The sequence below is a fragment of the Etheostoma spectabile genome, chromosome 19 (genome assembly GCF_008692095.1).
Source record: "Etheostoma spectabile isolate EspeVRDwgs_2016 chromosome 19, UIUC_Espe_1.0, whole genome shotgun sequence".
Taxonomy (NCBI): domain Eukaryota; kingdom Metazoa; phylum Chordata; class Actinopteri; order Perciformes; family Percidae; genus Etheostoma; species Etheostoma spectabile.
This window is the reverse complement of record NC_045751.1, coordinates 7,266,545-7,410,723: the sequence shown is the minus strand read 5'-3', so window position 1 is coordinate 7,410,723 and position 144,179 is coordinate 7,266,545. Positions and strand designations below refer to the sequence as shown.

Here is a 144,179-nt window from a genome sequence, read left to right as displayed (position 1 = left end):
ATATCTCTGCTTTTGTAACCTGCCCCTGAAACACCGTCCTAAACACACTGCTTCATTGATCCCAATGATGTTTTGCCTTAGATTCTGCTAGGTTTCATGTATAAAATTATCATAAATACCTGTCTGTGAAGCTTGTGACATACAGCTTTTGTCAAGGCTTTATTACAGTTTTTTTTAAAAGTTATTTTGTGTTCAATTTTAATTCAACTACTACTATTTGATTCTACTTCAATGTAATAATGTTTTGCTAACTTGAGTGTGAAAGTCCATTGTTGACCTTAGACTTTAAAATATAATCTTAACACACAGTCAGTATATTAGATTTTTCCAGAGCTTTCAACGACATCTAATGGACTTCATCAGCATTCATTCCATTCACAATCAATGTTGAACACAAACAGCAATTACAATCTCTTGCTGGTGAAGTGAACTTGTATTCAAATATTTTTTCTTACTTTTGGTGTCTTTTGAAGCCACTTAGTTGCCAAAAAGTGTCTTGAAGTTATTGATGTAGTGACTGTTCCGCTGTAGTTTAAAGCTGGTACAAACTTTGCATTACTGTTATGTCTGTACAGTACACCAACATAGGGTTTTAGTCACAGTTGCAGCTCTGATGTAAAGAACAGATGTTTTGTAATTGAGCAGGAAAACTTAATCATGAGGAGATCTAGATTTTGCAGCATGTCGTCCACACAGCCGCTGTTTTAACTCTTGTCACCTGTTTGTATAGTATAGCTGACAGCTGGTCAGTTTCCGGTTTGTAACTGCGCCCTCAGAGCCTCAGGGGCAACCTATTTATGCAGGCAGTGTAGCCGCTGCTCACTTTTATTTGTTTCTATGGTAAGAACTGCTCCTGTAAGGGCTGGAAAGTGTGATTGATTGTGTTTGCTGCAGATTGTGCCATAATTCTTCTTAAGACTGACATGTTCAATCCCATACTGTCTTTAATTCCCTTTTATCTTTTAACAACAGCAGGCATTAAATCTCTTTTATTACATTCACTCTCAAAGTGTTAAAGATCAGAAAGAAACTGTACTTTATGCTACATAAAACATGACTAGAAAAGAATGTTTAATGACCTTGTGGATACATTTCTATTTTGGGTGGCACTATGCATTTCCATTTTTTTAATTTAATTTGTAGCTGATTTAATTTTCCTTTTGGTTATGTATACACATGTTTTATTTCCAGTGGAACATACTAATTAAAATGTAAATGAAGCCTTTGAATACCATATTATTTCCAGACTTCAAGATCAGTGCCATGTCTGAGCTTGGCAGCCAGCTCACAACCTTTTTAGATGGATGTGGGCTGGCATCTCAAAGTCTTTATTGCTTGCTGTTGTCAGGGTTAGCGACAGTATAGAGCGCTGAATGTTAGCTCAGAAACAAAATGTTCATCCATTTTTCATACCAATCTTTAGGGAGAGTTTTATGATTTTCCTGCTCACAGTTGTGAGATTGTCCACAATTACTTGCTGGATGTCGTTGAGACTTCTGTGAATCTCACCCTGAAAAAAACACAACCAAATCAGTGGTAAATTGGAGCCATTGGAGTAAATCATTAAAATGGCTATATATATATATATATATATAGGCATTGTGGAATTGTCCATTACTGTTACTATTATTCTCATGTCTCATTCAAACAAGTTAATAAACCACTGAAACAATTTTGGACACATTATGTTAAGGTGCAAAAGAGTCTTTGGTGTTGGATCGATCAGCATTGAAATCAATCAATATCAATAAATAAGGTCTTTGTTGTATAACTGCGTTGGAAAATGGGATGTATTCATGACAAAACTACGGTGGCCGACAAGGGCAAACGCCCTGCAATTTAAGAAAACACATGCAAATGGGCAAACCACAAGCAAATTAAGAAAACAACTTAATTAATTTGACAAAAGGAATGCGCAGCATTTAGCAAACGCGCTGCAAATACACACAACACAACCAAATACACAAACGCGCGGCAAATACACACAACACAACCAAATACACAAACGCGCTGCAAATACACACAACACAACCAAATACACAAACGTGCTGCAAATACACACAACACAACCAAATACACAAACGTGCTGCAAATACAGAAGCAATGCAAAAAGAAAAGCAGATGCGACAAAAAAACGCTGCATCCAGATTACACAACGGAAGTTCTCCAGGCCTCTAGAGGGAGCACTAACAGGAACAGCTTGATCTTTGACCCCACGGGGAGAGAGAGAGAGAGAGAGAGAGAGAGAGCCGGGACCTCTATGGCCAGGACCCGGGACACTTTCAATCTCAAAATGGTGTGAAACCGTTTTTTAACTGTCTATGTGTGAAATGGTGTGCCACTGCAAATATTAAGTCTATATTTGAGATATTTTTTCTCTCATTTGGTCGTTGTGTCTCGGCTCAGGTCACAGGTGATACTCAATCAGTACAGATGTGTCTGTAAACTTGTGGTAATAAAACATTTAAAACTACATCCACGTTTAATGTTGATGTTTGTTTAAGCCATTTTACACGAGAGGGAATAAGTTTGTCCAAAAGGCGCATCACTGAAGTGTAGGGCTCCACAAGTGTAATATTGTTTTTATACAACAACAGTTACCAACAAAATAAGTAATAAAGTAAGTAATCAATCCGTATTAATTTCTGGAGCAAGTCACTCTTGACATAATAAAAAAACAGACAGGCTTTCTAGTCCCTCCCTGTAAACCAGTCATTGAGATAGCTTTATAGAGACCGTGGGGTTTATCAAAGTGTGTGTATTTGCAGCGCGTTTGCTAAATGTTGCACATACATAATGTCAAATTAATAAAGTTGTTTTCTTAATTTGCTTGTGTTTTGTCCATTTGCGTGTGTTTTCTTAAATTGCAGGGCGTTTGCCCCTGTCGGCCATCGTCGAAAACAATGCCATGTTGCAGAAAGAAAGTTGTATTACCTTTACTGAGTATAACTGTAGTTTCATTCATATATACATGTTTCATTCTCTCACACACACACACACACATACATAGCTTGCATATCCGTTTTTATAGGTGATCATTTGTGTTTTTCTCATGACAACCCTAACAGCCACACTTTACAAGCACTTTTCAGCTTTGCAGTAGACCATGGGAGTACAAGCAGTGGAGTTTTGTCATTGTGTGTGGCTTTCTAATCTCATGAAACCAGAATTGGTTTTCATTCTTCTATTCAGAGCCAGGAGATGATAGATAATATAGCTCATGGAGGGAGGCAGGCGTCAGCTCTGATTTCTCAGGTGGGCTTTGCTTGAATGAGCTGTCAGTGGCACTGACCACCTTGCTTGGCTGTCTGTGACTCGCAGTGCAGTGTCTGGCTGCTTCCCCTCTTAGGTTTTATAATCTTTGAATCAACACCCATAGCAGATAAACAAAGCCAAAATACAGTGGCTTTGTTTTTATTTCTTGTCATCTTCAGCTCCAATGAATCCAAACATCACGGTGTGCGGTGTGCAGATCTTCTTTTGAAGAATGGACAATTGCAGCTACAGCTTCATTCCTACACTTAGCATTATTCACAGACCATGAATGCCATTTCTTTCAGTGAATGTTGAAAAGTTACTTACACTCACATTACGTAATTTAATTATAAAGCAGCAGGAAGTCCTCTTTACAGTGACACAAATCGCTAATTGTCTCACAATTTAAGAACTTTTTTCCCATGATACCTGCTACACTCCTTACAAAGTTCAGTGATGTGATCTGTTAGCTTATACTTTCTAGATGCTATTCTAATTAACGTTGCATAGTGTGCTGCATTTAAAAAATTGACTTTTGCTTGCCTGAAAATTAAGACGTATGATTGTGAGCACATTTTATTTATAAATTGCCTTAGGATCATAGAGAAATGAATGGAGTGACTAACACAATAATAACTACTAAAGTTCTGTTTCTTAAAATCTGGTGCACAAAAGCTACATATTATTAAATTAATCAAAAACAAAGGAAATTATTTCCAACATTATTTTATTGAACAAACTGAACTAAACTCAAAGGGCATCATTGGAAAAAAAATGATAGTTACATTTTAAAGGGCAGTTTTCTACTGATACTCTTTAAACAAGTGTCTTTTGTGATGTGTTTATTGTGCAAATTGATATTGCTATTAACAAAATTTGGTAGCATGATACTTATTTAACTGTTATTTAAAGCTATAGTTCGTAGTTTCTGTCAGTAATGACAACATCACTGTTGGCGCATCTACATGACCAAAGCCTTCGGTGATAACGAAACACCCCCACCCCTCCTCCACGCAGTGGCTAGTAGCATCTATCCCATGAAATCAAGGAGTACACAAGGTTTAAAAACACATGATAGACTCTTCAGAAGAAGTAATTATCTTGTAATTTGTATGTCCTCTTTGTCTCCAAAGCTGAACGCTGCTGTTGTCTTTTCTCAACGATGACGTATAACGCATCACTCGAGCAGCTGTGTGCCAAAGTCGCCGGACTACACCATATTTTAAAAAGTGTTTTGTGGAGCTGAATTAGCTTTGTATCAACACATTTGGCAATGGCTTGAATGTAATGGACACTCATAGAATAGTTGCTTACTATAGCATAAACTGCATGTTATGTGTTGTCATCCTTTACTTTCAAAAGCATATGCTGTCATATATCTGATCATTTTATGACTTTATACTAATCATGATTTTGATGGCAAAATGCAAATCCAAAATCCATAGGTTTAAGGCATGGCAGTAACTGCCTTAAAATGGAATTGCTGCAATGCCATGATATGTGTGTGTGAAGGATGCTGTGGTAGACTTAATATATTAGCATTCAGACTGGGAGGAGGCAGATCTGGCTGCGGCACAGTTCTCGAGAGGTGTAAACAGAATGCACAGCCATCTGCACAACACATAGTACCTTTCATCTAACAACTACAACTAAACACCTGCCACCGTTTAGATTGCTTGTAAAAGTAAATTAGAACTTAAAGTGGCCTTAACTCGGATTTTACAACGTGACTCCCCTCCGGGCATTCTATGATAATTTATTTAAGCTGCTCAATGAAGATATGTTTGCAATTGAAACAAGCTATTTGGCAATGGGCTTAAAAAATACTAGCCTCTCTCGTTCTGTCTGTTATCTTGACTTAACATAATGTTTGTATGCCACAGGATATGTCTGTCTGCTTTTTAATTGTACTTACCGGTATAAGGTTAAAGCATAACTCCTTGGAAACTAATTAATCTATTCAGCTTTATTTGCCAATAGCAGTATGGCACATTTTTCCATGTTTCAGTTGTATGTAATTTAAATCTTCCAAGCTTCATATTGTAGCCTCTTTTGACATAGGCACAGCTGACTAAACTATACAGAAACTTTATTTTCCTAACAGTGTATTTGAAATCAAGATCCATGTTCAGACACTCTATGCACAAGGCAGGTACACAAATGAAAGAGGTGAAGATCATGTGGAGGCTTATGCTTGCATGGACCCTAATTGTAATTTTGTTGTCTTATACTGTCTGTAACAGCAGCCATCGCAAGCCCTTATGCTTTTTTTATTGCTTCCTGATGTGGTCCTGTCAAATCTGAAGACCATGTTTAGGGATGGTTCAATTTACATAAAAGTAAGCAAAGCTTGTTTTAAAAACAACTGTGATAATCAGATTCAACTAAATCTTATCTTTCTGTAAGCTGTCCCTGAGCCTGAAACTGCTATAAATTCGCAACATCAGCATTTTGGCTTTTAAACAATAAAAAAAAGCTTTTCAAACATAAAACCAATGGCAACGGAAATGCATAAACGGGTGCAAGAATCTATCTACAGTGAAGTTTTGTTCACAGTTGCAGAAACAGTTCTTTGTTGTAGCATGTAACATATTACAGATGTTACAGATTCACATAATGATTTGTTTCATATATGCATACACAGCATAGGAGCAAGAGTTGGTCAGCACAAAATAGACTGTCCAGTTTAATCAGTTAGATGAAAAGCAACTGGATGTAAGTGAGGGTCAGTCCACATCTCTGGCTGGATGTCAGGGATGAGTTGTTTTCAGATTTGGCTTTATTAATGCTTACAATGTGCACCCTGTTGGCCCTGCAGGGATTATCTCCGGTGCTGTGGATGTGCATATTTATCCTGCTTAAATGCCACTGCCTTGAACACACACACACACACACACACACACACACACACACACACACACACACACACACACACACACACACACACACACATATTATAACTTGAATCAAACTTGGTTGTGCTTTTCTTTAACACAAAATTCTGGGCCCTGTAGAAAGGCATTTTCTATGGGCCCCTCCTTGCATCCACAGCTATTTATTCCAGCATCTTTTTTGGGCCCTCCTCACACGAGGGCCCTGGGTACTCACTCCCCCCCCCCCACCCCCACCCCAACATCCGGCGCCCCTGGACATACACACTGTCTGTCAGATTGTACTTATTTTATTGTGCATTATTTTATTGGCTGCAGCTAAGTCAAAAAGTCACATTCATCAGTAAGCAGGAATTTCACCAGTCAGAAAAAGATTCATTGCTTTTATTTGTTGTTTGTTTGTGTTCCCTTTGAAGAGGAAGTAGTAATTTGTTTATTTGCATAATGCCCAGTGAGTAACAGCTAAGGATTTGGGCTTTGAAAGCTGTATCTATGAGGTCTGCATACTGTTTGCTTGGCAACACAGATCACAAAACACAAGGCCAGGGACAGATGGCTGTGTAAGGAGATACACAAAAGTGTCAAACAGAGAGAGGGAGTGTTAGAAAGCAGGAAGGTTGCTTTCCTGTAGCAGCTGAGGTGTGTTGTGTTATACACAACCAGAGATGTGGTTACAGAGATGGAGAGCTCAGCTGCCTTAGGTTGCAGCAACAAACCCTGTTACAATAAAGCGTCTCTCTCCTCTTAATGAATTTTTAATATTGTACAACACTGCATCACTGCAATTGGAACCTGCTATGTGTTCCGGGGTGTGTAATTGAGGAGGATACTTGAAAAGGGTGTGGTAATAAATATAAATAACTCAGAATTATAATAAACAAAACAGATTACAAACAGTAAACAGTCATTGTAGCTAAAAGGGTTTAGCGCTTTCACAAGTTATGACTATACTAAAACTACATTATAGTGCATTGCAATAGTTTAGTTGCAGTATGTGACAAGTATGAATGTGAGCAAATGGTGACAAATCAACACAGGAAACTGAGATGTATGATAGAGTGGTAAGTGCTCTCTCTTACACTGTCTAAAAACAATCCTTCAGAGAATAGTCACTTTTTTCCACACCAAATGTTACCCAGTAAGCATCCCTTCAAATCACTGTCACATTACACTGCTGAGAGCAAGAAAACAGCTTTCGGTGACAGTGTTGAGCTCGGACACTACCTGCTACTTGCCTGTGTTAAGGTGATCTGATGTGGATGAATGAGCCTTAAGGAGAGCAAATTAGGGACTGTTCGTTTTTTATTTAAGTGGCTGCCGGAGGAGTTTTGGGATCTTTAGTCAAAATAGACTTGACCCTCACTTTGCCAGCAACACATTTTTCTATGACCCTCCAAAATGATTGCGAAAAGAGGCATGACCTTCCCCGACAATATATTGATGCCTTCTGTACAGGTTTGAGCTTGGCAAAGATGTACAATTTTTTTTATCACTGCTTTATTTGCAAATTCATTACAGTTAAAAAAAAAAAAAGGACAAGCGTAACATAAAAACTTATGCCAAGTGAAAAAAAGTATAGCTCCAACACCCACAAGGTTTTCATGCCTCCACTAGAAGGGGATCTGATATAATCTAAAATGTAGATAAGAGAAGGTTAACAAATTTTTTATTATGCATCTTTTTTATCTATAATTTCAAAAGCTGCATAATCATAATTTCTGAAATCATAAAACATTGAAATCTGCATCAGTGTTTAACGTTGATGTAGGTCCAGAAGCATCACTGAAGTGTAGCCTACACTTGAGTGTAATGTTGCCCTGTTTAGTAAGCCAGGCATTTTGAGCTATGCCTTTGTAGAGACCGTTGGATTTCCCAAACTGAATAAATCCCGCACATATCGCTGCTTTGCTAGCTCACTCATGTTGTAACTAAGACATCTGCTGAAAAAAATAGTTGTGTTCATTAGCATGATTTCTGTAATGTTTAGTTCAAAACCATCTAAAACACCAAAATACGAAGACATAGTGGACCAGACGCAAGCTTTTATTTTGAAAAGTAGAAGCTTGGGGACGGCACCAGCCAGGAGGGAATGAGACGGGAGGTCTCCAGGCTGAAACCATACCCGACTTGGCCGAGACTGAGAGCTATATGTAAAAATATGCACCAAACAAGCCAATTTGAAATTTTGTTGTTTTCATGAATAGAAGCGTCTCACAGTCTCAGTTCTGGAACCATACTCCTGGATAGGGTTTGGACTCTGCGTGACTCGGTGTGATTAGGAGGAACTGCCTCTCTGATCTAAACCAGAGTGGGAACGAGTCTTGACCCCAAGTAAAGGCGTTTAAATACCTTGGGGTCTTGTTTGCAAGTGAGGGAACAATGGAGCGGGAGATTGGTCAGAGATTTGGATCAGCGGATGTGGTATTACATTCAATTTATCACACCGTTGTGACGAAAAGTCAGAAGGCAAAGCTCTTGATCTACCAGTCAGTTTTTGTTCCTACCCTAACCTATGGTCATGAAAGCTGGGTCATGACCTAAAGAACGAGATCCAGGGTACAAGCGTCCGAAATGGGCTTCCTCAGGAGGGTGGCTGGCTTCTCCCTTAGAGATGGGGTGAGACGCACAGTCATCCGAGAGGGGCTCAGAGTAGAGCTGCTGCTCCTTTGCGTTGAAAGGAGCCAGTTGAAGTGGTTTGGGCATCTGGTAAGGATGCTTCCTGGCCGCCTCCCTAGGGAGGTGTTCCAGGCATGTCCAGTTGGGAGGAGACCTCGGGGAAGACCCAGGACTATGTGGAGAGATTATATCTCCAACCTGGCCTGGGAATGCCTCGGGATCCCCCAGTTGGAGCTGGTTAATGTGGCTCGGAAAAGGGAAGTTTGGGGTGTCCTGCTTGAGCTGCTGTCCCTGTGACCCGATACCGGATAAGCGGATGAAGATAGATGGATGGATGGATAAATGAATAAAAAAGTATTATAAAAGTAGGATAACAAATGTTGGGTGACCCTCCCCTCAGCAAAGAATAAAAAGACATGACCCTCCCCTATTTCTCTCCGGTGGTCCAATTCATGAATATCGAACGGTCCCTTAAGAAAAGAAAATAACATACAGAGTCACGTAACATTCATTAGGTCTGCCGATGTGCAGAATACCTTTGTGTCTCCAGAGTAAACAGTGTCCATTAGTGTTGGTCAGGAGTGTCCATGTACACATGTTGAGATTTGGCTCAAGGTGCTATGCTCTTTGTTATTCTGTTTAAATGTTTAACCCTCATTGTAGACTTGACATCAGTGCATCACTGTGCTGTGACATTGCTAATCACAGCTGGTGTCAAGAGACATGTAGGACTTAGTGTACCATGCATACTCACACACATCCCAACCCATCCTTGCAAGCACCCTGACTTTCAGTAAAATAACGCGGCACATATAATGATAAATTAATGAAGCAGCTCTAAAACCACGGAGCAGAGGGGGGAATCTTATTTCAATGAGACACATAAAGCTGTGACATGGAGATGAGTGACAGCAGCCATCACAAAGCCTACAACTGTGAAAAAAGACTCAAATCTCTGGGATTTGTATTTTAGCAGCTGTGTACAAAACTAATAAATCTGATGAAGAGAGAACAGTGATATATGATGGATTTTTGATGACGAGAAATGCTCATAAAACCAAATCTGTACTATGTATCTCAGAGGGTATTCCACAAACTAAATGGTAACTCTTGATGGCAATGACCAGATAATTTATTATTGTGGCAAATAATAAAAGTGGAAGGGGACAGAGATTTTTTAGTTTCATCGTCCCTAGGATCACCTTGTTTTTTTCTTTTACTCTTTGTTTGGATCATTTCTACACCATTTTTTTTTGGCTCATTACATCCCAATACAGTTGGCAGAAATGTTAGCATTGTGCCTGTTACCCCCATGGCGTGTGTGTGTGTGTGTGTGTGTGGTGGTGTGTGTGTGTGTTTGTGTGTGTGTGTGTGTGTGTGTGTGTGTGTGTGGTGTGTGTGTGTGTGTGTGTGTGTGTGTGTGTGTGGTGTGTGTGTGTGTGTGTGTTGTGTGTGTGTGTGTGTGTGTGTGTGTGTGTGTGTTGTGTGTGTGTGTGTTGTGTTGCGTGTGCGTGCGTGCGTGCTTCGTGCGGGCGTGCGTGCGTGCGTGCGTGCGTGCGTGGCGTGCGTGCGTGCGTGGTGCGTTCGTGCGCGCGGTACGTTTAGCAGAATAGCTTTGAGAGAAAGGGGATGTACAATATGTCAGTCTAATAAGTTGGGGACAGCCAACACAGTTTTCTTTGGTTCTCTTAATGTTTTGTGGTGCTTTCAGTTTATGCAGCTTTGGGGGATAGCAATAATGCTTTCACATTGTGCTGATATATAAAAGCAAAGCTTCTTTTCAGTTTGTGCCTGTCTTAACCCCTGACCCTTTTTATATGATTCTACAAGCAAGATCAAAACTTGTCTTTGTTTTTTTCTTTAAATGCATTGAACTCTTCACACATCCTTTTTAGTTTTAGTTTGGCCAAATAACCCAGTAAATACTGGAATGTATTTAATCATACCTTTTCCTAGAAGTTCTAAATTCCTCTTCCTATTTTTCCTTCCTTAGGATTCTAGTTTGTTACCGACAGCTGTACCATACAGTCTAACCTTATTTTACTGTTAGTAATATGTAGCAAGTAGCATCCAACATTAACGTCCCACATTGTTGATTTATCTTTGGTGAATCGTGGATATCTGCAGAAACACGTTGTCTCTGGTTGCCCTCCTGTTGGCTTCAGGCTTCAGTGATTGCCATCTGTGTTTGGCCCTGCTACAGCAACACCAGAGCACTTGAAAGCACAAACACCTGATATGTTATCACACATCAAAGATCATAAAACATAAGGAAAGGATATTGCCCCAACCTGACCAGCAGTCACCCTCTGTCTAACACGAATGCTGAATAGCAAAGATTGATCGACATAGACAGGGCTTTGTTCTCGAGAGAAATGGCCACAGTTTCCTTCTTTCTGAAAGGTTACGGGTTAACAGTTTCTTTATGCTCATTATGAGAGCAGATAGAAGGCTTAAATGAGAAGGCCTTTTATTATATCCTCCAGTCAGCTGTGTCCCCCACAATTGTTGTATGAGCAGCTGATCTCAGAAATACACAATCATGTTTGTGGCCCATAGGATGATTGGGCTCTGATTTGCACGCTTCGAAAGATACGGGATTCTAAACATGGAAATGATAGCATTGTACTATTTTAATTTTTTAGATATTTACTTACATTTTTATTTTTTATTTTATTTTTCAAATTGATAAGTTATGTGTCGGCAGCATAGCAAAGATATTGTGTCAGGTGCAATATGAGTACTTGTATTGTTACTTTCAAATAACTTGCTCAATGTTTATAAGTTTAAAATATGGATATAAATACATTTTTTTATCCTTTTTTGTCTGTATTAATAAGATGGATGTGGTTATAGGCAGATTATAAACTGGCAGGTTGTTCACTAATTGCAGGTATTCAGTTCGCATTAAATCCCCAAAATCATGACTACCTAGTCTCACGCAAAAGATGCACTCATGTCCAATGATGTAACTCTAATGAATAACAACTTACTAATTGGTTAGCAACTGCAGCCCAAAACACTGTTATGAAGCCACTGATTTACAGACTGTCTCTAACCTCCAGCACAACCACTGTTAACTATAATTATTTTGAACCGAAGATATTAGCAAGCATTATTAAATCAATTATTTCCTTTCATGAGGTTCTAAGTGTTCTTACTTGATCACAAGGTGTCAATTAATGTTTAAACTGATGCACACATTATTTAATTTTTCTACAATTGCACCAATTACAGCATAGAGGTTCTACCACTGTGGATATAAAAATACTTATGTTAAGAGCATGTGCATGATGTACTCTCTAAGCTCAGTCTATTTGCTGCTGTTGGCAGAATGAGTCCTAGTCTGACACACTAAACAGCTTGTGATAATAACCAGTGTGGAAAAACAGACAATATGAACTCCCGTACCCAACCTACTGTTTGCTGCCTACTGATAGTAATAATCAGCTTGAGATCACATTGATTACAAACTGTCTTCTAGGTGTCAAATGAGTATATTGCTGTGAGTTGAAAGGCAGGCACAGTTGAAGTGACACTCAAGCCATCAGTCATAGAACACTACTTTCTGACATTACTCTCTTTCACATTTGGAATGACAACTTAGAAATGTGGGATTTCAATCAGGGATTGAATGGATTTGTTGTGGCAACATATGTAAGCTCATAGACCAACCACTCTGGTCATCAAGAAATTGGTGTTAATGGGTCTCAGATCTTATTTGCACATTAGGTGTGACATTAAAAGCCAGAACCATACATTTGCATCACACTTCAAGCCAAATATGATATTCAAGAAAACAATATTATTTAGTTATTTTGTACATGAACACCCAGATATGCACTTGCATGGCAAGTATGCGCTGTTTTGAATGTCAGTCTCTAATAACTAGATGTGGCACCTTCGCCCTCTTGATTTACCGCGTAGTGTCAATGATTATAGGCTGACACTTACTGCTAAATCATAGTTGGGGACATCTCCTCTTTAGTAAAACTACTCGCTTGTCTGAATGCATTTTTCACATTCAATTCTCTCAAATCCATTTTAACAGTTTGCAAAATTAGTCAATCCTAATACCAGTTGCCCCGTAGAGACAAATATCGCACATTGCACACACCTCAGTTGTGTTTTGAATCAGCAAAATGAAAGATTAACGACTGCATGCAGAGGAAGTCAGAGGGAGGCTCAATATTGGTCTGCAATTTCTTGGTAATATGTGATATCAGCTTTGCAATCAGGCAGATTGATATATATATTATTTGAACGGCACCATGCAAGTGATCTAACTTACCCATAGTTACTCGTGGTGCAACCCCTATCTACTTTTCATAACCAGTCCCAGTGACCCATCTGTCAGTCTACCTTAGTGGCCAATTAATCTTCATCCACCAATTCTCACAAAGCATTTCTCAGCAGTCACCCTGACTGAAAGACAGCTTGACAGCAGGGGAGCCATCCCATCAGAGAACAGAAAAAAAATCAATATTTTCAAAGAGTGAGTCTCATTTCATAATCAAAGAGATTCTGTTTGCACACAAGGTCAAGGGACACAAATTCTGACACAATATTCGGCATTGAGATTGCTTCATAATAGTTATTTTTCTTGGGTGGCTTTGTTGTAAAGTACAAGAGAGACCGCAGAAAACAGAGTGCAGACAATGTTGTGAAAAACATAATTGAAATTGGCTATTAGAGTTTTTGTCTTAACTAACTGAGCCACCAGGATGCCCCATTGTGTTCCTCAACTCTTACTTATAGCCTTCACACAGTGGAACTGCAGATCTTGGTAGTGATCCAATGTGTGCCAAGTCCCCAGGAGACTGTTGAAGAGATTTCAACAGTCTCCTGGGGACTTGACATCGTGGGGTCATCACCATGGTTACTCCATGTCATTCATGACATTCAGGAACTCAATCTTATTTGGATTCTTATACAAGGAAATCAGGCCAGTTGGTGAACGACAGAAACTTCTCACCTCCCTCTCTCCCTGTCAAGCCAGCTGCCTCTTGGGGAATGCGTTCTGACTGTACTCTGTTGCCCATCAGTCATAGAGCAACAGGGCTACACAAGCTGCTACAGTATTGCATGAAGCAATGCAGTCAGTGTGTGTAAGTGTAGTCAGTGTGTAAGTTTAAGAGTAGAGACACTTAAGTGGGGCGTAGAAGGGGCGTAGCACAAAATTCTGGGCCTTCTAGAAAGGCATTTTCTATGGGTCCCTCCCCACATCTACAGCTATTTATCCTAGCATATTTTTTGGACCTCCTCACATGAGGGCCCTGGGTGCTCGGTCCCCTTTTCCCCCCAGTCTGATTCCCCAGTCTTCACACCAACAACTCGGAAAATCCACCCAAACTGGTTTTTAATCACATCTATGAATGTATCGCTGAATGTGTGTGAGTAAGTCAATTTTTAATTAAATGAATGTAGATGGTCTGCACTACAAATAAAAGAATAGCAGCAGTATTTTAGTGTGCTGCGTCTCCATGTTCATTAATAAGGCTGTGTTCATGTTTTTTTTCTTTTTCAAAAGAAAACAACAAAGGGAACAATCAAAGGATGTTTTGTGATTATCGGTGTTCTGTCTGCTTGCTCTTGCTTATCTCTAGTTTCTGTTATACACTGGCGGACTTTTTGTTATTGTAAACAATGACTCACTTTTCAGCACAGACTTGCTTTCTGCTTTGACTGACTGCCACCTTGGGAGCAGCTATATTAATGACCGGGTTTTGCTTTATGGATGTTTTTCTCTGTTGGGCACCATCCTCACACACTCGCCTTACTTTCCCATCAGGCCTCCCCTACCAGTGTTTGAGTAATTAGCTTTGTGTTTTACCGAGCCCTAAGCAGTCATACAATTCTGATTTCCAAGCAGAAATAGAGAAATACTTGATGGAAATGGAAAAACATTTGCCAGAAGTGGGTTCCGCATGAATACTTTTCTGGCTGCCAGTGGTAATGTATGGTGTACAGTCTTATCTCATTTCTTCTTGACATCTCTTGACCTATTGTTTTATCTTGAAACATTGCTAGTACATTTAGTATATATGTTGCATTTACAAGAATCCTCACATTCTAGTATTTGCTCTCAGTATGGTAATGTTGGTCTATCATTTAGTCCACTACTTTGTTCCAGACTGAAATACCTCAACAACTAATGGATGATCACCATTACACTTTTGACAGACATTTATGATCTCCAGAGAATTAATTGTGATGCTATTGCTCACCATTGGATGGATCTCCACAGATGGGAATGTCCCTCTTACAATGAATGTTGGGGATCTCTTGATGTACATTAATTGCAGGGTTTGATCCCCAGCTCCTCCTGTCCACAATGAGATCAATCAAGTGTCCTTTAGCAAGAAACTGAATACCAAATTCCTCCCATCAGACCAGCGTCAAGCATGGCAGCTTGCTGCCACTGGTGTGTGAGAATTTGCACAGTAAATGAGAGGCATAATTGAAAAGTGCTATATAAATACATTCAGCTAACAATTAACCATTTTACCATGGGATGTTTTGTTAGCACTGTGAATGTTTAGCCTGATGTTTGTCTTTAGCTCAAAGCATTACTGTGCATAGGTGCAGTCTCACAGAGTGGAAAGCATGGTTGTATACACTAGTAATGTGAATCTTGTTTTTAAAATAAAACATTTTATTACAATACATTTTCCTATTTTTATCAATATCGATATTTATCACTAGGGCTAAACGATATTGTGTTTTAGCATCAACATCGCAATGTGCGCATGCAACCCAGACCCGACCCTTCCCCTTTAACCCTTGTTATTTGAGTCAAATTGACCCATTTCCAATTTTCAGAAGGCAAAAAATACAAGTAAATTTTTTCTACCTGAAAATCAATGGCCTTACCTTATTTTCTGTGATAAACATGTATTCCTGACTCAATTATATACACTTATTTTTTTTCCATGGTGGATTTTTAACATGAATTATATAACCTTGTGATAAAAAAATCACACTTCCATTTTTAATTGTGTCCTAGTAGAGACTGATTGCATTCCTTAAACATATATGTTATCTCAATTGTTTGAAATTGAGATAAAGACAATATTTGTTAACAGATTATAAAGTAAAATTTTATTTCAGAATTGTTTTTAAAACCCCAAATAAGTCACGGGTCAATTTGACCCGAGGGATAACAGAGGGTCCCGAAAGGGAAGACAATACAAGGGTTAAGACAGGTAGCCATGTGGGCAGCGTGTGTATGTGACGTTAGTCCGACGGGGTTTGTTGTTCTAGAAAGTGAGGCTCTCCTTGTGTAGAAAAGTACCGTAGGCAGCAGCTGCCGCTGACACAGTGATGCACATCGTTTTTGATGGGTAGTCAGTGAAGCTACAGTGGTCAGTGTTTTATGTTTGCTGCAAATACGAACTAAATCACCTGATTAACGTCAGTGTGTCCATGTTCGGACACCACTTGCTGCTATTGGCCACATCCAGACGCTTTCAGCCTGATGCACTTTCTGGTCTTTTTGCAGTAGGCTACCTTACATTTCCAATCATCACCAAAATGTTAACAGAATTGATCTATGCCAATCTAACAATCTACGTATGAATTGTCCTATATGTACATTGATATTTAGATGTCTAATTAGTATATGAAATGAGGGAAAGACGTAAGAATGCTCGGGCGATGACTTTTCCTCCTAAAAAGTTTCTATTTTTACGGAACTGGACATTAAGGAGCTCTTATTGCATAATTCAGAGTTGTTGAAGCATGGTATTTTATTGGGAGGAACAGAAGTAAGATCCAGTAGTTTTGACAGCATTGGTGGGACTTTCTTTAACTAACTGTCTATAGCGGTGTCCGGTTATGGCCAAGGGTAGCGCACGAATGATTTACCACCGATTAAAACATAGTTAAAACCATATACAATTAGAAAGGTAAGATGTCACACAACAATTTTACACCATTAAATTAATTTCAAACAAAAATAGATCATTTATATTTGTATTTTAACAGATACTTTGATTGAATGTTAGCCAATAAGTGTCCGAACGTTGACACAGTGACGTTAATGCAACATAATCACAACGTCTCCCGGCCATTTTCCTCCGCAGAAAGCTGCTACCAGCCAGGCTAAAGCTAACATAGTTAGCCTAAAGAAACAAGGGGTTTGTCCGTCCCAACTAACGTTACAGTTCGGAGCCGCAACACCAGAAACGCAACTCTAATCTACTACAGAAGTCTATGTCTGATCTAACGTAATTCACTCTGATTTAATTGTTCTTGGATACACACCACCTGGTCCCGCTAGTCGACCACAACCTGAAATTTAGATGAAGCAACATGCATGGATTGATAGTATTATATGAATACAATGGTGTCATGTTAGTCCACCAGTGTATTTCTACCTAATTTCCCTCTCCAAAATCACTTTAGAAGAGTAGTCACAGCGCTTATTTGCTTTGGTATTTGAAAAGCACTAAAGTTCAACAAAGAATGTTTCACATTAAAAAAAGATCCTTTTTCATTTTTATCTTCTATGTAGATGCACTGTCCTACAAAATCACCCCGTTAGTCAAGAATGATTTATTGTTTCCAAATAGAGCTATTTATGTCACTTTTAAAAATGACTTATTTTTTTCATATCACAATATCTATTGCAGGGAAAAAATATTGGAGTGTCATGTTTTTTTCCAATATTGTGCAGGCCTATTTATCACAATATCATTTTTTTGCTGATGCTGAGCCTGCAAAGTGCATACCGACTGAAGAAACCAGAAGTTTAATTACACTTTAGAATATAGATTATCTACATACAAAATAAAAAAAAACATGCCTTTACAATATTCTCTGTTTTTTTTGGCAAGCTCACATTACAAATTCACATTATGAGATGCCCCAATGGTCAACAGAGCAGTAGTGTCCTCTACTGGCAGAAGAAAACCAAGAAGTAGCCCTGTTTTCTACGTCCATTTTACAATTACGTTTTTCCTTCTTTGTGTCTGCAATTGTGCAAATTAAGTGATCAGTTAGTTTTGGCTACATTTTTTGGGATTTGTAAACCCCTTAAAACTACTTAAAAGAAACATATTAAATGTAAACTCCTGCCAAGAAAGCATCTTAAATGTTTGTAGAAGAGCACAGAACAAAACAAAGTAAACAAGTGTCTTTCGCTATTCATTACTACTATGACTTTGGACCAAACTTACCAGCTGTGTGTGTGGACTAGAACCAGCATTTTCATACTGTGTGGTCGCTGAATTGTACCTGTTCAAGTGATGGAAAATATTTGTTGTGTTTCCCTTCCATTAACCACCGACACATTTTGCAGACAGGCTCAATCTGCTCCTCTACGCTTTTGTTAAATCCGAACCACTTCTATGCAACTGATGTTGTGTAACCCTTTTTTATCAACAATGTCTTCAGCTTGAGAGGATAACGCAAGTTCACGTTTATGTCCACCATCAATTTTGTTGCCCTCGGCTAGACTTTTGCCGTCAAACTTTTCACCCGTCGATAACTTTTCACCCGCCGATATGTGTTTTCCCCTAACAGAACCTAAACCTGAACCAAACCTTATTTCTAACCGTAACAATGGATGTGGGTGCTACGCATTTTAACAGGAGGGAAACACTAAACACAGTGTCAAGTTCACAGAGAGATGGGCCCACAATGCACATCTCAAGTAGTGAAGTTCAGTGGTTTTATTAGCAAGCTAATAAACTCAAGCAGCAGTGTTCAATAATCGACAGGCAAAGGGAAATCCAGGAAAACAGACAAAGGTCAATATCCAATTCACAGGTAAAAGAATCCAAATGTCAGGCAGAAGGAAAGGCAATCCAGGCAATGGTCAAAATGAGACAGGAAACAGAAAACCCAAGAACACAAGGAATACAATGAAACTGACACACCGGAACAGACAATCTCGCACTGTGGTTAGGGTAAGACTGAACTTAAATACACATGACAGGGTAGACAATGAGACACAGGTGCAACACAGTAGGGCAGGGACAGGTAATCACACAGGTGGGAAAATCTGCAAAACTAAGTAAAACAAGACAACACAAGGGAGAACAGAGAAGTTTCAAAAGGAAATAGAAAACATGAAACGTTAAAGACATCCCCTCATGGGATAGAAACCACATGGTAGCTATCAGCCTAGGGATGGCAGAGGGGGTCCAGAGAAGGACGAACAAAAGTCAACCCTGGAAGGGTGAGGGTGAGGGAGGACAAAGAACAGGGATGACATAGGCGAAAGCGGGGTTCGGGAACTGAGGACAGTAGAGCTCGGGGAATCAAGGGCTGCAAGTCCGGCGGCGAGGATGGAACCCTTCTGGCCGCTGAGCAGGATGCCAAAGGCAGAACCCCTCTGGAGGCCAAGCAAGAGGACGGTGAAGACGTAGCCCCTTTGAAGGACGAGCAGGACAGCAAAGACCCCTTGGAGGCTGACACCGATGGCGAAGGTTGACTCCCTTGGGAGGCCAGGAAGGCCGTCGAAGACCCTTAGGATGCCGGCGGTGACGGCGAAGGCAGAACCCTTCTTAAGGCAGGGCTGGAGGCAGGCGACGGGTCAACAAGATAACAGGAACATTAAAGGGAACAAAACAGGATCAGGAGTCGGCCAAGCCGCCGACAGAATACGAGGGGCAGGAGTTGACTGGGTTGCCAACTCACCACTGGGAACAGGAGTCAATGGGGTGCTGGGCATGTGCAAAGGCTCTGGGAGGCCGGTCAGCTGAAACTCTGGAAGGCTGCATTCAGCTGGGGCTCCAATCAGCTGCACAGCACGGGCTCATGGCTAGCAGGCTGTAGCAGAGACTGGAAGCCATGTTTTAGCGGAGACTGCTAAAAGATGAAACGTGACATACATGAGGGGAACACACTTTCACAACACTAACAACAAACGCTCACAATAGGAAGTGGGTGTGTCGAGCATCAAAGCCGACATGGCAGACTCTTGCGGTTGAGTTATCGGGTAAATATGTCCAAAGCTCATCATCGTTATTGACCTGAATTTTTTTGCGACCCTGTTTGAATATTGTTTTATCGCCTAGTCCTACTGTCACATGTCAGAAGATATTATGATGTTACACAAAACCATAGTTTTTGCAACCTTTTAATATACAAATAGAAAATCAGTCAAGATCAAATGTAGGTGCAAGCTGCTGTTTTGTTCCATTTATTTTCTTTAATTCTTTTCATCCAACCACCGTGTTGTTAAATGGTCTGCAGGCGGATGGCAGGCTCAAATATGAGATTATTACAACCAGCAGAGGAGCATCCGAACAGACAAACACTTCCACAACCTTAATAAATCTTTGTTGAATCGTATTGCCCGGAGTAGAGTCAAAATGATCAGCAGAGAGGTGACACTGTATTGGCAAACAGCAGCTAAAGGAATATGGGAGGCAAATCTAATCAACCTGATGAATTCATCATATTTGACAGCCACAATGCAAAAAGTGCTACTTGAGGCACTGCTTCGAATGTGACAAATGTTGTGTACCTTTAATTTACTGAATTTGGAACTCTTTTCGCTGCATATTGCAGAAAAAATTGCCTTTAGAAAAGACCTTCTAGGTTGTTTTCTGGTATGAGCAGGTAAATGCCAAGATACATCCTGACTGACTTCCTCGGTTTGTCATCATTAGAGTCACAGCAGCTCCTCTACGTTTTACTTCCTCCAGCTCAGAGGCAGGTTCACAATGGTTGGTTGATCAGAAACTTCTCTTGTTTTTATCAATGTGTAGTTATACATTAATAGCAGACAATATTTTGTAAACCTCTATTTACTCTGAATTTATTTTCTGCTCTCTAGTTATGGATTGTACATCCTTTCAAACAGGTCAAAGTTGAACCAGGATGTTTCCTTGCAAAATGCAGAATTTTAGATTTAATTTTGGCCAATGGATTTCCATAGTACCCAGCCATTGATATCCTCCCTTTCTCATGGTGTAATGTTTGTTTGCCACCTTTCCTGATAATTACTTGCTGATGAAGCATGTAGGCTGGAGATGGATGAGATGAAGTGGAGCTGAGATTGTTTCCTGTGATGTACAGTGGCTTGCATAGGTTTACACACCAATGCTAAAATGGATTTAAAAGAGGACAAAAAAAACAACTTTTGGAAATTGATCTTAATGCCTTAATTAAAAAAAAATTGAAAAATACAACCTTTTAAGGTCACCAATTTTCTTTTTGAATGAATAATGTATTGCAAATAAATAAATGTTCTTCCTTTTAAAATACAGTGGGCATAATAATACACACCCTCATGTTAAATTCCTTTAGAGGCAGGCAGATTTTTAGTATTAAAGGTCAGTTATTTCATGGATCCAGGATACTATGCATCCTGATAAACTTCCCCTGGCCTTTGGAATTAAAACAGCCCCACATCATGACATACCCTTCACCATAGCTAGAGATAGGCATGGGGAACTTTCCAAGAGATCATCTCCGGGGAGTCATTCCCCGGAGTCCTTATGTTCTTTTTCCCCCAGCATGTTTCCTTGGATCAGGGAGGCGCCAAAAATCAGGGTAGCAGCTGTCGCTGTGGTCCTGCTACACGTCTTGCGATGCCAAGTTACATCCTGCTACGTTCTGCGATGCCCAGCTACGTCCTGCTGTGCCTTGTAACGCTGCACAGTGCCCTGCTATGCTACTACAAACTACTATTTATTTTATTTTTATTTATTTTTTGTGACTGTTACTGCCACCCTTCATCCGTCAGACACCGCCTACCAAGAGCTTGGGTCTGACCGAGGTTTCTGCCTAAAAGGAAGTTTTTCCTCGCCACTGTCGCACTGTTGCTTGCTCTGTAGGAAACTACTAGAACTGTTGGGTCCTTGTAAATTCTGGAGTGTGGTCTATCTGTAAAGTGTCTTGAGATAATGCTTGTTATGAATTGATACTATGAATTGAATTGAATCATCTCTCAATGCAAATTGAACCAATTATTAAGCTAACTGTAATAACACCATGCCAATTTCATTAGGCATTTTCTCAAATTTAAATATGCTGTAGTTAACTTCAAGTTGTTAAAAGCATTAAAAAGAGGGAAGAGGGTTCTCTGCTGAGCTGCAGTTAAATATTATCAGTGTGTCATGGGCAACATCTTCATTATGGCAGGGGGTTTGAGCGTTATAAAGACAAAGAACAGAAGGAAAGAACCCATTGTATAAACATTGTTTTGGGAATCATGATTATCACATTTAGTTTTACCGTGTGTTACTCAGCTATTATATAAGCAAATTAATGCCCTTCAGACACATTCCTGTGGGACTCACCCTGTATGCTCATACAGATAGTTTTTAATACATTGTGAGTATTATATTGTAATAGACAAAAGGAAAAACTGTGACTACCAGCTATTCTTATGACAGTGTGTGGTGTGTCTTTGAGTATATGACAGCTTTGTAATTACCTAGCTGACTATAAACTCAAATGCCAGTCCAGAAGTGAGGCTATATAAAGGCAGGTCATTAAAGCAAAACACAGCTTATTAGCCTCTGTTGAATACCACAGGTCTGACCTGTTGCTCTTTATTCTTCCTGCGGATGATAACAAGACTAAGATTCTACAGCCATGTGGTTCCGTGAGGCTGTATTGAGGCACTAGGGTGGTTTGAGCTAAATGCTAACATCAGAATGATACAAATGCCAGGATTTCCTGCAGTACTTTGCAGTTAGGACGGCTGCCTAAGCAAGATGTGCCTGGTGCCTGGTGCCTCGACTACATCGTTAAAAAAAAAAATCAAAAAAATTGAAATGCATATTGCTATCTCAGCTGTAACTCTGCATAATGACAGAGAGTGGAGCTCCGAGACACACACACACACACACACACACACACACACACACAACACACACACACACACACACACACACACACACACACACACACACACACACACAGACATGCAGGCAAGCTACCCCCCGGTCAGACAGCAAACCCCACCCTACCACCTTAAGTAACTAATTTCCGCTGAATCCTGAATGCTCACAGACAAGTGCAGTGCAGTAACTCGTGGATGTTTATCTTTACCATCTTCACAATCTTAGTTTAGCGTATCAGCAGAGGTGGGTAGAGTAGCCAAAAATTTTACTCAAGTAAAAGTACTGTTACTTCAGAATAATATGACTCAAGTAAAAGTAAAAGTAGTCATCCAAATAATTACTTGAGTAAGAGTAAAAAAGTACTTGATGAAAAAACGTAGTGAGTAACTGTTGAGTAACGTCTGATTTATTTCTTAACACAAGCATCAATCAGACAGACAAAAATACAAAATAATCATATTTAGGCGAACTATTGTTCATCCAATCAATAAAATAAATTAAAATTAATTTATTAATTACAAAATAGCTTAAGTGAGAGACTTTAAATTTGGATGGATACTGCATGTGCAAAACATACTGTATGTAACCTAAAAGACAAAGATCCACCTCTCCACAGCAAAAACTAAAACTACCGCTACGTCTCCTCAGGTTAGATGTTGAGTTGTTGAACGTTTGTTTTGGTCGACACAGAAGACGCCGCATAACGTAGCTGCTGTTTCGCACTTTTCCTAAGGTAACCATGCTTTCACTATGAGGCCGGGGGGTTCCTCCACGTCTGTGTTGCCTTGGCGACGGTTGATTCTTTGTTTTGCTACGACTGTAAGCTAACACGTCCCGCCCATAGATATATACAGTCTATGGTCCCGCCGCTGAGAACGAGTATGGTCACGTGACTGCACAACGCCGTTTGATTGGTAGAACACAGTCACGTGGTAGAGCCTTAAGCGGAAGACTCTCTCTCTCTGTCAAAATAAAACATTAAAATGAGACGTACGCTGGGGTAAAAACAATGACGCGTAGAATACCAAATAAGTAAAAAGAAAAGTAACGAGCTCCTTGTAGCCTAATGTAGCGGAGTAAGAGTACAGTTTCTTCTTCACTAATCTCCTCAAGTTCAAGTAAAAGTGTAGTGATTTAAAGCTACTCCTAGATGTACATTTTTTCCAAAAACTTACTCAAGTAAATGTAACGGAGTAAATGTAACTCGTTACTACCCACCTCTGCGTATCAGCATGCTGCAAATTAACATCTGTAAATTAGCACTGAAGACAAAGTATAGCTGAGCAGGTATTTAGTCTAAAAGAAAGACCGTTTGACCTGATGATGGCTCTATAGGAAAGACCAATGGATCACAAAAGTATTGAGGGTATATCAAAACCATAAATGTTTGTACAAAGAGCTGGAATCTGTTCCAGCATGCACTGGCTGAGAGGCTGGTTTCACCCTGGACAGCTAGAGGCTATCACAGTGCTAACGTACACAAACAAAAATGCCAACTCTATGTAGGAACATCCCCCGTGGCCAGAAGAGACTCTCTACCTCAGAATAGTTACATGTGTAGAAAAGAAAACATGGATAAATATTTGACATACAGAATACAGTACAGTCCACACACACACACACATGTTTTTTGGTGATTTATTATGTCTGCCTCTAGGTTTCAGATTTCTGTCTATCCAAAAGAAAGGGACTTGCTTCTCTTTTACCATGACTTTGGGAGAAAAGTGTTGAGGTGGAGTTGGGGGGGAGGGGGGTGAACACACTCTAGTCTTCCATTGAAGCCTGTGTTTGAAGGACTGAAAAATGAATACTGCAGAATGAACAAACAACTGTGAAGTAATTTGAAAGAATTGACTGCTAGAAATTCAGCATAGCTCACTCGGTTCCAGGCTTTATTGTTAAAATCAATGAAACAAACAAGTTATGAGGATTTAGGATTGGAAGGGGGAAGGCAGATGGAGGTTGCATGCCTGCAGGATAGTTACTTTGATCAACCCTCAGAGGACCACAAAGGCTGTAATGGCACAAGCCTGAATCAATAACAGCTTGTTGAAATGTGCTCCTTTTGAAATAGTTTCCTATTGAATTCAGCGTGGATCGTAAATGAGCATGAAGACTGTTGCTTAACAAACAGCTTTCTCTCGCATAGATTGCAGATGCGAAAGGTAATTTTGTAAATGTCACAATTTGCTGAGTTCCGTGGGTCATTCAGAAGCCATCAGACAGACGAGAACTCCTTGCAGCTTTACTTATATCTAAGAGGTGCTCATCATTTTTCTCTTTCAGAGATTTCACATTTGTGTCGGGGAGTGCGCTTTTGGTGATGTCTAATGTGGTTTGACCGCACATGCAAAGATGTGTGATTAGCGCCCACACAAAAACACTTCCATCAAGAATGCTGCCATCTGCATTTACTCTACCATCTACCACCCAGTGCTCAAATCGTGTCCAACGATAAACCAGCAAATATATGGTTATGACATTTTTTTTCCTGAGATATTGCCTCTATCAGCTGTAGTAACTCATGCTAAGCAGAGAAATAACCCCTTGTCATCTCTAGATATGGCAATATTGATTTCAGGAATGAAAGGATCTACAAGTAACACTTTTCAGTTCATTTCAGAAGTGGTATTTTTACTTCTAGCACCTCTAAGAGCCGAATAGATCCATCTAAGAGATTTGTTCAATCTAGGGGCATGGAGCTCACAATCCCAAAAGATTTATGAGATTATCAAACAAACTGGTTCCCCTCTTTCTTTACTGCATCTATGGAAAGTGGGATGTTTTGGCAATGCTAGATGGATGCATGTGATCTGGTGAAGCCCTAGCAACATAGGATGATCTCTCACACATCTACCTCAGTCTGCAGCCTGCAGGGGATCTCAGTCTAAAGCGCTTCTCGTGCAACCAAAAGTTGATTTTAGGTTGAATGATTTCCACATTTGTTCTAGGCCTGTACGATTAATTGTTTTTATAATTATTATAATTATTATAATTTTTTTTTATCTTGGTCTCAATTCACCCTTTCAAGATTTAATTTTTAAAATAAATTAGATTTAAAAATTTTTTTTTTTAAATTACCTTGATTTTCATTTTATTTTACAAGCCGACTGCATCACAAACGCTACTACTTTCTTCTGTGAGTTTTAAACATAAACTGTATAAAATAGGTGTTAAAGTGCTGCAATTTTCTCCCTTCTCTTTATTGAAGCGTCTATGTTTACAGGCTTGTGGTGATGCGCAATGTGTTATAGGTGCCAAAAAAATCTATGTTTGGTACTGCCAATTTGTTTTCTTTTGTCATGGTCCAAAACTTGTGGCAGAGATCGTGATATAAATTCTGAGCAAAAGAATCGTGATTCATACATTTTTCCCCGAGTTGTTTAGGCCTAATTTGTTCTGAAGTCACATTTTGTCTCTGAGCAAGGACTGGACAAATATGCAGTGAGACAGTTTGGTGGCCCCTTATGGTGGTGGTGGTGCAGTTTTTACCAGACAGTGCATTGGTGGAGTGTCAGTGCAGAACAGGGTGAGGTGAGGTTATGAGGGAATGAATAACTGATCATGGCTGTGAAATGGACATTGAAGGCTTTTCTTGATATATTTGATATGAATTAATGTATTTATTAATTATGGTTGATGTCAAATTGGTATTCATATACAGTACAATAATGAGAGTAAAAGTGACAAAAGTGAAAACAAGTGTGCACTGTTGTAGCAATAAATGCATTTTTAATATAATTTTACAGCAGAGGGCACTATAGTCAGTGCTGTATGTACACCATGTTGAGATCTGCTTTAGAAATGTAATAGTAATGTCCAAATATAATGTCTTTTTTTGGATTCCTCTCCTAGCTACAAATATAAGCCGTGTTGTTTCTCATAAACAGTTATTGTGTTGTTTAGGGTAACCAAGGCTGTGTTATGAGAACAATTCTAGACGCTCTAATTACTCACGAATGAAGCAGAATGCTGGCAGTAGTCTTACACAGTAGGTGATTTATCCAAATACATTGGCACAGTGACTCTGATGACACAGAACTGAAGAAATCATCAGAGCACCATTCAATGGAGAGATGGAAGTTGTATGATGGAAGAGGCATGGACACATGAAAGGTTCAGTGCAAACACAGTAATAGGCCACAGTGATATTTGTGATATTTGCTCTCCTATCTGGCAGCTGAAATATCTCATGGTGGACATAATAACCTTGCACAATGATATGAATTACCGGTAATGTACAGTATGGCCCTGATTTAGTTAATTCCTGCTCCATACAACAAATAAAGATGGTCAAGTCTTAATGAATTACCTAAATGGATTTTTTTAAATGTAACCACTGTTGAAGCTTTTCTATATGACCAATCATTTGAAAAATCCTTCTCTCACTGCGTGATTGTTTAAACAGGTGTAAGCCCCTCTCTGCTGTGTGGTGATGCCACCTACTGGTCAAACCTTGGTTGTTTACACAGAATATGAAACTCCATGTTGCACGTGTCTCTTATCAGTAAGACTATGACTCATGCACATCTTGGTTGTTAAGCCTCAGAGGGCCACAGTGTATTTGCTCAAGATGTGTTGTCTCTTATGCACTGAACAAAGCATTCTTTTACTGGAGTCATTTACAACACTTTCCCTTCTGTAGCTGCCTCTGCACTCAATAAAGTCACAATAACCTGCAGAAAACATGCCCTGTAAAATGTGATTCAGCCATATATCTTTGCCTTTGGTGTATGGATTATTGGTTTTATAATACTAGAATTCACTTGCACACAAACTGGATTTCGGTGAGATATTTTGACTAAACAGGTGCTAGGTATCAGTCTTGTAGCTGTACACCTGTCTTTGACTCAAATTCCTAATTCATCCGAGCCCATGAAGTGTACCAACGCCTGTGTGCGTTCTTGGCTATCCTGTGTTTTTAAGAAGGAAAACCAAACATGGGAAACAAAGAGCCCACTGTATCTGCTGGAGATACTCGTCACCTGTGGTAACACTATGATGTAGTGGAGTTGGGATTACACGGGTTTAGGAATGTGAAGGGTGACAGTTTGGACAAGATGGCTATTGTTAAGAGTACACCTGAACTGGTAGCAGAGGTGGAAACTGATCAGAAGTAGATGGGAAATGGCTCATCACTGGCCAAGGAACAATTCTGGCAAAACTCCATGAGCATGTCATCTTACTGTTTGGAATGGGCAGCGGAAGAAAAAATGTCCAGCGATAATGATGCCATGGTAACATTCTTAGACACATTAATACCAAAAAGCCACTAAAGAATCAATTATACAGGTTATATAACGTTTCAATAACAAAATCATATTGTTTGAAACTTCTTTTGTAATACTGAGGCAAACACTGTTACAGTTTCATCTTATGTTCTTGCTTTTTTAATTTTTCTAGTCGCAGTGTCTCCCTGGGAAAAACTTATGAAGACTCAAAGACTATTGCTTTCATGAGTATTCACAAACTGCCAGTAGAACAACGTTGTCATGGAGTTTCAACATGTTCAGATCTGAGAGCTCCTTTGAACAGAGCACTGCTTTCAAGATCACTGCATAGTCATATTTTTCAAATAAGAAACTGTAAACTTCTTAAAGCCTTAAGGCTCCCACAGCTGTTCCACTAGAATCAGCTGTAACAGATCACGTAGGAACTTTATGAGGTGTGTATAGCATTACTTTTTTTCCAGTCCAGATGGGATACGTTAGGGAGTAGGTATGGTCAAGTATAACCTGACTATTTCAGCCCCTTCCTCATAGCAGGTCTGTGCCGTGGGCATTAGGTAGCCAGTTTTAAATATTTTATGGCAAAACATTGAATAACATTTGGAGTGAATGAGAGGCATGGGACCCTGTGGAATGCAACGGAAACCTCTGTCCAGATGTGGAGTGGTAGGACAGGGTGGGGGATATGCAATAGTGGGGTGGGGTGGGTGTGGTACTGTTAGTGGTGAGGGGAATTTTGTGTACAATGTAGAAATTGTATGGTTACATGTGTACAACAAAAACATGGATGAAAATTTAACATTAACACACAGTGTTACTCAAAATGCCATTGTTGTCTTTGATTGAATAACATAATGTTGTCAAGTAGTCGGGTGGCTCCACTGTCAAGTGTATGAGAACGATCAAGTGCATTGTGTTTCATTATTGTTGGCTGTCAGGCCTGTTGTCCATCCATGATTCATTATGTCTGTCTCTAGGTCTCAGATTTCTGTCCATCCAAAAGAAAAGGACTTGCTTCTCATTTACCATGACCCTGGTAGAAAGGTGTAGAGGGGGTGGTGTGTGTGTGTGGGGCGACACACACACTCTAGTCTTCTATGAAAGAAAGCATCAATAGGTTACAGTTATTAGCTGTGATGACTTTTTCTGTTTTATGTAGATTGTTTCCCAAAAGTATTGTCTGCTTTCCACATAAATTTAGAAAAGGTACAAGGGTACTTTTATCGAACACAAATGGTGCGTTCCTTATGTGTGTGCATGGGTATATTGGCATGTCGATGTGTATCCGTATTTTCAATAACAAGTGGTTGCTTGTGTGTGGCTCTGCAGCGTATTGTAGTTATTAAAGTCAGTAAGAAAGGAGTCTTTGTCACGGCCATCATCTAAACCCAGTCACACGGGCCATCTTGTGCCAGAGAGCCAAACTCATTTTTACCACCACATTCCAAGGCTGTTTGGTAAGCCCATAGGGGTCCTTTCCATTCTCTCCTCCTCTCTCCCTCCCTTGCTTTACCTCCTCTTGACTGGATTCCTCATTCCATCTTCATTTGGGTCCTAATGGGAACATAGGACACACAACACACACACACACACACACACACACACACACACACACACACACACACACACACACACACACACACACACACACACTTTCACTCTCTCTCCTACAATAATGCTTAAATACTTGTACGATCCCTGTAATGTTATTTTTTTGACATTGTCATGGAGGTGGTAATTAAATCATGTTAGCATTGAGGTCATGGGTAGTAACGGTACCAACGGTATTGGACTGCATTATATTATCAAGACAAACGATTACAACAACTCTCAGTTGAAACTTAGGTTGGTCTGAGATGAATATACAGTATATAATAATACAAATCCCTTTTAAATATATCCCTGTCCTTACTCTCATGGTCCAAGACTAAATAAATTATAGACAGCTACTTTCCCGAGCAGTTAAGATTACATCACTGAGGCCTGGGCCCTGCTGCCAGCCCTGGTCAGTGGGTTTTGGAAATAGGAGGTGACACAGAGCTTCCTCTCATTTTCTGCATTCAGATTCTTCACTCTCCTACCTTTTTTCCTCTTGTAATTTCTCTCCCTTTTGTTTCATTAAAAGAGATACTTTACATGACACATTCATTATCAATATGACCACTTAGGTTGTCAGAAGTTGTATTACATAAGCCTAGAGGGAGCAGTTACACTGATACACTGTTTTGTAGTATTCAGTTGCTCTTTTGTCTTACATTAAGCTCTGGGATTTACTGTCTCTGTAATAGCCTTGTGCATTGCTCCCCACTATGTTTCAGTGGCTGACAAACAATCCATTCATTGGATAACCAGACTTCCCAAGAAACTCAACTGTATGTTTATACATTCTTTCAGTGAAAGAGCCTATTTGCGGTTGAGCTAGTCTAGTTTCCCAAATTTCACTCTCTCCTGTTGTCTCTCAAACATTTTCCAGACTTTCTTCTGTCTCTCGTTTTCTTCCCTTACTTGTGTTCGCCTTCTTTTCTCATTCCACAACTCATCTATTATCAGTGATATACAGTAAGATAGTATGGGTACATGTTCCTAAACATTTGTTCAATTAAAAACTTATAATAATTTGTCTTGGATTGGAATGTATGCAACCTATGTAGCACAGTTTATGTAGAGTTGACAAAATAAGGGTATTGACCCCTCAGGGCCCCAAGGTAATGGGTCCCTGAATTGTCTTACTTAAATACAATATACTTACATAAATAGCATACTTAAAAAATGAATAAAAGATACATACTTTAGAATTTGGGTTGGGACAAGCTCAAAGTAAAAAAAAAAAATCAACAATTCCAAAAAAGTATGAATAAACTATTCTAATTCCATGCAACTTTGTTGCTTAAATAATTATTGCTTTTGATTTATGTCTTTCTGAATGCAGCATCAGTCATTGTTGGTATAAAACTGGATGTGCACAACTGTTATTTAATTCTCATGTTTGTTGAGTCATATATACACAGTCAACTATGATACCATGGTTACCATGCTATCTTTGTTTGATGGGTTGGATGTTTTATTTTTGTGCAGGCAAATATATGGGATGTGTGTCGGGACCGAGTCGGACAGTGTCTGAAACCATGAAGCTTGATTTGTTAGATAATTCCAGTGATGAAAGTTGTTGATGATCACCTCTATATAATTCCACAGGTGGAAAATAACAACTTTATAGGCACATTTACTAAAGTTCTTTCAGGTCCCAGTTCTTTACTTGAGTATATCTCTATTTTTAAATAATCAACATTTTAGAGGAAGATATCATACATTTTCCTCCATTTTCTCAATGTATCCGACAGCCTTGTTAGATTGAGCTACCCAACAAAATATAATGTAGATATAACTGGCTCCACCTAAGAGTAGCTCAGACACTAAACATTTATGCAGAACTATGAAAGAAGCAATACTTATGACTACTTTTATTTTCTATACCTAATTGTATTGCTAACACCGCTATTTAAAAAAAACTTGAATAATGATCTGAACTCTTCTTCGACCTCTGTCTAATCCCCTGAAATTTGACCAGACAATGACTCAGCTAATAGGCTTATTTGAGTGTTATTCACACACATCCTGCAAAGAGTCTTTTATGAAGGTCCACGTCCTCTCTAAAGCAGGTCCACTCATAGAAAATATGAATGAACTCTGGAATTTGTAATACCCTGTTATCCACATATAACAGGATGGGATTGTGGAATGGTTACTAGGGGTTATATGACTATGTATCCTTAATAGAATATTATGTTTGTAATAATTTTTATCTGCGGAAAAAATTGAGTTTACTATTTACATCCCACTTTTTGGGGAATTCTGTCTCTTCAGTCTTAATCACCTTTGTCTCCTTTACAGCTATTCCTAATCAGTGGATTTAACTTAATCTGTGGGGTTTAACTCCTGCCTCAGCATGCCAATGTTTTGCTCAGGTTTGGGCATATATGGCAGGCAGCTTGCAACCTCCCAACTCTCCCCTGTGATTGTCTTGGCAGAGTATCCCTTTCTGTATGATCTGTTTTGCTACCCTGCCCTTCCCTATTACACCCCGTCAGCCAAGTTATATCCCACATTTGCCACAAAGGCTAAACAAAAAGTATTCATCAGATGTCTTAAGAGAGAGACCAGGGAAGGGGCTTGTGTTTCCATAGATGACCTTAAAAACAGAGCAGTCCTGCTTTTCGGTATGATGGCTATTTGCTTCTCTACATGACCTCTCTGTTGAGTGTGTAATTCTGCCATTACAACTATGTAGTCTGACTGCATACTTAATAATATTGCTTTAGAGCATAATGAATATATTTGACCTCAGCTATTACCTCCTTTAGTTGTTTTCTCTTTTCCCTCTTTAAAGCTGTTCTCAACTTGAGTGGTTGGAGTTTGTTGCACTGGAGGTCAGAAGGATTCAAACTCTGGTACTGGCTTTTGATTAATAATTGAATACAGTGATTCTGGGTGTTTTAGGATTATTGGCATTAAAACAATCCCAATGATGTAATATTGACTTCAAACCGCTGCAAATGAGACTTAAGAGTAACAATCATACTTTATACTTTATATTTGCATATATTAAAATCATATTGATATTCATCAAATTTGAGTAATAACAGCTCCTTCATTTGGACAGCCACTGCTGGAATATTTATACATAATGCTATGAATAATATATTGTCTTTCATTGTGTGTTACCGGACAATGTTTCCCTTTTTTTTTGTCACAGGTGTAACATTCCTTGGCAAGGACGGGTGACTCAAATTTGTGTACTTTAAAGTAGTTCCAGAAATATGACAGAGCTGGCCTATTTAGCTGAAAAAAGAGAAGTTCCTTCCTTCCTTTCCCTTCCAGCTGACAAAGCTTGTTCACAGAAACCACAGAGAAACCCTTTCCTCCCTGGATACCCTTGGTATATTACTTCCTTATTTTTTCTGTGGAAACATCTCCTGACTCCAAAACTGCCTAGGCACTTTCTGTAGTACAACAAGTAATGCCTTGTGCCCTGATTAGCTTCGGAGCCGTGGAAACACAGAGTGGCTCAGTTCCCTCCACTCTGCAGGTGCTGGGAGCACATTTCATAAACACCTGCTGGGAGTTTAGAGTGTGTGGAACTCTTGGTGAATACTGGCTGATTGACACTGGACTGTGATTGTCTGGGTTACAGTTAGTGATAGACAGTCTAGACTTTCATCTGTTGGTCAGTTGAGTCACCACAAGGTTAAGACCTTGATGTTGTATTTGAGAGGATTTGGCATGGAAATCATCACAGTTCTTGACTTTGACACAACATATTTGATATTTAGTCAAGGGGTGCTTGAAGTTTTCTGGGTGCTCACTTTATCTGCCAGAGCTCCTAGACTGAAAATTACAGACACAGCTCTGGTCCTAACTCAAGCAATAGTCTTCTCTAAGCCCCAACCCTAACCTCAGCATCAACCCTTCATCAGTTTAGAGAGCAGGAGGACTGAGTGAGCTGACCCAAACTTCCCAGGATGAGAAAACTTTAAATCTAAATGTTATTCTTCTGGGTCCTCAAAGGATACATTGTGTGGGGATCCAGAAGGACATACCAGGCTGTGAAAGAGGTTCTTTCTTGTTTTCTGCCCATTGGCCCCCTCCCAGTCTCTCCGAGGCAGCCTGTCTCTCTCTGACAACAGCTGCTTGCTGCCTGTGGAGGCCCGGGGTGAGCGGCGCAGATCCAGACATCTGTAGGCCCTGAGCCTGGGCCGCGTAGCTCTCTTTCTTTTTCACACACACACACACACACACACACACACACACACACACACCACACACACACACACACACACACACACACACACACACACACACACATTGGAGCCCACAGTCTGCCCTGCACAAAGGGCTACATTCATCCCCCTCATACAGTCTCTATTGGTGAAGAGGTCGTCTGAAGCTCCCAAGCTCTCACTCTTTCTGCCTTCTCTCTCTCCTTCTCCATCTCCTGTCATTCTCTGAGATATTCTCTCCATTCTTAAACTCTGTTTGTCTCCATCTCTCACTTTAATGTGAGTGAATGTTCTTCCATTCTGATCCATGCGACTTGCATATTCATTAAACAGTATGAGTTGTGGTTAACCAGAATGACGAGGGCTACATCTCAATTAGAGGAGACATATTATTCATTTTCGGAGGCACAGTAACCTGATTTTGCGCTTTCGGTTGTGTTTAAATGTATGTGTTTTTGAAAAATATGTGGGAAAGTGAATGTGTATGTGTTTGTGTGTCCCTCTGTGTGCATTTTACCTCCTAACCCTGAGAACAGGCATTCCAGTGCAGAGGACTTGCCGACTAAGTTCACAAAGGGATACTGAGAGAGGCCAGAGCAAACAGAGATCCTTTGTACAGAATGAATGTGGCCATGAGAAGTTTGGGAACGGCATGGTTTGAGAAACATCACAAAGTTGCTTTCAAAAAGCCCCATTGGTAGATAACCATCTAGTTTCAACATCGGCGCTTGAGGTTGGCCATGTGTCCATTACCTTGCCTTTGACAGACAGAGACAGTCACTCAAACCATAACTAGTTTGTGGGACCTTAACCAAAAAATGCACCTTGAATGATGAATGTTTTAAGTCTGCTTAGCTGTCACTTTTCTCATGCTAAATATGTGTGACAGATGCACTGTCCTCTAACTAGACTGCCTTTGTTCAAACCCTGTGTCTCAAAGCATCTGCCCTAATGAAGTGCCCTAGAGCAACACAGTTAATTTTCGCAAGCTCATTGTGCACTGTGGTGTAGCTGATTGACTTTTTGCTTAATACTGGAGCTTGCTGGTCAGTGTGTGTTGCAGCCACTCTAATGTGCATTTTTGTAAATGCATCCCACTGGACCTATTAAGGGACTTTTTCATTGGCCAATTTTTTGGACCTATTTCATTGCACTTCTGTTGGATTTTTTTTTACATTACTATTAGACAGGAATATAAACCCCTTGTGTTTTGAGATCATACAAGCTGTTTCTGTTTGTTTTATGTAATTGTAGTTTACACACCTAGTTCTCTTGAATTGCCTCTTCAAGAGATGTCTTCAATTTTATTGTATTTCCTTATGTGCTCATTTTTTTTTTAAATTCAATAGAACAACTACCTTGTAGGTGTTTCTTGTAATAACAATCTATCAAGAGATAAAATGTACACGTGTTACACTATATTGTTTATACAGTACACCACCCGGCTGATACTTAGTGCATTTCCATTGTTGTTCAATGAGAAAATGGTTGTTCCCAATCTGACCTATGGGTGGCACATGACTGTATCTCTTCAGTGCTGCAGCTCAGCTTGAGCTATTTGTACTGGATGACTCCAGAGAACATCCTTTGTGAGATACATGCTGTACACTTACTGCTCCTTACTTTTTTATTCAGACTCACCCACTAATTCACAATTCACACAAACTGTACTTGGATACGTTTTAAAACTTTAAAAATCGTTGTCATTCTTGAAAGAAATAATGAAGACTTGCAGAAATCACTTATGCCTGAATTTGTGAATAATTTGCTGACAGTTGTCATAAAATCAGATGCAGACCAGAATGTACGTATGTTTTACATCAGCCTGTTGTTATTTCTACATGAACCTTTTTTTTTTTAACCCCAATCATGTTCCATAGCTCAGCAGTAAAACCCATCTAAGCTTCACACAAACATGCACACATTTACGCGTGCACACATTTATTCCGACACACACACACACACACACACACACACACACACACACACCACACACACACACACACACAGTCAGCGCAGAGCGCAACTTGTCTGCTCATCTGCTTCTGATTAGTGACGACATGAGTGATGCCAAATGGGAGATATGGATCTCATTCCTCTGCAGACAAAGCCTCATTCATTGGCAGAAAGCTCAGATGTGGGAAGACGATTCCTGTGACTTGGACCTTAGCCGGCCCGCTCCTTCTGGGTCTTATGTTGTCCTGTGAACGAGGTGCTTGTACCACATTTATTTGGATGATAGAAATTTTGGATCAGACAGTGGGAAGGTGCACATTTACGCAATATACTGTATTCTTGTCTGATGAGTGTAGACAGTGGGTTGTTTCCATGAATTATATGAAGCCTAAGTTCATCTGACTTTTGTGAGAGAAAATCCAAATTTTCCATTTAAGTCCAGTTCAAAAAGAGACACATTTTCCATGTGAGAAAAAACTAAATAAATCCTTCACAATGAACAATACTGTATGTTACAGGGAACAATTAGTTGCCTACATTATCTGCTCTTGTACTTACAATGAATCTTTTCTATTAGCATGTCAAATAGACGTGTATGTTTTGGATCACTTACAGCATGCCAATAACCTTTTTATTCATCTTTTTGTTTGCTTATGTTGTGTTTGGCCAGCCAGAGGGTTGCCTTAAGACAGAAGTCAGTGGCCTGCAGAAATATACCTGACAGCTGTAAAGGTGATGGCACACCTACAAACTTTTGATGGCAGCCTACCCACAAGCCCCCTCAACTGCTCTCCATTCATGACTCACTAAAAAACAGAGAGGTGCCAATGTCAAGGTGAAGCTTTACCTTTGAGTTCTACCAAATATGACTAATACTCCAAACACTCACTTCCACTTACTCTGACATCTCTAGATTTAGTGCATGAATAGGTACTGAGCATGTGTGTGTGTGTAATTCAGGCCTTTGTGTGTAATAACAACAGACTGTAAATTGTAATTTCCCCTTGCGGGATTAATGAAGTATACATTATTATGAAACATTCAGAAAAAAAGTCAAACTCTGCCCTTGAAAAGCACACATGTAGCTACAAACGTACAGTCTTTGTTCTTCACAGAATGATGTCACACATTAAGTCCATAAGGCAAGACATGCAAACCAACACCCCAACACGTCCTAGTGTAATGAAGTCCAATAAAGGTCATATTCAGCCATTTGAACAATGCACACCTCACAAGAATAATGTCTGTAATGCTCTTTACTGCAATTGCCTGTGCTTTATTGTGTCCTATTTAACTTTTGATACAGTTGCCACATTTTAGTTAAACATGATTTTGCTCATGCAATTCAACACAATCCTTCCTTTTTATTCCACATATTGCATATTGTTCTAATTTCTCCACCCCTAATTACACAATATGGTTATGCTGTATGTTTGCAATTCAGTTTGTGTAGACTGGCAGTACATTTCTCAGGATCAGAGGTTGTTAACCTGATCATTCAACCATGTGCTGGCGAAATACGTCATGGATAATAATGGGGCAATTGTCTTTGTTCCTCACAGGTGTTCAGTGTCATCACTCTTACACAACTCCTAAACTGATCTTAATAGTTGCACTGTATCTGGACTCAATCTCTCCATCTCTTTCCCTCTGTTTCTCTTCTTCTCTCCTTTTCTCTCTCTTGCACTGAACCGGAGAGCAATCCACTCTCCAAAACGTTTGAGGGCAAACTCTTAAAGTAATTTCCTCTATCATATTAAGTGCACATTTTTTACAGGATAAAAGGTCATTGGCAGTTTTATTTCAGACCTGGGAGGCAGCTTTGGTGATTTTGGCTTGTGCTGCAAACCTCAACCACATTACACACTTGCCCAGAAACTAGCTCATGAGACTCTGGTGTGTGTAGATTTTTGTGCATCTGTCTGTTTGTGTAAGACATGGCTATTTGTTTTTACTATCTTGATAGGTCCTGATCAACAAAACCAACAAAAGTGGTCACAACCAGCTGTTTTTAATAGAAGGAAGGCTGCTTAGTATTTTCCAGTGTTGTAGCTCTTAACCTGCAATGGAAGACAGCGTGTCATGTCATCCTAAGGTGTTAATGTTATTATCTGAGGGTTGGGCGTAATGACAATATACACTGCAAGTCTACAGAAGTTTGTCAATAGTCAATTATTTTTTAAACATTTTTCTCAAGGATTCAAGGTTTTATTAGTGCCATTATACAATACAAAATGCAGAATTAAATGTAGTATGTAATGTATGTGTAGACCCACACTCAAATTAAATTAGAAATAGTATATAAGTATAATAATATAATAATAACTACAATATAATTATAAGGAGACATCTATAATTGTAATAACTATGTGTTACGTAATTTAGCAGGACTGCATAATGGCAATATTTTGCATCAATAATGTCCCAAAATTACCTGTACTGTAATAGGACACCCAAACCACCTACCCCTTGATATCATGTTTTGTAGTCCTGAGTTCCCTATTAATAATAGAAATTTCTATTTTCACAGGGCATTCTTAATTAGAAAGTGAAAAATAGCTTCTGTGATACAGAGCACCCAGGCAAACAAACAAAGTAAGGGCCAAGGTTATGGTACGGGTAAGACTCTTATAGTTAAGTGTATAGTTAAGATTAGAACTATGGTATCAATAAGATGTCCTCTTAATACAAACCAATATCTGTACTGTGTGTGAGTGTCTATATTTGTGCATGTGGACTTTTTCTTCCTTTTTACTTCAGTGTCAGCCATCAGAGTCGGAATAGGAACCTAGCGATGTAGCGAGTCACCTCGTCAAGATTTGAGTACAACACCAACAGGTTTTCTGTAATCTGCAAAAACAAGCAAATGTTTTTGGCTTTTTTCTCCTGGGCGCTCCCCTCCCTCTGCACCGCATGGAGCAGGGTTCATTTGAAAGGCGCTGTTTGTTAAGGCTTTAGCGGTTAGTAAGTGCTTCCTTTGTTTGGTGGGATCGTGGAGGGTGGGTTAATATCTCCCAGGGAGTGCACACAAAGAGGGCCTTCAGCTCCCCTGGCCGGAGAGGGGTGGTTAGATGAATGAGGCCGGGCCGTGGGGCAAAGGTGCCAGGGAGGGCACGGGAGGGTAGGGGAACTGCAGGGGGCAGGGGGCAGGAGACTGGGGCGAGTGTGCAAGGTTATGGGGCTATTGGAACAGTGGAGGGGGTCAAAAAGGCTGCAGGGAGCAAGAGACGAGTATTTAACTTTTGGCAGTGGTAAATAACTTTTCGATAGTGATCAGAAATAGAAAAGTGACTTGGTGGCTAGTTGTCACCATTAGTCTAAATTTTTGGGGTTGAGGGAAACAGACTGACAAAATGTGTTAATGATCCATTTTAAGTTGATTTTCCCACTTTTGTTTTTTTAGTTTGCTCCAAGTGTTTTTTTTCGTCCGCTGTCCATTGCCTTCTACCTCTCTGCATCTGCTCGGGACATCCCAAAGTGTGTGCATATGTGTATTTCGGTACTGTGTATAACAGAAGTTTTCCAATAGAGCTTGATTACGAAGGGTCAGCATTGCATGATGAAGAACAATGGGATTTCTGTTGTAGTTTTGGACACTTTTCCAGGTATCGATGGAGGATCAATAACACAAGTCTCATTACTTCCCTGGAGGCTTTATCCTTTTTTTGTGCCAACAGTACAAATAATGAAAAACATGCCATTACAAAGTGCTGTTTTCCAGTAGTAGAGTTCATTTTTGTTTCAAATTATAATGTGTTCATTACCTTGTATTTGATTAGTTCTAATCCCCCACTGGCAGCATTGTAATGGTTTGTATCTGATAGTAGATTGAAATAATGCCTGCACTAAATCATTTAGGGCTGTTTGTGAGGCTTTGATGTTTCCATCTCCTCTTCTCTGTCAAAAACTCATTTAGAAGAGGGAGAGAGAGTGAGAGAGATATGTCTCATTGAGCGCCACTCTTCCCACGGAACTCCAACTGAATTCCCGCTGCGTCTCAGGCCAAACCAATGGTCCCTTTGTGCCCGTCTATCAGAGTTCCTCTCTCCCCTAGACAGTACTCTCTCTGTGCCCTGCAACCCAGGACCAACTATTGCCTCTCTCCCTTGCTTTGGGACTCTATGGGACCCCATTACCACAGCCAAATCTCAAAAGGGTTCACTGCCCACCTCTGTCTAAAGTATGGCTAATTTCATTGGAAGATATGGGGATGTAGTGGTGTACAGTTACTGTGACAGCTACTGTCACTGATGTCAAACACAATCAAAGGGTCGTAATGACACTGATCAGTTCAATCATCAAGTACAGTACCATGTTCCTTCTATGTATGTGACTGCAGTATGTCTTTCGCTAAGAAAAGCTGACCATCTGGCTCTGGTTTCACAAAGGTCTTCACACATCAGTGACATGGTGTTAAGTCATACATGCTAGTCTCCAAAAATGACTTGCATTACAGGACTTGTGTCCCAATGTTTGTGTTCATAAGGGCCCACCCCCAACCCCCAAAGCTCTCTTTTTGTCATAAATTCTTGAACTCTGCCACTAAATGTAAAGTAAGCTACAACAAAAAGTCCCAGTACAGATTTACCTCTACAAATAACTTAGCCAAAAATGTCCTTGCTTCTTTTATTCAGTTGGTCACAAAGTATGGTGTGGCTAATTGATGCCAGAATCAACAGGATTCAAGACATCTCCACTCAGTATCTTTCCCGAAAATAATCAAGGTAATTGTCTCAATAACGTGTTGCCCTTTTAATTTCCCTCCACCAAGATACTTTTATTGAAGTAAGTTAATGTTTATTACTATTTAGCTTCTCTCCATTACTATTAACTTTTGTCTTTTTCAGTTACAGTTGAAAAGCAGCATTTCCCCCCTAATGATCTCATTAAATCTATACAGCTTTACATATGCTGTTCAATGATTAAAAGCAGTTCTGTGAAAAAATATGTATTCTCTGTAATCCCCTTCTCCACTTCTACACATTCCCCCGCCTACAGAACTGCAGGGGTTTGCCAACAATAGCACCCCTCCCTTCTTCCCTCTCTCCCTGCCGCCCACTCTGATCTCTCCCTTAGTCAGGTTGGAAGAATGGGGGGCAGTTGTACAGGTAACATGCCATGGAAAGGGTATAGGAAGAATGTATAGAAATTGGTTTAAAGGGTGGAAAGAAGTTTTAAATTGGATTCACTTGACTGGAAACATCTTTGTAGACATGCGCACTGTGAATTACAAATTGTTATTGTGGTTATACTACAGCTGTGGAGAGTATGTATTGAATAGTCAGCCAGATAAAACTATGCTGAAAGGTACCATTGGATTTTACTGTTTTCTTAGCTAAATTAATTTCCTCCAGGTGCACCAATGGAAATACTGAAGAGATTCAGTGAGTAATGTATCATAGATTTCTTTTTCAGTTTTGTTAACCACACTTATAATGTGGTGATGGCAGTAATAGATTAACTTCTTTCTGTAAAGTGTTTTGACATATTGCAAATTCGGTAACCCGCTCATCAAACGTTGGGCGAACAATTTTCACCTCAAGTTGCACAGTGACAAATGATTTAAAAAGGCCACAGTTATATTTTATATCATTTCTACAACGTCCTACAGTATAGTTATAGTATAAAGTATTATTATGGTATAAGCGGCTATAATTAATAATAATTTTTAAATAATGTATCAAATGGCTATGTGAAAACAATGTGATGATGTGAAAGGTAGTGATGAACCTACAGAGGATTATCACCTTAATATACAGCTGTCCTTGAGTTTACAGAGCTTTATAGTGAGTTTTAGCTCATTGTTTAAATGTCCAGCTCTAAAACCCCACTGTACACCTGCTCAGCACCAAACAGCAGACAGAGACTGTAAACAAGTAGATGGATACAAAGCTGAGCATTTAGCATCTAAAGATACAGATATTTCCCTCCGTAGTTTTAGTAAATATTGGACATACATTCATCAGGTGGCGAGAAACATGACTCCACATGAATTATTTATCAATATGAATTCATGAATTGTTCTGTTTCAACTGAATGTGTAAATAAGCTTCTGTTTGCTAACAATTTTGGCATGTTAAATTAAAGGGCGATGATATGTCAATTTAAGTTGTTTCCACTGCTCCCAAGTGGCCCCAAAATAAATGTGTGTATTATGCTAGTAGCGGCTGATGTAGCCTTGAGTGGCTAGTCACAAGCAAATGAGGAGTGAGTGACAGGTCAGGTATCTCACTTCTTTATAACTCAACAGTTTTACATCTTCAAACTTGTAAACTTCAGCCCCAACTAACACTGCCTCAAATGAGGCAATTTTACAGACTTCGTCCAACTCCATCTGGATACATGAAAGGCTTTATACAACTATTTTCACATATGCAGTAGTCCTCCCTAAGACCGTTAAATCAACAGTTTCACTTAAGGTTAGGTGACACTTGCTATTAAAGTTGGAAAAAGGTCTGTGTCATGAAATATAAATATTATATTGGCTTACTTAAATATATTGGCTTACTTAAATATATATTAAATATTTAAGTAAGCCAACAATGATTGCTGTTAAGTCCACCACATTCACCGCCACCTTAAAACTGCAGTTCATCCCTCCCTCCATTTCCGCTGAGTGTAGAATCAAATTGTGTGCTGCAGAATTGTACGTATACGAATGTTATTCCTAGAAAGTGTGAGCTGAATACAGCCCTTAGTTAGATACTTCAACACCTTGTCTTGTGAATTAATTTTCTCTGCTTAGAGGGATATTCTCCAGATGAAAATCGTTTAATAGAATAACTTTCCTTTCTTTCTTGTGATCAGAAATGCCTGACACTATATGAAATGGTACATGCATTATGATGTAGGTATCCAGCAAGTCTCCAGAATGAAGTAAACGGCTTCAGAAAGCAGACACACATGCTTTCATCCTCTTCTTCAATTTGAGCAATCTTTGCTCCCATCAGGAAAACTTTGCACAGGATCATTTTTCGTCTGTGATACAAAGGCTGAAGATTGTTAGAGACTCCAAAACGAGTGAGATCATCAGCTGTGTGGTCAGGGAATGAAAGAGGAGATAAGGAGAGTGAGTTCACCATGACCTAGGTCTGCCCTGGAGCCAGGGACCTTGGTTTGGGGTTTGGGCTGGGAGACAGGGAGAGAGGTCAGCCCTTGTTGCACCGCGCTCTCCTTAACTCTTGGCTCAGTCATTGTATGCTATCTGCGGTCCAGGTTACTTACCTGTAGGAGCAACTCTTGCTCAAGCTTTGCTTTTTTCTCTTTGCTGGATTTCTTCCTGCCTATTCTCCCGCTGAAGAAACATTGCTCCACATGATAAAACACTTGCAAAGCTTGAAAATTATCATAGCTTAAACCAAGTTTGACATTCTAAGAAATTGCCAAACTTGGTAGTGTACATCACACTTGGTGTGGGAAAACAACGTGCTAGATGAGGATTTACAGATCTGTCAGTTTAGGTGCCATTGCAAGACAGGGGATTGGTGTAATGTCTAGACCGTTACAAAACCTGTGTAATTAGCCATCGCTCACCCTCCCCAGGATTTGGCAGAGGTGTTGAGCATATAAAGCACAATCACAGGTGGAGGAGAAGGGTGAGTTTTTGTGAGTTAAGTGGCTGTCAGAGCTATTATGTGGACATTATCTGGATAAGTGTGATGAAATTGAAGGCAGAATGCATCCAGTCATTGTATTCACTCTTTTTACAACTATTATAAATGTTTATGAGGATTGAATTAATCTGTTTAATCTGTGTTTGGGCTCTTTTGGATGACACCAACACTGTCACACACCTTTTACTCACACCTACTCCCACTTCAACACAGCAGCTCCTCACCTTTGTTTTCTCCCCTCCCTCCCCGCTCTCTTTCTCCCACTCTATCCCTCTCTTTTGCTCTGTGCTGTTGCAAAGCCTTTCCGTGACTAGCTGTCATTAATCTTCCCTCTCTAGGGGCAGGATCTTGACTGCGTGCCAGCAAGCGCTCATACAAAGCCAAGACAGCCATCCAAAAACAGAGTTGCTTTTCTTGTTTCCAGAGCACCACGTAGCTAACGTGTAGAGCAGCCCTTGGGCCAACGTTGCTCCACACAACAATTGAATGACTCTGGATGCAGCTTCACGGATCACACCTCGGCCAATATCCATACATTTAGATGCACACGCAAGCATGCAGGTTGGCACGCGTGGAATCCCTTTTTTCACCTTCTCACATTGACTCTGTCTTTCCTCTTAAAAACACTCCCACATCAAGTAATTTTTGGATGCATGCAGCATAAACTCAAGGGGATTTTGGTGCGTGCATTTCCTTTTCTGAATTCTCTAAAATTAAAATTTTGAGTTCTGTATTTTAGCCTACTGATATAATCAGTGTCTTGTTTCATTTCACTCATGAGTACCTGAAGCCTTAACAGCACCTGCAGCAGCTTCTGGGTGGGAAAAAAGTGATTATAGTTACTACAAGTAAATGAGTCAGTCAACCGCTGTTGACATTTGAGGGTGATATTATCAAACCATACACACCTATGTATGTGGCATAATACTACTGTTTACAAGGAGGAACACCTACAACAAAAATACATGAAATTCTTTCCCAGGACATAACGTTCCATTATAATGTTTAAGCAATTGCTATAGACCTTTTTTATTTTTTGATGCCGTTTATAAAATTGTTTATTTAGTTATGTTATGTATTTGTCCACATTTATATTCAAGATCAATGTGCTTACTTGTTATTCTGCATTTGTCAGTGGATGACCCTTTGACCCAGAAAAATCATAGTTTCACCTGACTGTCGTGCTATCCCAGCAATCAACTCTGACTGGTGTTCAGTAGGTGAACCAATTCTCCGTGTCATCCTCAGTGTGTTGGCAGCAGACTCTGGACTTTGTGTTGCAGGCAGAAATCACTCATTGGTAGACGAATGGGTAGTCATTTCAACAGTTGCCCCTAATAAAAAAGCATATCCTTTGCAATCATAAAGAGCTACTGGGAGGTTAACAGTCTATTGTTGGTGCAATAAATGTCAGTCAATGCAAAGAGATGAGAAAGAGAATGGACATTCAGCTGTGTAGCAACACCTTTTTGGGTGTGCTCCATTATGAGTATGTTGTCTTTAGGGAACTTTTCTTTAATATCATATCACAAGCCTTTTTCTAAACAGAGTCCCCCTGATGTTTCCTTTCCTGTGAGAAGCGATACTGTCATCTGCTCGACAAAAAATAAAGGCCACCAGCAGTGATTTCAAAATATCCTTTTAGCAACAAGTGTCCCATTCAGCCCCCATCAACCACTCCAAAACACACAAAAACCTTGCCCATTTAGAACACCTCATCCCACCTCCACAAACCACCACCACATACTACTTAACTTCCCCACTTCCCTTTGCCCGCAGATCCTTTATAGCCCCTTTACATCAGTCTATCCGGACCACCATGCTTTCCTCAAGAGTTCCCCACCTACTCAGTGATCCAACCACAACAGCTATGCACAGTATACACATCTGACTAAATACACAAAGTGATTATAAAGCTGATATGGTTCTGAGAAGATTTCCGCTCTTTATGGGTATAGTTTTGCTCAAACCCGTTTTCTATACAGGTGCACAGTAACATACTGTGGTTGTATTGCAGAAGATGGTCATGTTGCAATGTCACTTGTAAGTATAATAATAAAGTATAATCTAATCTAAGGTTTACAGATGTGTTTAAGCTGTACATGTATCTTAAATAATTCATAGATAAAATACTGACTGAAAGGGCAACACCTTTGGCACTGCTGTGGGCTTGAGGCAATATTTCTCTTAAGGTGTGTTACTTTCCATAGCTTTGATAGCCATCTGAGAGACTTTAAAGTGAATGGTTTAGAGCTGTGTGCATACACAGATCCACGTCAGTGTTAGAGTTGATTTAGACAACTGCTGTTTGTCTTAAGAGTCAGACATGTCATACACTGTTCTGTTATTGTTTTTACAATCGATTATCAATAGCATTACTTGTGCCCCTCAGCTTAAATCTGTATGTTCTGTATTTGAAAGAACTTTGATTTTGTCCGTTGAGGAGCTGGATACTCATTAAGAGTAAATGGTGACATAAATGTCAAGACACTTGCAGGTATTTTAAACAAAGCTCACTCTATTTGCATAAGGGCAGGATGGATTTACATTCACTTGTGGATTCAAATGGGATTGTAATGTTCCCTTCCTAATGTGTGCATTGATGTGCCTACAATAAGTGTGGTATATCACAGTAATTGCTCTGACTTCTAAATACAAAGACGAGATAAGCCCCATGCAATTACAACTTTTTTTAAGCAAAGAACTCGCTAATAAAACCCCCTCTTTTCTCCGCGCTTCATGTCCTCAGCCTTAAGGCAACAAGTCAGTCAGTCATATTTCATTGTGTTTGTCTGGAGGGGGAAACACATTAACCTGCCTTGGCTGTCACGCTAGCTCCTAGTTGAGTGAGTCGGTGTCAGTGAAGTTGGACCTCAGCATACCATTCTCACACATCAAAGGGAGGCTAAAGTGACTTCATACGTTGAGCCTCCATGTCATGGCGTTCACATATTAAACACAGATTCCTGATCATTTGTTTTAAACTGTTCCCTGGTACAAACAACATTTTGTGAAGTGTGACCTGTTTCTGTTGCCAGGAAGCTAAAAGGGCAATAATGGCTGAAATTGTCAGAGTTAAGGCTAATAATACTGGATTTGCCAGTTAGAGAATGTCTTTTTTGTTAATTTGAAGTGGTTGGTGTATGTGTTGTATGCGTTCCTTTATAGCAGAAAAACAGAGATGGCATCCTGCATTCAGATGTCACACAGCCGTGCAGTAATAACTGCCATTAGCATTTGAGGCATAAAACAAGTGATGAATGACGGTAAGAAATGTCTTGCATACAAACAAACTTCAAACCAAATACCAACACGTAGGCCAGGTGGATGTGTAAAACAGCTTTTGGATTGGTGATAGTAGTAAATCAGCTCAGATGTGAGGCTAAACAATGGCTGCTGTGATTGCACGCTGTGTCTCATTGACATGTATTAGTATTGTTTATTGATAATCATGAGTTATCATGATTATCAATAAACAATAAACAATACTAATACATGTCAACGGATTCAATAAACAATACTTATAGCGGAGATTTAAATAACCAATGGTATTGAATGCATTAAACGATTTTTTGTTTTGTAAAGTAAATCAATATGACACTGCTCCACTGGCAGTGTTCTGACCTCTCGGAAGAACTGCCTGGCATGTGTGTTGGTCCACAATCTGTCACCAATATGCAAATATACGCAATACATTCATCATTGAAAAGACAGCTATCATTTTTACGCTTTTACTGCTGATGAACCTCTTGTATTCATTTCAAAGCTGCTTTGTTAGTGCTGTTCTTTTCTCTGCTAGAGTGTGCCAGCAAGCCACCATTGTATTCCAGCTCAACCCTGTCATTAACTGGCTGTGGTGTTGGTTGTACTGTTTACAAACAGCTGCCTGGCATGACTGGCAGAGAGAAAGTGACACACGCTGTGTACTACAACACACACGCTAGGCTACTACAACACATCCCAAACTTGTCTGTCTCTGCCTGCATGATTGGATGGCATTTTTGTGCTGATAACACTTTACAGTTAAAGTGTTGAAACCCTATTGGGGCAAACCTGCAAGGTCAACTTTGAAAAAAAATAAAACATGTAAAAATGTTACAAATAACACATAAGGTATGGTGATTTGCATGGCTCTATGGTAAAGCAACAAGACATTACCCAACATTATGTGACATTGTGTCAGGCTTCCAACTTCCAAAAAGTATTATCTGCATTACTGTATTTTATGCATACATTCTGAAGTACCTGAAGTGAACAATGGTTCCTTTAGCAGCCACGTGGTTCAAATTTACAGAGAGACTGCATTTGATCGTTATGTTGCCACGTTGTTGGTTTGTGTCCAAGCACTCCTTAAGCTGTGAGGAAGGACATTACAGATCTTTCACAGCCTTGACCCAACTGTCACACTTTACATCCAGGACATCCATTGGCTTCAAATTGACAAAAGCAATTGTTCCCAATGAGAGCATAGCGACAGAGATTAACTGCACAAAACGATAGACATAGACAGGACACAGCAGTTGAGTTGAAAGCTTACAAAAATATGGTAAAATCGAAATGACACTACGTAATTTGAATTATAAAATTATATAGTATAAAAAATGGGTGAAACAAAGTTACTGTATTTGGATCAGAGTGTTTGTGCCTGCATCAAGGGGTCCAATGACAAACAGTTGAGGCTGTAAGAAGTATACCTGTATACTCCCACACCAATTGCTTCATATTCCCAATCAAACATTCCCTTTGTCTCAGCGCTTCATCCGTGCTCGGTGGAAACAGTGTGCTGCAATTATCTTGTTTGAATGGCTTTTCCGGAGCAGCAGAAGGAGAGCACAATAGGTAACTTGTTGTAGGCACAATAAATCTAATATTCATTTAACATAGCCTTACCCATGGGGGCTGCCCATGGCGGTACAGTAACTGTTTGTATTTGCATAATACACTCCACCTCAGCAGGGCTGCTAATTGGGCTGGTTGGAGAGAGCTAAAAGCCCCTGATGAAAGAAAACATCGGCCGCAATTATCATAGGGGACACAACAATATAGGGATTGAAATAATTACTTTTAGGCCTGCATGGGACTTTTCTCTTCTCTGACAGTCTGACTTTCTCCAAAAAGAGAACAGGAAGGACTCGGCTAATCTTCTAAATCTATGCTTAAATGTGACTAAATCTTAATGAATTCTATACATCGCAATATGTTTTTGTCTGAAATCCCTTTGCACTAACTTAACCATCATCTATGGGTTTGTCATAGGCAGCATGTGCGTAGTTGTGCTGACGTGTGTGTGTGTGTGTGTGTGTGTGTGTGTGTGTGTGTGTGTGTGTGTGTGGTTGTGTGTGTGTGTGTGTGTGTGTGTGTGTGTGTGTTGTGTGTGTGTGTTTGTGTGTTTTGTGTGTGTGTGTGTGTTTGTGTGCTATTGCTAAAAGTTCAAAAGATCTTCCCTGCCCATACACTCATTAGAGGCTGATTGAAGTCATATGTGCTGCTGGTAACATTGGCAGAGAGGGTTATGTTTTTCTCTGCTTGGACATGATGATCGCCCAGATTGTCAGAACCATCAGACTTTCGCTCAGTCTCACAGTTAGTGCCGAAGTGCAGCTTGAGGGATGTGCGTGACTAAGATTGGCATTGGTAACAGAGCTACAGTTCTCAGACCAGATTTGGGCTTGTTTTATTACCTTTCCTCAGTTTTCAACATCTGTTAGATCACAATCATTCACACGCACCAAAAAATATGTTGGCTGTTATTCACACATATTGTCTTTGTGGAAGCTCTAACCAAAACCATGTAGAAACAACACCCGCATCTGAAGGTATCAGAAGTGATTTGAAGCATGCTCTTATTGTTGTATGATATGAATCAATAAATAAAGCCAAAATATCCCTGTGGCCATAAATTAGGATTCATACTTATACAAAGATTGTGTAACCTGTTTTGTTGAGGTTTCTTGGAGCAGATGAGGATGTTAGATGTAATCAAAAGCTTAGAAAAAGTGTGAAGTGGACTTTAAGTTCTTTGGTTACCAAGAACAAACATTAACTACAATGTTAACGTTTATGGAGCGTTACTGAGAGATTATAACCATTTGCATCTTGAAGAGATGCATCCTCGCTGCTTTGTTTACTCAAATTTCTTTCTTTTCCTTTCGGGCACCCGTAGAGGAGCACAATCTCCTAAGGAATCATTAAAAATCTTAGAAATGTCCCGCTGTATATACTGTATGTTGTGAACAGATTGACTATATCTATAATGTTTTATAAAGCCTCCATTTTCTCCATCATTACGGATGATTAGAGCAAGCCTAGGCAGAGGAAATAAAATATGACCTAACATAACGAATAAAAACTCTATATGTATAAATATACCATGTTCTACCTGTATACCTGTCAATCCTTTCAGTTCTTCAGCAGCTCTGATACTAACAGGTCAGTTCTTTTAGTTAGTTTAAATCACATTAACTTGGTCCTGGAAAGGTTGAGGTTTTGGTTACCTTGGTTTTGCAGATTTCATGAAAAAATAATGTCATTTATTTTCACACAGAGATCCAGGCTTTTGCAGGACAAACTATAGGTGCAACACAGACTCAGTGTTTTTAAGTTCACAAAGAAAGGAAAAAGCACAAAGTGGAAGGGGGTTGTAAAGCCTGATATTGGACAAGTGTTTCCAGTCAGTCAAAAAGTCTATCTGTCACTCAGTAAGCGAGAAAAACGTAGTAACCTCTAAAGGAAACAGGTGCTGAGTCAGTGAGAAGAGGAATGTCATAAAATTGGTGAGGGAAGGGTTGTGTGTGTGTGTGTGTGTGTGTGTGTGTGTGTGTGTGTGTGTGTGTGGTGTGTGTGTGTGTGTGTGTGCGTGCTTGAGTGCTTGAGAGAGAGAGGTGTGTGGTGAGTGTGAGTAACGCTGAGTGGAAGCCAGGGAGCCAAGGAGAGAACAAGGGGAGGAGACTCTCTGGGGATTGCGTGCGGACATCAATGTTTACCTGTAACAAAAAGAAAGAGGAAGGTGTAGAAGAAAAAAAAAGGCCGTGGTTTACAGGGGTGGGCGGGGACCCAAAGCCTTAAGCATGAGCTTCGCACGCAACTTAACAATACTACCTTTTATGAAGACTGTATTGTGTTAGTCAGCACACACAGACACTTATTCACGTATGATGCCACTGGTGTCACACACACACACACACACACACACACACACACACACACACTAAACTTTGGCACTCACACTGAAGCTATCCGTGTGAAACCCCATTAAAGAGGTTTAGAAAGCTTTCGTGACTTCCATATAATTGGATCAAAGAGGTTTGGACTCTTTTGTGGCCACACATCGTACACCGAACAGGACCAAATAACCAACCCCATCTGTAGAACAGCTGGAGTTTCTGTTTGTCAGAAGGGGGTACTTGTGTAAAGCTCAACCCAGAACCAAAACTTCTGGAAGCAGATGTTCAGCATTCCCTCTCATCTCTGCAGTTGCGCTGTTCATTTTACATCATAATTGGCCAACAAATCAAGACAAAATGAGAGACAGCCTTTGTAGTGGAAAGCACAGAGAGAGACCCAGTGATTTACAGACGGGCGGCCCCTCACTTTCTTTCTTTTGAGGTCTCTGTCTGTCTGTCGTCTGTCTGTCTCCTGCTGTCTCTACATCTACAGTATCTTGGCTCTCCATCTCATCGTTTCCTTATCTGTACTGAGAACGAAAAGCCTGGAAAAACCTGGGCTTGTCTAAGACTGATAAATAGATTACTTAACAAGAGTTACAACATGGGTTTATATTGAAAGCTCTCTATTATTATAGACCTTTACAGGAAAAAAACTCTTGGTTATCTCTGTGTGTATATAGCTGTAGAGTAATATTATTCATCATGATAAGACTATTTGTTCTTTATGAGAAAATATGTGGAAATATCACAGGTTGCATTGAGGTTGCAATAAAATAATGGAATTCAAAATGTTTCAAGATACTTACTTATGCATTTAACCACACACAACCTTTGTCCTGTGGCCAGTACTGTGTCTGCATTTGCTTATTCAAAGTCAAATATGTCAGTCACAGCTCTGATTGGCAGTTTGCGTGTAAAAGGCAGAGTTTTGGGGGTTTAGTCTGGGGCGCCTGCAGTCGGCACAATATGTGTACTATAAATAATTTGACTCTGTATGTTGTGTGAGCAGGGAGAGAGAGAGAGAGATACACACATAGCTCAGGGCTTCCTCCTGTGAGCGTCTGCAGTCAGAGCGTAGGTACAATAGGGAGCATTGTTCGGCTGGCAGGCCCCTGCGTGCCGGCTCCCCCTCCGTACCTGAGCACAGAGACAGGTGTATTTCTCCTAGTCACGCATAGCCCTGCCACACTCCCAGCTGCCTACACAGCCTGCCACTGAAATCACACACGCACACACACCCTAGAAAAGCATCTACAGACTAAAGCTAGCATATACCAACATGCTGAGTGCAGATACTATTTATTTACTTTGATACCCTTATTTTACACCTACGAGATTCACCATTTCCTAATTCAAATTTGAACCGTAAAACCCCCTTAATATGTGCCCTTTTGGTTACAAAGCCAAGATTTATGTACCTTAAAACACATGTATCTCACTTGTATTTTCCCACATAAAATTAAGGTATATTCTGTTGATAAGCTGTTATATACATTTGATGTTAACAATGTGTGCTCTTTGACACAGAAACCCAATAAATGGAGGCACCTGCGGGTTAAAAAAGTCTCATGGTCACACTATGGTAAGGCTCCAGGAAGGGTGTGTTTGTCCACAGAAATTCCTTCTTTGCCCAGTGTAAGAGTGTGTGTTGGTAAAGAAGGAGGAATGAGTCATGCACATGTCAGTGTCAAAGCACACAGCCAATCCAGGCCAAAAGTTCATTTAATTACTCCGTAAGTGGGATAACATGTTTGATTAAACATTAGAACCCCTGTTATAGTTTGACAGCTTAATGCAATTTGATTTATTTACCAAAATCTTTACATCACAATTGAATGTTAAGAATAACATACTAGGCCTAGGTCGGGGGGAGGGGGTTGTCATTGTTTACATGGTTTCCTTTTGAAAGAGCCTCCATCCACAGATCTGACTCCCTGAGGTGCTGGAATTATTCCAACCATATCAGTCTCATAGCACAAGAGGATTAGCTCTTTATCCTGGGTGGTTTTAGAGAAAAGGGGTGCACGCCACATTATGTCGAGCAGGCACAAGCCATTTTTTTAGCAATGTTTTCACATGAGTAATCTTCACCCACATCACTGTGAAACCTTGCCGTGACCGCTGTTTTGCTTCACTTTGCCCGGTCCCACACAGAGGTCAAAAAACTGAAGGAAGTCAGCATATTGGCCAAACATGGAATTACATGAGCTGCCAACATGGAATCCAACCTCAGGTTTCCTGGCTGATATTTACCGAATTAATTCCATGGCGGATGTAGAAATAATAGTACCTATGAAAAGTGGGAGAGTGGGAAAATAAGGAGGGGAAACCAACAGTGGCAGGCTAGTGAGCCTGTGGTGGGGGCCATGCCAGTGAAAGGGCATGTTGTTATTGGGAAATACTTGTAATTTCTCATCCATCCCTTGGTTTCCAGCACTCCTCCTGCTACCTAACACAGCTCACATCATACTCTAACATGGCCTGATTAGTGAAATAGTGATGGGTCAGCCTGTATTATTGTAACCTTCTCTGTCTTTTGGTCTCACAGGCTCTTGCTCTCTATCCTGTTGTTGGAGCTTGGGCACTTAGAGCTACATAAGGAAACATTTGTTCCCAGTCTGGTTGAATAGAGCCTTGTGTTGGAGGTAGTCAAAGAGATACAGGGGGATAGGACATCCAAACAGTTGAACACAAGAGTTCTGCTCTGAAGCCCCTCTCTGTCTGTACCGGGCCAGTAATAAATGTCCTCTAGTCTTAATCACTCTCAGAGCACACACTGGAGATATGACTGACTCCATTGTCCTCTCTATGTATTGTATGTTGAAAGCACAAGTCATAGAGGGCATTGCTTCCAGTAAATATTAGATTTGTTTCACCACCACCAGGTGATCGTTGTGCCGCTTGTATGGGCTTTTTGGATTGAGTCGATTTCCACATATGTATTTTATATCCCTGCATCACACACGTTAGAGTTGTGCATCTCGATGTGTACGTCAATAAGAAAATAGTTAATTCTGCTAAAAAAATCTAAATCTTCTCTTCACCCAGTCAGCCTGGTTTCCCCTGAATCGCCGATGCATTCCTCCGGTTCCTTCCATCTGTGTGAGCAGCGTTCAAAAGGGTTTTGTGCTCTCTGGATATGATTATCCTTGTCACACCAATCTGGAAAACATTTGTGTGCACATTAGCACATACCTGCAAACACACACTGGCGTGAGTAGAGACGTGGAAGAGAGTGGATACACAAGCACATGTACATACAGGCCTGCAGACACACATGCATTATGCAGGTACACACATCGATAAATAATGCATTTTAATTTCATTTGGTTGTGAGCCATAGTGAATGCAGAGCAGGGAAGCAGGAGGAACTGCCAGCTTTATTGTTGTTACATGTATCACATTGTTTTAGATAAGAGATCATTACCTCTTAATTACCTTTTCTAGATAATTGCCTCTACTAATACTTTAATTTAGCCTTGATTAATGATTAATAAGCTAAGGGTGCAGAGTGGCTTTTGTGCAAGAAGTGAGGTCAACACGGTGAACCAGATAAAAATGTGTAACCTTCCTTTCTTTCTTTTTTCTCAAAAGGAAAAAAAAGACCTTCACACAGCAGCGGTGGCTTAGGAATGTGAGACAGGAATGCCGTTGAGTTACTATAAAGGGGGTTTGATCACTGAAAACAATGTCTTTGTGTTTCCATCCCCAGCTCCAGTCACGCAATGCTGTATGCACAAACCTCCAGAAACTTTTCAACCCCAGCACACAAGAAAGCCATCAAGTACCTGCAATTGACAGAATCGCGTGCAATTCAGGTACTCAAGGTTTGTACTGGAGCAAGGCCAAATGGGGAGTAAAGCAAAAGGTGGAGTGGAGCTTCACCTGCTTTGTGTGTGTTGCACACAGTGTCTTGTGATTGGAGATAAGTATCAGTGGTGAGGGTAAAGCCACTTTCACTCTATGTATTCTTTAATTGAAGGATAATGACATGTAGTTTGTTGTAGGTTTTCTGGGGGGGGGGGGGGGGGGGGGGGATATTACAGATTTCCCATATGAGGATCATTTGTCAAAGATTACCCACTTTGTCCACATACATTTATATTATGTCCTATTTTGATCACTTTCAGTCATGCTATATCAAAGGGAGTGCCATAATTCCCAAAGTCATGTACAGTATGTTCACAATGGTTTTATCATAGTGTAATTTAAAATCTCATACAGTTCATAATCATATTCTTTTTGCGAACTAATTTATTTACAGGGATGTCAAATTCTCTCTTTACAGTCTAACACATGACAAATCCATAAATTATAGCGCATATCACATTGTGTTTTTTGCCCTTATGTCAATTTAATGAGTAACACTTTAATTTATATTGATTTCTTATAAATAAATTATACTGTAAGTTCTGTTCTAAGTTTAGTCTTTGAAGGCAGTACTCCGTTCCCAGGAATCCAGTCCTTGTTTTCAAGTTTAAGGGTAGCTAAGATCCCAGAAATACAAGCAAGCCTGGAGGTGGTTAAGACATGAAAGTGAGGTAAGAAGACAAGAGATTCATTCATGGGAAGGTGATTCAAGGTACCGACATCCCTGTATCTCTGCACAGCTACAGAAGATCATTATTACTCACTCACAGTGCTCACACAGGGCTCACACGCAAACCTGCGATCAAACTGACAGCTGATGAGTGATTGCAACCAAATTGTAACAGCCTATATTTGTGACATAACTTACTTGACTGTTATATATAATAATAATAATAATTTAAATCCTGATAAAAACTTAGATGATTGATAGACTAATGCCAGTAAAACAGGCAAACATGTTTCCCCCTCCAATGCAAGCAAAAATCAGTTAGTACTTTTAACTATACATTACTGCCACTGAATGTTAAATTATAATGTTATTCCACATAATGTTCAGTGTTATTATTTTCTATATTGTTATCTTCAATGGTTTTACTCTGGTATCATTCTCCTGTTCTCAAATATTTAGCAATGACAACAATTAACTCCACGTACCATCATGCCTTGCGTGGTTACGTAGGCTGAGGGCAGCATGTGCTGCGCTACTCTGCTCCAACTATGGCTCAGTCAGTGCGGCTCAGGCTCTTCACGGGAGCGCATCGTATCAACTACAAAGACGCTTGTTGGAGTTCCAGCAGAGATCATCACTTCAGTGGACCACAAGGAGGAACCCGCTTTTTCTATTAATTATTGGAAATAATCACACTGATCGATATGCGTGATTTACAAAAGCAGCTATCGCTTTACGCAAGGATTCTTTGGACACATAAAGAGGATTATTTTCTGTCATTGCACTACTGACACACGTGGAGGAGTTATTATTATTATTGGTAAAACTTTATGATGGCAACAGCTGATGGATTCAACACTCCAGCTGTGTATAGTTCTGTAGGATATGAGGAAATACTATCTTTTTTACACGGGATGAGTGGTGTCCATTTCTCTTGCTGCCAAAGTCCTTCTGCTGGACAAGCCGTTTATCGGACAGACGAGTCTCTTGGGATATTATACGCGTGTGACTAGTGCCATAGTTGGCCAACACCATGATACATTTTGGAAATCAATATATGTTGCGGTGGATTTTGACACTAGGAAAGGAATATCCTGGAATATAATTTAAAAACGATGCTCAGCAGATGTCCAGCAGTTTGGATAATGACAGAACGCATCTCCTCAGCAGGTATTTGAGAAATAAGAATTACTTATGAGTTCTACCTTTCTGTCAGTGAAATGACATGAGGTGACTCAATTTCTGTTGTCATTTCTTTTTTGAGTTGTAAAAACGTGCCGCATAGTTAGTGCATTCTGGGGTGTTCCAAAGGGGATATCAATTAGGAATAACTTAATGTCACTCGATATTATTTCACAAACGAAACAAAAACGTTCAACAACAATGGCTGTTTTGACCAAAGGTTTTGTCGTTATCTTCCTACACACCCATTTGTCCTACATATTCACTACCAAATTACAATTAACAATCCAACACCTCTCACCTCGGATTCCTTGGGACAACTCCGATCAAATTAGTATAGGTTTAATCTATTTTCTAAATTAGGTTATAATCTATGTGTGTGGAGGCGGACGTTTGATATGAAAAGCCTTGTCCAACCCCTGAACTACTCCACATATTTAGGTCCACCTGTTCATTGTGAGAACACTTCTCCGTTATTCTCTGGGTTCAGTACGCGTGCATCTCTAAGCCTCAAAACTGACTCTAATTGATTTAGTTGTATTTCAGATCTACTACGTGAATTCCCCCCCCCCCCCTCCCATTTTCAAATTAACACCGTTTATAACCTCTCCTCATCCGGAAGTCATCATACTGTACACCTGCAGTGCCAGGGGAACACTGACCATTCAAAGAGCCAACTGACCTGTCATAAGTTGTGAAAGACCAGGCACAGCAAAGTAAATGAACAGTTTGGATACAGGGACCATAGAAAGCAAGTGCAGTCCACCCACCGCTCCCACAGTGACTCTATTCAGGTGAGAGTAAATATGTCTCCAGAGCTTTGCCCACACTGACAGCATGCCATGGGAAGTGGCTGCCAGTAGTGCTAGCTGCTGCTATACTTGACACATGGCACGTCTATGGTTAATACACAGAAATATTTGGATGATGTGTAGATGCTTCTTCTGAGTAGAACCTGCAGGTGCATGTGATCACACTCAATGGTGAACCATATATCAGTCAGGATCATATGAGAGAAGTGTTTGTACCTGTTCTGCTTGTCGCCATTTCCATCTGTAATGAGCAAACAGTGACATAATGGCATTGCATTCGTAGTAGACGTGTGGTCATGCAAGTTATCTGATGAAGCATCCACCTTCTTCTTTCTTCACTCTTCAGCTCTCACTCCTTAATACCGTCCACTTCCTTAGCAATGAAGAATTCCATCTATTGTTGGGGCAGGGGACAGAGCCCCACTATATGTCTGTATACAGCGCAGTGCACAGGCCGAGCACCCCTCCCCTCTAACTCAGCACCCCCCACACACCCCCTCCATTAAAAATCTTCTCCAAACAAGACCCCCTTTCTCCACTGAAGAGGGACCCTCTGTCTAATGCCAAGTGACTCTCATGGCCAGCATTGACGGTGGGACACTTGCTTCACAAAAGGAGCTGAAGTGTCAAATAAACTCGGTCAGAGCCCCCGACGCACAAGAATTCCTTTATCTGGCACCCTGGGAGGCAGACAAAGGCAGACTTTGTGTCAGTGAGCAGGCCTTGACTAAACACTGGGACTTTTTTTTACTCCTCACAACTTCTGCCTCTTCTTCCTCCTCGTCCTTTTGTGGTTTGAACAGCGGAGCATGTCTGTTGACGTGACCTCGCTTGCCCAGCATCTGTCCTGCACACCGCCAACATCACCCCTGTGCTGTATTAGCACTGTACAAACATAGATATACCCCTGCACACCCACTCTCATAGACCCGCTTCTCTCTCTTAGACTGTTAGACATCAAAGCAGCCAGAATATTTCAATAGATGTACTTTCTTTGGCGATACTTCTGTTTATGTCTTGGTCTATAGCTGAGAATAGCAAAGCAGGAATTTGCTTTCTCACAGGGCTGAGTGTGCTGGCTGAGCTGTCATATGATATGCTTGTGGTGAACCACAGTAGAGAGCCATATACACACCAGGGTCAGAGTCACTTAACAACCCTGTATTTACACCACTCAACATTTCCAAGGAACTTCCTCATCACTTGCAATTCTTTACGTTCAAATTCAGCTGTTAGCCATCGGTTTTATACTTAAAACACAATGACCTAATATCAGACCTACTCACAGCTTCAGTTTGGCAGTTTATCCACACGTTGTTAGATGATTAGCACAATTTTCCATTACCTTGAAATATAGATTGAGGAATCAGTTAACACAGGTCTGCTCCTTGAAGTTAAATACCTAGTATGTATGAAAGCAAGCCCAAAGTGCTGGAGAGCATTGAGACAGCGCTGGACCTGGCCGACCCCATTGATGGACATGTGCATCAGGCCCCCAGGCATGCTAATACAGACCTGCCAGAGAGCGATAGTCCTCAGCACAGTGGTTAAGGTAAACATATCTGGTTGCTGTGGTTGAGTGTGTTAATGGTGTGTTTATGAGCTTAAGTTGACTGGTGATTTATCATGTCCAAACTCATGGCTCACCTCGGATCCTTGGCCTTGATCGAGCTCAGTATCTGGTGTGTGTTTGTGTGTGTGTGTACGTTTGTATGTGTCATTACACACAGGTGACAACACCGACTGAGCAGTGTGACCTCCTGGTGAACTGGGTCTCGATGTCATGTCCATTAACAACTGCTCAAGGGAAATGGAAAGCAATAGAAACATTTAATATGCATTACTTACAACCTGTTTTTATAGTAAACTGTGTTCTTAGCATTACCTCACCAGGTCTGTGGCGCACAAGGCTCAAATTTCAGGAAAATATCCTTCAATCATTAGTGTCAGTTAACCTTTAATGATCACCATGAGAAATATCATGCAGTAAAAAAGATGTTGTGTATCCTTTCATACAGCACACCATTTACAATCAGGTGTGTGTGTGTCTGTGTGTGTGTGTGTGTGTGTGTGTGTGTGTGTGTGTGTGTGTGTGTGTGTGTTTAGAATGGTCTCTAAAGTTTGTCTGAACAGTCATTTATTAGTAGTTGCGGAACAATGGGGAGCTTGTCTCCGGGGTGGTGGGGGCCAACAGGGGGCCGATGGAGCCAAGGGAGGGTGGCCTGAGATTGGGCAGCAGCCTCTGACCAAGAACAAGCCCATGTCTGATGGAGAGAACTGCTGACCCTTCCTGAGTAAAATGGCACCTTTGTTTCGAGGTGTGTGTGTGTGTGTGTGTGTGTGTGTGTGTGTGTGTGTGTGTGTGTGTGTGTGTGTGTGTGTGTGTGTGTGTGTGTGTGCTTTTGAAAAACTGGGAACACTGTAAAGTTTTTTTTTTTTTTTTCTCCGCGCTTTCCCTCCATTTGGGAATTGTTACATATTGTCAAGGAGCATGTTTTTAGAAATGTGGGAAAATTAATAAGTTATCTGACACAAAAGCTATATCAAAACATGTCATTTTGTGAGTAGCCAATCCATCTCCTCAGAATTTGACATTTTACAGATGAAATGCAGTGTTGTGAATGCTAGCTTTGAGGAGACGCACTTTATGACCTTGTTCTTTCAAAATGTCAAACAGCGGTGTCTCCCACTCCCATCATAGCACAAGTGCCTTCAGTAAAACACAATTGTTAGTTGCATGTCTGTTGTGCTACACAAAGCTATAGACAAGTAGTGTACATCACATGGCTGTGATACTATGACACCAGACCACCCCTTCAGACTAATTAGCTATTTTCTGTTTTCCTTTGACCTGTTGCCACAGTCTGTGTGGTGCTTTCTTCCAAGCTGGCCTATACCAACAATTGTTCTCTATTTCTAATGATGTTCATGGGAGATAGAAACATTTTGTATAAACATGGGAAGAAATAGAACGGAGGAGAGAAGAGGAGTTGATGCTGGTGGGTAATGGCAGCAGATTGCTGATTTCCTACAGGGAAATCACATCATACAAAAAGGGTGGCATGTATGTGTGCATTTGAAGGAGGGTGTTATCCTGCTTTAGGGGATATCAGGAAGTGGGAGGCTGAGAGAGACTGACAGTGTGTGCTTGAGTGAGAGCGTGGCAGGGTTCTTTAGAGGAAGTGGTGAGAGGAAATGATGCCTTTGGGTGTGCCACTTGTTTGTCTCTTTGCTTGTCCTCTTTGATAAACCTCCCTCTGCACCTGGTGTATAGACCTTTTAACTTAACTCTCTGCCATATGGCCCACCATTCTCTATTGGGTGATAAAATCTGGCACACTTCCTTTGACTTTTCGTTTATTTAAATGCTGATATCCCTTCTGTCCTTGACATCCTGTGTAAGCACAGCCACACTGAATGGAAAGCCATGGATATAGAAGAAAGAGAGCATTGGAGATGGAGAGCAAGAAAGCTGAAAGGAAGATGGGTGGAGGACAAGCTCTTTCCCCCAACATGCCCATCGACATGCACAGAGCAAACAGCAAAGACACACAGTGCAGCACAGGGGCATCTCTGTCGGCCCTGACGCAGACAGACAGCACTCCTTTCAAACTCCACGCAGCCACAGGAAGGCTGCATGCCCCGCCCACCTACCTACAAGGACACTATGCATCTGCAGAAAAGTAGTAAATAAGAGATGTTTAGAACAGGCTTAAACTCTTTTGCACTGCAGGCAAGTATGCCAGTGTGAGGTTTTGCACTGTAGAATCAAGCACAGGGTTGACTTCACATTGATTAGATTAGTGGAATTCTTCCCTATTTTATGTTTTTTTGTATGCGTGTAACTATGAAGCCTCCAGCTGTATGGTGGTGGACCTTCAGGTGTTTTCTTGACCCATCTTGCACGCAAAACAAATCAAAATGATCTTGGTTTTGTGATGCTGTAAATACCAGACATTCCTTGTCCTGTTTTCTCTAAAACTGACCTCACTTGTTCTCTATCCGTCCTCTCATTTTGGAGGGAAAATTCCTCCCTTTGTGTTCCTTTTTCACAAATGTCACATTCCAATGAACCGATGACCATATTCGTGCCTTTACTTTGCTGGGTGTGGGTCGCCACGGCAACACCACTGCATTTTAAGAAGTTACACCTACACAAGTAAGCCATCCTTATTCAGGACTTGGGTCCTTTTTTTATTCGATCCAGTCTTTCACTCCTCCCTTTTCTTTCGTTCATAGTGGGGGAGGATAAAGGAGACATTTTCAGTGTGAAGAGGAGCGTGAAATTTCCTGTGTGACCTCTCCGAGACACAGCAGACCACCAGGCTCCTCAGACGAGTGTGTATGCTCGCGTTAAATCCTGTGCTTGTGTGGGAGATCCATGTGATGCTGGCTGACAACGTTCAGTGCGTGTCTGTTTTTAATGCTTTATTTAAACAGTGCAATTATGTTGGATTAAGTGTCCTGACATTTAGAAGGTGCACACAAATGATCGTGTCACATTAAAGCTGTAGACTGGGTGACAGCGAGGCCGATGCTCCTGTGTTTAAGGCTCTCCCAGTCGGCCTGTATGCTATGTGGCCAAGCTACCACAGTGAGTCCTGAGCTTCTGAGAGACATGCTGTGGAAGTGGCTGTTGGCGTCTCTGACCAGAGGCACAGATAAGCATGCAGAGCTAAAGTGGTCTAATGACAGCTGAAGCGACTGGAGCCTGTCCAGACCTCAGGCTGTCATCACAGGGCATCACTCATTTAACAGGCTGTGGAAAAGGGACATTCATGTTCCTCGGTGGAAGGTATTTGTGTCACCTATGAGAGGATTTAGAGTTTAAATCCTGTTGAAAAGGAGTGAAAAGGAATATTTTGTCTCTGTAAAATTTTTTATTGAGAAACAGTAGCTATGTTGTTGTGCAGACTCTGGTTGAATTTTAGAGTTGACATTGTGCATTTTGTTAGACTCTGCCGCACCCTTGTGGACAATGTACGCAATAACAAACACACAGCACAAAGTGCTCCAAATAGAAAAACACAAAGAAATTATAACAAAAAAAATAACGACTAAAAATGACAGTACAGTTTTGCATTGGCATTTAATAATAGCTTGTACTGTAGTTAATACATAAATAAATAAATAAATACAGCTACAACCATGATTTTGGAGCCTCCCTGATCCAAGGAAACATGCTGGGGAAAAGAGGAGGATTTTAAGTTTACTCTTAAATGTGGTGACGGTGTCTGCTTCCCAAACCCAGACCAGAAGCTGATTCCACAGAGGAGCCTGATAGCTGAAGGCTCTGGCTCCCATTCTACTTTTAGAGATACTAGGAACCACAAGTAACTCTGAATTCTGGGAGTACAGTGCTCTAGTGGGACAATAAGGCACTAAGAGCTCTTCAAGATAAGATGGTGCTTGACCATTTAGAGCTTTGTAGGTCAGGAGAAAGTTTTTCAATTCCATCCTGGATTTTACAGGAAGCCAATGCAGATAAGCTAATCTTGAAATTCTTTTATTAGGAATAACCCCTTGAGATGTAGCATCTTGCTTTCGAGGGGGTCCTTAAAGGCAAGAAAATACAGTACATTCACAAATAAATATTAGACAAACAGTGTCATTAATATAGACAGTTGAGAAAATAATAATAATAATAAATAAATAAAAATAAAAATAAAGTATAAGTATCAAGTATGAGGAAAACAGTTGCAGCTTGTATGCGAATAATTATGAAGAGACATCAAACTGGTGAAAAAGAGGTGATACCTCTACAAGACAAGGTAAACCATTCCAATCGGAAGGGGCTTTAAATTTCAAGGCTCTCCTCCCAATTTCTTTAAATGTATGTTGTATGGAGAAGAAAAGATGGTGAGTGTCTCTTAATCTATAGGATGATCGATATAGAATCAAGTGTTTCAGACAAGATGGATAGTTTGAAAAAATGCATTTCTGAACAAACTGCAACCAGTGAAACTGACTTTGAGCATTTAGTGAAAGAAGATTCAATGACTGATACATTTGACAATAATGCGTTCTAAATGGACACCTCAGAACAAATCTGCAGAAACTATTATAAATCACATTCAGAGGTTTAAGATTGGTTTCGGCTGTGTTCTGATAAACAACATCCGCATAATAAATTACAGGCAATAATAATTGAGTAATAATTTTGTAAAACAATTAATTGAGCAATATAACATTCTTTAGCTACAGTTTATTTTTTTCACAATAGATTTAATACGTGGTCTGAAAGTAAGTTGGGAGTTGAGCCAAAGGCCCAGATATTTAAACTCCTCAAAATTCTCTAGAGGTTTACTATCTAGAAATCTAACTTCAAAAGAGCTATTTTGCTTATGGAGTGCAGAACCCTGAGGGACACCCATTTCAATTATTCAACACTGTGAGAGAGCAGCAAAGAGACACACACTTTGACGTCTGTTATTAAGATATGCATTAAACCTGAGAACAGCAGACATATAGCATATAGTTTATCAAGAAGAATATAATGATTGACTATGTCAATCGACTTAGTGAGGTCAAAAAAATTTGCACCAGTAGACCTGTTGTTATCTTTTGCAGAAAAATGTCATTGGTAAATATAGTTTGGGCTGTTGTTGAGTGTAGACTGATTAATTCTAAATCCAGATTGATTTGGAGTCAAGTTGGAGAAGTCATTAATATATTTAGACAGTTGCCTAAAAATCTTTGCTACATTACTGATTATGGAGATTGACCTATATTTGTTAACATCAAGTGAGTCACCACATTTGTGTAGAGGTGTTACTTTTGATAATTTTCACATAAATGGAATTACGCAAGTGGAAAGTGATAAATTAAATAAGTCACATAGTGGAAATGCTAGGATGTGAGAAGAAAGTTTGATAAACTTAATGTCCAGACCATCAGGACCAGCACCATCAGAAGATTTTATTTCTGAGATTGCCTGTTGAACATCAGAGGGATTAATAGTTGAAAATGAGAATGAGCTATTGTTCACAGTATTTGTTATGCTAGAATAGGAGAGCTCAGGTGATTGAGAACAACAGAGAGGAAAAATGTTGATTGAGGGCATTGACCATTGAGATAGGGTCAGTGATAATGTTGTTTAGTAGGAAGACTTTTATTGGTTTTGTTAATTAAAGAGTTGAGTTTCTTTCAGAATTGCTTAGGGTTTTTGCTGTCATCTGATAAAGAATGCTTATAGTAATTTGATTTTGCATTCCTTGTTTTGGTTGTACAGGCATTTCTTAATTTCTTATATTCAGACCAACCAACATCATCCTTTGTCATGTGTTGTCTGACCTAGGCTTTATCTTGTTTAAATACATGTATTAAATCACTGTCAATCCAAGGTCAATGACTACCCTTGACCTTCACTGATGTCCAAGTTGCATGTCTATCTATGACTTTAAGAACCTCTAAGAGACAGAAGTTCCATGCGTCCTCAACATAAGGGATCATTTGAAATCTAGCCCAGTTAATACTTATTAAATCTTGGATGAAAGCCTCTGTGTGTAGTTTTTTACACTGTGTTATCCTATTTACTGTGGGTAGCAGATGGGGTAGTCTTATTTTCCAAACACAAAAAACAATTGAGTGATCACTAAAACGATCCGGTAATATACCAGACTGAGAGATTCTAATTGGGTGAGTAACTAAGATCCAGTCCAGAAGAGATTTAGACTTATTAATCACCCTAGTCGAAACAGTAATTAGTTGGGTAAGGTTAAGACCATTAAAAAAGTTTTTCTCATAAAAAGATAAACGATCAAGCCAATTGCAATTGAAATCACCCAGTAATACCAACTCATTTGCATAGTCAAAGGAATTAATAGTAGCAAGAATACAATTTTTTGATTCAACAGGGGAATTTGGAGGTCTATAGATGTTATCTATAGTTATCTGCTTGTTTTCATGAAAAACAATATTAACAAATGAGCATTCAAAATGTACAGCTCTCTACTTTGGCGTAATGAATTCAGAAGATGAGAAGAAATATTAGTAGCTACTCCCCCACCACGAGTACCCGTCTTTTTTCATACAAAGTATAACCATCAAGTTTGACATTTGCATCCGATATATTTGCAGCTATGTTTCAGAGTGTGTGATAATGCTAGGCTTATTGTAAGAAAGCCAGGCTCTTATCAAGTCAGTTTTATGTGTCAAACTCCTAATATTCAAATGAATAACGAATAAACCTGTACCTATACTAATACTTCATAAATTAATACAGTAGATACGGGGGTCGGGAAGAAAAGGGTGAAGGGGAGAGCATAATGCACAAGTCTTTACAAACATTTACACACACACACACACACACAGAGACACAGACACATACACACACATACCACCATGCACACACAAGATCACACAAACTGGTCAAACCAAGGCATAGCCTAAAATTAATAAAACAAAAACAACCAAAAAAGAATGCAGGCTCAGACCGCAACATATTAACTGAGAATGCTTTATACATATCCTAAATGTTTCAGCATGTACACACCACCTTATGAAAGAGCCCATAGCAAACAGATATCATCAAGAACAACCAATTGATAGACTAACTTAAACACAGCAGGAGCAGTCCGTCATTCAGGTTGTAATTCCTAAAAAAACGTTTCAGCTTAGCCTGGGGTTTTGCACAGCACCAATTTATCATTAGAGGTGATGTTGAGCATGACAGGATAATGCAAGGAATATTTGTTGTCCTGTTCATGGAGTTTCTTTTTAATATCATCAAACTCTCTACGCTTTTGGAGAAAACGGGTACTAAAATCCGGGAAGATATGGACATGTTTGCCGTTGTACTTGAGATCTTCTTTTTCACGGGCAAGTTGTAGGATTTTAAATTTAACCTGAAGACTAAGGCGTTTCACCAGGATAGCCCTTGGAGCAAAATTCTTCTGGTTCTGTGATTGTTGCATAGGGGAGCAGTGAATCTGCTCTAAAGCTGGAGGTACCAGGAAATTTCCCTCACCCAGAAGCTGCTAGATTAGGCCGTCGATGAATCCGTGAATGTTTTTACCTTAATCTTTTTCAGGAACATAAATGAAGCGAAGATTGTAGGCCCTGCTTCGGATTTCAGCATCATCCAGTTTATCCCACAGATGTGAGTTTTCACCCTTGAGTAACTTAAAGTGTTTTTGTATGTCGGATAAATTGTCCTCATTGGAGCTGACCCTATTTTTAAGCTCTGCTACATGGTTGCCTAGAGTTGGTAGAGAGCCATGGATCGATGTTAAACTTGACTGAATGTTGTCAATTTGTTCGTTGAAGTGTGATAACATTTCAGCTTTCAGTTGTTGTATAGTGTCCACTATAAACTTGTTGGTAACTGATTGCTCCATAAGGGACATCAAGCTCTGTAAATCAGAGGCTTTGAGGACGTTATTGATATAAAGCATCAGTTCACAAGGAGTTATTGCGTTTGTAGCGAGACAGTTAAATGATTTACAAGTTATTTGAAGGCAAATCTTGTCATTCTTGCAGGCCTGGCTTCCTTAAACGCTCACACTGCTGCCATCTTATCTGCTAGTTGAGTATACAGTATAATCCAGGAGAAATATGATCTCTTTTCTTAGTTCTTGTCAGAACACACACTGCAGCATTCTGAATCAGCTGGAGAGCCTTAAGGGACTTATTTGAGCATCCTGATAATAAAGAATTGCAATAGTCCAGCCTGGAAGTAACAAATGCATGTACTAGTTTTTCAGCATCGTTTTGAGACAGGATGTTCCTAATTTTGGCAATGTTACAAAGATGAAAAAAGGCTGTAGTTGAGGTTTGTTTTAGATGGGCGTTAAAGGATATATCCTGATCAAAAATAACTCCTAAATTTCTGACAGTCGTGCTAGAGGCCAGGTCAATACCATCCGGAGTTTAGAAGTGTTTAGGGCCAAGCACAATAACTTCAGTTTTGTCTGAATTTAACATCAGAAAATCGTAGGTCATCCATGACTTTTATATATCATTTATGCATGTTTTTTTGACTAACTGTCTGGTTTTGTCTGGCTTGATTGATAGATATAATTGGGTTTCATCCGCATAACAATGAAAGTTAATTGAGTGCTTCCTAATATGTGCATAGAGGAAGCATAGAATGGGTCCAAGCACTGAGTCTGGTGGAACGCCATGGCTAACTTTAGCGTACTTGGAGGATTTATTGTTAACATTAACAAATTGAGATTGATTGGATAAATATGACTTTAACCAGCTTAGTGTTCCTTTAATGCCAACTAAATGTTCCAAGACCGAGGGTGGTTTTTTTCAGGATAGGTTTTATCACAGCTACTTTAAATGGCCGCGGTACATAACCTGTTAATAGAGACATATTGATCATATCTAGTAATGGAGTGTTAACCACGGGTAACGCTTAGTCTCGCTAGAATGGGGTCTAAGAGATAGGTAGATGGCTTAGCTGAAGAGACCTTTGACGTATATTGTTGAAGGTCTATAGGATAGAAGCAGCCTAAGTATATGTCAAGTCTTGTTGGTCTTTCTAGTGCTACTGCGTGTAAAGGTGAACCGGGCAAAAGGTGATGAATTTTATCTGTAATAATTTTTATCATTAAAGAAGCTCATAAAGTTGTCACTACTCAGAGCTATTGGAATAGATGGCTCAATAGAGATCTGTCAGCCTGGCTACAGTGCTGAAAAGAAACCATGGGTTGTTCTTATTTTCTTCTATTAGTGATGAGTAATAGTCTGATCTGGCCTTATGAGGGCCTTCCGGTACATTTTCAGACGGTCTTGCCAATCTAAACAAGAATCTTCCAGTTCGGTGGAACGCCATTTAATTTCAAGTTTTCGTGCAGATTGTGATGACTTCAGTAGGTTTTTATGTGAATGTTATGTTCACTTTTCAAAATACCTTTAGTGACGTTATCCACACACAAACAAAATGTAAAGAACAACACAGCCGAACTATTTCATCCCTTTTATATTTCACTTTCTTCAAACACCACTAGAGGTCAGAGTTTAATCGTGGTCTGGAAACACATTGGAAGACTTCACTGCTTTTATTACTTGCTTACTTACTTACTTACTTACTTTACTTTCTTTCTTACTTATTTACTTCCTAACCTACTTACTTACTGTAACATATTGTACAGTTCAATAGAATATTGGGGTCTGGATGTCATAATAATATGTAATAATAATATTATTAGTGGCATGAAATGCATGCATTTTCTATTTCACATCACAGTGGGCACAAAGTTAGAGCACTGTATTGTGTATCTTGAGTTCAAACCATTTTCATGTACTACGCTGACTTTATCTGCCTGCTTTTTTCTGCTCTTGGCATGACCTCATATAACAGAGCTTCATTCTTTTGTTGGCGTGTACAATATTAATGCACTACAGCTGACTACATTACCCACAAGATGTCGCTCTTGCATAAGGCATTGGATTTGTAGACAATGTCCTCTACACTACAGTACAATGAGCAGTTTTCTACTTGTGTTTTATTAGATATTCACAGTAATAATATTTACAAATTCTTTAATTGGCATTTGTCTATTTAACTTGTTACTGTTTAAAATCCATAAGTGACAGAAATTTGTAGAATCTAGTACAAGAAAAATATTGGTTGCATTGCTAAATGCTGCTCCACAGACAACTTTATGGACATATTTTTTTCTATGTTTTAATTTTAAATTAGTGAGTAAAATTGAGTAATCACAGATAAAATGTGATACACACAACACATGTCTATAGTCTCTGAAGCACATAGCTTTAAGTGGACTAAAGGTTTGTCCCAAGTTTAAGCACTAGATGGCAATGTGGTAACATGGAATATGGTTCGTCCTCTGAAAAGTAAAAGCTACTTTGAACGTCGGGTAACCCTGTGATCCATGGAGTAATGGATGTAGATTGGCATTATTATCTTCTTATTGCTCCTCATTCAAACTCATCTCTCTTTGAAGATCAAAGTGGCCGTGTGCCTCTTTGTGTACCGACACTTATAAACCCTGAATGAACTTCAATAAAGCCAACTATCCACTTTGTACATATGTGGATCCTAACATTTTTCTGGCCTTACCAGTTGAAATGCTGTTGAACCAGCAGAGTCAATTGTTGTGCAGCACTTCTTGTTCAAAGTAAGAGATTTTAGAAAAATTGCTTGGGGATAGAATTCTAAATGTATGGTAGTGTAAGTAGTAGTGTGTAAGTGGTAGTGTTCAGTAAGAAACAATTGAAAAACTGAAGGGCAATGTGGAAACAGCAAACACCCATCAGAAACCAGTCTGGCTGTTTGAATCATGATACAGAAACTTGGCAAGTCCTTTAGCTCTTTGTTGGCTTCACTCCTCTGTGAACTTCCGACATTACAGAATACAGAGAATGAATGAAAGAAAGAATGATACAGGTTAAGGAACAGGTGGGGCAGCTTATGATTGGGTGACAGTAATAGTGCGAGTATAATGCCACACCGTTTAGTTCCCACAGGTGTCTTGTATGTGTGTCATACTGTAGTACTGTTACAGGTATATGTTGGGCACATTGTGAACAGGCCTAAGTAGTAGTCATACTTTTTGTTTTATTGTTTCATGTACTGAACACTGCAAATTCAACTTCTCATATCTGCTGTCCGAATATGACACTTTGATTTAACCTGTTCTTGATAGAGCTCTTTTGAATGAATTTTCTTGTTGAATATTGAATGTCACAGTTTCTGTGTGCACTACATTGTTGACTGAATTTGCTTTTTAGCAAATCAGATTTCAGATTTTTGTAGTTAATCAGGTTCTTGTAATGGGGAAAGAGTGTCATGGTAAGAAGCTAGAATCATATGTGATTAGTTCATCTATGTGTTGTGCACCTGCAACGTGTTTGATATTAATAGTTTAATGTATCCATAAGCATTTCATGTGTGCACATGTGTGTTAAGGCATCTTAAGATGTAGGGTATCAGTACAGTATGTGTGCACTTTACACACACACACAGCCATTGCACTGTGTTTGTGAACTTGTCCATAATCTACAGCTAATCAGATTTCTCCTTTTGGGTTTGTCACTAAGGGGACTTTAGCCACCTTGAAGACTTGTGCTAAGAAGTTGCGCACGCACGCACACACACACACACACCCAAACACACACACACACACACACAGACACAAAACATGCACACACAAAAGCATGCACACACACAGCCTTCTGCATAACCTTTGTGAGATTTCATATGCTGTGTGCAGTTCCTCCGGATTCGCCTTATCTACCTTCCTTTCGTAGCAAAATCAAATTCCAACCTGTGAGCTTATCAGAGCTATTGGTCACTATTTGCTCCTGCTGCTGTTTTTTTCTCCTTTTCTTTTGTAATTATTCTCCGTGAAAGTGAAAGCTTGCCTTTGTGGAGAGCTTGTTGAGATTATTATCTGCGTCAAATCTCATTCAATTTCAGAGTGTCAATCACTTTTCAATCAATTGCTAACCCCCAACAGAAGTCAATGGTTGCAACACTGCTCCCAGCTGCTTATCTTCTCCATCTCTTCTAAGCTCTCTAACATTACTCATCTCTTCATAATATTCGATCATCTAAATCCTTCAGCAGCTTTTGATAACAACTGCCGCAGGCTAGACGAGCTGAGAACCTGACAAGACGTGCCCAAAGCAGGTACTGTGGAAGCTCACTACCTTTAGGGAAGAGGTCCATGTTTTTTTCCCAAGCTGTTGTTTATTGCAGACAATATGTGTATGCATTGCAGGGTGGGTAGAGCGAGGTGGAGCTTAGGTAGATATACAGAGGAGGAAGTCTGAGTGTTTATCTGTATAGTCGATGGCTCAGGTAACCCTCTATCTACTGTTTAAGTTAATCATCAACTCTGGACTCTGGCTTTCTGTACTTTGCAGGCAAGCAAGGCTTTAGGAAAACGTTTGTTCATTAGCGACATTTTTCACATTTTAAAACCTCAGAATGCACATGCTGGCTGTTGTATTAACCACATTTTTGCAGCAGTACAATAAAGCATTACGTTGTGAGCCTTTCTCTGTAACTATTTCTTACGGTTCTGTGTCGTTGCTCCCTGTGGTTGACGTTAATGGGGTGTAGTTAGTGGCAGCAGCTTCTATACAGGAACTTCCTAACGTACGTAGCACCTCCACCTCTCTTTGCTCAACACTGTTTCCCCTAATGGGTAACCTCAACTTTAACACTGGGCCTCAGTGGGTAACAATTGGCAATACCTCAATTAGAAACCAGGGGAAATCCTAGTGCAGTGAAAATGAATTACTTATGGGTCAACCTTGTGCTGCCCCACAGTTGGTGCTGCAGCTCTCGATCAGCAGCGGCTTAAATGGGGTGCACATGCTTTGGGGCATGCACAGCTGTAGAGAGGGAGTCTGCTCAACTTGCAGCGTTGCTGGAGTAGACAGATACAAAGATGTGCACACACAAGGAGGACATTAGCCGCGGTGCGCGGCTGTTGTGAGCTTGGGTTTCAGTGTGGTGTAAGGAGGGGAGTTTGTGTGGGGTGGGTACGTATGTTTGTGTGTGTTCCTTCGTTCGTTTACAAAGCCTGCACTCCTCCACTGTAAACGTTGCCAACCTAGCCTCTTTCAGACATCTGTCTCTCCATCTTACAAAATCTCTCACACACATATGCTTACGCCACCTTCTCACTTCACCCATACAATCCAAGTCCATACAAGTTGAAACTTTAAATCCAAACCCTGTGTCCCAAAGATCTGTGTACATTAAAATGGGTGATCCACCTCCATATATAATTACAACTGTGACATTTCTAAAAATCTGGATAAACTGCATTAATGGTGCATTATGTGGACTGTGTGGCCTGTAAAGGCAGGGAGGTATGTGGAAGTAGCTGGTCTCACATGTTTATTGTTACTCAGAGGCTTGATGGAGAGCCTGGTGGCCTTGAGGACAGGGCAAAGGTCCCTCAGGTGAGGTCGGACTTTTCCACCCCTTCCAGAAGTGAGGCGCCACTCATCAGACCAACTGGCCTGTGCTCTAAAGGGGCTGAGTCCAGTTGAACTGGGGAGAAGAGGCGGAGAGCAGATTGAGAAAAGGTTTTGGAAAATGTGAGTGAAGTGGTCAGGGACCTGGTGGTTACTGATGGCAGGTTTCCCCCCTGCCAGCTGCCAGCTTATCGACTTTAATGATGTGAGCGAGCGATGGCCAGTCCCTCTGCCCCCTGGGTCTCCGTGTCCTTCATGCCCGCCAAGGCAGCAAGAATTGCAGCAGCACACCAATAAAGCCCCACATGGTACTGATTGAAAGGTTTTAAAGTTTCTTTTCCCTAGCTCGCATTCACCCATTTGCTGAATCATGAAGTTTAAATAAATAGAAACTTTTGATAATCTTTGTACCTCAAATGTCTTGCTTACTCAAAAGTCCTTGGTGTAGATTTTTTAAATCTTCTAATGACCAGGTTTCCTAAAATAATATAAACATCATCCATTGGCTAAACTGCTTTTCTGATCAAGAATTCTTTATTTAACAATTCTTTCCTTGTTTTTGTGAAATCTTTACTGTTGGGCACTGCAAGGCAAAATGATTTGCCAGTACCCGTTCCTGCTGTAGTTTTTCATCCCACCTTCCCTATCACCTTTTTCCCTTGCCTCTGAATTACTGGTCGACTGAGCTGTTTTGGAAGGAGCTCCAGGGGCAGCATTCATTTAAGAGTCAGATATAAACAGGCATTAAAAAGCAGTGTGTTCCTAATTAGCTGAAGCTGCTCATATGTTTAGTGTGCTTGGGTAATGTTTATACTTTAGTGTGTGTGTGTGTGTGTGGGTGTGTGTGTGTGTGTGTGTGTGTGTGTGTGTGTGTGTGTGTGTGTGTGTGTGTGTGTGTGTGTGTGTGTGTGTGTGTGTGTGTGTGTGTGCGCGCGCGCATGTGTGCACGCTGAGTTTTATTGCCTATGCATAGTTGTATTGATGCTATTGATGCTGCAGTGACTCAGACGCCTGTCACAGTGACCTTGATAACGCAGCTTTTGTAGCACCTATAGCATATGTACCTTATCTTACTTTGTATAACATTATGTTTTCCTTAACATCACAGAAAGAGTTAGAACTGAGCAATAAGTCACACTGATTTGTCTTTCCTCACAAACAAACATCTTGCAGATTTGCAGAGGTTCCCATGAGGATTGGTTCAACTGTTTTCATATTGGATGGTTGTTTTGTGAAAGGCAACACATGAGTTTATAAGGCAGTGTAGTGTAGTTTCAGCTGCGGTCTTTGAGTGCAAACTGTGTGCGTATATGTGTGCCAGTGCCAATGGTCCACTAATCAAGGCTTCCTCACACCGACCACAGTCTCTCAGTCAGGGATCCAAAAGTGATTATGAAAATGACATACATTGGGGCTCGAAAGTTCGTGCACCCCAGGTAAAAATTTGTATTAATGTGCATAAAGAAGCCAAGAAAAGATGGAAAAATCTCCAAAAGGCATCAAATGACAGATTAGACATTTGTATAATATGTCACAAAAATTTAGATTTTATTTCCATCATTTACGCTTTCAAAATAATAGAAAACAAAAATAATTGCATCTGCAAAAGTTTGGACACCCTGCAGAGTTAATACCTTGGACTGCCCCCTTTGGCAAGTATCACAGCTTGTAAACTCTTGTAGCCAGCCAAGACTCTTTCAATTCTTGTTTGTTGTAACTTCGCCCATTCTTACTTACAAAAGTCTTCCAGTTCTTTAAGATTTCTGGAATGTCTGTCATGCACTGCTCTTTTAAGGTCTATCCATAGATTTTCAATTATGTTGAGGTCAGGAGATCGCGAAGGCCATGGCAAAACCTTCAGTTTACGCCTCTTGATTTAATCCACCGTGGATTTTGAGATGTGTTTAGGATCATTATCCATTTGTAGAAACCATCTTCTCTTTAACTTCAGCTTTTTCACAGATGGCATCAAGTTAGTGTCCAAAATTTGCTGAAATTTTATTAAATCCATTATTCCTTCTACTAGTGAAATGTTCCCTGTGCCACTGGCTACAATACAACCCCAAAGCATGATTGATCCACCCCCATGCTTAACAGTTGGACAGAGGTTCTTTTCATTAAAATCAGTGCCCTTTCTTCTCACAACTTACCTTTGCTCATTCCGGCCAAAAAGTTCTACTTTAACCTCATCGGTCCACAGAACTTGTTTCCACAATGCATCAGGCTTGTCTATATGTTCATTTGCAATCTTCAAACGCTGATTTTTGTGGTGAGAACGTAGAAGAGGTTTTCTACTGATGACTCTTCCATGAAGACCATATTTGTACAACTATCTCAGATGGTGTACCATAACTCCAGTGTCTGCCAGGTCTTTCTGGATGGATTGTGCAGTCAAACGTGGGTTTTGACTTGCTTTTATTACAATCCTGCAAGCTGTTTTGTCGGATATTTTTCTTGGTCTTCCAGATCTTGCTTTAACTTCCAATGTTTCTGATGATTTTCTTTATTACATTCCGAACAGAGGATATTGGCATCTGAAAACGCTTTGCTATCTTTGTATATCCTTCTCCAGCTTTGTGAGCGTCAACTATTTTCAGTTTCAGTTTTCTAGACAACTGCTTAGAAGAACCCATGGTGCTGATTTTTGGGGCAAAGTCAGATAAGTCTGGTTATTTAAAACCTTAAGATAGAAATCACCTGGTCTTTCCAGATGATAATTGAGAACAATCCATGACACTGTCAGGTCTCAGCTTTCCAAAGGGGGCGGTGCATGCTATAAACTCTGCAGGGTGGCCAAACTTTTGCAAGTGCCATTTTTTTGTTTCCTGTTTTTTTGAAAGTGTAAATTGTGGAAATAAAATCTAAGTTTTTGTGACATTTTATACAAATGTCTAATCTGTCATTTGATGCCTTTTTAAGATTTTTTCATCTTTTTTGGCTTCTTTATGCACATTAATAAAATGTTTTACCTGTGGTGCCCAAACATTTGAGCCCCACTGTAACTGTCTTGCTCCTCTTCCTTAGAGCTACCTGCCCCTGTCCTGCAAAGTGAAGCAATGAAATTTGGCCCAGTCATAAATGAACTACAGTTCAAGAGCCATAAAAACACCTTATGATGTCTGGGTTTCTGTAGCCAGGCTATTAAGCTGTAAAAATCTAGATTCAGCCGATATTGTTGGGGAGTGTGCAGCAAAGATCAAAAGGTCCTTGCTCAGCCATACTTTCATAAACCTACAGTGGGCTTGGTTTTTACCAGTAAGCACACAGGAAAATTCTTTGAATTCCCCGGCCTCACACCCTTACTCTACTTTTGCCGCCCTACAGCCAATACCTCTGGCTTCATGGGTTTGTTTGTGGCGCGTTTGACGTCACAGGAAGATCAATTAGTTCCTCAAATGAGTGAGTTGTTTCTTTTCCCCCTCCAGATTAAAAATATATTTGACTTTATAGTTTGTACATTGGACTGAATCTGTAGATAAGAAAAAGTATGTGGACATAGGGACATTTACCTGGCACACACTAACACACACTAACGTTCAGCTACTACTGTGAAGGTGGGCCAGAAAACTGACCATACTGGATGCCATCCACATGAGTAAGTCTGAACACACAACCCTACTACCCTTTTCCTTTGTCTCTCACCTCCTCTATCTATCTTTCTATAATTGTGTCTCAGACCCAGACATGTCCATAAATAAACGGGGTCTCCCACTCTTCAACCAGACCCAAGCCATGTTTATGTTGAGGCCTATGTTGGATTGGGGGGGGGGGGGGGGGGGATCATCTGGACGACTGGGCCTGCCACACCGCCTCTCTCCGGACTCAGGTGGAATCAAGATGTGCCACCAAACACCAGCATCTGCTTAATGGACTAACATAAGCTTAAAACCTAACTGGGTCATACTTTATATATAGAGATATATATATATATAGATATATATATCTATATATATAGATATATATAGATATATATAAAGAGAGAGAGCGATAGATTGATAGATTGATTGATTTATGCTTATAGTAAACAGCCCTTGACTTTTTTTTATATTTTTGTTTTAACACTTGGCAGTCTTAGTATAGCATTTAAAAACAAGAGTCTAGAGAAATTAAAAAAAAAGATACAGATCAAAGTGTGCTTTTAGAGTTGCTGTATTTTTATAGTTATTTATTTTGCATTAATTATTTTTGTAAATCCGCTATTATCTTTTCATTCATAATTGCTCCAGAATACAAACTGTACATTTTTGAAAGGACGGTATTATCCTCCAGTTTCGGCTTTAATTTAACGCTATCTGTAAAGAAAGTCAGAAGAAAATTTGTCATGACAGACAGTGGAGGAGCTTTTAGGTTTATTTACATTAGCTGGATGTGGTCTCCTGGTCTTCATTTCATCTGGTTCAGGAGCCAGGCTATTAAAACTAATGAACACTTATTACCCCGAGTTGGATCCTGAGCTCCTTGCTAAACATCCCTTCTGTAGCTGTTTGTTTTACTTTTACCTGATTATTCAAACAGAGCAGTAAAACATGTGGCTGAGCCTTTGCCTCTGGACTTTACAGGTTGTCTCGTAAACAGTCTGATCTATGATACGTGATTGGACATGAGAGCCACAGTTTTTTTATATGAGCAAACACGGGTGGTCTTTGCTTTTCTTCACTAATCATCTTGGACTGAATCCAGTATTTTATTTAATGTACAATCTGATGTCCTATGTGTTGAATTGTCGAGATACTATGGGATTATTAGAAAACAAAACAGTTTTAATGTTGAACACGTTGCTGTTTTTACGAACTGACAAACCGACGAAAGTGTCTGTGTGCATCTTCATGGCCCTCATCTTGTTGGTGGGAATGAATTTTTTTGGTATGCTTTAATCAAGACATCTGCTTTGCAAATGTGAGGGAACGCTCCTCGGACGAAACAGTTATATCTATTTTGACGTTTAATACTACTTACAAATATAATAGTATTTTTTCTGTTTCTAAGAATTTTTTGAGGATGTAAAGGACTCAATTTAATTGTGCTACATTTACTCTGTTAAAGAATAAAATGCATATGTGTTTTTAATAAGCTTACATTGTAATACATTTGTGTTTTAGAAGATATGCAATCCTTCTAGTTTACAATGTCACATATGCCACCAGTTTCAACTTATGGCCTTTTTATCATGGTTTCAACAGCACCAGGATTTGCTTGCTTGATGGTTTTATAATTGTTTGCTCATCGCCAGGTGTCAGATTGAAGATTGTAGCGACAACTGACAGATACTTAAAGTGTGTGTGTGTGTGTGTGTGTGTGTGTGTGTGTGCGCGTGTTTCTGTGTACATGACAGCTTTGGTGCGTTTCAGCAGATCATCAGTGGCATTAGAGAGTGTTAGTGAGTGACAGTTGAAATTGTGTGTTTCTCTCCCCTTGCTGAGACCTTTGTGCTGCATAAATCAGCCCAAACAGCTCAGGTATTGTTGAGGGAAGGAAAGAGCTCTTTCTTCTGACTCCTCTCCCGACACTTGTGGTTTTTAATATGATACGTGCATACGGAAAGCATGGTCACATAAACAGCGTGTAGAGTTTCTCTGTGTCTGTACCAATCTGTCAAAAAGCACTGCTTCACCCCCAACAAACCCCTCCCGTTACCCCACAGCCCCTGTCATCCACAGCTGGAATTTCCCTGAAGTCAGTGTTGGCCTTTTCTACTTGTTGAAACCTAATGAAGTATTGTAAGAAGGCATACCACTTCATGGCACCTTTGTTTGTCAAATACAAGATTAAAGTGCATGTTTCAGAGAAAGGGGAAGAGAAAGAGAGAACCGGGAGAATAGATGGATTTTAGACAAAAGAGTGAGGAGTGATAAGCCTGAAAATGAGAGGCAGATTGAGGGAAGAACAAAAAAAACGACCTCTGCTGTCTGCTTTTCTGGCAATGACATTACCTTTGCACCCGTGAGGAGAAAGCATATCAGCCCTTTTTGCTGAAATTCTATATGGGGAACTTAAAGGTATGGCTTCGTGAGTTGCCATGTCTAGGTCAAAGCAATGGTTCGAAAACTCTTGCATTTCACTTGACATGCTATCACTGTAAAAAAAATATCTGTAATTGGATATAGAACACAAGGCACCACACCTATAAATCTAGCACCATTATTAAGGGCTGTGTTGGTTTGATACTTGGACTCCACCTACGTCAGTGGCACAGCTGGCACTGGTGTGTGTGTGTGTGTGTGTGTGTGTGTGTGTGTGTGTGTGTACTCACAGGTTATAGACTATATCAGTCCCTTTTGTACTTATTCTACAGCTTTGTCCTAAAGAGTTCGGAGATCTCACAGCACAGAACCTTTTTTTACTACCCGACTCGTTGTTTATACTGAAAATCATAGAATATGCTGGCAACTTGGCAAACAATGGAAAGAACAGATTAGAACATTGCAGCATATCGTGCCGACAGAATATTTAGTACACGAGTGGGCCATGGGCAGCTGTGTGAAGTAACATAAAGAAACCGACAGCAGGAGAGATATGGGCCAAAACATAGTGAGAGAACATTGAAGCCATGCCTGTGGAAACTTTTAGGTCCTCAGAGTGTCTTAACTGTAGCTACTGGGGGAGGAAATACTGAATCCTCACTGCAGGGGCCTTCCTCTGTTCTCGGGTGCCTCCGAAGTGCTTGATAGTACACGTTTTTGTTGGATGCCTCACAAAGTCTTTCCTCCGTCTCCCCACACATCTGAAGATGTATTTTTTTTTTTTTTATCACAGAACAGATTAATCCCCCCCCCCCAACTGACCGTTTCCTTCCTCGTTTTGTATCTTTTTGTTTTGGTTTCCTTCTCTTTCTTTACCCCCTCTTATCAGCTAATCCCTCCCTGCATAGATCGGTCAATTAAGAAGCTTAGTTGATAGAAAACGAGACCGGTTTGGATGCATTGAATGTGTGAAAATGCTGTGAAAAGGGGGGTTGTGACTGGCCCTCCAAATGAAGAAAAGAGGGAAGTAGAGCCTTTTGGTAGGGTTCCTTTACCAAAGAAGAGCCTGTATCGCCTCTGAGAAGTTTGACACAGACCGTTGAAAAAATTGAGTCGAGAAATCTCACTTTGCCTTCTGGTTTTGTTTCACAAGTGGTTTGGATTAAGGATTCTGGGCGTCACAATCAGACACTTTTGTAATTGTAGCATTACTGACCTTTGTCTTGGATGGAAAAAAAACATGGCAAAGCATCTTACACACACACACACACACACACACACACACACACACACACACACACACACACACACTGACACATAGTTTCTGATCTCCTTACCAAGATTAGACACAAATGACCTGGCTTATAAAATGTTTGAATAATATCCATAGAATTATGGTCTTAAAGCTTTTAGCCATCTACTTTTCTCATTAAGTAAAACACATTTCACAAGACTAGTTTAACTAGTTTTCTAGTTAAACTGAGCAATGAGGTTTTTTTGCGGCACTTTAAGTTAAAGATATAAATAGACCTGTATACATGTTGTTTTAGATAGATATAATAGGTTCTTTGCTCTGAAGTCAAGAAATCAAACAAGGATTTAATATGTCACATTTTGAATTACATTTCAAATGCATTTCTGAGACCTGTAAAGCTAAAGTTAGTTCTGTGTGTTTTATCTAACATTTATAAGTGAAAACTAGGGATGATTTTGAAACTGTCATCCCCAAATCACGGCCACATAAGTTGTTTTACAAGCTGCAATTACAACTCATATTTGTGAAACGTGAAAAGCATGAGGCCGTGTAAGAAGTAATGTGGGTAAGTGGTTGCGGATGGGTCAAAAAACTTTCTTGGACTTGGACTTTCATCCAGGAGACTGGGGTTTGTGTACCATTTGAAAATTAATTAAACAGTCTGTTTTTGTGACTAAACGGAACAAACAGAGCTACGTCAGGTTCTACATCACGTGCATAACTGGAAGTGAAGTAACATCTGATTTTGACCCAACTAAATAGTTTTGGTGCATGAACACAACCATGCTGCAACCATATGACAATGTTAATGACGTGTTTAAAACTGCAACCGTTATGGTCTCTGGTTTAGATTTGAGGACGGAAAAGGCTTCTGTGGGTTATTTTTCCTGCCACCGCTAGTGGCGCTAATTTATGAAATGCTTCAATGGATCGTTTTAGAGGGTAGGAATATATCCTTGCGTGGCTTGAAAGACTTTTTGATGATTTCAGATCTTTTCTTATCCTTCTCAAACTGAGAAATGCTTTCTTAGTCAGTACAAACTTTTTCAGCCATACAGGTACACTAAATCCACCTTAAGTTAAATGAGGGGCAGGCCATTTCTGCTGTGAAGTTTGAGATTCGGCTGGGGTTGAAAGAAATGCTTTCTGTGTACAAAACCTAAACAAGATGTGCTTTGGAACAGACTCTGGGCTGTGCTGTTGGGAGAGGAGAGAAGGGTGTGTGTGTGGGGGGGGGGGGGGGGGGGGGGGGTGTAATTGCCACATTAAGGGGAAGGAATTCAAAATAAATTTAATCTCCCAATCCCTTTCACCCCCCAAGAGGTTTACAGTGAGCATGCTCCGTCTTGTTATGAGACACAAGGAGAGTACAGAGAGAGTGAAAGGTAGACCGGGAGGAAGAAGTCGATGTTCGGATCGAGGTAATTGACTAGCTCCTAACCAGGATGAACTTGTGTGGGACAATTCACACAGAAGAAGCAAAAGCTGTCCAGCCATCTCTTAAGTTGGTTGTGCTGTGTTTGTGTATGTGTTAGGTAGCATACTGATGACCTTAGCTGCCAAAGCCACATATGGATTTACTCTTCTCTGCCGGCTCTTTTCCCACAGTGCCTCACTCTGTAGCTGAATAGTGTCATCAAGACCAAGGAGCATGTTTTCACCCTAACCAAACACACCACACCAGCTAATTTCACTGACTGGCGCATCTTTAAAAAAACAGAAGGAGAAGTGGAGGGAGTGTAGACATTATTAAAATCTGCTGCAAATGTGTTTGTTTGGACTTTAAACTTGCCAACTCTGGGGTCACGACAGAGGATGATTTAAAACCAGACGTTAAGCCAACCGAAGGCTTTCTAAAGCACACATTCTCCCTTGTGATGTCTTTCGGCTCCATTTTTCCATCAACTTGGGACTTGCAGAATAAGCATTTGCTATCTTGGAAGTTACTACTTCCTGTTCTTTTTCTGAAAATAACTTCAGGTGAGCAGATCGCTCCAAAGCCGCGGTGAGGCTGTGTCAGCTTGTGAGGTGCAGAGGCAGGGTTAAAGGCCTGTAGGATTCTACTGTATGTCATCGTGTGGTTTGGGCTCTCACTAGGACATATGGTGTGGTGTATTTTTATAACGTAATCATTCCTCCTCCTGCAACAACACTGTTAAAACTTTCTGCATGCTGGGGCAAGAATTCAGTCAAGAGCCCTGCTGACCCAGTCACAACAGAGCATAAACAATGAAGCTAGGGCCTTGGTAACACACACAGCACACATGGACACACAACAGCACACACTTTGCCCAACGCAACTTTTGTTACTGCCCAAAAGCCATCGTACATACCATGTTTTTAGTCATTACTTAATGTGATTGCAGGTGATTGGTGCACACATGTGGTGTGTTTACCTGAGCAAATGTAACCTGTGGCATCCTGAGTTGAGTGAGTCATATGCCTTTAAGGAGGGACAGCGAGGTCAGCTGGAGTTCTTTCCTTAAGTGACATAGATATGGCTTTCAGGTAGTAAATTTAATTAAGACAGTTGCACAAGCCTATAATTATGGCATCTTCCCATGCTTCACCCATGTATATTGTCTCTTTCGTCTCTCATTATCAGCTGTAAATATCTGTCTACAGTAGGTTGTTGAAAACCAGTGCTGTACTCATGGCACTTAAGATATTGTTTCTGGTATTGCTGCTGACAAAGTAATACTCCAACTGCCTACAGGTATTCAACTTAGACAGATGTCATTTATTTATTAATCCCTTTTGTTTGGGAAAAAAATGCTTCCTGTAAAATTAAATGTCACAGAAGCTGCTGTTGTGGCACAGGAGGCTTGACAGGATGATTGAATGGGACTGTCTTTGTCCCCCAGCTCGCAGCTCATTAGGGAAACACCACCCTAGGTTTCAGGGTGCTGACAGGCTGATTCGGTGTGATGGGGTGCCGTGTGGATGAACATGCCATCCCCTTGGCGATCAGGTGAACACTGTGCTCTGTGTTGATGGGGACGATGGGCACACAGATCACGTTTCTAGCAGGAGCAGGAAGTGAGAATTGGAGGGTTCCTCTTACCAGGCCCCTTCTTTCCTCCCGGTCCTACACAGAGCCAAACTCAAACCATGTGTGTTCTCACCCTGTGGACCTCTGTATACAGCCGGCCTGGCTGGCTGGTTGGCAAGTGCTGTGGTCTTTTTGATAACATGTGATCTCAGGAAACATTCAGCCCCTCCCTCCTGTCATTGTGTTTTGAATCCCCCCTCTGTGTAACTCCATTGGTGTCTCTTGAGGAAAGTGGTAAGCGATTCCTCTCTGTGTCCGGTCTCCAAAGACACACCCCTCCCTCCCGCTTGGAGCTTTCATTCAAGGTTAGGCACACGATGGATGTGATTGGGGAAGTACAGTAGTCTGTCCCCAGGGCCAAAGGTCATTTCCTGATACTCAAGCTGCCATAAGTTAACTAAGAGCAGATTAAGAAAAATGGCTTTAACTCACAATGACAATGGAGGAATTAGGCCACTGAAAGTTACGTAGTTACACAGTAATTACATAAACTGATAATTATTGGTGACTAGTTTTGAGCCGGTGGGATTTTATAATTTATTGTTGTTTCTTTCATGAAAGAGGCTTTTATGATGCCACTACATTTCTCTTTCATGTTGAAAAAAGGGTCTTTAGCTCTTGCCTGCCCTTTAAAATATATCACTCCTCGCTCTTAATAAACACTTATGTGATACAGACTTGCTTGATTAACTTGTATCGTAAGGGATACAATATAAAAACGCCTCATAAACTTAGCGTCAGTCCCCTGTGTCAACACACACACTGCATCTAGGTTAGTTAGTGACCATTTGTGCACTGGAGCTCCCTCTGAGGATTTCGATATAAAGTTAATGTATATATGATTGTGTACAGTGTCATCAAAGTCAGGATATTGTAGTCATGGAATTTTCTGGCATGGGAATATCCCTAAGATGAAGTTCTTATGTTGTAAGAATGCCAGGGTGTATAAGTCTGATTTGGTGAAATACCTGTCTCTGCTCTCAATCCTTCCACTGCAAAACGGCTGTTTACAGAAAACACTGACTGATGAAGGGATAATCTGTTAAAATATATGTGCCTCTTCTTTCTGTATCTTACTGACTTTTCTTGGTTTGTACATTTTTAAGAAAGAAAACGCTTAGTTAACCCCTGCATGGGAGAGAGTGTACATTCATTATAGAAAAAAAAGAAAGAAGCTAAAACGTGCTGCTGTGTTGGCATACCTGCATCCAGCATTTTGTAAAGGATTGTTAATGCCCGGCTCCTGCCCTGTTTGTCTCCTCTGCCTTAATGTAAAAGTCACCCTCAACCCACCTTCCGCCACCCATTTTTTTCTAATGACACCCATTGTATGGACACCTGTGGCCTGCCATTTCCACTGGGGGAGTTAAGGGATGGGGGCGTGGCAGCATTGCCAGCTTTTAATCGAGACGCGTTGACTAATCGCACAAGGATTAGCTTCTTAGACAAGGCCTCTTTCATTCTGACACTCCACTCCATTTACCGCAAAGACTGAAATGGAGAGGGTGGGGGAGAGTACATTTCTTGGGGGCTGGGGGTAAGTACAGATGGCATACTGTACCTGGATGTGCTTTGTTTGATCATGCCTAAGCCCCACACACACACACACACACACACACACACACACACACACACACACACACACACACATCCTAAGGCTGGATCTTTCTCCAAGTTCTCAACTCTGCATATTTCTCACAGCAATCACATACTGTGCCTTGAAAAGCAGAAACATGAATGAATACATTTACACCGGTGTACCCCTTATGCTGTGCGTAACAGTTACAAAAAACTGGGGGGAAATATAGGAGTGAGAGAACTGATTTTGAGCAACACAACCATTGTACCATCCCATTATTTGAATCTTATACACTCTGAACACTATGTTCACTGCACTGAATGAAGATGACGTGTTTTTCAGGTACCTTGCCCTTTTTTTCAGCCCTGAGATTTAGTTAAGCATGCCGTGAATGGTTTGTGTATGTGTGTTGGGAGTGGGCTGTGGACCTGTATATTGTTGTACGTAAATGAAGTGGGGAGACACCGTCGGGGCTTGGTGGCAAAGCTCGAACCTGATGTTTCCCAGGCCCCTCTGCTGTATATTCAAGGGTTTGATGAGGTCATTCATAACACACAGCACATGAAGGCACATAGGCAACATACGCATACCCAATTGTAGGCACAGAAAAAAAGTAGACAAAAAGAAGTAATCCTAACATTGCACATGCATCCTTCAATGGCCAATATAACTGACTGTCCACACCTCCAGATAGTTTTAATTTTCAAATGTCTTCAACCCTAACTGGCATTGCCTCAATTGACATCAACAGAGGCAATTCATATAAAGGCATTATACAACGTTTTTCCCCATATATGCACTCCTCAATACCTTTAAACAGACTTTGATGTGTAAAATTGGTAAAAGTCCATTTTAAGACTTATCATTTAAGAGAGAGAGATCATGTCAGATCCATTAGAAAAGCAGTATTACATTTCTAGTGAAGAGGGTGTTGGTTCTATTTTTTCTTCTCTTCTCTACTACTGTCATTACAGCAATTGTAATATTTTAAGAAAACTCTTTTATGGTCAAGGTCTTTCTGGTATTTTAGATAATCTGCTTTTAGTTTGTGGGACTTGAAGCCTGTGGTGTGACATGCAGATTTTCAGGATTCTCCGTTTGCACAATTTGCCTCGAAAGCCTGTGGGTTTCAGGTTTCACACACCTAACAGAGTAACCTGCTACACACTAAGCCCTCTCTGAATAGAACATGATGCAGAGCAAGCAAAGGCAAGACAACCTTGTGACATGACAAAAGAAGGGCAAACACCACAGTGATTCTTGTCATTTTCAAAGGCTTCTGTTGGGATAGCACGTTCCAGTGGTCTCCCATTATTCCCTCAATTGACTCTAACTCAATTGCTGTTTATATTGAGGAGCCCTAAACCGGCAGGCTGGGATCATCCAAAGTTTTTCTTCTGTCAGATTTGTTACAGAGACAGCTTTTGTAAAGGTCAAGCATGTGTGGCAGGTGGACTGGGCTCAGGTGTGCAACGTCAGCCACATGTTTACTCAGTGGTCTTGTGTGTTCTTTCAACCATGTACTCTCAAGTTGCCTTGGCTCAAGCAAACATAGATGAAGAAACATGTAAGGAGGAAGGAGGACAAGGGGGAAGACATGGTGGTTAAATATCTGGCTCATAGAATCATAATCTGCTCAGCCTAAAACTGGATTAGAAAGTTAACTTTTCCATATTGTTGGATTGCACAATTCAACTTCTCAGAATCTATTTCTCCGTACTGTGTTTGCTCTCGAATACATACTGCGGCCTGTTGTTTGTCTAGTCACAGGAGCAGCCTGGAACCAGCTGCCAACCTAGCTCTGCAGTTTGTGTGCTGTTTCACTCAGCTGGGGTGGAAAATGATAACAAAGGAATTACATTAAATAGCGCTAAAGCATTTGCGGTAAGGCAGATAGAAAAGTTAGACATACTTTACAGCAAATGGGAGGGGCAAGATAGGCTGAGGCTGCAGGATATGAATAGGTGTGTGGGTGTGCGTTTTAAAAGGCTGTGTTCATGAAGCACAGGGCTGGGAACTAAGTGTTTGGCCCTCCAGGTGTGTGTGCCGATGGTTGTCGAGGCTTGTGAGGCCTGCTGCTGCGGAGGTTACGTGACAGCGGTAATGATAGGTTGTGGCGGGTGAAGACATAAGTGTGTGTGTTGCTGCAGGCAAGTGTTAGCTTGGCTCCTGATGACATACACACACACACACACACACACACACACACACACACACAAAAGCCCGCGCACACAGTCAACAATGTACTTTATATCAGACTTTGCATCCCACGCAGCGTGAGCAATTAGACGCATGACATCAGGACTAGGCCAAGTTCTACAAGTCTGGGGTCAAAGGATCCTTAACCAACCAGCTCCGTCTAAAATGCAGGCTCTTAAATCAGGTGACTGAGGGGTCAAGTTCAGGTTAGGCTGTATTCATGCAGAGCTGGTCAAGTGCCTCTGCCTGTCTGATTGCCTTTGACTTGTTGACTTAACAAGCAGATCTGTGTTTTTAGCTCTTTAGGCTGCATTTACACCCAGTATGGAGGATTCTATCAATCTCTGGAGCATTTAACCTTTGTTTTGTTTATGCAGATGAGAAGAATTCCATCATCAAAGTTCAATTCAATTTTATTTATAGTATCAATTCATAACTAGAGTTATCTCAAGACACTTTACAGATAGAGTAGGTCTAGACCACACTCCAGAATTTACAAGGACCCAACAGTTCTAGTAGTTTCCTCCAGAGCAAGCAAAGTGTGCCTATATCTTTATTGTGGTGTGTATAGACATATTGATACTTAAAATACACTGCAGGAAACAAACCACGACATTAAGTTGTTTTTGTTGTTGAACTTGGTTTGAAGACCACAAGGAACCCAGGCAAGTCGATAGTTAGTCTCTAAACTACAAGAAAGTCTACCAAAATTCTGTCCAATAAACAAGTAGCTTGCACATCCATATAACATTTGGTTTCAAGCCCTGCTTCACTTGTAATTGTGAACCCAGACAAAAAAAAATGCTGCAAAGTAAACATTTGGTTTGGGCCAAAGAAAAACAGTGTGATTCTGATCTGATGGCAGCCTAAGATAAACAGTTATACATTTAGATTAGTCTCCAAAGAATTCTGTTTCGTATCCCAAGGTGTTTTAGGAGATCATATTTCAGATAACTAATCAGATTTTGCGTAAGACTTAAAAAATGACTTTCTGTTGAAGCAATTTTCAGATCAGCTCTTAGACACCAAAGACGCATGAGCTCAACTTTGCGGATGTTTAAATTAGTTCCTTGTTTTGTGACTAGCACATACCTGGAGCTCATTAAATGGGATGTTCAACACATTACCCACTCCTGGCATTTACAGTAATGTGCAAAGATAATAGTGTTGCTTGACAAAGATGCTCATTGTTGTGGCTTGCAGCGATACCTTGCATCTCAGGGAAATAGAACTTGCTGCGGTGAGCCGTCCCACACAATAAAGCTCTCAGGAGGACTTTTCCAGTGTGTCCCACGATGGTCTCACCACTCCGGCCGCATCCGTTTGCCTGGTTCTGTGCTTCTCTCTTTGTGCTACCGCAACATTTAAAAATACAAACACATACATACACACACACACACACACACACACACACACACACGGGGGGGGGGACAACAGTCAAGCTATTGTCTTGTCTTACATAGGATGGACTCAGAGCTACTCATGTCTGCATGTCTGATCTTAAATTATAAGCTGTGGTTTTGTGTAAGACGGTTGAATTGGTGCTGCTTCGTGTCAAGATGACTCTTTAACATGTCAGAGACCATTTTAACCTCTCAAAAGTAAGAGGCATAAGAGTAATGACACAGGAGACACATTACTTTTACCCAGTCATTCTGAACATGGCAACATGAGACACACCATGCTCTGGAGAAAAGTAATACAAATTCACTCCATGACCGATGAACAGTAGGAATCCACTAGTTCTGTTTGGTGTCTTTTGACGCTATTGTGAGGTACGTTAAAACCTGTCAGATCTTTTACATTTCATGTTCTGAATTGAACTCTAATGGGGTTGAGTTCAAAGAAGTAAAGAGGATATTTCTTGCTGTCTCAGGGCTTAGTGCTAGTTCAAAGCCTTCCAACTGTTGACAGCAGCTGGTCTTCTTAGGAGCTCTAACTTTGTCTTACTTTTTGAAAAAAAGCTACTCCGCTTTAGTCAATCCCCAACAGTACAACACTATAGATCCCCCCCTTGCACTGTAGAAGAAAGCGTTTTGATTTAGGCAGTATTAGGCTGTCTGGAGAGTTATCAAAGCTTCCATCTTCCATCTCCGACTGTGGCTGTTTCTCTTCAGTTCATTTCTTTTCCAGTCCCAGAGACGGCAGTGCCTAGAGGCTGTGTCAGTGCTTATATTTGTGATTTCTTTCTGCAGAGGAACAATGGTTTAGTTTAGACAGTGCATTCCTGATTATTGACACACTTTGGTATGAAGGAGGATTAGTGAGCGCCTTGGCTTTCTGATTCTTCTGTGTTGGCTCATAAGCAACACCTGTGTATCCGTGACAACGGGCATCACAATTCACAAAGATTTTGCCACCAACCGGTTCGACCGAGAGTCTGTGGCAATGATTGTGCAAGGAGGTTAACTTAAGAGAGGAGAAGTGTTTGCTTGACACAAAGCACCAAGTGAGTCCTTGCAAAAACTTCCAGCTACTGTAAGAAATAAATTCTACTTGCTCTTATTAATCTCATAAAATGTGTTTTTGCACCAGTTTCTGTCTTGTTTCTTCAGTAGAAATAGTTTTATAGGGTGGAGATGGCAGGGTATGGTTTCAGCAAGAGGAGACGGGCCCATTCTGACAGCCCTGATTACCTGTGTCCGGCTGGCCCACATGTGGTCTGTGGTGAGATAGCCCGATAGCTGGAACTGAAGCAGCATTGTTAGCCAGCAAGCAGTTCACTGAGGGTCTCATAATGACCTGCTCCTCAATCTTATCAGCTGGAGCCCACAGGACTAATATCAAGCATCCTGGTAAAGACTTCCACTGACATCATGATGCCATAGACTTTTGGTTCTACCCCATTATATTGACACTTTTGAGACCCTGCTTCTTCATGGAAGCACTAAAGTTCCCCTATTTGATTTGGGGTGTTATTTTGTGTCTCTGGTGCTTCCACACGCTCTGGTGCTTCCATACAAACTTGGAACAAAAACCATCCATGCTGTTTTGAGTGAGACACAGGTTTCTGAATATCCTCTGCCTTCAGTCTCCGGTTAGCCCCTCGTTCTCAATTGCAAAACACTGCTACAACACACACAACATAATCTACAATAGAAAAACTTTACATGTCCCTGTTCAGCACGTGTTCCACACAAAGTTGGAAGTGCACCCCCATTTAGAAAAAATCTCCCAGCTAATCCTCCCTAGCTGGGTAATGTGATCCTTACCTAACTACTGTGCATGTGCAACTCCCAAAAAACAAAGATAGTAGAGAAATGAGATGTCTCACTCTGTAGCCAAAATAGAGAGCTCAACTCACAGGGTGAAAGAGGATCTGTAGCAATGTGCAGTGCAACAATGTTTTTTTTTTAACATTAAACCATGTAAACCTATTCTGGTACTCAAAATACAATTATAAACCTGAAAATGAACATAATATGGGCTCTTTAAGACGATGAAAATACATAATGGCTCTTATCATTTTATCATCCATGTAAATGTGTCCTCTTAAAGAATGTGTTACGTAACATTACCGTCACCTGCGTTCCTGAATTGAAACCCAGGATGTAAGACTTACTTGGTATAAAATAAGTAATGTTGAAATTAAAATAAACTTAAGTGTTTGTTTTTAATTTTAAAGAACATATCTGGTGTACAGTTTGTTCAGTCCTGGCTTTTTTCCAGGAATATTTTGGTTTGATTGGGCTACATTTACATTGCTACATTTTGGTTTAAAAATAAATATATTTTGCTACATTTACACCTCAAATTCACAATGCATGTTTCAGAGTCCCTTAACTGGAGAAATTTCAAAACACTTCTGACCCTGTTTTGGTTTGAAACCTGCGGGGTTGTGTTGCAGTTTCAAAGGCCGCAAATGGAGACCTTTGGCAAGACCAAGACTGAGACGGAGTGTACACGCTGTCTCCTGTTGTCCCCGGCATACGAATGCCAAGGATACAAGAATGTTAATGAGATGTGCAGTTTGGGCGTGTTAGTTTACACAAAGATTAGTTCTTCTACTGGAGCTAAAAACACTTGTGTGTGCACGGAGATTGCTTTTAGCATTAATTCCGCTTCAAAACCAAAATGTAGCAATGCAAATGTAGCCTGACTACTGCTATCTGTCAGGTGTGGTTGCATTCCAGAAGAATAAAATATAATTTTGTTCTCAGAAATGTGGATTTTAAGTTGTTAATTGTTTTTCATTTTATTGTTTTTACATACCAGTAAATGTGGGTAAACATAATGCTCTAAAGGATAAACTGTGTAGTGGTATCCTGTTCAATTTTCTCCTCACAGCATTTCTGCTCAATGTTTAAGCTTCCTGGCAGGGTGCAGCATTTGTTTGTTACTTGTATTGGAATTGAAAAGTTGGTTCATTCTGTATCCTTTCCTGAGTGGAACTCAAACCTTGAGAAAAAGCAGATACTGTAGATTTTAAGAAAACAGTGTGTCCACATAAAGTTACTTTCCATATGTCCCAGTTGACTGTAGTTTACAGCAGAAACTTTATCTGAAAGTTCTTGAACTAAGTTAATAATGAGCACTGATATGAGAGGTATTTTGTGCATTTGACTACCCTGTTGTGTGCAATCAAAGGTGATATGGTTTGGCAGACCAGACATCTGATAAATATGCCAAATGGGGGAAAAACCTATCGGTTGGGAGTTTGAGCAACTGAATTCCTTTCAACAACTCACTGTTAGCTCACCTGGTGTGTATGTTTTTACCGATTAGAAATTTTTAATTAATTTACTTAATTACTTACTTTTACTTAATTTACCCTTCACCCTAGTTTGATACTTTTTTCTGTAAGACTACCAAGCGTTGGTACAGGAAGCCCTTTTTAAGAAAATTTAATGAACATGTTTTTTTTTCAAACCCTGTGGAATGAGGACAACCTGCACAGGTAAATCCTCAAGTGATTATAAGACTAGAGAGCTTGAAAGCTGCATAAATAAGCCGGAGAGAGTTGTCCCTCATCTAGTGATCAAAACCCTGCTCTCCACATTCTTTTGGCTCAGAGCTCCACAGCCTAAGTCCACAGGTACAAATTACTTTTGCACCAAATGTATCGCAAAATTGTGGCAAAAGTCAAGGCAAGCAGATTCGCTACTTGGTGATGCAAGAGAGCACATGTGAAGTTGCAGTGACAGATCTGAGAGGTTGTAATCACTGAGTTGTGGTTGTGATGGAAAATTAACCAGAGTAAATAAAAAATAAAAAAGTAAAGAGAGTAAATGTTGCTTCACCATTTTGCAGCTGTCGTGTTCATGTAAATATCAATCAACACATTTGTGATTTTTTTTTCTTTTCTGTGACTTCACATTCAGACACAGGTCTGCGAATTTGTACGAGTGCAAATTTCAATTTACTAGTTCCGATTTTTTTTACAAGCTCCTGTGTTTTTTTTCTTTGTGTGACTTCAAATTCAGATCACATGTGAGTGAATATTTGCAGATGAGTGAGTGAAGTGCAAATTTTAACATACCAGTTCAGATTTTTTGTTCTGCAAGTTCTCACATTGTATTGTACAAGTTCTCACATTTTGCACCATATTTACATTCATACCAATAAATGAAATTCTAAACTCTATAGACACTTTAATAAACTAATACTTCCTCTAAAGAATTCAAACACTGAAAAGGTCATCTGAGAGTAGATGTGGAAGGCTGCCCAAAATAGCACTTTAATTTACAAAAGAAAAAACAAACAACAAATGCTCTTCTTGATAGCTGGGATGTCAAGGAGACATAATGTAACTGAAGGCTGTGTAGAGTGGAACCGGACCTAGCCTGTTTAAACCCTCTCACTTACAACAAGTGGTTTTGTTTGGCACTGTCCCTTTTGTTGACACTGCAAGGTTCTCATGCCTATTAGGTTGCTGTTGAAGACCAGGCACCATGATGACATGCCCTGCACAATGCTATTGGCTGGCACAGTGTCATTATCATCTGCTTGCTTGACTGGAATAGTTCTAAACTGCTCAAGTAGAAAGGTGCACAGGCTTTGTCTTTTTTGCATTATAGAGTTACAGTATCAGTCAATGACATACCTCCAGTGTTTAGTCATTGTATCTCTGTGACATCACTGACATACCTGACCCAATTATTTTTAAATTTTACGTATTTTTTGTGAGAATGTTTTCCTCAGTCATTCTTCCATCCTGGGTATGTAATCTGTGTTTCCGCCTTGACATGATGATGAGGAAGTCTTGAGTTTGTATTATTTCTTTTCTTTCCTAAGGGCTCATCCTTGTGTTGGTACTTGGACAAAATTTCCCTTGCCAAAATTAAAGAGTGTTTCAGGCTTCAACCATGATCTTATGGTGTAAGGCAGCGTGGGAAGTTTGGTGAACTTCCTGACCCCACTAACCACCGCAACACTTTGACCCTCATCACGTGACAAAGGAATTTTCCACATCTTTTGTTTTAACATCCACGGCACTCATGGAGTTGAGAGCAATTTTGCATACTATAGAATAATAACTTGCTTGGCATTTTGCCTCCCCATTCTCCTCCAGTGTTATTTCCAAACAGGATTTGCAGGCAGCTCTCTCCTGCATCTTTTAAATCACTTCAAGCGCTACTGAAGCCTTTTTCACCCAAAGCAGGCACCAATCTAATGGCATCATTTGTGCCTGCACACATCGAGAGAAGCAACCCCTTTTTTCTGTGCTTAAGGTTTTGTGAACAGGGGAAAACAAAAGACCGGCCCAATGAAGCGCATCTTTGCTGGCGAGCTGAATGGAGGGGCCCCTTTCATGGCTGTTTATGAGCACCCCTCTTCAAAAACACACATACAAATCACATTGAGTTCCCCCAATGGCTCCTCTGATACGAGGATGATGACAGGGAGGGGGTGGAATCTTGTGGTGCCTCTCTCCCTTTTCATATGTTCCAGTTGATGGATTTCCACACAACGTCTTTGCCCAGCTTTACCATTGGATCCATCAGTTTGTTTTCATGGGCTGTATCAAATGTTACATAAGAGCAAGTTGGGCATCTCTGCTGAAAACATCGTTAAAATGTTTCACATAACAGATAATGGACAGAAGGCTGCAAGAAAGTGTTTGGGGTTTTGGACTGTAGGCCTGTTAAAACAAAAAACATTTGAAGAAGTCCCTTTGGACTCTAGGAAAGTGTGACATTTTCACAGTTTTCTCATGTTTATAGACCAAATGATTTATCAATTAGTCAAAAGAAGAAGAAAATCAGTAGTTAAAACCAAAATGGGAAGAAACGCTAGTTACTGCCCTAATATGATTTATTGTTTCTATTTTGTGTTGATATATCAGTGCATAGTGGAAAATGCCAATCTCATCTGATTAACAGTCCAAAAAAGTTACTAATTGTACCAATTATATAAAACTAAAAAAATACAGTATTATAGAAGCTGTAATTAGTGAATTTTGTCCATTGCATTTGGAAAGTGTCAAACATTTATCAAAATAGATACTGTTTTTATTGTTTCATTATTTTAGTTTTAATGATTGCAAGGAGTTTGAGCTTTTCAGGTGGTCCTGACTTGTTTGCAGGCCTATTGATCTGGTTTGGACTGGATTTATTCAGCCTCTCTAGCAACAAAATATAGTTCACATGCAGCTTTTAACCAATAGCAGCACATGCAAAGTTTGATTTTGTCGTGAGTGTCGACTCTGCTGTCAATGCAGTTAAACTAATGACTTAACTAGAATATATTTCTTAACCGCTGTTTTCAAACTGTCATATTGTTTCGCTGACAAATTATCAAACGATGCTGTCAAGATGTAATTTACAATGTTGCAAGCTCATTATGAAAGTGCATAACTTTTTGACATTAATGAGCGTCCGTTACATTCAAGCCATTGCCAAATCAGTTGCTACAAAGCTAATTAAGACTATCAGCTCCACACAACTCTCTCTGTATTTCTCAGTATGGCTATGTTCAGAAGATTGTGTCATGACTTTCCCGCACAGACGCTTGAGTGAAGATAATTACCTCTTCTGAAGAGTACATGTTTGTTTTAATCCTCCATGTCCTCCTCGGCTACAAGCAACTGCATGGAGGGGGAAGGGGGCGGGGTGCACGGTCATAGAATGCTTGTATCATGTGGCCGCACCGACAGTTTTGATGTCATTACTTAGAATTCCACATGGGGGTGGTAGAAACTACGCACTATAACTTTACAGTAAATTCTATCAAGCAGTATATAATATTTGATACTTACATTATTTATCATCATTGCTTTTGTTGATTAATGAATGCTTAAAAAGACTCTGTGTTAGTGTGCACATATTCACACTCAGAAAAGATGGAAAAAGGAATTGTTCTCATGCAAAGATGTGGATGCATGCCTCCTCCCTTGGGTCAGATATGAAGGTCAGAAAGCTGACAACTTTTGAACAAATTGCAAGTCATCTCACCAAGAAGTAGATCTTCTTGTAACTACCCCTATATATATATCTTGTTCAACAGGTAGGGTTTGATGGACAGGAGGAATGCAGGCTGACAGATTTTTTTTCTAATGGCAGTCTATTCTTTGGGTATTCTTAAGCAAACAGAGCAGCACTATGTCCTGTTTTTACGGGTTTCACACGTCACTGTTCAAACTCTCAAACAGGCTGGTCCCCAAGAGTACATGGAAGAGAGCAAACACTGCTCTAATACTTCACCACTCTGACATTCTGCTAACTTGATACACAAATAGAGACACACACACACACACACACACACACACACACACACACACACCACACACACACACACACACACCACACACACACACACACACACACACACACACACCTACACCTTTTACTAATGCAGTCAAACATTGCTCTGCAAAAGGATGTGTGAAATGTTCATTTCAATCACAGGTTTTTGTGGTTTACTAGTTGTGCAACTGAATAAAATAAAGCAACAAATATGCATAGTGTTGACATGAACCAAATCCAAGCTTTGGAGGATAATTAATAATAGAATTGTGTGGATCCACCTGATGTTGCCAACACAGTTCAGCTCAGTTTTGACCTCAGTTTACATAAGTTTTAAAAAATATTCAGAAACTCGAATTTCTTCATTTTATCTAATAGATCACTTTCCATTGTCTACATGTCATGAAATAGTTTGGTTTTTAATGCAAGACGGGTCTCATAAACATGTACGTGGTTGCTGCATGTCATGTTTAAGTACCAAATTTTTTCTCTGTGTGCCGTCCTAATTGAGTGCTACTTTCATGTGTATGGGTCAAATGCACGGAAAGAATTCTGTGGGAAAATTTAAAAGCTCATAAAATGATGGATTTTCAAGTGCTCCCTAAATTCCAACAAAATGTATTGAAACTATGTCTATTTTTATTAAAGGCATGGAAAAATATATACAAAACATGTAGTGCTCCCTGGTTGGTGCACACAGCTGTGTGTCTCGAGCTGATTTAGTTTATGTAAGCATGTGTGAAGTAGTTGGGTGAGTATGTGTCCGGACTTGTGTCATTGCAGTGTGCCTAAACGGTACTGCCAAGCTCCCTGCCATGTTGTCTTTTTTATACAAACAGAAAGCAACCAAACAACACCCAATGCTTCTATAGATCAATCTGCAATCCTCTCTTTACTGTTCTTTTCCTTTCCGCTTGTTTTAAATCTGTCTCCGATATACGAGGCATTCCTTTGTGGTTGTGTAACATGATTTGAGGCAGAGAGAGAGAGAGAGAGAGAGAGAGAGAGAGAGAGTTTTGTCTTGCTGAGTTTCATGTCCTACTGTGCTCATATTTCTCAGCCTGCTTCACAGTTGTGGGTAGTTGGCTTATCGTTGGCCTTCTCAGCTTTTTCCGTCATGCGTGGCCTACGTTAATCTCTCTTGTGTACTGTAAACCGCCCCTAATAACCCTGCACACGATTAAAGCAAACATCTTAATAACAGCCTGCCTCATTATCAACTCACACTGGGAAAATGAGTGCTTTCACCTCAACTCTGTAATTGTACATTTGTGGCTCAGAAATAAGCTGGAGAACAAGACAACCTGCTTATTTGGTATCTTTTACAGAAAAATAACAATAAGCATGTGAGCTTATCTAATTGTATAATTTTTACAATTGACGGGATTTTTTGGGGGCATTTTAAATAAAGTAATTGTTACTGATGAATCTGTCAAATGAGCATAATTCCCTGCTGTTATAAAGAGACAGGCAATGAGAGTGAGGTGCAGCATTGAATGTACTGTTGGGTATTGCTCTAGAGGGTGCTGTTTACTGAGGAAATGTGCTTTCCTCCCATTTCATCTTTGCTGCTCCCACTAAAACTTATTCCTTTTAATCTCTAGGAAACAATGTTTAAAAGAAAAACACATCCGAGTACAGCACTTTGATTTCTTGCAAATAGCAAATAGGTTTTATAATTGATGTAGCATATCAGATTCAACTCTCAAAGGAAAGTGAGACAAATAATAAGAAATCTAATTAATAAAAATGTTTCTTAAACGAAAGATGTTACTATCTTTGAAAGATTGTGTGTGGTATTGTGCTGCAAGGCTTCTTTGACATGACATTAGGTCATTGTAATCCTTCTTTGTGTGTGCCTCACCTATGGCACACACACACACACACACACACACACACACACACACACACACACACACACCTACAGATGTTTATGCTAGTTTCACGCAGCCAACAAGGTTATATGATGAGCTGTCAGTCAGACCTCCACTGGCAGAACGGAGATGAGGAAAAATGTGTCCGTGGCGATGTTTACACCTGTGCTGTCTGTGGTTTCCTGCGGCGGTATTGCAGGGTGTAATCCCTAACATCGCCTGTGTTTATGCTTGTGTTTTAGTTACAGACCTGATACACGCATGCTTTAGAGCTTAGATGGGACTTCTGCTTCACTTATTCCTCAGCCTGGCCCTGGGGCATCCTCCCCAGTCTGCCACACACAGGCTCATCCCCAGCATGTTGGATACAATAAACAAACACTTTCTACATGTGTCATACATCCTTTTTCCCTACACACAGCCAAGTGGACATCTACAGAAGCTTAAGTAACTTATCGATTTCTGAATATCAAACTAGAGACTGTGTTCTGTTAAAAGTTGTTATGTAAAAGGTAATTCATGCACAAACTTTGCTCTAAACTTAGAATGTGCAAAACCCTATTTTTCTGTTAATCTTGACTTGGGTTGCCATATTAAGATCATTTACAGGGAACATTAAATTGTGGTTGTTTCCTTATGTACTCAGAGTATTTGAGGAGGTCTTTTTTTGTTGTTTTATATGGTTTGTATTTCGTCATGAGTGACGCCGGCTGCACCACTGAGGTCATAAAAAGGGAGGAGAAATTTCCAGTGCCAGCGACTGAACTCACTTTTTATTTTAGCAAATATGCTAAATTTAGAGCTCAGCCATGGCCAAAAGTTCGTCCCAAACTCCCTGAATGACACACCTTTCGAGAAATGACTCTCAACATCTGCTATTTTTATCATAATCTTACTTTTTTTCTCTTGTTTTTGTTCCTTTCTCTCCTCTCTTTCACCGACAGACGCACTATAAATGATGCAGTCCTGTTTTTCATTTATAAGATTTGTTAGGTGGATTATTATTGAGAGGATCTTAATTCCCACTAAATGAAGGACATGCTACATCAGTGTTTACGAAAACACTGCTCTGACGTGAGTAGAAGTGGAGAACCAGTAAAGTGTCCTCTCTGCTAACACACCCTCCTGACACCCCTGCCCAGTGAAAGCTCTGTTGTAATGGTGGCATTTCAACTCTTCAAAGATGGCCAATTGGATGATGGGTTTTGGTTTGACATTCTAGGGAGGAAACCAAGTCGTGACGCTGCATAAAGTTACATATGATGGCTTCTGCTGACTGAGACAAAAACTTACGCTACATAAACTCCAGCCTATCATGTATCAAGTACAGTATTGAAGCCTTGCAGATCTTTTACTGTATGATGTGACATTGATGAGATCCACCCGTCGCGCCCCTGTTATTTCTGTCTATGACCCATTATTGTCAAGCGGCGCTCTGCTCCATTGTAAAGTGGTCAGTGTTTTGGAACCTGGTCCTGTGGGTTGAGGCTTTGAACCATTTTCCATTCATACCTCATATTACATGCTCTAACACTGTTCTACCTAAATGAACTGAACCACATGGGAGTGAAACGTTAAACAACTATACCAGTGGAATACTACACTGTAGTTGGTGTGTGAAGTGACGTTTGTCTTCTTTTGATTTTTTTTTCTTCACAGTGAAGGAATTCAAATTCTTGGAATGAGATGTCAAACTTTAATTGCTTCCCAGGGATCTTCTGGTGAGTAAATATGTTTCTAAAGACCGCAAATAGACTGAGTGTGCTTGTGGTGTTTCAGTGTTTTCAGTTTTCTCTCCTGTAAATATCTGCTGTATAAGCTTCTTCTATATAAGCCTAGTTGTCATAAGGTGATGTTATATCCTTATCTACATGCTTTTTTGTACAGTAGTGTTTTGCTTTGCAGCTCTTGTGGCTCACCCAGATGGGCTGAACGTTTTCACTAACTGTAGCAGAGCGGACCTATGCAGAGACCTTTAGTGTAACTGTGGTTTAGGCTTATAAAACTGACGCAACTCCTACTTTAACTGTTGGCACAACTGGTAGCCAAATGTTAATTATTTAGCTTAACATGAAGCATTTAGACATAATTTACTGGGTATATTTGTTGTGGTTTACTTAAGACATTGTTCTCTTCAAAATGACCTTTTAACACAATTTATTTAATTACACTGCTTTTTAAAGCCGCAGCCATCACTACTGTTTTGTGACAGTGCTGTAGCCTGTGGTACTCAATGTACTTAGCCCCTCTCCCACATCCCATCAGCCCCCACTCCCTTTCCATTGGTGCCCCCTATCCCTTACTCCCCATTCAGCTGGTCCACCCTCTACCAACCAGTGTGTGCCTGTCATCTTGTCACCCCAGGGCGATGGCCCTCTCTCAGCCCCTTGGGGCCCTTTTGACTCCGCTGCACTCCGTGTTTGCCCAAACATTTGGGAGCCGGATACGGGGATGAACTGTTAACTACAGCAGGTCAGCCTGTGCCCCTCAACCACAGAACTCTCTGCCCCCCCTCCCGACCTGCTGTTGACTCATCTCCATGGCAATGGGGCAGGAATTTGTTTTCTCTCGTATCCGCTGCCAGCCAGCTCTGTTGCCACCACCGCCCCCCTCTTCTCTTCATCCTCTGAGAGTCCAATCAAAAGGCAACTGGGGGGAGTCACATGGTCAGGAAGTGTTCTGGGTGTATCCCACTGAGTGAAGTCTGCTGAAATGAAGTCTGGGGTGCTGTCACCGGAGCTTTGCTCTGCTCAACTGGGAGAGAAAGCTTTAGGGGGAAATGTGTGTGGTTTGTTTGGTAGGAAAATGAGTCCAGGTAGCCTGGGTAGCTCACCTGGTAGAGTGTGCGCCCATAAACAGAGGCTCAGTCCTCAATGCAGCGGCCACGGGTTAAGTTTCGACCTGCTGCCCTTTGCTGCATGTCATTCCCTCTTTCTCACCCCTTTCATGTCTAAGCTTACTTGTCACAAATAAAGCTCTAAAATGGCAAAAATAAATCTTGAAAAAAGGGAAATGAGTCCAGTCATAAATGATTTCCTGACACACAAGCATGCAGACATTTTAAAAACACAATCAGAAATGGACACATGCAAATGTTTTGAGAAAGGCTACGTACAGACATGTGGTTTATAATTTGTAACTTATTATACATCACATTATGTGTAAGCCCCTTAAATCCTCCTCCTGAAGCCATTGGGATGGCCTTAGTTAATATAATTCAATTTTTGTTTATTTTTGCAGTGCAATGATTAAAATAAACCCTAAACAGAGCGGGCCTAACATTTAAATATTAGTTGTACCAGTCTATTTCCATGCTTCACATAGCACAGTGTAACAGCACAAAGAGAACCACATCGCCTGCATTCCTCTGGTATGGTGCTTTTGTTATTAAAAATGCTACTTGTGGCTCTCTGAGATTAAATCAGTCATAACTTTATGCTAACACAGTTTTGAGCAGTTTAATTCCCATCATTGTCTCAACATATCGACAAGCTCAAGTGTGTACATGTGTGAGTGTATTTGTGTGTTTGCCTCCACACAAGTTATTAGCTTAGGGCAGGTGAGTGTTTGCCTACCCGTCTCCCTTTATGAGGTGAGTGTTTGCTCAAGGAATGCACCACGTCCGATTTGTCATTGACTCTTATTGTTCAGCTCATCAAACTGGTGCTTTGAGGTTGAGTTGTGCCGTGCCCTGGCAAGTGAGAAATATTTGTATTTTTTCCCTCTTTTGCTCAGTGTATTTGCACATGCTGGATGAAAATGTGACTTGGTGGAAAATGGTAAACGCATTCGGAAGGAAAATGAGAGAAGTCAAGACCTGCATCAAGCAAAAGAGGAAAGTGAAGTATTAAACATCATGATCAAGTTGAATGTCAGCAATTTCAGAGAATTTAAAAAGGTTTTAATGAAAGCCAGAGTTTTAGCCTGCCTTTTGCTTCACATATGTAACTAAATGGAACGTTGTTGTTTTGGACCTGGGTCAGTTGAGAAAGAAAATTACACAAGTCATCACTCTTCAATAATGCAGTATGCAAACTGAAGTGAGAATAAGAAAAAAAAATGGTATGACGTGATTGAGAAGACTTACTTCTAACTAGGCACATCCTGTAGATACAGTACATATGAACCCTGATGAGCAGAATTGGCTCCCTTGCTGGCTCCCTTGCTTTGTGGTAATGAGAAAGCCTCAGCAAATGAATTCCTCCCACTGCACTTGAGTGGTAAACAGAGTCATTACAAATGGCATGTGCAGCTTTTTACGCTTGTTTAATTTTAGAAAGTTTTAATAATTAACATCTTAAATGGCAATATTTTTGTTTCAATCACTATTTGTTTAAGTATGTGGATTTCTGGGGATATCTGTTTAAAAAGATGCATGTAAGTGCTTGTGTGACTAAGTATGTTTGAATTTGCGTGCATGTGTGCCTGTGTGTGTTTGTGCGGCTGTCGTCCTGTGCCACTATCTGGGTGGTCCTCACGGCTGGTTTGATAGTAATCCCCCTGTCCCATTAATCAGTGTCCGGGCTCAGGCCGGGAGCTGATGCTGTGTGACCACTGGAGCGAGGGGCTTGAGGCACAAAGCTGAGACCCAAGCTGCTGCCCTGGCCTGGCCTGGCCACACGTCAGCTCTCCACACCACCTTTAAAATAACTCGTCATGCATGGCTGACTTCTGGAAACAGCCTCGGCTCCAAGTACATACGAGCCACCAACAATATAAGCCACAGTAGAAATGGAGGGCACACTCATAAACCTGAGCACCAGAATATATAGTTTCATGACTTATATCCTGAACAGTGTGGGACTCCAAAGCCTTTTCCTTAATGTCCATGTTTTCATGGATATTTTTTTCTTTTTAGCAATTTTCAGATATTATTGAAATGTAGTTACTAATAATACAATGTGTTTGTTGTGACTGGTGGCTAACAACCCGGAGTGACTTCTGATAGCCTCGTAGAGAGCTGCTCTCAGTTAAAATGTTTCTGTCGGACTGAAAGTGCTAAGATTAAAGCCATATCTTAGTCTTTGTAGGGCCTATACCTCTTTCTGAGAATGAGGAGGGAGGATGAAGGCCTGCCCGAGCTGTCTGGCTTGCATACAGCTCTCCGCTGAGCTTTTATCTAGGGAGATTGGTTGCAGCTCTGTCCAGACCCGACTCCCAGGGAGTGCAGAGTCCTGAGACCTGTGGCATTAATAAAGATAATGCTGTTTGGAATAATAACAGTCAATTCCACCCAATAGAGGAGAGAGACAACAGAGTGTAGCAGAATACAAAAGAAGCCAAGATGAAAGGCTGAAAGGTAGGCCTGTGCACCTCTCTGGCTCTCTTGTGGGAACTGATGGAACCGTTATCAACATGCTCGCACACAAACCGTACTGAGAGGGACAGTATGCCAATTTTGACTCTCGGGTGCCATGACGCAGAAATGCAATTTGTTCTTTTGTCTACCAAGATCACAGAGGGAGAGCAGTGACTTGTCTTTCTTTTTATTCATACTTATTTTTTTCTCGTACTCCCCTCCTTTTCATTCTCTCTGTTCCCCATTGCCTTCCATGAGTGCAATTTAGTTTGATGAGCAGGTGGTCTTTTTTGAATCCCACAGTGCTTTTGGCTCCCACCTCTGGCGTGTGGGGCTTTCACTTGGAGTCAGTCATGTAGGCCAGGATTAGACGGGTGGAGCAGAAGGGGGAGGAGGTCCAGTGAGATTCTTGGTATTGACGACCTCAGCGCCCTGCAGTCAGAACCATGCAGAGTGCAGATTGAAAGAGTTATTTTGTTGCTAAAGCTCTCAGCCGCACCCCAGATGGCTTTTGTGTAGGCCAGGGACATGTTTGGGGACAAGGTTAAAGCAACAGAGTCCTTCAGGCTTGGTGAACCTCTGGACTCAGCAGGTAAAGCTTTGTGGGCTAGACTGACTGAGAAGGCAAAACGTTGCGGTCTCGGCACTTTTCCACCTTGAATCTGACCAGTGGACCGTAACAAAATAGGTGGATTAGAGCAAAGGGAAGACATACTTCAATTTCTCAACACACGCACACACACACACACACACACACTGAGATTAAAGCCTTAAAACTTCCACCCAAGACTTACTGGATCATCTCATCTGATGTCACCTAAGACAAAAGAGCTAGTAGAAGTGAGGGAGGGAAATGTGCTGTGTCTGCATTTTCAGTGGAAGCCCTTTCTCCTCTTGGGCACTATTTCCTGGTAGTAGAAAACTGCACCGACCAAATCACAACCTGCTTTCACTGCTTTACCTTTGATCTCAGTTTAATCACACACTGCTAATTAACCAACCCTGTTACTACTTAAAGGAATTCATGGCCCATTTCTTTATCTTTCCACCATTCCTCTTCAATAATCTCCATAGTGACGCCTAGACAAGCAATCCATATTTTGTCAATAATTGCAATAATGCTAAACAGTACTGCTCTACTTTCTTTCTCGTGTTGACCCCTTTTTCCCTTGAACACGAGGACTTTGTAACATGAGTCCAGGCACTCACATGCCAAATGATATCAAGTGATATAAAAAAGTTTGTTGTTAGTGGTCTGTTTCCTTGCTTTGTATCATAAATTGAAAATATGAGCAAGATTTGTCAAATTGAAACGCTTAATTGTTTAATCTACAGAAAATAGCGAATTCTTATTCTTACAGGCTTCAAAATTACTGTTTTGTTTGTTGACGGGTCCTCAACCCACGGGTGTTGAATTTAAAATGCTCATATCTAAGAAATTTATTCAATGGAGTAATAGTTTCAGCACTGGTTTGATTACTGTTTTAAATAATTGCTTGTGATATATTTAATTGTTATATACACAAAGTAAACATTTACTTTTAAAGAATGAGGTGGATTTTCCTAAAACAAGACACTTATTTAACCATCTGCATAACCAACATGTGATCTGTAACATAATGTCATCAATTGATTTATGCTAACAGTAAACTTGCTAACTCAACCTCAGTGTTGACTGGAAATTTTGCTTGGAGTACCTGTATATGTGTCAGTCACTTGAGATTGTATCTGGCAAAATTAAATAGTCACGCCATAGAATATGGCTAACAAGAAGGCAATGTCATAGTGACTAATGTAGTGGTAACAAAATGGCCATTTTGGTCTGAATATCCATCTGGGGACTCTGAGGTCTGAGCTGTAAATTAAAGTGGGAGGAGTGGTTGGTTGGACTCTTCTGTTCTCCATTCTGGGTTTGTCCACCGAGTGTTTGTCATGGAGGTTTCACAAGTGGCCGCTTCTACTCACACTGATGAACAGCATGGATTGGATCCAGACCCTGCTGGGTTCTAGCTGGAGCCCTGGGGCTTGTAACCACACAGACCGGGAATGTTAGTCATTTGTTTATCATTGGTGATATTTGCAGCTCCTAATCCCTGGCCGGATTAGCCTTGATGTGTTCCTCATCCCACCTTTTTCCACTGTTGCCGTCACTGGCATTTACATGAGGAGTTTTGCACATTTTGTCAATGTGTGCATGGACAACATGTACATACACATGCATGCAATGGTGTGCTTCTAGGCCTGTGCATAGATGCATGAATGTGTGTTTGAGTGTGTGTGCAATTTCACGTGTCGCTGAAAGATGTTTGTAATCAAGGGAGTTTGATAGATATCCCGCTTAACTCCATCCCATGTAAAGTTGCGGTCAGTTTCAATAAGAAAACTCTTACTGTGGCTGATATTTTATCCCATGCCAGGGCATCTTGCTCTGTGGCCGTACTTGTGGCTGAAGGCGTGTTCGGATCTACCAAATCAGGGCTCCAGAAAGTGTTTGACATTTTTTTTCTCAAGCGGAAACACACAAAGAGCCCTATAGGATCCAATTAATCAAAGATGCTGAATGTCAGCCTGCCGTTATTGGAAATCGGAAATTACTGATGTCATAAAGGAGGAGAAAGTGGTCAGATGCTTACATGCTTATGGTGCTTACGTGTTACGTGTGTTGTGAAACTATTGGCCAAGAGTTGCCTGGATCAGAGAGGGAACAAGGTTTACTGAGCAGACCTAACTTGTTCATTGTGACCTTTAAAGAGCTGATCCCTAACACTACACAAATCAGTTTTGAGTTTCAAAACCCACGTACATACATTTACATGCCGGACTCTTTCTCCCACAATGTTTTTGTGGGTGAAAAAGTCCTGCAAATTTGCACTGAAATTTAGGCCCTGCATAAAATCCCTGTTCCCCAATTTCTCCCACAAATATGGAAGACTATACACTAGGGGTGTGACGAGACGCTTACTCCACGAGACGAGACACATCACGAGAACGAGACGAGACGAGATTTTTAAAAAATTTTTAAAGAAATCCTCGATGAAATATATGAATGGAAAATAGTTTTTTATTCAACTGAAAAATCACAAAATGCAAAACAATTTAGGTGCATTTTGAAATCAACTATAAATGATGAATGTTATTTAACTTTTTTTGCAAAGGACGTGCAAACACTGCAACATGTTTAGTATAAACTCTACCAACTGGCTTCTGCCCTGTACAATTTCACACGAGAAATCTAACTCCTTTCCACAAACCGAACATAAAAAATAAACAGTATAAATAAAATGAATGTGTAAATAACAGAAAAATAACATTTTAAATGCAAACAGTAAGTGTATCAATAACCAAAGTACTGCTCTCTCAAAACTGTGCAAACAAACAACAAAAAACCAAAATGTTGCCACACAAAGGATTTAAAAGTGGCAGGGGGATCTTCAATAGTAATTTCACGCTCCATCACGCTGACATCACATCGCCTCACGAGACAACTTTTCACCTCGACGAGAAATCTCGTCATGTTTTAATCTCGTCACACCCTTACTATACACCAATGCAAGACTGACAGATTCACGACATAGACATCAAATTATCCATCTTTATGTGTTTGGCCTTTGAGGCTAAGAGGTTAAGAATTTTTTTAATACTTGACTTAAACTTGTTTGGGTGAGAATCCCATCCCACAGATGAAGCAAAGTGTACAAGATATGATATGGGGTAAAGTTCATTTAACTTTCAAGTCATGTATGACACATCCAGGGCAAGTCACAATAAGCAATTTGAAAGTCAAGATGTAACATTTTAACAGTTTTATTTCCAACCCATGGTGATAGTTGTACAATGTTGAGAACAAGTCATTTCTCAAGAGCAGATAGTTTTTAATCAAGTCAAAACTTGAGATTTAATGTTTTGGCTTTTAGGTCTCAAAGCAAGTCACAAAACAGTCAGGGTTTAGAGCAAACAGGGTGTGACCCTCCCTCTACATCTTTTGTTACCCTGCACAGAAGGTGTTTTTGCTCACTGCAGATGGAAGCTGTCCAGCTGAAGCGGTCACAGCTGAGCTTCATGGGGTGTTGGTTAATTGGTGGTTTTTGGTAAGTGCAGTTATGCTCCGCTATGCATATCTTCCTCAATGTCCCCTGCACTATTGGCCTTTTTAAAGTGTCCTTTAATTGGCTGCACAGTCACAGTCTCCTGCTTTAACTGTCCCCTGTGGTACCTAAATGTGGCCTATTTGACCCTGAGGCCCAGGGGTGAAAACCTCACATTTGGCAGCCAAACTCAATTAACCAGATTATTTTTCTGCTTTTGTTTTCAGTCTAAATCTCTTTTTTGTTTCTGTTTATATTATAAGTTTTGAGGGTGATATATTTTTCATAGGGACAGTATCGGGCCTCTGAAAAGCAAAATCTGCTCAGTTTCAACACCTCTTCATATTCCTTACCTAGCCTGTGTTTGTGTGTGTCTACCAGCCTCAGTAAGGCAGTTTTGTCAACATGGTAACGTGCCTTCCTCCTCAGCCCCAAAGAAAGGCCTCATATTTGGGCTCTAGAGGACCTAGATTAGTCCGTCTGATAGATCTGGCCATATCTTCTCCCTACACACCAGCCACTTTCAACTGGGCTGCATCAGCAGAACTGAAAGACCTGAGAGTACTGTGATCTCCCCATGGGGTGTATGGCTGTGGCTCCGGCTGCACTACACTTTAATCCCCTTCCCTTTTAACCACAATGGGAAACATGTGCTTACTCTGTGTAGGGTACAGGCCCACCATGGCAGAGGCTGTTTACTTTCACTCTAAAACTAACATTTCACAGCTCCTGTGACCACTTCTGGTTAGTACCTCCACGGGTTTAAAAAAGTGATAGAAGATAATTTGTAGACACTTTTGTTTGTTTTATCACCACTGTTGCTGCTGAAGAACTGTCTTCTTACTTCTTACTCTGTAAAGTTTGACACACATGTTTCAGCTGTCTAATTTGTCTTATTAAAGAGCTGCTTGGTGTAACTTAATTATTCTCTTAAAAGTGACTTTCATGTCAGTGTATAATACCGATGATTGCACCTCTGCTTCTTAGTGAGAGAATTGAGCCAAACTGGGAACTGTTCTCGTCAAATCGATACCCTAAACCAACATAATAACCCATGTAGGATTTTTCCAGATGTGGGGAGTGCTTCTCTTTGCTTTAAATTTTCAACACCCAGAACAGAAGTCTACTGTTGTGGTCCTTGTCCCTAAAGTTCTGTTTTGTTTCTAGTGGTAAAACAGTTGTTTCTGTGCAGAGAGGGAGCTACAAACAGCAACCATACCACATGTGCCAACCGAGAGGACAGGAAATGCACTCCAGATGAAGATACTACATTGTGGTTTATGTGTGTGTGTGTGTGTGTGTGTGTGTGTGTGTGTGTGTGTGTGTGTGTGTGTGTGTGTGTGTGTGTGTGTGTGTGTGTGTGTGTGTGTGTGTGTGTGTGTGTGTGTGTGTGTGTGTGTGTGTGTGTGTGTGTGTGTGTGTGTGTGTGTGCGTGCGTGCGTGCGTGCGTGCGTGCGTGCGTGCGTGCGTGCGTGCGTGCGTTTTTGTTAGGAATGTGTGCTGTAGGACTGACCATATGTCTCTTGAGTTACATCACAGCATTTCTATATCCTGTTACTCACTAGGCCAACAATTTTATTTTGTTTTTTTTTATGGTTGATTGCTTATTTAGCATGTCAAACATATTGACAAATATCAATATTACCACATTTTGTCTGACTAACCTAATATTTCTTTTACAATGATTTAAAACTACAAATCCTTATATTTTAAATGCTATAACCAGCAAATGCTACTGATTTACACTCATTTTAGTAAGGTTTAAAATCAACGTGCAAAGACTTGAAACCTGCTTGTCTTGTTATTGCTGTTGTCACATGGCACTGCAGCTGTACATAGAAACAGGATTTTACCTTGCAGGTGCCAGTGCTGCATTCAATTGCTATACTGTCACAAAATCTGACCCAGAACATACAAACATGGACATACAAAGAAGAATAATACACATCTGGTCAGTACAATATTTACTTGTACACGGTGGCTCTAAAAGTTACTGTATCAGTTTCCTGAGGCTCTGGTGACCAGTTCCCAACTCCTGGCTGGTGGCACTGCGTGATTGAATCAAATTCTGGCCTCCACAGGTGTGGCAGGTGATCTGAGGGATGAGTGAGATCTTCCTGAGGTAACAGTAGCCCCAGCCAGTTTCCCCTGTTGCCCTGTCCCATCTGCCCTTTCCTGTCGTCTTATCTGAGCATCCAGTGCAATCGAACCCAGGGCGCGGCCCCTCTGCTTCTCCATTCCTCTCGCTGCCGGTCTCCATCGCTGGTCTTCTCAGATGTCACTGTGAAGAGAGAATCAACCAACTTGAGTTGGACTGACTGACAGAGTCAGTCCTGTTTCAGCTTCCTGCCACCCACAATTTCCCACCCTCTGACCTCCATGGCACCAAGGGCAAAAGGAGCACAGACAATGAGCTACACAGCTGATCTATTTAGGATTTTGTTTATTATGATGAACATTGAAACAGCAGGGGTTGATTTTCCAGGCTCAATATAGAAGCAATTCTAGTTTTCTTAAAAAGTTGCAAAGTTACAAATGAGTTTTGCTTGTTGGTTGGGCCAGAGGGACATGCTGATGTAGTTGAAGGGCTTTCTGATTAGCAGAGCGGAGACTTAATGTAGATCCTGTAGGGACAGCGACTTGTACTTCCTCCAACTGTCTGGGTTTAATTAAGCCGACTAGTCCTGAAGCAGCTAGCAAACCAGCTTCTTTTATATTGTGATATAGAATGGAAGACTCTAAGCAAAAAACTCAATAGTTGCATATCTGATCACTAAAACTGAAATGTGCAGAGACGTCAGAAGTGCTCAGCACTGTAGAAGCAAACAGTATGAAAACATTTGCATGTTCATGTTGCATCTTTCTTAACTTATGCTTCTGCAATCACTGAATGGAATAATTACAACAACAAAAAATATATATACATATATATATATATATATATATATATATATATATATATATATATATATATATATACAATGTATATAAAGTAAAATTTGACCCTAATTTAAGCAGAAGAAACTAGTGTGAATTGCCGGCTTTAACATCAGTGCTTGGTAAGCTGAATAGAACTTGAATCATTTGCAAATCGTCTATCATTTGCATTCCTGCCAAACACACTATAAACATGTTTCCACATGTGCTCATTCCACTGCAGAGCTGCCCAACAGCAGTCGAGCGCTGTTGAAAGGAGGCTTATCACAGCTCTCTATGGTTTTCCTTGACGAAGAAATTGTTTTGTTCTGTTCTTATTTGAGGGAATCTGTGGCCTTAACTACACTGTTTTAGTCTACATTCCATACAAGCTGTACATTGACCCTATCCTCTAAATGAATATGTGCATTTTAAGCCAGTATTTCCGGTCCTGGCTGATACTCACAGTTTGTGCTCATTCACAAAGACGAGAAGGTTTGTGGGGCAAAATCTGATTAGTGTGTGTGTGTGTCTGTGTGTGTCTGTGTGTGTCTGTGTGTGTACTTGCACACCTCAGCTCAGAGTAATCTGATTTGCAAAAGTGAGTGGGTTGTTTCACATGACTGGTTTAAAGGACCACTGGCGCAAGGTTGTGCCAGTGTCCCTAACTGGTGTGTGTGGGTGGATGCATGCATGTGTGCTTGCAGGCGTGTGTGTATACACCTACGAGTATATATTTGCTTTCACAAAGTGCACTGCAGAAATATGAGCATTTATTAATGCAGACTCCTAAACAGTAGAAATAGTAAGGTGTTGAAGTTTGCTATGCGGTTGAACAAATCAGAATGCTGCATTATTTAGTTGTTCTTGTTTTCAGACAAGATTTATTTGGGAAAAGGTTGCATGAAAGTAAGACCACTGCTAATTAACAGTCGATTACACATCTGGAAAAAAGCACTCCTCTGCTTTAGACTCTGATGCAGGTTTTGTTTGTAACTTTCTGTTTACACATCCCTTATAATCAGAGCTTTATTTTGAACTAATGGACCATCAGAAATTATATCAAATAATTGAAATCATCCTATAGCCTCAGCTCTCTTTAGAGCACTGCTCGGATCAAATCCCCTGAAAGCTTTGCCTCAGAATCCTCTCTGTTTTTTAACATTGTTTGTTGATGTTTTTTTCGGGGTGGAGATTCTCTGCTGGATGTGGTCCATCATGTGATTTTCATTGGAGAGTGGCCGGAGGAGACTACCACAGTAAAAGCAAGTGAGCGCGTGTTTGTGTGTCATCTGGCCTCATTAATAAATGCAGGTTGTTTTCCATCTGGGGGTCATCAGTTGTGGTCAGCACATACACAAGTGAAAGAGAGGGGGCCCTAGGAGGTGACATTTGCAGCCATGTATCTGCTTGTTGGTGTGTCCGTGTGCATGTGTGTTGTACACATAAGCATGCATGGAACTTGCAATTTGTGTGTATGATCTCCCAGTGTTCATGCCATGTCGGAAAGGGTTATAATGTGTGTGTTTGGTTGTGTGTTTTCTCTCCAGTATGTGGAGAGCTCATAAGCAGTGTGATGCAGCAGGCAGGAAGCTCTGATCCCATCATGCGTGTCAGCAGGGGCATTATTTCATAAGGTAGTAATCTCACCACACAAAGAAGTGACCAATATTAGAGAGAGCCCCTACCCCCGAGCTAATCAAGACCTGACCAGCCCTTCTCCTGGCTCACCAACCCTCTGAACATTACCTCATCTGGAGGTTTAGCCTGGTCACATGCTGCTCCAGCCTGCTGGTCTACATGATAACTCACTCAGTATGATAGCTAGAAAAAAATCTGAAATATAAGAAGGGATATAAAAGAAATGGGACCAGCACACATCTACCTATGGTGCCTGGTGCCAGGGAAAGGTATTTTAGAAGGGAGAGGAAAGAAAGAATCATTTTACCCTGTCCTCCAGAAACTCTGGGAAGCAATTTGCCAGTATTCAGTTTCTCTCCCCGCCATCCTGTTATTGCTGTTTTCCCCTCAACTCTTGGAGCCTTCAACCTGAAAGGAGGTTCTTAAGTTCAGGCTTTGTGTCACTCGGAAACAGTGCATTTGTTCCCAAGGTAACAGGTCTGGGATGGTGAAACTCAGAAGAAGAGTGCACCCTTGTCCTGTGAATGGATGAAGAGGGACCAGAGCTCTCCTTGGTCCAGAGAGCACAACTTTGGTCGTTAACACGCCTGGATGAAGAAACATGTGATCAAGAGAAGTTTCTTGATCCAATATCTACCTGAACCTGTTAACCTTATGTAATAAAACCAGCATATCACGTAATTTAAAATGGTACAATGGAAAATCCACTTTGACTGCCCCACTTTTCCTGAACTGCCAGCTACTGCAGAGCTCCATTGAAACCTTATATTAACATAAAACATAGCGGGGGTGATCTATGTCACTACTCCAGGTTTGGCTTTTTAAATGTTCTCTGAAGATACTGGAGAAGGTCTTGAGTCCTATGGTCATTATAATACCACATTTGGTTGACCAAGAGTTAAAAAGATTATGCAACAATGAGATTGAGTGATAACCTGAGCCTTTTCTTTAATTTTAATTTACAAACATTTGTGTCACATTTTGTATTTGTGCATTATTGTACTCAGTATACTTTCACTACATGTCAACAGCTGGTCCTATACCAGTAGCCTTCTTGAATTATGTCCCAATAAACTGAAGCACTGTGTACATGTGGCATCATCATATCATATCACTGGTTGCATATGAGTGATTTTCGTGTTGTTTTATTTGACTGTTTGAATGTTTAGAGGCATGGAGAGGTAAAATTATCCGGTGCAATTAGAAGAAAAACAATGCAATTCTGTCTGTTTTGATTTTTTTCTTAATTTTCCTGTCCTGTTAATTATGTCATGATTCCTCAAATTTATTTTGCGACTGCAAGGTTGGAAATCACTGCACTGTAACCTCATTAAACCTGTGAAAACAGAGGAAGGAACTGATTGCTCCCTCATTGTACTGTAGAAAGAAAAAAAAATTGTATTTGGAACAATAATGCATGTCTGGGCAGAGCTGGACTAAATTACATCTGATTCCTCAGTTTTTGTGGACTTGTATGTTTACTCTTGAATGAGCTCCTCTCTGAATCATTTTATCCCCCCATCCTTTATCTTTTTCAGATGATCTCAGGTGAGCACCCAGAAGAGGCTGAGTAATGGAAACGTGATCTCATGAGATTCAACAGGTAGAGATGACTCTGTCTTTTTTGTTGATGTTTGTTTGATCTTTATTCACTGGAATATATGATCACACACAGTGCAGCCGTATTATGAACTGACAGTTGCTATAAACAAGTATAGTACATCCACTAATCAAACAGAGGTAGCAGTAGTTCACATATATATGAGACACAGCCAGGGTGGTGGCACTGGCTTTATGCCCATGTTCTTGCTTTTTTTATTGTGTAACTGAAGTCATGACAGCACAGTAAAGAATGCAGTGGCACAGAGATATCACTTCAAACACGGCGTCTCTTAGGAGCCTCAGATCCTTTCAGTGGAACTGAATGAAGATATGCTTTGATGGCCCACCACAGAGTCGGTGGCCTTCAAAGAAACCTGTTGATGGGCTTGTGCGGGGAAGCCAGCAGGCTGAATGAGTGGTACTGTATACGTGCGCCTCTCAGGGTAGCTGTGGGTGTTCTCAATGGAGGTCAAACATGCTTGACCCCAACATGAGTAGTCTTTTTCCATAGATTTAGGCTTGCATTATCTTTTGCTTTTCTCCCTCTACCAGGTTCTCTGGGTAAATGAAGGGGAACTGTGTGTGTGGATGGCAGGGTGCCAGCAGACAGGTACTGTAGATGTGCTGATGAGGGAGTGTGATAGGAGCCAGCCTCAGTCGCAGGCCCGAGGCATAGACAGGCGTACATGGACAGGCTGAGACTCAGAGGCAGGTTGGGACCTGGTTCTGTATGCTGATGCTGCTCTACTGGCTCTGCTCCAAGGTGAGGCATAGGAGAGAAACGTGGGAAGGGAATAACCAGAACAGAGGGCAAAAGGAGCAATAGAGAAAATCAGGTGAAAGGATGATTGTTGAGTGGTGAAGCTGCAAAAGCACGCAACCAAAAATGAGGGTATAGAGTGTTAACAATAAATCAATAGTAAGCAAGCTGGAGACGAGATGATGATTTGTGAGGCCAAGGGGAAGGAGAGAGAGGTGTGAAGATGAAGAAAGAGAGTACGCGAGTGAGGCTACATCCTGTACGCTGGTGAAACGTGACATCTTGCAGGTAAACCAGCTCAGAGGTGCAGACAGGCAGAAAGTAGATTAGAAACACTGATGGATGACTACTTATCCTCTGACACGTTGTTCCTTCCCCGGGCAAAGAACAGGCCGGGCCGGTCCCGCCACTTTGGCTGAGTGGATGTTGTGTGGGGGCAGATGACGTAATGTCATTTTGTGAGAGGTTGTATGCACAACCACAGGTAAAGCAGAGCACAGATTTTCAAAAGGCCACCTACCTGCATTACCTCACCTTGGAGGGCTCTGAAGTTGTTGAGGAACATATTCATGCAACTGTTGTTCTGGATATAAGACAATTTTCTCTTCTTCTTCAACGGTTCCCACACTTGTATTCTCAATTAAAGTGATATTTTTAATTTCTTTAATCATTGAAATCAGACATTTCTTTCAAATCAGGACTTTTTTTGGGCCTGAAGCAATACTAGGTTTGGCATTTTAATTCTGGTATTAGACTAAAAATTAGCTAGTTCCAGCTGCACCGGGAGAAGGCTCAGTGATTCGTATCCACACTGCTGGAAACAAAACACTCGGCCTAGATTTTGCCACCACTCATAATGTGATAATTTCAGCTGTGTGGATGAGGCTTCATCCACACAGCATCTTTATGCCAGTTTGAATCCTCAAGCTCTTTTTGTGTGGAAAGTTTATGAAAGCAGCCAAATCTGCTCAAGGCATCAGTGAAGAAGAACTTTGTGTTGATCAATTCTGGGTGTTTTATGAATCTCTGGTTGTTTTAAGTAATTTCACTAAACAGTTACTTGTAACATTTATAATAAAATGTTGCCATAAAAGATTAAAACATCTAATTTTCTTTAGTATGGGTATGAGAAACGTGTCAATGTTAAAGCTTCAAGTGGTTTTTGGCTTCAGTCAATAATTAGTTTCTGTATTATGTTTCTAGGATCATACTCAATCCTGGTTTAGACTGTGGACCAGCATCCCCTGCTACAGATGTTTGCTCCTGGCATGGCTGCGAACAGTTTGAGCTCCATCACTGACAATGTCACTCTCGGGATCCAGCGCCAGCAGCTTGGACTTGGAGAAGCCGTGACATAAACTCAGCGGGACAGTGGAGTGTATTCTGCAGCTCAGACATTATGGAACAGATCAGTCAACCCCGTCTGGAGAGGCGCTCGGTAGGAAAGTCCACTCCACGAATGCACATTCACCGTAGTTACCACAATGGATCTACACATTGTTTGACTTTTTCTAAATTGAACCTGGATTAATATTTTCCTGTACATACATCTGCTTTTGATATTCACTGTTTATTCACACTGTTGCTCATACATCGCAGTTGTGACATATACTATGTTATTCTGGATACAATATCAACAAGCGCTGGAACAGTAAATGGAAAATAATCAAATGTTATTTTTCAGTTTTAGTTCTATTTTTACAGACTGAAGGCGGTGCTTACACCAGTGCAGTCACATACAAAGTGTACTGTATCTTGTGAAAAGCACAAAAAAAGTTTCTATAGTGTAAAAAGAACACATACATGATGAAGATTCCATTGAAGGGTTACTCAGTCATTGGAAATGTAACTTTATCATTTGATATCTCCTAATTACAATCACAAAGAAGCCATTGTAATGTTGCTTTTGAATGCAACTCTTTATTGACACTAGGTTTTATTGTGACACATTGGCAGCCTTTGTAAGTATTGGTTAACAATACTGTCAAGGTGCTTATTCTGATGATTATTTATTGCTCCATAACAGTTGTTGTGGCGGTAAAACCCTACTAACAGAAATTAAATAAAGAAAGTTTTTTCCAAGCTACTGTCTGTTCGTTTTGTTATTGCAGCTGCAAGTCTATGAGATTGATAGATTTAAGATGCTTTCTTGATGTTCGTTATGCTGTTATTATTAGTCATGCTGACTTCATTACTAGTTGGGCCAGTATGTGCCAGTCTGCAACTAGGATGACTATCAGGAGTTGTAACAATCTTTTCTTTATTCTATTATGCTCAGGCAATGAGAGGCAGAGTGAAAGTGATGTTTAAAGTGAAAATGGAAAAATTTGACATTTAAATATTGACCAAGTGTTTGCTATTGGAAATCACAGGGTTTTACTTCACTAATACCAGTATTAATAATAGGTCAATTCTGAAGTGGTAACAAATTTACTGCTCAAAAAGATAATTTTCTTTATTTTATCACTGGGTATTTTTTTCCTGAAAAAGATGACATCATGGAAAATGTGTGTGCTGCTCAGTTTAATGTCTTTAAACCTTGTATGTACTGTATGATGTTGACAGAGAAGTGCTTACTGTCACAGTCTAGGTCAACATAAGTCAAACTGCAGGGACTTTTCACCATGTTATGGATGAAAATCCCCGCAGCTCCTCGTCTTCTGCAAAAAGACATTCCAGCTTACACTACAAATGCATTTATTAATTTCAATTAGTTTGTGAATTCAACAATTCAGCAGTGACTTCCTATTCAACTGTCTTCCCATGTCAATTTCAGCTATAATGTAATTAGGTTTGGCCCGGTGGGGGCTACGGGGTTGCAAGGGATGGGGACATGGGTGCGGGGAAGCGGAGTTGCTAAAGGGGTAATTATTCCTCAAGGGGTTGCTTATTGTTGTCTTTCTCTCTGCGGTAAAACAAAGCAAACTGGGTTAGGCTCCATTGCAGTGTGCTCATGCTTTTTATTCTGGCACTTGACAATGTTCTGACAAGTTGTTCAAAGCATCATATAATAGGAATCATATTAAGAATTACATTTTGTAGGGGACGAGGTGTTAAGGCCCCAGCGCTGATGTTTTGAAAGTTGAGCTTCATGACATCTTTATGGTCCTGCTTATGGTCAACAACATTAGCATGTCCACAATGGACTTCCCTACTTGCCTGCCTCCCCCTCTTTTATTTTTCTCCCTCGCTTTTTCTCACACACATCCACAGCTCAAGGGAAAAATGACCTCTCTGCAGCTTTCAATTCACTGCACTTCTATAGCCCTGAATGGACCGGCTCAACAAAAGGTGACATAATTTTCTCAGGGTTTGATTGGCCCCCTCCATGCCACAGGATGACATCATGCAACACCCCCCCCACCCCCCTTTTTCCCTCTCAACGCATGACAACCAGCACCAGCACACCGCCAACCCTCCCCTCCATGTTCTTGGATGCTGGGTTCCCAAGACAACAGAGCGAGGTCCAGGCTGCGGGGCAGGACTTGGCAGTATATTGTGGCTTGGCGGCGTTGCTCTTGTGTTTGCGGTAAACAGTCTTGGGAAATGATAGGAGACCGAAGAAGGGGAGGGATGAGGAACACTGTCTTTAATATGATGGCAGCTTCCCTCTTCATACCACCTCTCCTCTATAGGGAGTGTTGATTTTACTTTTTGCAATAAGTTATGTATTCCAGAAAGAAGTGTCGAGCCACAAACTTTTAATGTCAAGTACAAGCTTTTGTGTCGGCTGCCGCGCTCTCACTTGAAGCTCCGCCAAGTTTTGGTGCAAGTTTGATTGTGTCTCACTTTCTCTCTCAGAGGGAGTGTGTGGGATGGAAGAGGGGAGCATTTGAAGAGGGATGCGGGCCCATGCCCAGGTCACAAGCCATGATTATTTTTCTTTAATTAATGAAGACAGGGGATTCACGTCTGCTCAATATGCCCTAAATTGTGTTTTATTTCCTTAACCATCTTCCCTACATTAGTATAGCTTCTCAGATTTTTTTATTTTATTTTAACTTCTACAAGTTTGGAAATTAGAAATCCAATTAAAAAAGATGCATGACATGTTTTTGCTGATAAATCCATTTTTCCATCTTTTTCTAGGTACCCACAAAAAAAAGAGCAGTATTTGGGGTGTTGCTCCATTTGCTGGTCTCTGATGTCTATGATGTCAAGTTACACATCTTAGTTTCTCCCACATTATCAGAGCCAGAGGAGCTGCTATTGGCTGCCTAACTCAGCTTGGTACAACCTGTGACCCTGACTAATATGTGCCACTTTTAATGCTGGTGTGCATCCAGGACTATTATAGGCCCTGTGTCATACCAGAGTATCACACACATACAAATGGCCATTTCCCCTTGGAATTGTCGTTAATGAGGATAATTTGAAGTGAGGTTGACATGCAGCCCTGAGCCAAACCTTGTTGGTTCCAAACACTCCTGCAGCATAGACGCCTTTAAGCTCACTCCAAACCATTTCCTCAAATTGGAGCTGCGTCCGAAGAAAAAAATGACACAATTACTACTTGGTCTTGGAAAATGTCCACATTTCATGTGGAACGTTACATATTGCATTAAAGAGTCACTATGACGCATAGTAGTTCTGGTACATACTGGTTTTGTTGGAAAAATTAAGATAATTTTCTCTTTGCTCTTCCCATACAGCTTTCTGTCTTTATCTTATCCATCATGCCAAGTTGCCTACCCTCTTTGAAATGCACCTCTTGAAAGTGCATGCTTTTCCTTTCTTGCTGTTCCTTGTGGTGTGATGTGATTAACTGTGTTGTGCCGGGTTGGCCCCTCCTTGGACTTCATTGGAAGAAAGCATAGCTTTTTGAACTTGGATGAGCATTGACTGGGTATCGGTTACCTCTGGCATGCTGAGGGTGCGTGGGCTCCCAGCGACTATGACGTCGATCCACTCAGCTCTGCTTGCACAGAAGAAATGGTGGGAATCCACTACTTTCCCTTTTCTCCGTATTTTCCACAATTGGTCTTTATAGAGGTAACTGATTTTCCAACAGGTTTTTACTTTCTAATGTGTCATGGGATTTACCTTGAGTTTATTATGATAATAACAATCAACAGCAAATTGATAGTGATATTAAGGTTATGTACGTCCCCAAAAATCATAAAATGTGCAGCGGCATTTCTGGTTTGTTAATAGTGACAGCCTTGATTGGCAAGGTGACATAGATAAAGCAGTTGCATGGGTTACCATTCCTTGTTCTGGGCAAACACTCTCTCTCACCCTCTCCATCCTGCGCCTCTCTCCCTCTCTTTTAATCCCCATTGAGAAGGGGAAGGGGAGACTCGGGAAGCAGGAGACGATGAAGAGGAGGAGGGGAGCAACAGAACAGGCCAAAGGCTCCACTGACATCCATGGGAATCTGCAGATCCATTCACTTGTAATTATTAGCATCAATGCAGAGAGGCAGTGGCAAGGCGAGGGGCGGGAGCAGAGGGTGTGGGAGAGTTTTGGGGGTGGGGTCGGGCAGAATGGGGGGGGAGTGTCACTCTTAGATGGAAATCAATCACCACAAGAGCTTGTAATGAGAGTGAGAGAGGTAGGGAGCGAACCAGGGTTACTTTTAGTTATGGCAACGATGATGCAAGCTCGACCTTAAGAGCACATTTTCATTCAGTGCAGCATTTCCCTTATCTTCATGTCTGGTCTCTACAGAAGTGATTACAAGAAAATAAATATTTATAGACAGAGGAACTATACATAACATCGTCAAATGTGAAGCCTGTGTTCATGAACATTTTATCTGTGATTAAGTCATTTGCCATTTGCTTTTTTAGTTTTCTGTCACACATGACTAGGTGAGTATTTTTAAACTGAAATGGCAAAAGTACTTACTCCCCATACTCAAGTAGAAGTACTGATTTAACTTCTTTACTCTGGTAAAACTAACAAAGTACAGGCTTGGAAATTTACTTTAAGTATGAAATTAAAAGTAACCTTGCAAATGACAACCATTTTTCATGCAAAGCGACCTGGACCACACACGTTACTAGAGTGCAAGCTGAGAAACTCCACTGGACATGGAAAAAAGGCTTTTTATATGTCGTTGCCTACATTTTAAATGGTTGTCTACCAATAGGCCTAAAACATCACATATTTATTGTGACAGAGACTGGGACTCCAGGTTAAAAATATTCTGACTGAGTAGTATGAATTCAATTGTGATTCTCTGAGAATTCTGTGCATATTCCCATCCAATTAGATTGAATTCGGTATTGATGACACAAACAATAATAACGGTAACTCCAGTGAAATTATTTGAAACTTGTTAGTGAGGACTAGATTAGGACTGTATTTAAAGCAGATTCTGGTTTCAAACTTGGCCCCAGGTGTGTCTGTTAAAACACAGACGGAGACAACTTCTCTCTGTTGATGCTTTATTACAATCACGCAACAGGACAAACGTGGGCATGGGTAGCTCTGCGATGGCTGTGTGTGTGTGTGGTTGTGTGTGGTTGTGGTTCTGCAAAGAAATAAATAACATTTCAAAGGCTACCATACCCAATACATAGGAATATATATATATATATATATATATATATATATATATATATATATATATATATATATATATGTATATATATATAAATGCTAGTAAATAATAGCAATAAACCCACATTTATTACATTATCTTAATGCAGTGTAACTAATCATTGCTCGTGAAATACAAATGTGAACAAGGGCGTTCAACAATAGCATTATTCAATATTGAATCAACAGCCAGGTGCAACCTATCTAACAGAAGAACACAAACAACAAAATCACTAGCCGACTTACTTTTAAATTTGCAAGAACTATAGACCAATACAACAAGCTTAAATTAACTATCAACATAAGTTGTACAATTTAAAGTTGTGATGGACTCACACACACAAGCTCAACTGATTATTCTCCGGATAGCTAGTCTCTTTTTCTTTTTTCTCCATGTGGCGTGCGCACGCTCTCGCGGTGTGAGGCGCGTGTCCGCACTATTCTCCAACATGCACTTACAATCACAGCTGATAGACAACCTTTTGTACAAAACTAAAGTAATGAGCCAATTGTCAACAAAAATATTAGGGGTAGAAAAAGAGTACAGTAACTCTGTACATCTCTGCTTTTAAATGTATTGTTATTAGTGCTAATTTGCAGCAAGTCCTCATAATTGGATTTCAACTTAATTTATAGCATTATTGTTGAATTCTTATTGAAGTATATCATAAATCTTCAAGCGGATATGTGCGACAGTGAAATAATTTATGTGCATGTGTGCTTCCTCCTGCCTGTTCTGGCTTCCTGCGCATCTACGTGGAATGAAGGGGCATGGTGAACGTACTCAAGTCCAGGATGCCAGACCTCTGTCCCCTTTACATTATACATTACTCTGACAGTCCATTTCACTCCTGGATTCAGAATTCTGGCCGAGAGACCACCTCAAACACTTTTGATTGTCCCTGCTTGGCGAGAACATCACTCCCAGCCGGCTGAACACCACGTTTGAACTTTTGCCGACTGGCCGCTGAGCCGAGTCTGTCTGACAGGAAAAATTATGACACGATTGTTCATGTTCTCGCTTTTTTACTTGAAAATCTGAACATTTTCCAGCACAGGATGATTCAGCACAGCAGCTTTAACAGCTTGACCTTTTACGGATTGGCAAAGAGGAAGTCTTCAGATTTAAATGAAAAAGACTACAATTTCATTAAAGGTGCGTTTTCAGTGTTGCACATTTCTTCTCTATGTGAAAGAAAGGTCATGTCAAAGGTCAGGTCAGCACTTGTCCTTTTTGTTAGAAACTATAGTGATACTGGAGTTTACCTTGGGAAACACAGTCAGATAGAGATGTCTCATTATGCCTCTGGTGAATTTAGATAGATGGTGTCAACCTGTCAGCTGCAGGGATAAATGATGTCCTCATTTGAAGCTGTCAGAAAGAAATGTTACTCAATTTATTAGGTGTCCTGAGTGGGTAATTTGTGCTGTAGAAAGCATTAAGAACACACAATAAAACATACAATATAACATACTGTAGAAAGTTTGCAACGTTATTTGTGTGGTATGCATGCAGCATTACAGGCTCTGAAAAAAAGATATAAAAACATCTACCATACCACATCTTGAAACTTCAAATGATGCCTTATATGTTTAAAAATTAATAAAAATGATTTTAAGTTGGTCTTCAGAACAATTCCCCTAAAAAGCAGAGCCAAAGCCATAACAACATCCTGATATGTAAATGACATCTAAAATAAGGCCTGCTTTATAAGTTATACACTCCTGATGTGTTTCAAACTTTCTCCATATGCTCAGACATTGTACTTGCATTTCTGTACTTCTTTTTCTCCAGGTAGTTAGTTCAGCCCCTTTAAACTTTGCAGAAATAGAATCCTCCTCTTTTTAATCAATATTGCAAAACAGTTATTAGCTGCTGTTAAAAAAAAGCATTTAAAGCACCTTGTCTGTTTTTTGAACCACCCATGGCACAGACTCATTATGCATATCCAAAATATCCAAGTACTTTACAATGCCTTAAATTGCTCCAATGTACTAATGCTGCCTAAAGAACCAGAATACAACAACGCTAGGTATAATTCAACTATATTGATCTTTTAAGCTTGCATTCCCAACTGAATGAAAACTGGTGAAAACTGTGATTTTGAAAACCTTCCAATTGTGTTTGCAGTTTGTTTTGCAAAGATAGTTGTAAGGTGCGATTGCCTCCCACACTGAGGGAATCCTCTGGTCAGAGAAAGGACTGACCCCTCGACCCACAAACACAAAGTTCCTTTTTACATGCAGCACTTGAATTTCGTTTCCTGATGTGTAGAGCTGACAGAGGGGTGAGGAACAACGAGAACTAACACAGCCATCTATCACAATGATAGCACAAGACAAGATGGTGGTGGTGTGTCATTCATGCAATGGCATTGTGTAGCAATGTGGATGTTTCTCCTATGTCTTCCTGCACAAAGTCTGAACCTGTTTGAACTGAGAATACATATAACACACTGTGGGTATGCACCCACACTCGGACGTAGACACGTATCTATCAATCCCAGTTCCAGATAAGACCTGTCATTGCTGTGTCTGGGATGGTCGATAGCCATCAGCTCTCAGGGTAGTCAGGCCCTGTTTATACAGCCAGTGAGGCCCTCAGCTCCAACACACACTTCTTATTGAGCTGCTGCACCCCTGTCGCAAGTGTTCGTACACCAGGATATCTGTTGGACACCCATATTTGCACACAGTCAAGGACATACCAAACGGACAAAATCAACACCATCTATGCCTTTCCCACCTTCTGTTGGGGACCATGGCACACTTTCAATCTACCAGGGTTCATACAATTTGCTGCTATGACTCTAGATTTTAACAAGTTCATATTTGGGCTGCACATGGTTGATAAGGATACCAAAGAGGGTAAATGTTAGACCCAGCATGCATCCTGTAGGCAGAAATTAGGAATTTTAGAGAACATTAGGGCCCAATTCTTGTTTTAATCTTGAAACAGAGAATGATCTGAATACTGCAGACTCAGGGGTTTTCTTCACTGGTGTTTATATTTCAAAGGCAGCTTTGTCTTCCTGTTCATCCTGCTTCAAATGTAGCCCAGAAAGTTGACGTTGTGTGATCCTATCAGCAAAGCCTCAGAATGTTCTTGTCTATGCCAGAAATTTAAAACGCTTCCTATTTCAAAGAAAGCTCTGGGGTCAGCACCATTCAGAGGCATAACCCTTTAAAGTATATCATGTTTTATCCATTTTGGGTGCATTGCCTTGAGTAAGACGTTATTTAACCATCACACATTCTTTTGTGATAAACATTATTTTTAGGATTCTTAAAGTCTGGTCACATTGATGTGTTTTACTTACACATCAGAGAAAGTTTATATTACTGTTTTTAACATTTTATTTTTCTAATTTTACTCTTCTCAGTGTACTGTTGTTTGATATGATAATGTGTCAAATATAATGGCTGTTATTCACTAAAAACGTACAAAAAAATGATAAGTGTTAAGTACATGACTAGTAAATCATAATGACACAATGTACATGCCAAACAGAATCTTAGTTACATCTGTGATGTGTATTGTTTTTGTTCTTTCCAATTCGATACCACGGTCAAAAACAAAACAATTATTTCCATGTGCTTTGACAAACACTCCTTTATAAAATGTATTGCAGGACAAGGATGACATCATGGATACATTTTGCGTGGAGTGGAGTGGTTTAAGGGGAGGGGACAAGGAGAGTGGGATTTACAATCTAGGGAAAGCTTCAGTCTCCACAACCTGCTGCTCTGAAGGTCTCAGTTAATGTGGAACTCTCAAAGAGCCGTTGCATTAGGTGCAGCTCCCCCCACAGACAAGTGCCTTCACTAATTACATTTGTGTACAGATGATGAAATAATATAAGCAGTACCTTATATAATGTGTTTTTAAACATTTAATGTAAGTAACTGGCAAACAATGCATACTATTTCTTAAGAACACATGTTGACACATTGACACATACTGCCTATTTATGCCGTTTGTATGCTGTTGTCATTCTCTACAGTATGTTGTTCTTTGTTGTCACAGTCAGTTTGTTTGATTGTCCGTGTTTCTCTCTGTTGACATTACATATTGTTTTTGTAGTCTCCTATTTAAGGGTTACTTAAGGGTTTTTCCTTGGTTAGACTTGGCCTTTGGGGGAACACAAAGCAGGGGGTTCTGGGGGATATCCTATAGGAAATTTTAAGGATAAAAGACTTCATCCTGACACACTTTTAGGCACCAATTTATGGTAAAAATGTTTATATCTATGACAAGGAAATCACAAAATTCTGGTGTCAGGTAACAAAATATTATGAAATATTATATTCAGTAGTCCAGTAATGGGGCTTTCACATCTGGGACATGGGCCGTACAAGACAACACTTGACCCCAAAGTCCAGTTGTTTAATTAGCAAGAACAGGGCTTAAGGTAACTTTTTTTCCCCAAGGAGCACGTTTTGCTTCCAAGTTGCAAAAATGTAGGATTGACTTACATAGGCTACTGTTTTTACTGCTATGTTGTACAATAATTTAATCATGTTATGGATACAAAACATTGTGAAGTGTAATGTTTTCTACATTCTGTTGATAAACGATTATCAGCCATGTTGAATATAGCCTACAGTGTAATGGACCACCACAGTTCACGCATACATGTGAACCGCAGATTAACTGCAGTTTAACCTACATAGTGTAAAACTAACCTATACGTGAATGAGGCACAGCAGAAACACAAAGCCGAATGACACTGCGTGTTCAGGGTTTTCATGTGTAACCTACTCCTATAGGGCTCCACTTTGCATCAGGCGTTTAAACCAACTGTACCAAAACACCAAATTAGACTACTATTTAACACAGCAAGGACAAGTTCTAACCGATAAAGAAACTGTCTCAATGTAACACTGATGCCATCAGACGGCTGCATGGACAGACAGCAGTTGGTGTGCCGGCGAATGTTTATTAGCCCATTATTATTAATATGATTATTATTGTTAAAACCATAGTGAAATATTGCAAGCAATAAAAATCTGTCCTATGCACTCTTGGCCTGTAAAAACAGTTTATTTGTATATTTTTTAAAAAATTCAGACCGGCCCACATTTAAAAAAATTGTCCTGCCCCTCTGGCATTTGCCAGAATTGCCAGATGGCCAATCGGCCCCTGGAGTTAACTTAATGGACATTATGCTGATCAGAGATCTGGTGGAACAAAGGATAAAGTTATCCAAGGTTAGCTAATAATAGGCTCTAAGAGAGAAACAGACTTACTTGCGGTTTGGGAGTTCCAAATGAGCTTGTGAAAGCCGTTGCAGTATCTATACGGTTAAGCCAGAGGTTACAGTGGTCAAGCCGTCGGCGTGCACAGAGATGAGGCACTTACAGGCATTTACTGTTCTTCCGTGCTGATAAAACTCAGCATTTAACATCAGACTAGAACACTTGTAGGCACATTTGCCGCCCCCATCAGGTCCGGAAGTGTTGACTCCCCAGTACCTGCAGAACTACAGAAAAACAAGTGCTGTCACATTTTTAAAATTGTGGCATTGACTTGGTCCCGAAGCGTTGGTTCTTGTGACATCCCTAATTTACATCCATGTTTGCTTAATAGCTGTCTCCTTCTTCTTTCTTGCTTGTTTCTTAGTGCATCCTCTCCACCTGTAGATCATTGTGAAGGCATTGGCAAGAATGTGTATTGTGTCACCCATATGCAGCGTTGGATGGGATGCAAACAAAATGGGGAACCACTTGTAAAAAAGACAATGTCTGTTTTTAAATCACTGTATAGAGGAAACGTTTACATAGTGCAGATGGTACCGAATGGCCACCTAAAAGGATCATTTTATATTGGTCATGACACTTTAATGTCCTCCAAATGATGATATATTTCAAAGCTAATCCAAGCATGAATTGCTTTATGAACACTTTTTAAAACATCTGTTGAGTATTTCTAGCATTTAAGCTCTGTGCATTTTAGCATTTAAAAGTGTCTGGACATGGCTCAGCAAGTCCATTTGCTAAAACAACACAGTAATTGAGGGGAGCTATTTCACAGAGTTTACTTTCACTGTGCTTAAAAAACAAACATGAATGCACTCATTTAAGGGGATTTTATTTGAAAGCTGAAAAGTATTGCACTGGCCTTTGTCCAGTTGGTGAGAACTGTAGAGTAAAGTACGGCAGTAGCATCTGCCACTTGCAACATATGACTCTTAATACAACATGATTAGGCAGAGGGGAGAACCAAAAACCCAATTTTTCAGTCCACAAGGCAAAAAAACATTAAATATGGATGTTTTGTGTGAAATGCTCATATGCTGAGGCACGTTTTGCTTTTATAAACACACATCAATTTCTGACAGTGGGTTTTTGGGGTGGGTGCCTTATGTGACTAAGTCAAGACTGTGCAAAATGTCCAGCAGTTGGCTCCATATGTCTTCTCTCTGGGGACATGTTTGTGTGGGAGAGCAGGATCAGGGGCTCCCAGACTGTTGATTCTGTATATTGTTCAGCTTGAGAAAATGCAGGAACTTCTAATTGGGAATTTGTTGCTTTGTTTGTGTGCTCCTGTCAGGAGTGTTTTAACGTAACTTCTTAACAAATTCCTGCTGCATGGTATAATTTAGCACTTTCCTTGAATCCAAATGTGAAACGTTTCGTTGTTCTCACTGGTAGATAGAAAGCACTCCCATGTTAAAGCTCCCTGAGAATGGCCTTTAGCAAATAGTCCCATTTACACCTGAGGCAGTTTTAATAAAGACATTGTCATCTTTGCAGGTGAGTGTAATTTGGCACCTGTTGGGATCAGGCAAGGTTTCTCATGGGATGTAATGCAAATGTCTTCTGGTCTAATTAGATCATAATCACACATTGTTCTCTAACTAACGTTTTTTCATTGGTTTGCTTTTCTGTACTGTGAGAAAGCAGTACACAACCTTTGTTCATCTCTTGAAGACTGTACCTAATTAACCTAACTAAATTGAATCTGATCATACTGTACGCATACTTGACATGTACTGAGAATCAGACCACTAAATACCCCTTACTCCATTCAAGCTTTCCTTCCTGTTTTGATACATCTCATATGTCATCCCCATCATTTAAAGCACATGGAAACTCCCCTGAGAGAGAAAAAGCAAGAGAAGGACTTTTTTAATATGATAGACAGAGAGAAATGACTTTGTGGTGTGGAAGGGGGAAACAATCAGCTCAGCGATCTAAAGAATCCCTCTAGCATAGCAATGTGCAAGGCTCTTGTTTATATGTTGACAACCGGGACATGTTGGTGTCACTCGGCGAGCCGGTGGACATGGGTGTGAAGCTGTGGCTTCACTGGAGCCAAGTTTCGCATATCACATGATTAAAGCTCTTATGATGGCCATAATGACAGCTGGTGGTGGTGGGGTTACTGAGAGGTTACAGCCGTCGGAGGAAGAGCCATAGTTTATTGCCACTGGGGGGACCAATTAACTTTTTTTTTTCGGGATTCACATCCAGAACTTACTCAGAAATTGGTGTGATTTAAAGCTATTTAAAGGCATTGTTTATAGCTGTTTTGTAAGACTACATAAAATAGGAAAAATGTTTTTAATGAACATAGACATTGTTTAGTGTGATTGATGACACACAGAGTGGGGGGTGAATGTATGGGAGTGAAAGAGTGTCTTGTGACTAGATCACATCCTGTCAGCTGAGCTCCCTTTCTACCTCTCCCTCCCTTCTTTCCTCCTTTGCTCGTCTTAACAGCTGGTGCTCCCAACTGCAATCCGGGTGGATGTATAGGTTGGAGGGGTTTTTCCTCAGAGTGTCCAGCTGAATCTGGGCTCGGCCTGGAGTAGTGCTCTGAGGTTACCTGGCATTGTGACCTACGGGTTAACCCCTAAACTTCATCTCTCCCCAGGGCCAAACACATACTGAGCGCATTAACCCCCCCAGACACTTCATTCTTACTCAGCAATATTAATATTAATATTAATCAATATACAGTATACTGAACAAATTACAAACCCAACACTTCTGTTTTTCCCCCATTTTTCATGAGCTGAATTTAAAGATCTAAGACTATTTCTATGTACACAAAAGGCTTATTTCTCTAATATTGTACACAAAACTGTCTAAATCTGTGTCAGTGAGCACTTCTCCTTTGCCAAGATAATCCATCCATCTCACAGGTGTGGCATATCAAGATGCTTTATTAACAGCTTGATTATTGCACAGGTGTGGCTTAGGCTTGCCACAAAAAAAAGTATGTGAAATTTGCAGTTTTACTGTATTGGGGGGGTCCGGGAGGGGTCCAAAAAAACCTCTCAGATCCCTGGACCATTACAAAGAATATGAAACTTGAAACGTAGGGTATGATAAAGTGTTCAAGGTGACCAGGAAAGGGAGGCATTGCAAGCTTAGAACATACTAATGCTGAGTGGACAGGGGCATTTTAGGACACAGTCACTCCAACAGCAGGCTCAAAGTCTGTTCAGCTAGAAGTAACTGTTGAGCAGCAGCCCCTCTGGGCCCGCAGGCTGCAGGGCTGCCAGGCTGGTCAGGTGGAAGGCTTGGGGCTGGGTGACTGCCACGGGGTAGCACCACTCCTCCCTCATTCCCTGATCTGCCCAGCGTGCACAGGACTTAGAGAAAAAGCTGGGGATTATCTCCACTGCACTTCCACCTCTACCACCCACTGCCTCCTCGCAACGCAACACCGTGTAGTACTTCAACTCCTCCCTCCCTACATTCTCCTGCACCTGCAAGACAGGACACACACACACACACACACACCACCACCACAGTCAAAAACTTTCTGTAAAATGAAAAGATGTTGCCAATGGTGCATGAACGCAAATTGTTTTATTGTTTTTTTGTATTGTATTTATTTTTTATGTGACAATACCGGTACTTGTTTTTCATGTTCTTCCTCCTTGGCTGTTCACCTACTCAGTCATTCAGCATTTGTAGTGAAACATACTATTTTAATGTACAATTGACATGCCAATATGCTTTTTAGTATACAATTATATAAATATAAACCGACAATGAACCTATGGCACATTCAAAATTTGATTCAAATTCTTTCTTCTAACAGGTTCTGTATTTACCTTCATGAACAAACATTTATTCAATCATTTTGAGATTAGAAGTGCAGCTTCTAATGTGGTTTGCACAATTAATCAGATCCTTGTATTTGGTAAAGGCTGAGGATGGTTCCTGGTTGTGAAAGAGATGACAGAGGGAACCAAAGGCCTCTCTACCTTGCTACACTGTAGGGCTCTTTTCCAAAGAACATGTCTTTAAAAGGGATATTGAGTGTCATTTCCCCCTAACTTATGGCCTACTGTGTGCTCTACCTCTGTACAGATTCTTTCACTCCGCTTTGTGTCTTGCACAAAAATAACAAACCTAACTTGCCCCCTAATGAGCTCCTCTTACTCCTGATGTCATGTTTGAGTGTTGACAAGAATCTTGTTTCCGTGTGGGTTGAAAAGCAAACAACAGCTGAATAAGATGACGACTGATAGAGACACTACAACAAGAAAAAAGTCAGCCTTCACAATTGGATGACATCAGCTAGCCTGTGCTTGACCCTGCGAAGCAGCAAAAAAAGGCACAGAGACATAAAAACATAGCAGATCTATTGAACATTTGCAAGACAAATTGATGTAACTTTGGTTAGGAGAGTAAAAAGATGAAGGGAATTACCTCATTGTGTAGAAATAGAGATGTGATTCTTGCAATGATTCAATTATATCCTTGTATTGGGGGTGTCTTTTGGTTTTGCACCGACAAGCTATAATATTGCAGCTGTGGGGTGGGATCTGCTTGGCACAGTGACATAATTTTAGCTGTGTATTGAAGTCATGGAGATGTTTACCATTCCCTGTGCATTTCATTGCACAGTGTTGCTGATGTCAAGGGATATCAAAATGTCATATTGGAAGACAAATGTATTAGAGCTGCGTAATGTCTCCTCCGCTGTGACTTAGACAAACTAAACAATCTAAAATGGCCTCCAAAAAAGTAGATATGTGGTGACATGTTCTCATGGCGTTGCCTGCTGCAGACTTTGGCACAGACTCCAGGGAAGAGGTGGCAATGTGTGGGTGTATAGATGTGTGGTTGAGGGAGGGGGTGGCAGGGAGCACAGACAACAAATCATGGGCCCGATGCCAGGTGAGATAATGAACAGGACTTTGGGTAATAGGGGCTGTGGATGAAATTATGTTATCAAGCCATTTTGGCTGCTATCTAAAACCACTGGTTACATGAAAGGTGGCAGCTTTTACATGACGAGAAGACAAGGAAGAAGAAGGAGAGATAAGGGCTTAGACGGGCCCAAGGATGATGTAGGTGAGGTGGAGGGGAGTTTATACGCGTGTCTGCACACAGGGAGGGCTGTGATGGATGTGATATGGAAGGGATTACGTGTTATTTAGCTTGTTCTTAGTATGCACTTGTGCATAACGTGCACGGTATATCTACATGCAGAGCGTGGTGGTAGAGCCTTGTGTACTGTATAGGAGATTTATCATAGTACAGTCTTCTCCTCCTACTGCTCCCTCCGCTGTTACCTTAGCCTGGCCTCTGTAAAACCATTTTGCAGGCACGTAGCCACTGCACCCCTCCCTTCACCTGCCTGTGTATGTAAGGCCATGGAGGCAATGTGCACACCACATTTGCCTGCATGGCCAAATACCCACACATGATTGTTGAGGTATAATGGCGGTAGGGAATTACGAGCATCAAAGTATCAGCCGCATTGCTTTAATTTTCAACAGCACACTGCATGTTTATCTGTTGACTGATGTTACATTTCTGAAATTTTAAAGAGCATACATATTTAGACTAGCAACTTCAATGGTCTGGTTAGTTCTGCCTCTTAATTTTTATCAAGCAGACACATACAGTGCACCACAAACAGAAAAAGGAAGTATTGTGGGTATTACAGGAAGTTTATATTAAGACTTTAACTCTTTGCTGGTTTATCAAGATCAGGGTTAACAAAGTACAAAAAAATGTATCTAGGTTTGAAAGAGCCCGGTTTGTTTTACGTTTGGCATCCCTTAATCTTTTTCATTTAGCCTACTGCCCTGCTGGTTGGCAGGGTATATTGAGCAATCCCTTTTATTCACTGCTTACAGAGGACTTAACCAGAGCAAACAACCTTAGTCCGTATAACTTAGGAATGTGATTTAGATTCATAGTGCATTGTGAAAATGTAGATAGATGTATAATGCATCATGGGACAAGGGCTAGCCTGATTTAGCCACAGCACTTTCATGGTATATTTTGGATCTTTGAGTGAGGATTGCCTGCGATTTGAGGTGAAACCGTACTGTGTTAGCCTAGCTCTGACAGCACCTGGGACTGGTTAGTATCCTGGCTAGAGCTAGATAGAGCTGCTTGACAAAGTTCCGCTCTGTGGGAGAGGAATAAAAGTTACAAAGAGAGAAAGAGCTTTCTAATGACGTGAATGCCGCCACACGTCCCATGCAAATTCACAAACCTACAAATCACTCACACATGCACAGCCTAATCTATACATTGCATGCAGTAGACACATCTGCAGCTGCATCACACATTTGATGTTGCAAATAATATAAAACAAATGGTTTAGAAAAAGAGATACAATATAGCTATTAATATAATTAACAGGCTAATTCAATAGGGCCAACTGTACTAATATATAGCTATGTCATTAGGAATATACAAATCAGATGTTATTGTATCTGCTTATCGCTTTAAAGCTTTCCAACAAATTCACATTAGCATTATCAACTGTCAAATCAGCAGATGTAACACAGAAAATGGGACAAAAACTATGTCTACTGAATAGATCTCTGTAGTATTTTGTCAAGATGGCCAAGTGTAAGTACATTCAGTTGTTTAGGGTTGCTAAAGCACCACCAACATGGCTACCAGAGGATGGCTTGAGACCTAAACACTCTGATGTGGGTAGAACAGAATTTAAAATTGAGGCAGTTTTTTCTGCCCAGCACATATCCCTCATCATTTTTTTTTAATTTTAGTATTCTCTTAAGCAAGATGTATTTTATTACGGCTTCAATTGATCCACTACGGGTACTGTGCCCTAAACCTGAAATGGTCTTTTCCTTTGCGCTCACATACATCCTTACTTTCACATTAGTGCAGGGTTAGAGCAGTGGTTCCACCTCCAATGCCAGTTGGCTGTGATCTTTGTTCCTGCTCCAGCATCTGCAGTCCAAGGGGTTGCACAGACTAAGGGCCTGGGTCAGAGAGAAGGGCTCCTCTCTTGTGACACAGTCATTACATGGGCCAGGGTAAGCCTTTTTTGCTGGATGGATGGGGCAATGTTCTGCCCTGGCCAGGGTTGACCTGAGTAGACGACCACAAGCACTTGGCTGGCTCCAGCTTATTTTTGGGCCGTTAGCCCACCTCCATGTTCTGTGCTCCATTTGGGCTTTCTTGATCCATCCCAAAAAAAAACACAAAAGTGGAGGGGCTAATGTAGTGAGGTTGTTGAGCAGCTCTACCCAGCCGCAAAGCAGTGAGGTCATAGACTGTTTGCCCCAGCCTAATGCTTGGCATGATTCATGGGAACTGTCTTTGAATCTCTCTCAGCACCCGTACCTCCTATCCTCTCTTCGTCTTTTTCCTCTCCTCTCCTCTATCAACCAGCTTTCTGAGTGTCAAGGATTTGACGTCCCAGCACCTCATCATCCTTCAACATGCGAGCATGTGGTATCTCTATCATGGCCATTTTTTACTCTTCTTTGAATATCTCAAGATCCCAGTGTCTTTGCATCTTGGCATTACAACATGGTTATATGACGTGATATGTTAGCATAACAGCAGTGCTGCCAAAACAGGACTATATGGTAAGGCAGACAGGATTTCATATACAGATACAGTTACATATCACAGCTATCAACTCTTGAGCCAAACCTATTGCTTTCTCAGAATGCAGCATATCCCTTATGTTAATTGCTGTCTTGCTAAACTGGAGGTAAAGTATTTTTTTTTTTTACATAAAGACACAGAGATTTACTGTGGATGGGTGAGGGTGTTGGTTTACATGTTCGGAGACACAAGGACTTCTCTCAGGGGACAAGAGGAAGCTGATAAGTGGCAACAGGGTACAGTAAAATAGCTGAATCCTGCAAATTAGATATCATACATGCTGGATCCTGCTTTCTTGTATTTGGGTCGGCAATGTTGGCCAATGCAACAACATAGACCAAGCAATTGTAAATAGGAAAGAGGAGAACTTTAGATTTCCTTCCATCTCTGCTCTGCAGTGACTTGCACACATAATACTGTAACACTTCCATAGCTCAATTACTGCCTGGGCAAGCTCCAAGGGCAATTTTGTTGTACCATACAGTGTTCAATGGTAACATCCCACTGTTGTACAAACTATGCTGCAATTTTATACACGATGAGACATGCACAGCTTGGGAACATATTGCTTGTCAGTCATACATGCCCTTGTTCTAACACCTTCACAGACACAAAGGTGCCAGTATTGTTTCTATTAGGCTCCCTCTTCCCAGGGTTTAATTCTTTATTTTACAGTGGTAGAAAAAAAACTCACTTCCTGCATCAGAACGTTTCATGTTTCTGTCTCACACAAACAGCCTCTTGTCTCGCAGTGCAATTTACCTGTCCCATAGCCATGAGGGCTGTTGTTCCCCTTCACTTCATCAGGGCACAGAGCACAGTTCACTGGGAGGACAGGCTTATATAGACGTTGTCTTGGTGATACACAACCACTTGAGAATGAGTCAAATTATGGAATGTCATGTATGGCCATGTAAGGAACAGGCACATTTCTTTGTGATAAAATGTGACTATTGTCATAGAGCATGAAGCAATTGAACCTTCACCTCAATGCACAAAATAATACAAAGCTGTTAAAATGATGGCAGTTACAAAATTGGCTTGGACAAAGTACATATATGTGTACTCGAAAGGACTCCACTGTTTACCACACAGCAGTGTGAGTATTGCGCTGCTTTGCAAGGTATGGTGCCACAGTAGAAGGTACTTGAGCCCCACCCTGCTATGACTGCCTACTGTGTCGAAGGCCTCAGGCCAAAGTTAATGAAAAGTATATGAATATACACTGCTCAGACTTGTTTGGCCTGTCACATTAGCTGGAGAGTATCAGTCCAAAGTTGTGTGTGTCTGTGTGTGTTTGCACATATGCATGTATTTGCATGCGTTTCTGTTAGTTGGGTGAGAGAGCAAAGGTGAATTGAGAGAATATGTGTGTGTGTGTATGTGTGTGTGTTGCCCCTGTTTATATATTGGCACAGCAGCACATACTGCTTCTTGTCCAGTATTTTGACAGTTGTGGCTCCTTAACAGAAATGCAACAATTTCGTTGGGCTTCACATGAAAAGCCTCCTCCTGAATTTACCATGAATCTGTCATCAGATTGCAGTCGTTCCAATTCATACTTGTTACATTATTAGTAAGCGCCTTAAAAATTAAGAGCAAAATTAAGGGGGGGGGGGGGAGAGAAGAAAATGAGATGAAAGAACTTGGGTGGGGTTGCCAACATTTTATGATATTATGCTTGTAAAAGCACATTTGTGATGATTTCACATGGGTGGAAAATTATTCATAAATCACGTAGCTGCACTATGACAAATCTCTCAGAGGCTCCCTTTTGCATGACCATGACTTGCAAATAAACCAGGATGTCAAAGCATATTAAAAAATAACTATTTAACGCGTGAAAAGTTATACTGAGAAGGAAGGGTGGATGTTTTAAGCTGAGTGCAAGTTTTTAACTTTAATTCCTGTAGATTTTTAATATCGATGGATCACTAAACGGTCATCATGTCAGCAATCATAAATATGACACTGGTAGTTCCTCTGGTGTTGTGATCAGTCAAAACAGATCAGAGATAAGCAGCTTATGGGCATGCATTGTTTGTACAGAATTTGTTAACAGTGAAGTGCAGCTCTGCTCCTCATCCTCACATATGCATCAGTCATAATGTTATCTGAATAAAAGGAAATATAGCCTTATATGTGTTAAGGAATACCAAATCTAGAGCCCACTGAGCCTGTCTTCCACTTTCACTTACATCAGAGCAATTTGACAAGCTTGCCCACTGAGAGGGGGTGGAGACTTGACATATTTCAGTAAAGTGACACATCAACACATTTGCAGGTGCAATATGTCAACAGTGTTTTTCGTTGTGAAACAACAAACTTTAGCTGGTATTCTGAACCTAGTGCTTCTCCACTTTTATGTTTTGGGCTCCCTGAACTCAATGTTATGAGAAAATAAACACAGCATTTTGTCTCGGTGCTGTTTTAAAATGGTCATGCAAGTGAAACACCAGGCAAACAATTTTATGGTATTTAAACATGTGCCACAACATATATACCTGCTTCATTTACCTATTATATTATACTGCTTACTACTGTACAGAGATCTGGCAATTGTAGCCTAACCACGCATGCAGGGAAAAACTCTCCATAGTTTGCCAACACATTACAGGGGTCACATGTAGACTGACATGCATTAGTCCAATCCTGCTGTGAGCTGACACTATTAATGACTGTTAAGTTACACAATATAATCAGGTGATGAATAATTGTTTGTAAGATGTACTGTAAGCACATTTGTGTATTACAGGAAATAAGGGGTGCAATCTTGTAGAGGTTGATGTTTTGGCGCTGAAATGAAAATAAAGCTAATGCGTGCAAAAGAATAAGAAAGACATGCAAAGGTGATGCACACATAAACGCCAATCAGTTTTGATTTCAGACGTGAAAGGTACTTGTCAGTGAACCTACTTTGAACCTGCAATTTCATATTAATCATTACTTTCAATTGAGCATGCCTTTAGTTTTTTCAGACCCATTTGTTTCTTGTTGCACTGTATCTATAAAAACAGGCCACTAATCAGAAAATCTGAGTCATGCAGAACACCTAAGCTGACAGCTTGTGCCCAGTAAACTGAGCTGGCCGGGTGAGACATATTAACTGGTATGTGCTACTTTTATGCCACACTCACACACATTTCTTCAACCACCATTATTTCCCTACGTAAAAAGACATTAGTTACTGACAGTGTTCATGCTTGTCCAGCTTAACTTGGTACTCAGAGAATATGCACTCCTTACTGTGTCATTTCTTGTTTGTTAAACTCTCTGAACCTTAATTCAGTCCTTTAGTTTCTCAGATTATTATGCATTTTGTGCAAGAACATTTAAATAGCTGCTCCAAATTTCCTCCACAATATCAGTTGTATTCGACTGAGTGCAGGGTTATCTCTGTGTTACTTTAATGAAAAAACTTTTCCCTTGTTTTGGATTTATGGAGAGTGATGGAGATGACAGCTCTGTTTAGTGTGAAATAATGGGATTTTATGGTAAATGTGAAGACATGGCAGTTGCCCAGGGTGGAGTATGAAAACTGAGGCCGCTTTACCTCTTTCTAGAACTAATTGAGGTGTGTATGTATGTTTATGTGTGTATGTGTGTTAAAGAATGCCAAGGAGCATGGACAGAGGGGAGTGAAGTAAAAAAATGACATTATATGTAGGGGTACAAAGGAGATGAGAGCAAAGAAAAGTAGTGTTAGTGGCTTGACAAAAGAAATGTCAAGAGGGGTGGGGAGATGGAGTGAGCCTTAATAGCAGGGTTGGAAATTTTGCACTGACACAGGCCTGTCAGCACTCCCAGCAGCCATCTCAGAGTGCTGCCATTGCTATGGTAACTGTTGAATGTTTTCTTTAATAAGAGGCAACTGTAAGCCCGTGAGCGTCCCTGTGCACAGATACACTTACTCATACTTTAACGACACCTGTCAGAGAAGCCGTCTAATCCAAAAACCTGATGAGCTCAACAGCTACTGCAAGGAAGTGTGCATGCTTATGTATGGCCACACACACTCAAACACACACACATATATCCCTTACAGATGAGTAGTGTCATCAGTGCAGTCAACAGATTGGAAGTCAAACTCTTCATGAAAGAGGCCTGAAGGAAAAGAGTTTTGACAAGGAATCTGTCTTGCTGTCTCCGCTTGACAAAACAAAAGCTTACGTACACTCAGTGGAACTCTGGGGAAGTGAGAGAGGAACAAATTAGCGATATTGTGTGCGGAGCGATGTTTGGGGGCCTGCAGCTGATGCTATCGTTACCGCCTGATGCTATCTCACCTTGAAGTGATCCTGTGATATGTGCACCAGGGAGGGATGCTTGGTCACGTCTCATTGCTGTAAGCCTGATAACATGCAGCTGTTTACTGCCCAAAATCCCAGGTTATGGTCCTCTGATACGTCTGCTCACCTTTTTTTTATTGCAATGAAGATTCTTCACTTCCGATGCACGTCACTTGACAATGATCTTTTGTTATGTGATGATACCTTATGATATGATACCTTAAAGTTGTGATTTACTCACTACCAATAAACTATGTCATCAGTATCAAAGTATAAATCTGCCAGCAGCCAACTTCGTCTTGGCCTAAGAATAACAACCCCAGTCATTTTTTTCATGCTCCTGTAAGGAAGACACTCAGATGATAGCTGCAGACTCTACTGTACTTATTAACCTTGAGTACAGAGGGTGCTCAATAAAACTGAAATTGATACAGCTCTTAATCTCCAGTTTCTTGGTGCTTTTGTTCAGTATGGGAATGGCACTATAACCCAGAGTGCTTGGCAGTGGAGCAGCGGGTCGTTTTGGCTCTGTGGCCTGTTGTGTCTTTGTCAATCACCTGGGCCTGGCAGGAAATGGCTGTCTGTAGCATGGGCCAGCAACTGGCAGGCACCTAGGACAGCTGAAACCATGGGAATGTCTATTGAGTAGAAACTCAGGGCACTTCTATTATTGCACTGTACAGTATTATTGTGTGTGCATTGTTGAAGAGGTTTTCTTATGGGGAAGGTGAACCTTTTGGAGCTTTCCTTGTTTAATAAATTGATCAAGATTGCTTGCATGATTTGTGGATTGTTGTAATCTTTCACAATTTGTTCCTCCTATTCAACTCTTCTTCATGTCTTGCACTGGCTGAATCATTTGATACTCACATGCCGGCAGATTTCTTGTTGGACAGTGCAGCTGATGATCAAAGTGTATGCCTGATTGTTCCTCGAATGACATGCATTGATAAAGCCAGGAACTTCATGCTGCATTTACTGCTGTGGCCTCAATAAGCATTCAGTTTTCTGAAGAAAGAAAGAAAGAAAGAAAGAAAGAAAGAAAGAAAGAAAGAAAGAAAGAAAGAAAGAAAGAAAGAAATATTAAGGATGTTGCTGTTGTATTTTTTTAAAGTAAATGTTAGAAAACATGTCTGAGGTGACATGCTGGCCGTGAAAAGTGGATGTGTCATGGTTGTCAAGTAACGTCTCCTCACAGGCTATTATCCCTTTGCAATTAAGATACTCACCTTCAAGCAGAGTGCATGTGTTTGTCTGTTTATGTGTGAACAACCCTGTCTCCTAAAAAGTATACTCCCATAACAGCGTCCTCGTAACAGCTCACTAAACAGTTTTTTAAAGAATGTTTTGGGGCATTTTTAGGCCTTTATTTGGAAAGACAGCTGAAGAACAGGAAAGGGGAGAGAGAGGGGGGAATGACATGAAGCAAATGCTGCTGGTCAGATTTGAATCTGGGCTTGCTGCGTCGAGGAGTAAACCTGTGTATATAGGCCCTCTTTACCAACTGAGCTATCTGGGCACCCAACAAAACGGTTGTATTTTTAAATGCATGGTTAACATTGTGAATTGAACAAAACTACTTGGTAAGGTTTAGGAAAAGATCATGGTTTGGTTAAAATAAGTAAGTTTGAGTGAATGCCCATGTTTGTCCCACTCATCAATCCACACTGACCTCCCCCATGCGCGGACTTTGATTAGATCAGGAATGTATTTGTGATACATCAAAAACAAATGTAATCCGGAAGAAATACAATTCCCTCGAGATGTAATTGAGGATGCAGTTAAGTTGTATGAGAATGTATTTTTTAGGAGACAGGGCTGGTGTGAGCGTGTTTGTTTTTATGTATCGGCACCTTAATGTGCGTAGCTCCAGAGTTCAGATAAAGTGTCATATGCGTTTGCCAAATAATCCACATGAAGGCTTTTTTCAGTAAATATATAGTAATCTGGTCAGTAGCAGCAAGTGACCAATTAATAACTTAGCAGCTTGGCTGAAAAATACTTTCTAAATAAGTTCATAATGAAAAGCATTTGTTCTCAATTTAAGTATAGCTTCTTGGAGCCAGTAACAGATAAATTGACTCTAAAAGTTTATTTAAACAATTGTCCTTATTGTGTTGGTCCTTTTTTTAATTAAGTTTTTGTCCAAAAAGACAAACTTCCTCATTTTCCTTCTATGACCTGAACTAGCTCTACATATAGCAGCAAGCCAGCAATATATAGCAACATCAGGCTGGCCAAGGGAGAACACATTACGAGGAGAATCCTTGTAGTTTGTCATCATTTGAAGCAAAGCTCAGTCATGATCCTGTAATCACTCTGAACCCATATAACAAAGAACAGACCGTGCAAGCAAATCTGATTCAAAGCAATTTGTTCAATTATAGGGAGCTGGAAAGTGGAAACTGATACCCCGTATGAGACTTTGGTTCCACTGCATTCAGGAAAGGATTCTGGAAAAATCCTTGTACTATGGGCACAACTGCTGAATTTCTCTCATAGCACGATACTGTCTTTGAGCACATATACTGTGGTATTTGCTGTATTGAGTTTTAAAGGTGTATAGAGTAAGTCTGGGACAGAAGCAGGCATAGGATGTGCCACAGTCACTGTTACTCTCAGTAGCCAAAACAGGTTCAGGGATGTATATCGTTCACACACACGTTAACTAAAAACAGCATCCAAGAATACCAACAACGGTTAATTTTCGAGAGTCTAGCTGAGAAAAGCACTTCTATCTGCTCTGTGTCTGTGTCTTTTACGTCCCTTCTGTGAAATTAAGTGACACACAGAAAAATTGCACTGTGTATTACAGAAATGGTCTATTTTAAATTTTACATACATACGTACATTATATTCCTTTCCCATTTGATTTCATTTAAATCTAATAATCATATAAATGAGAGTAATTATATAGTTAAAATTATATAATTGTTATTACTAAAGCAACACAACTAGACTAATACGGTTTTGGATGAAACAGAATTTACTCATTATATGTCAGAGAGAGAGAGAGAGAGAGAGAGATAGAGAGAAAAAGTCCAGGGTGCTCAGGAAGTTCAGTCAGATGTTTAAAGGTGCCCTTTGGGGTGGGGAATTCAATTAAGTGTAGAAAAAAAGAGAACTCCAAGGAACTCTTCTTCCAAATGATTTAAAAAGACTTTATTTTACTGGCTATTTGATAAAAGAAAATTTAACAGACATGCTTCTTCCTATGTCTTTTAAATGTTCTATTATCAAATTGCCAGTAAAAAAAAGGCTTTTTAAATAATTTTGAAAAAGAACGCCTTGGATTTCCCTTTATATTTATATGTATATTTGTATATATACAGTATACATAGCATTTTTTTTATTTACTCCTTGTTATAAAATCAAGGAAACCCTGACTCATTCGTTAGTCATTGAATCAAATGTTGGTAATGATCAGATCATTTAATTACCCGATCACATCCAAGCTCATGTCTTCTCCAAGTTATGTTTCACATGCTGCACATTCTCAGCATGATCAGATGTCTGATCCCCATGAGACCATTTGACATCATCACTGTGGGCTGAACACAGACATTATGCACTTTCACTTCTCTCTGTTTTGTCACGTCTGTCTGACACGGGTGATATCATGCAGACACATTTTGATTTTTCACCAACCTTTAAAGGGGAAATTCGTCTGTGTGTGTCTAAATAGGCCAGCGTGTCAGTCATTTCCACTGTGTAGTGACATGACAATTTCTGGAGTAGTATTCTGTTATAACTTCTGTGGCTTGTGCTTCTCTTTTCTTCAGAGATGGCTCGGAGTGTCCTGTGGCTTCCAGTGGTGCATTCCCTTTGCCATTGGGAGTACAACACATTACACATTCACAGCTGTAGCCTTCTGGAAGTGGGGATTCACAGCTTCCGTCTCAGCATGCTTACTCCCTTATTTCCATGTCCAACCTGCCGCAGTGGTTGTATGTTTTTAACTCCAGAGCATAGGTTAAAAATTCCCAACTGCCTTTCAAGGTTGCAGTGAATATATTACTCAAAGCTGCAGTAAGTTTGTGTCTTCATGCAAAAGGTCAGGGATTTGACAAGAACAGAACTGAAAGACAGTTCCAAAAGCTTTCCCGTAAACTACAGATGCAATTAAACATCAAAGGTCACAAGTTCTTATGGAAATTCCAGATTCCCTTCTTAGATTGAAGTTTTTGTGGGCAAAATGTAATAATTAAAAAAAATAAAATAAAGACATACAATGTCATGCGTGTGTTTCAAACATATGCGCATAGGCTCACATGCACACTTTCACATACACGCAATCACAAAAGAAGAAGTATTTAACCATTGTAAGTTGCTGTTCCGGGAGCCAAATTTATGGTGAGAACACAGCAGAGGGCAAACAAGCAGGGAAGTGTAGGATGCGTCGTGAATACTAATTTTGGTGCTATTAGCTGAAAGACTACCACATGAGACAGCTGGAAAATGCCTGATAGCAGAATCTGTTGAACAGGAACAAAATTGTTGTTTGAGCAACATCACAAACCTTTAGAACTTTTGTCTAAAATCACTTGCTTCTACCACCAATATCAGCATATTATGCACAATACAGCATTGTGAGACTGTTGTGTGAGATGGTGACCCCACTGGCAAAGCACTGCCGTTGTGAGTGGAAAGTGGGAAGGATGGAAGGAATAGGATGAAGGGGCAATAACAGCCTGAATCAGTGGAGCCAGGAGCCTGACATCTCAGGAACCCACACTAGTTTGCTGTGCCAAGCACTGACTTCACTCCTGCTCCTGACTGTGTATGTATGTGTTTGTTGTTACTGTGTATGTTCGTCACAAAAGCGTCAAGAGGTCATCTGTGACAAAAACATTCACTGATCTCCCCATTATAGTCCGGCCCTTATTTTCCGAGATTTCTTGGTAATCCGATGTCCCTGCGATGTTATGAGTCGGGATTAAACCGTACTTAATGGATATGTTGGATATGCCCATAGCTTCCATATTGCAAAACCAGCCTATAAGAACTGGGTCAACTGCCAAGAGGAGGTGATTAAGGTTTGTCTGTTTGACAGGCACCCAAAGCCTGACAAAGAGAGGTAAAGTTAACTGAGGCGCCTGAGATGAAAGATGAAACTACACCCTCCCTTCTGATTGTTTACACTCACATGACCTCCAAATTTGCAGTAGTCCAAAGCTATTACTTTCATCTTGGACATCCATCCTGCCTTAATAGTATCACGTCTTGACTATACAGCATTTTATTGTAAAAACCACGGGCAAACATTACTTGTATATTGATTCCAGCTCTAGAACCAGGGGTGCAAGGTGAGCTAGGCACTCTGTAGTGTTCTCCACGGGTTGCAGATACAGGGGTTTGCACTTGATGGGAAATCATGTGATTTACAGACGTCACTGGTTCTCCCCTCCACTGGTTGTGTTGGATCATTGGTGGCTTAGATGATCGCTGGGCCTCAGAATGTCTCCCAGACGCAAAAGCATGACTTAATCTGTCCAGTAAAAGCCAGAGGGCCCACTGCTTCTGCAGGCCTGGCTAGGCTTGGCTGCGACTGTGCTGGGACTGTGGTGCGCTGGGTTGGCTGCAGATAGCTGCAGCTGCCAGATAGCTACGTCAGCTGCAAGCAAAAGACTGAGTGATGAGGACAAATAGAATCAGCTCGACATGTTTGGAAGCAGAATCTAAAACTTGTTGATTTTATGAGAGTTTAATATCTGTGTTGATGAAAGTAAACAATATATTGTTATTTGGGATGTACAATTTCAGTGAATTATGTGCCCATGGCAATCCAGACAGTTGGCTTGCAATGACAGGAAGGAGGAGTGTAGGTTTAAAGTATCCTCCCTCGTGGTCTGTGCAGCTCAGCTTTTGTATGTTTCTGTTAAGCAATATGTGCGTGTCAAGTACGCGACTTCAGAGCAGATATGCCACAATTATATTGCAATGCCTAATGGTTCAACTTCATGGTTCACGGTTTACTGTTGCTTTTGCTCGGCCTGTAATGCAAAACAGGTGAGGGAGGCAGTGCCACAGAGGCACTGCCTGAGTGGCTCGCCAGTTTGTATTGGGCAGCTCCTGCCTATATATTCTTCCTTAATGTACTAACCCTCCCCTGTCTGCAATGTCCCTACCGTCACCCCTTTTTAACCAGACCTGGTCCATTAATGACATCCATTTTGGGAGGCGGTAAGAGAGGTCCTTTTATGTGGCAACGATTAAATTGCTTTTTTGCCTATGCTTAGCAATGGTGCTGCTCTGGGCAGTAGACCATTACGTGAAAATAAACCTAATTATTTTCTGTGCCGCTGCAACTGTGGCCCCCAGACTCCAGCTGCAAACTCAGACTATTGCTCTGGCCTCAGCTCCTGGGCCTCATGAAGCTCAGCCTACCTTATATCTGAAAAACTAAAACTCAAAGAGTAAGATTGATTTACTTAAACAATAACTGTAACAATGGTCTTAACTCTAAAAACATAACTATCATCAGATTCTGTCTACTATTATAATCTGTGAAGTGTCCTCTTTCAGTCCATTAACTCCAACCTGATGTAAGTGAGTTTGAAAAAACATACCCAGAGAACATATCTGGTAAATCATAATCTAATAATTCCCATTTGGGCATGAATACATATGTAAATGAGGCTGGAGGGGTTGTGTAAAAGGGACAAATGGTGTAAGTCTGACATGCTGCAAACATAAAACATGTGTGTTTCCCTCTTTGTCTTTAAATGCAGTCAGATGGCTTTGTTCTTGCAGTACCCCCTAGGAGAAGGTTCTGTTCAATCCAGATCCCCACTGTTTCCCCCCGTCCCCTACCCAGTTCATCCTAGGTCCCTTCAGGCAGCCGCAGACCTCTCCAGCACCTCGTTTCCTGGAAGATCCTCCTCTGAGTGTCCCTAAGCCAGATAAGGATGGTGTGTGTGCGTGTGTGTGTGTGTGTGTGTGTGTGTGTGTGTGTGTGTGTGTGTGTGTGAGTGTGTGTGTGTGTAGTGGCAGTGTGGCTAGAATAACTCTAAATATCTGTGACCAAGCCCAGAACAACTGCATTATGAGGGGGAGGTGGACCGGAGGAGCCAGAAGGCAGAAGTAACCACAGTTACTGGAGAAAATGGATAGGAAATAGATGTAAATCCACTGCAAGACATATAGTGTCTAGTCTCAGAAGCTATACTGTAAGCTTGGCCAGTTGGAGCGCTGCACAGGCCCGACCAACGAGGAAGTGCACTTCACAGTGGGAAATGGGGCTCATTGCTTGGCAGTTCATGTCTACCACTGGGAATTAGACAATAAAAAAGAGAACTGCTTTTAAGTCTCAATAATGCCAATAATAATCGCTTTGCACTCTGTCTAGACAAGGAACGGTTAAATTGGGTGTGTGAGGGTGTTTGGGTGTGGGGGGAGGGGGGGTGGGCACTGCTGGAATGGGTGAGTAAAGTGAGCATTCTATTGAGGTCTTAGTTTGGCTAATCTCCCCCATGTGACAGCATAGCCAGATTTGCTGCCATGGAATGCCACAGGCTGTTGTGCTGGGGACAAAAAGAGACAGAGGCTTAAACTGCAGGGGGGGCAACACTCCGTGGTCCTGGAGAGCAGTTCAGCTACGCCAAGGAAAAAAAAAGTTCTCAGGGTTTCCACACACACCCCTTCCTCTCCCACCTTCCACTCCCCCCAACATCCCTCCACCTCCAACAGTCATCACCAACAGCACGCACTCACCACCAACCATGACACACGTGTGCACATAAACACACACAAATAAACTCTCTCACACACACACACACACACACACACGAAAACACACACACACACACACACACACACGCACACACATAGTTTTCACA

General features: G+C 40.6%; 1 long non-coding RNA gene across 1 annotated transcript; it reads left to right on the top strand.

The window, feature by feature from the left end:
* Positions 1–55,387: 55,387 nt before the first annotated feature.
* LOC116707393 (uncharacterized) lies at positions 55,388–114,728 on the top strand. Its single transcript, XR_004336503.1, has 4 exons — positions 55,388–56,017; positions 98,011–98,072; positions 111,831–111,895; positions 113,858–114,728. It is a non-coding gene; the product is annotated as an uncharacterized LOC116707393 (long non-coding RNA).
* The last annotated feature ends 29,451 nt before the right edge of the window (positions 114,729–144,179 follow it).